The following is a 144,179-nucleotide window of genomic DNA, read 5'->3' as shown; positions in this document are numbered from 1 at the left end:
ATGGTTATAAACACCTTCACTTCAACAGGAACAACAGGGTTTGAATGATTAAGCTGTAGAAAACACTGATTATTGGGAAAAGTGCAGCACTCTCTTAGATAGGTTTGTAAGATGGGATGAGGCTAAGGATGGGTAACCTGTAGCTTGGATGTGAAATAGCAATACATTTATGGTTATGACACATTTGTATTTGCAATGTATCAGCTCCATCCCCATGTGCCCTGAGAACTGTTTCTTTCTGGTTCCATTCACTACATGTGTAACTCCTGGCTGGCAATGCTTGGTCCAATACATGGTCAGGCTTTAAAAATGGCATTGTGCCAGGAAGTGCAAGCTTTTATGAGTTCTTCTGCTTCTGGCAATTAAGAAGGATGAGCAGGGCATCATGGAGGTGTGTTGTCTAAATAATGAGGCGAGATTCAGAGAATAGCGTGAGAAGTCTGGCAAGGGCTCCTCCACGAAATTCACAGAGAGACCTCCTCCACGAAATTCACCAAATTAAAATTTTCATTAAAATTTAGCCCAATATATGTGTGTAGTGGGGCATTCTGGTAGGAAGAAAATGGAAGCCATAAACAGTTTAAATAATGATGGTTTAAATGGGATAGCGATGCAGAATGATTGAGGAGTACAAGGATATCAATCAGTTTAAATAAAGTAGTGACATTGGTTAACAGGCACTTGTTTTTAAAAGCAGGCCAAACAATGGGGTGGGAAGGATCGAGACCTTGTGGGGAGTGTGAGCCTTCATAGGAAAAGGCCAGCGTGGAGCATCTGCAGGCCCATGGCTAAATGAAGGACTGTAATGCTGAACTTTTAACTTTATTTCTTTGTACCTAAGATTTTGTACCTAGGTACCTTTCTATCTAAGATACCATGAATAGTGACGTTGTATACTTTTCACTTTATTCCTGTATCCCTGTACTTGACTAGTTGTGACAGTAAACCTAATTCTTAATTCAAAACATTTCCAGAGGGATAGGATTGGAAAACTGAGAAGCTATGCTAAATTTGAATCAAACCTTGGTTAAACCACACGGAGTACTGTGCACATTTTCCATCTCCATATTATAGTAAAGAGACAAAATGCACTGAAAAAGATGCAAAAACAATACCAGAACTGAGAACGGATACTTATCAGGAAAAACTGAACAGGCTGAGTCATTTTTCTCCAGAAAAGCGAAGTTTTAAAATGAATGAGATAGGAGCAGTTAAGATTATGCAATATGTAGACAAAATGTTTCCACTTATGTAGTAGTCCAAAACGATTGGTTATAAACATGAGACAGTCGTCAGTAAAACCATGAAGAATTCCAGGTGAAACATTGTAATGCAGGGAACAAGGAGTAGTTGAAACAAATAGGATCGAGAAAGGAATAGGAAACACTGGAGATTTTGGAGAAGTCAGTAAAACAATTAGTGGCAAGGAGGAAAATTCAAGCACTAGAGACATACTTTATTAAATGGGATCCACTTTTCTGGGTTAACATTTTCTTACTTAAATTTGCTAATGGAATTTACATTGTGTTGATGGAGGTAACTTCCTCAACAGCAATAGCCAGCTACTTCATAATGGTATATTCTCCAGTAGGATTTAATAGTTTGTGAGACCCAGAAAGAGTCCAAGAAAATGATGATGCAAAATAAAATGGAAATGTTTCTCATGGCAATTTCTTCTTCACTTTATATTATGTTGTTATGTAACATTTAGAAGATGTGTTATTCTAAATATGTATTAAGTGTTCAAAGGTTTACTACCTTGAAACTCACTCCAAACTATGTGCAATTTACTTATCTGCAGAGATTCCCTTATTTCTAGTGGTCAACACTGAAAACGAAATAATTATTAACACTGAGATGTGATATATAATTCCTTTTCAGCTGCTTGGGCTATAGTGACCAATATCATTCACCATCTCATCTCTTGTTCTTGTTTCATTTCCCATGGAATTAAATCTGAGGAAGAGATGCCAATATGTGAGAAAGGGAGTTAACTGGTTTAAAATACCTTTATTGTTACAGCAACCTTATGACAATATTAAAAGGCCTAAAAATAGCTATCTGACATTTTTTAATGATTATCAGAATTCCAAATTATATATAAGCTACAGCAATATCAATCTATTTTTGCAATTTATCAGCATAAAATACTCAGAGCATTGGGGTCACACTACAGGATCTCGAATGCTAACAGTTTACATTTTTGTATATTATAGCAAGATTAAGCACTTATTCAGCATATTGAACATAATAATGTTCTGTAGATTAAACAATGATAAATAGATTATGAGAATTAAAGTGAGGAGATGTTCGTGAAGTCCTCTTTTCATGATACACTATCACTCCTGCTGCAAACATCTTCAGCTCTACTTTATATCAGAATTCATAGCTGGATCTGTTGTTGGCATTTTACTTAGGCTTGTGCCACTTTGAATGATCCTTTGTAAAGCTTTTCCATTTTACCAACTCATCAAGTTTAGTGCCCCTCAGGAGGGTTGAAACTTGTGTAAATCCAGAGCAGTCGGTCAGCAGGTAGGAACAAGGAGGAGTAGGAATTAAGGCCAGTAAGACTAAGAGGAAGATCAGACAAGGGGAGGTTACAGAACATGGCAAGACTGGCAGTCTGAAGTGTATCTGTTTTAATGCAAGGAGAATGACAGATAAGGCAATTGAACTTTTAATACCTATAACTATGATGTTGCAGCTATTACAGAAACTTGGTTGAGAAAGGGACAAGACTGGCAGCTTGATGTTCTGGGATTTAAATGTTTCAGGTATGATAGAGAGGGATGTAAAAGAGGTGAGGCAGTTGAATTATTGATAAGGGATAATATCACAGTTGTATGGAGGGGGGACACCTTGAAGGGCTCATCCTTTGAGGCCATTTGGGGACAGCTCAGGAATAGGAAGGGTGCAATCACTTTGATCAGATTGTACTGCAGCTCCCCAACAGCCAGCGGGTGATAGAGGAACAGATATGTGGATAGATTATGGAACAATATGAAAACAATGGGGTTGTTGTGGTGAGCTATTTTAACTTTGCTAACGTTGACCAGGACTCCTTTAATGCCAGGGGCTTGGATGGGTTGGGAATTTGTTAGGTGTGTCTGGAATGGATGTTTGAAACAATGTGCATATGGTCCAACAGGGGAATGGGCTAAACTATATCTGGTATTGAGGAATAAGCCCAGCCAGGTGATCGATGTTTCAATTTCAGGAGGTGGATACAATGGCAATGTTGAAGAGGCACCTCGACAGATACATATCACAGAGAGGCAAAAGGGTTTTAGTTTAGAAAGGCATTGTGTCAGCACAGTCTTGGTGGGCAAAAGGGCCTGTTCCTGGGCTATACTGTTGTTTGTTAATTCATATAACTTTACTTCATTCTTATTTTGTAAAATGCCTTGAAGCAAGGATGAGTTCCAGAGGTTGCAATGAAGAGTTCATATTGACTTAGTGTCTGAACAATCATTTTATTCATTTTTATTTTAAAAAAATTCCATCAGACAGAGGCTAAGATTAGGACTCTAACAATGGTTTTGTTTTGCAGCTATATTTAGAGTAAATCACAGACTTTATGAAAGAGAACAACAGTGAGATGACACTAAGGAATCCAGGGACAGTAGCTGAAATAAATTTAAAAAACACATTACTGAGGATGTTAAGACCATGTCTTAAACTTGTGTTTTGTTCCTGTACCTGTCAATCAGTGTGCAGCTATCAGAAGGCTGAGAGTACACTTTTGGTTCTATTATAGTACCAGAACAAAACATAACAAGAACCAGAGAAGGCCATTCCATTCTCTAATTGAATGATCCATCATTCAATTAGATCACAACTGATCTACCTGCATGGCTCCATAATCCAAAATATCTTATTTTGTGGAATTAACCCTATGTCTAAGAAGAAACAAAACATCAATATGACCTGCAAGACTTGTGTAACGTGACAAAGGGTATATATAAAAAGGTTTATGTCTGATTTTATTAACTATTAATACTTTTCATTCCCAATTCCAACTTATTTTCGCTAAGCAGATTAAGTCAGAAATGGAAACAACATTTAACAGTACCTTTAATGGAATAAAACATCCCAAGCTGCTTCACCCATTAAAGCAATAGAGCGTTTTGGAGCTTTAATAAGATCATAGTAAGAAAAGTCCGTTTTAAAGCGTAAGATGATAGTATGGCTTTAAGAGATGTATTTTGTCCAATTTTTCTTTTGAGAGGTTTTAAGACAGAGGTATTGAGCTGTATATTTGATTCCAATAAACAGCTTGAGAGGACTTGGGTTTTTTTAAAAAAAAAAGCTGGAACAATAGAAGCAGCCTGAATGAGTGGGGTCAAGCTCCCAGAGAACCAGGATATTTAGTTTCACTCTTTCAGTAGCAGTTGATGCTGGGATCTTGAAACTGGATGTGGAAACTACAGTACATCTCTCCCTGCCACTCTCTCCGTCTCAAGTTTTTTCTTGATGTTTTTTTCTCCTGGACTGGAGAATTCCCTGCAAGACTATCTATTTTACTGAAGTTGCCTTTGCCAAGTGTGTTTTTGGAATGTCACTATATTGGAACAGTTATTGTTTAGTAATTAAATAATCTATCATTCTGTTAACTTTTCCAGTGGAGTTGTTATTCCAATTGTTTCTTTCTTTTGTTACAGTTTAACTACAGTGTATGACTAAAATGTGTTTTGCTTCAAATCTGGTAGTTTGAAGCATCCAGAGCACAAAACCTGGTACTTGCCTTTAAAATAAGAAAAAGTTAAGAGTCTACACTATCCTCTTAATATATTTTGATGACATTTAGTCTGGTCCATAACAAGTGATATTAAATGAACAGAGAAGGAAAGGGGAAGCTTTCCTGTTGTGGACTGGGTTTGTGTTTGTAGATGTAGGGAAGAGAATCAATAATACTTTTATCCAGTGAAGAGGCTTCAGATGTGACCTACATTGGCAATGACACCCCTAAGCAGCTTCATGGGAAAGTGCCAGTCAGTTGTCTCTTTCATTATCCAGTTGAGCTCAGAAGTTCCATGTTAAACTTTGCACCTAAACCTACAACTTAGCAATGTAAACTATGGCATGACCATTCAAGCTATGTCTGCACAACTGCAACAAAAACATGATTCAAAAATAAATGACACTTTATTCATTGCAAACTTAAAGGAAAAAAAATGCCCATACTTAAAGGAGTAACAGCCATCGACTTGATAACAAATATGACTTCATCAACTACCAGCATAGTGGGTGGTGAACTAGACAGTTTATCAATTGCAGTATTCCTCTAGCAAAGAGTTTCGAGTAGGTTTGTCCCCACCTGTGGGTATTTAACTTATAGGAACACCTTGGAACATAGAATGTAATTCTGACACACTGTGAAGCAGATCTAGTAGTAATGGGTTGATAGATACTGCTGTCTTTGTAAATGGCCCTGAACAGGAAACATTTGTTTTCAAGACAGAGCTGTTCTTGATTCAGGTAAACATTTAATCTGGGTGCATGTGTGTGCACTTCTAAATATGTAGCAGAATAAGATTAAACCATTTTAAAATACAAGTCATTAAAATACTGTCATTAATACTACTGTTGTTTCTGAGAGTGCTGAATAACAAAAATAGAATGCACTATCCAGGGGATGATAACGATGACTAGGATTGGAACAAGTGCATTCTTCAAGTAAAACAGAGCATAAAATAGAATGCTGGAGTGTTTTGATAGTGGTACATGATCCATTATCTCAATGATGAGCACAGACAGCACTATGCAGATCATTTTCAGCTTCCACGTCATCTTCCATGCCTGTAATCTGGAATACACAGGCGAGGAGAGCCCGAGACCAAGCCCTAGGAGTGCCCCAGTATCCCTGCTTAGTGAAGAAAATGGAGCAGTATCAAGTCGAATCCATTCAGGCTTGGCACACCACTTTGTAGCAAGGAGAATTGTCCTAGAACATACAAATATGAATTAGTTCTGAACATGTCTGTGATTTTAGTTACACTTCCACATCACCACTTCTAGAAGGTCTGATTCAGATTGGCATCAAATCATGAGAATGCTTTTTAATTTTTTTGCAAAAGTGTTTTTCAATAATTTCTTTGTGGAATTCCCCTGTACACTGCCAAACAGTACTGTAGGTTCTTAGTTCCTCAATTATCTTACTGTGCTAACTAGTCATTAGAAAACACCTCTTCACCATAGAAAATCTTGGTTTGCACCATCCAACAAAGTTAATAATAATCTGTTGACAGTAACTATAGAGGAACAGAGAAAACTAAATGATTCAGCACTGCACTCATGAGGTGTGAGAAACACAGTGAAAGATTATAAGAACTAGGAGCAGGAGTAGGCTGTACAGCCCTTCAAGCCAGCTCTGCCACTCAATAAGACCATGGCTAATTTTATCGTGGACTCAGATCCACTTACCCACACTCTCACTGTATCCCTTAATTTCTTTTTTGTTTAAAAAAAAATCTACCTCAGCTTTAAACACGTTTACTGAAGTAGCATCAACTACTTCTCTGGACAGAGAATTGCACAGATTCACAACCCTCTGGGTGAAGAAGTTCCCTCTCCATTCAGTCCTAAATCTGCTCCCTGTAATTGAGTCTATGTCCTCTTGTTCTAGTTTCACCTGCCAGTGGAAATATCCTCTCTACTTCTACCTTATCTATTCCCTTCATAATTTTGTATGTTTCTATAAGATTCCCCCCTCAATCTTTTGAATTCCAATAAATATAATCCTTATCTACTCAGTCTCTCCTCATAAGCCATCCCCCTAAACTTCAGAATCAACCTAGTGAACCTCCTCTGCACCCCCTCCAGTGCTAGTACACCCTCTCTCAAGTAAGGAGACCAAAACTGCGCACAGTACTCCAGGTGTGGCCTCACCAACACAGCTGTAAAATAACCTCTTTGCTTTTAAACTCAATCCCTTTAACAATGAAGGACAAAATTCCGCTTGCCTTCCTAATTACTTGTTGTACCGCCAGACCAATCCTCTGTGATGCACGCACAAGGACACCCAGGTCCCTCTGCATAGCAACATGCTGTAACTTTTTAACATTCAAGTAATAATCCTTTTTTACTGTTACTCCTAACAAATGTATGACTTCACATTTATTTTAATTGTATTCCATCTGCCAGACCTTTGCTCACTCACTCAATGTATATGTGTTCCTCTGCAAAGTTTCACAGTCCTCTGCACACTTTGCTCTGCCACTCATCTTAGTGTTATCTGCAAACTTTGACACCCTACACGTGATCCCCAACTCCAAATCATCCATATAAGTTGTAAATAATTGCGATCCCATCACCAATCCCGAAGGCACATCACTAGTCACTGATTGCCAGCCAGAATAGCACTCATTTATCCCCACTCTTTGCTTCCTGTTAGTCAACTAATATGGAAAATTAAGAGCATGAAAGCATGGGAAGGGTTAAAGCATGAAGACCACTGGCAATCTGTGGTCTGTGGAAGGTAGGATGGGATAAGAATAGTGGAATGCTCTTACACCAATTAGCAGAGTAAGGTTAAGGCTGAAAGGTCACAGTTAGTAAAGGTAGTCTCCTTGTTAAGTGTCATTATGACAAGATTGGGACCATAAATATTTGGGACATGACATTAAATATCTAATTAATAGTTAGTAGAGTAAGCTTGAGACAGACGATTGTAATAGATGGAATAGCTAAATATCTAATCCAGACAGGTTAGTCTGGAATAGAAGATCACTGTAGCAGAGGTGATAATAAATATCTAACCGTGACATTAGAATAACATTAAGTTGAATATACAATTAAAGAGATAATTGGAACTAACATCACTGGTTTATTGTGTAGCTAGAGTGAGGTACTTTGATTAATATAGTTGGACACGCTGATAAGCTAACAGAAACATGATTAAAAAAAAATATAAAAGGGTGATCCAAGATGGCGGCGACCCAGCAAGTCTGAGTCTATAATGCCCCTCCCAAGACTAGGGCAAAGTGGGCCACCTGCCTCCACCACACTCACCAAATCATTTAAAATAGTTTTTACTTAAATGTAATTAGTTGCTCAGTACTGAATTTCAACAATCTAATCTCCTGTAAAAATGACTAAAGGGAAGGGAGCCCGCAATTCTCAGCAGGCAGGAATCTCTCCCCACCCTCTCCAGCTGCAGCTGAGGCGTCCGCAGCCGCCCCGGGGGACTTACCTACGGTGGCGAGCCTCGTGGAAATAATCTCCAAACTTGACGCAAAGATCGACGCCTTCATCGAAGAGTCCGGAGCCGATGGGATTCACTCTCAGCCGCGCCACAAAAGCACGTCCAAGACATCAAGGAAATTGAGCGCCGAGTTGGAGGGGCGGAGCTAAAGGCCGCGACCTCTGAGACTACAGCACAATCGGCTGTGGATTGGGTCCAGACTCTTGAACAGCGAGTCCAGACCTTAGAGAATCACATCGATGACCTCGATTCTCGAGGTCGTCGAAAAAATATTTGTTTGCTGGGCCTTCCCGAACGGGAAGAGGAAGGCCAGCTTACAGCATTTCTCGAATAGTGGCTTCCACAGCTTTTAAATCTGGAGGCTGGATCAGGCCAGGTAAGGGTGGAATGGTCCTACCGGGTTGCAATACGCGGGCACGGCTCGAACCAGCGCCCCCGCCCCGTCCTGTTCCAGCTGCAGAGCTACAAGGTGAGACAGATGCTCTTGAAAGCTTCCAGAAATCTTGAGAAAGATGCCCAAGCCATGATTTATAAAGGATCCAAGATTATGTTATTCCAGGACTTTTCCCCAGCTCTGGTCTGAAAGAGGAAGGTGTTTGACGAAGCGAAGAAGTGTTTAAGGGACTTTAACGTTCAGTACTCCTTGCGTTACGCAGCAACGCTACGCTTTAACCATGAAGGGTCAGTGTATAACTTCGGATCGCCAGAAAAGGCCAAGGAATGTTTGGACTCTCTTAGATAAATTGTAAGAGTTAATTGATGTTGTTTTGCTCTCCCCCCACTCCGGTTTACACCCCCCTTTTTTTTTATGTGAATTCCTTTCTTTACCTTAATGTTTAATATTATCTTCGGGGGGTGGGGAGAGGAGTTTATTTATTTGTTCTCTACTTAGCGATTTTCTCCCCCCTTAGGCCGGAGGGGGGTCTAGTTAATGTAGGTGGGGGGAGGTAGTTACCTTATCCTATTTTATTTCTGTCTTTAGGAGCGGGGTTGTTTTCCCCTGTGATTTGTATTACTGTATTTAATTATTACTTGTTAGAACATAGAAGAATACAGCGCAGTACAGGCCCTTTGGCCCTCGATGTTGCGCCGATCCAAGCCCACCTAACCTATACTAACCCACTATCCTCCATATACCTATCCAATGCCCGCTTAAATGCCCATAAAGAGGGAGAGACCACCACTGCTACTGGCAGGGCATTCCATGAACTTACGACTCGCTGAGTGAAGAACCTACCCCTAACTTCAGTCCTATATCTACCCCCCCTTAATTTAAAGCTATGCCCCCTTGTAATACCCGACTCCATACGCGGGAAAAGGTTCACACTGTCAACCCTATCTAACCCCCTAATCATCTTGTACACCTCTATCAAGTCACCCCTAAACCTTCTTTTCTCTAATGAAAACAGCCCCAAGTGTCTCATACGATCTTCCTTCCATACCAGGCAACATCCTGGTAAACCTCCTCTGCACCCGTTTCAGTGCCTCCACATCCTTCCTATAGTATGGCGACCGAAACTGCACACAATATTCCAGATGCGGCCGCACCAGAGTCTTATACAACTGCATCATGACCTCAGGACTCCGGAACTCAATTCCTCTACCAATAAAAGCCAGTACGCCATATGCCTTCCTCACCGCACTATTTACCTGGGTGGCAACTTTCAGAGATCTGTGTACATGGACACCAAGATCCCTCTGCTCATCCACACTACCAAGTATCCGACCATTAGCCCAGTACCCCATCTTTTTGTTATTCTTCCCAAAGTGAATCACCTCACACTTAGCTACATTGAATTCCATTTGCCACCTTTCTGCCCAGCTCTGCAGCTTCTCTATATCCTGCTGTAACCTGCCACATCCTTCCTCACTGTCAACAACTCCTCCGACTTTCGTATCATCCGCAAACTTGCTCACCCAACCTTCTAACCCCTCTTCCAGGTCATTTATAAAAATGACAAACAGCAATGGTCCCAAAACAGATCCTTGCGGAACACCGCTAGTGACGGCACTCCATGAAGAAACTTTGCCATCAACTACTACCCTCTGTCTTCTTCCATCCAGCCAATTCCTAATCCAAACCTCCAACTCACCCTCAATGCCATATCTCCGTATTTTCTGCAGTAGCCTACCATGGGGAACCTTATCAAACGCCTTACTAAAATCCATATATACCACATCTACCGCTTTCCCCTCATCAACCTCCTTCGTCACCTTTTCAAAGAATTCAATAAAGGTTTGTGAGGCACGACCTGCCCTTCACAAAGCCATGCTGACTATCCTTGATCACATTATTCCTATCCAGATGTGCATAAATCCTATCCCTTACAATTCTCTCTAAGACTTTGCCCACAACAGAAGTGAGACTCACCAGCCTATAGTTACTAGGGTTATCCCTACTCCCCTTTTTGAACAAGGGAACCACATTTGCTATCCTCCAGTCTTCTGGCACTACTCCTGTAGACAAAGAGGACATAAAAATCAAGGCCAATGGCTCTGCAATCTCCTCCCTTGCTTCCCAGAGAATCCTAGGATAAATGCCATCAGGCCCAGGGGACTTATCTATTTTCACCTTTTCCAGGATTTCCAACACCTCTTCTCTACATACCTCAAAGCCATCCATTCTACTTATTTGTTACTCAGTATTCACATCGACGACAATGCCCTGTTCCTGAGTAAATATTGAAGAAAAGTATTCAGTGTCTCCCCAATCTCTTCCGCCTCCACACGCAACTTCCCACTACTATCCTTGACTGGACCTATTCCTACCCTAGTCATTCTTTTATTCCTAACATACCTATAGAAAGCCTTAGGGTTTTCCCTAATCCTACCGACTAAGGACCTTTCATGTCCCCTCCTTGCTGCTCTTAGCTCTCTCTTCAGGTCCTTCCTGGCTACCCTATAACTCTCAATCGCCCCAATTGAACCTTCACGTCTCATCTTGAGATAGGCCGCCCTCTTCCATTTAACAAGGGATTCCAATTCCTTATTAAACCACGGCTCCCTCGCACGACCCTTTCCTCCCTGCCTGACAGGTACATAATTATCAAGGACACTCAATAGTTGCTCCTTGAACAAGCTCCACATATCATTTACACTCTTGCCTTGGAGTCTACTTTTCCAAGCCACACATCCTAAGTCATGCTTCACCGCATCATAATTTCCCTGACCCCAGCTATAACTCTTGCCCTGTAGTACACACTTATCCCTCTCCATCACGAGAGTAAAAATCACCGAATTATGGTCACTATCCCCAAAGTGCTCACCTACCTCTAATTCTAACACCTGGCCTGGTTCGTTACCCAGAATCAAATCCAGTATGGCCTCACCTCTTGTTGGCCTGTCTACATATTGTGTCAGGAAACTCTCCTGCACACATTGAACAAACACTGACCCATCTAACGAACTTGAGCTATAGCTTTCCCAATCAATATCAGGAAAGTTAAAGTCCCCCATAACAACCACCCTATTACTGTCACTCATCTCCTGAATCACCTTCCCTATCCTTTCTTCAATGATTCTAGGACTATTAGGAGGCCTGTAAAAGACTCCTAACAGGGTGACCTCACCTTTCCTATTCCTAACCTCAGCCCAAACTACCTCAGATGGCAAGTCCTCATCCATCGTCCTTTCCACCACTGTAATACTATCTTTGACAAGCAATGCCACACCTCCCCCTCTTTTACCCCCACCTCTGACCCTACTAAAACATTTAAATCCTGGAACCTGCAACAGCCAATCCTGTCCCTGTTCTAGCCATGTCTCCGTAATAGCCACAACATCGAAGTCCCAGGTACCAACCCACGCTGCAAGTTCACCTACCTTATTTCGTATACTTCTTGCATTGAAGTATACACACTTCAAGCCACTTTCCTGTTTACAGGCACCCTCCTTTGAAATTGATGCCATGTTCCTAACCTCCCTACACTCCAGGCCCTGCACCCTGAAGTTACAATCTGGGTTCCCATGCCCCTGCAGAGTTAGTTTAAACCCCCCCCCAAGAGCACTAGCAAACCTCCCCCCAAGGATACTGGTGCCCCTCAGGTTCAGGTGTAGACCATCCTGTTTATAGAGGTCCCACCGTCCCCAGAAAGAACCCCAGTTATCCAAAAACCGGAATCCCTCCCTCCTGCACCATCCCTGTAGCCACGCATTTAAGTGTTCTCTTTCCCTATTCCTCGAATCTCTATCACGTGGCACGGGTAACAAACCAGAGACAACAACTCTGTTCGTTCTAACTCTGAGCTTCCAACCTAGCTCCCTGAAAGCCTGTCAACATCCTCGGCACTCCTCCTACCTATGTCGTTGGTGCCAATATGGACTACGACTTCGGGCTGCTCCCCCTCCCCCTCCAGGACCCGGAAAACACGATCAGAGACATCACGTACCCTTGCACCTGGGAGGCAACATACCAAACGTGAGTCTCTCTCGTTCCCACAAAACCGCCTATCTGTGCCCCGAACTATCGAGTCCCCAATTACTACTGCTCTGCTCTTCTTCACCCTTCCCTTCTGAGTAACGGGGACAGGCTCCGTGCCAGAGACCTGAGCCCCGTTACTTACCCCTGGTAAGTCATCCCCCCCACAAGTATCCAAAACGGTATACTTGTTCTTGAGGGGAACGGCCGCAGGGGGTCCCTGCACTGGCTGCTTCCTCCCAGTCCCCCTCACTGTCACCCATCTATCTGCCATCTTTGGAGTTACTACTTCCCTATAACTCTGATCTATGACCCCCTCTGCCTCCCGAATGATCCGAAGTTCATCCAACTCCAGCTCCAGTTCCCTAACACGGTCTTGGAGGAGCTGGAGATGGGCGCACTTCCTGCAAGTGTAATCGGCAGGGACGAGGCTGTAATTTTAGTTATGTATGTTTATACATGGTATTAACATTACCAAATATATCCAGGTGTTGGTGTGTGTGGGGGGGGGGGGGTGGTAGGGTGCTCACTGTTAACTCTAGCTCTGTAGTATATTTGAATTTTCTTCATCCTATTGTGGGGTGCCTGGGTCAAGGGTGGGGCACTGGTTGGGAGAGGATAAGAGGGACTTTTGGGAACAAGTGGGAAAATCTCCATTTAAATACATTTTTTTTATTTAGAAATAGTTTTTTTATTATATTGATGTGAGTGTATGAAAGAGCCTTTATTTTTGTGAATTTTATATGCTCTATGCTCGAGATGTTCTGGATAGGGTTTCCCTCCTGAGGGGTCTCGGACTTGCCCAGACGATTATGCTTAATCAGTCGGTTAAATGGTGCACCTGGAATGTCAAGGGGAGTAATTCATCAGTCGAAAGGAAGAAAATATTATCAAACCTCAAGAAAGAAAGGGTTGATATAGCTCTTCTACAGGAGACACACTTATTGGATAAAGAACACTTGAAATTACGACAGGGTGGATTTGATCAGGCCTTCTTTTCTTCCTTCAGCTCAAAAGGTCGGGGAGTTGTTATTCTTATTCGGAAAAATTTCTCTTTCAAAATCCTAAATCAGATAAAAGACAAATCTGGACGATATATTCTGATTAAAGCCCTTATAAATGGAGAGGAATATGGGATTTTAAATTTGTATTGCGCCCTCCCCCCCCCCCCCCCACATTCTTTTAAATTTATAACGGAAGTCTTCTCAAAATTGATGGCTCTCGGTGCTTGTCATACAATTATAGGGGGAGAATTTAATTGTATTATGGATCTGGAAATAGATAGGATTTCCAAGAGTACTGCAGGAATATCTCCCAGATCTAGACAATTAGTGGATTTGAACAAAGAATTAGGATTAGTAGATGTATGGAGATGCCTTCACCCACAGGGCAGAGATTTTTCTTTTTACTCCAATCCAGATAAATGTCATACCAGAATCGATATGTTTTTTGCCCCCTTGATTTTTTAAAATTCCATATCATCCTGTAAAATAGGCAGCATAGCAATTTCTGATCACGCTGCTGTATATATGGAAATCAAGGCGAGGAACAATGAGACATCCCCCCGGCACTGGCATATGGACCCCTTCCTGAAGATAGTAAATTTGTAAAGTACTTTTCTCAAGAATTTAAAACTATTTTAGAAATTAATTCAGGTATGGCTAGCAACCCATCAATGATGTGGGAGACCATCAAAGCTTACGCGCGAGGTTTAATCATTTCATACTCAGCGACCCAGAAAAAATTAAAGGGAGAACAACAGCGTCTGATCGAAGCTCGCTTAAAAGCGGCTGAAACAGCATACGCTGACATACCTTCTATTATCAAATTACAAAGGATTATGGCCCTTAGGACAGCTCTAAACACCAGGCTTACCCAAACGGCTAAGAGGGAAATATTATTTGCAAAACAAAGGTTATATGAATTTGGCGATAAACCTGGTAGATACTTAGCATTTCTCGCAAAGAAAAAAAAAGGCCCCTCAAACTATCACGTCTATCAAGGAAAGTACGGGTACTCTGACTCATGATCATAAAAGGATTAATGCAATCTTTAGAAAATTTTATTCTGAGTTATATAAATCGCAGGATTGCGAAGACAGAGCTAGGAGGATGCAGTCATTTTTTAAAAACCTGACCTTTCCGGACCTAACTCCGGAACAGGTATCGATCCTGAATGTTCCCCTAACAAGCCAAGAAATACTTGACGCAATCAGGCAGCTTCAGAGTGGTAAGGCACCTGGCCCAGATGGCTTTCAAGCTGAATTCTATAAAGAATTTACAGGAATATTGGCTGGTCCACTTATGGACATGTATAACTACTCATACAATCAGGGCTGTCTCCTGCCTTCGCTGAAAGAGGCAAATATCTCTCTTATCCTCAAAAAAGGAAAGGACCCAGAAGATTGCACGTCATACAAACCAATATCCTTGCTAAATGTAGATTTTAAAATCCTCTCTAAAACATTAGCATTGAAGCTAGAAAGGGTATTTCCACACATCTTAAAGGAGGATCAGACAGGGTTTATTAAGGGTCGTAGATCATCCAATAATGTTAGAAGGGTTTTGAATGCGATTCAAGCCTGCCAGAAGGGAAAGATACCAGGAGTAGTAATCTCATTAGACGGGGAAAAGGCATTCGACAGGGTTGAATAGTCATATTTGTTTTACACATTGGAAAGGTTTGGTGTTGGAAAGGTGTTTACCAAATGAGTCGCAACACTGTATAATGATCCCAAAGCAGTTGTGATTACTAATGGATTAGGCTCTGATAGCTTCAGTGTGGGTAGGGGCTGCCGTCAGGGATGTCCTCTTTCGTCATTGTTATTTACGCTAATAATTGAGCCACTAGCAGAAGCTATACGGGCTGACCCTAATATAACGGCCCCGAGGATTGGTACAGGTAAACATAAAATTACCCTTTCTGCAGATGATGTTCTTCTATTTCTCAGTAATTCCCTGATGTCCGTGTCTCACTTAATCCAATTTATTAATACATTTAGTGTATTTTCAGGCTATAAAATTAATTTTTCAAAATCGGAGGCTATGCCAATGGGCGGCCTTGCTAGTATATCCCACTTATTGGACAGATCCCACTTTCCCTTTCGGTGGTCCCTGGAGGGTTTCTTATATTTAGGCATTTTTATTACCCCAGTATTTGGTCAGTTATACAAAGCTAATTTTGTGCATTTACTGGAAAGGATAAGGCAGGATCTCCAGCAATGGGGGTTTCCTGGCAAGGTAGAATAGCACTAATTGAAATGAATGTCCTGCCCCGTCTCCTATACCCTATGAGAATGCTTCCGGTAATGCTGCGGAGGCTGGCACTATGTAAATTATATGGCTGGCTGGGTTCCTTTATCTGGAATCATAGATGGCCCCTCATTAAGCTGGCAAGGGGAGGGTTGGATTTCCCAGATTTTAGGAAATATCAGTTAAGTTCCCTATTAAGTTACATAGCTGATTGGGTCTTGTCTGACCCGCAATCAATCTGGCTGGACATCAAGGCTTCTCAAGTAAAATGTCCACTTATTAACCTCCTTTTCAGACAAGAGGAAAATCATCACGGATCACTGTAAAAACCCTATAATACTAAACACAATTAAAGCTTGGAATATAAGGCAGCAAAATGAGGGCAACTTCCCCCTATGCTCCAATAGTGGGAGAATGGGGATTTCAACCGGGGCTTACAGATACCAGTTTCAAACTCTGGAGATCCAGGGGTATCTCCTGTTTAGGGGATCTGTTTAAAGAAGGGCTGTTTAAAGAACAGCTGCATCAGAAATTTGGATTATCTAATGGAGACCTCTTTCGATACTTCCAAATTCGAGATTACATACAGAAGAAGACTACGCTATTAGATAGTCTTTATAAATCAGATAGAAAACGTAGAGTGTTATGGCCAATGAGGGTATCTTCCATCAGCACTATTTATCATTTATTACATGATGAAGTATTGTGAGATATGGACAATCTGTTTAAAACATGGGATCAGGATTTGGGACTGGAAATCTCTATAGAAATGTGGAATGACATTTGGGAAAATGCCAGAAGAATCTCCATCTGCAACAGAACTCAGGCCATTCAGTTGAAGATACTTCATAGGGCCCACATTTGTAATTTGTAAACTTGTAAAAATATGTTAAATTTTCAATAAAAATATCTATTAAAAAAATATTAAAAAACCATGGACCCTGAGGTTCGTGGGGAATTCAAGAATCTGCTTTCTCAGTGTCACGGTTTTTTGTTTACAAATAAAAGGCCTACTTCTTGAAGAACTCTGTGTCTCCTGAGGATTCTCTACATTTTCTCCACAACACTAATCCTCTATCCATGCTAATACTCTACCTCTAACGCCATGCATCCTTATTAGAAAAGACTCAGATGGCTTCACAGACTTCCTGGGATAAATTCTTTCACTTACCCTGGGTTGGAAATGTGCACTGTAAGATTTTTTTGATTTAATAATATATTATATATTTTTACCACAATGTTGCCTAGCCTCTGGTCCTTTCTGGAGCCTAAAATTGTGTCATGTTGCTCCTCATCATGGGCGTGTTCCTGGCATCTAACCCAAGAGAAGCAGTTGTAGGCATCAACCTCCAAAATAAATTTGACTGCATTTATTGTGAAGTGAAACATTTGAGCTTCCAGAGTGTGTGAACCTGTGGCTCAAGCTTTTTCAACAAGTGACTTAGAGGGCTACTATGCAGCATGCTAAAGGTGTGAACGTTGCTCGTGCGAGGCAATGTCCAACTGCACGAGGCCTTGACCAACCACACAAAGGCTTGTTGAACTGTGCAAGGGCTCATTTCATTGCAGAAATAAGTACACGGAATGATAAGTTGATTCTTAAAAAATGCTGTTGAGTTGTTTGCCAAAGCAGCAGTAAATGTGGAGGAGAAGCCTCTGACTAGATGAACAGCAAGCAGTGAAAAGGCACATACTATCAAGTGTTTTCAGTGCATAGAGCATTGGAATGTCACAGTGAGGAAATAGAATTGCAGGGTTGGGAAGGGGAATGGAGTGGAGAGGCCTCAGACCTCACTGTGGAGCTTTGAGAAGGTGGGGCAGGAACACTGCTGGCAGACAGTTGTTTGGTTGAGAGTGAAATGGTTTTAAGTTTACCCCCAAACCTGCATGCCTGCTCCGGTGAGTGAGGAGAAAAAATTATGTGATCCCTCATGTAAACAAAAAAGATTAAATTAGATGTATCCTGGGAAATGGACATCTGAGTAATACTGTATTATGAGAGTGGGCAGGCATTGGCTTCTTGTAGAAGCCAAGATAAGAGAAATAACTCACTGAACTAATGCACAATAAGGTACAGAAAGATTAGGGCAATAAATTAGTCATCTTGGTTTTCTTCCCTAAATTTTCCCAGTGGACCCCCACTCCCATCATGTGAAAGAAAAATTGAAATGAACTCCCTCACAACTCCAGATGAAAAGGTTGGACATTTGCTTCAATCTATTCCATTCATTTTATTTAGTTCTGAATGAATTACTGCTGGACAATTTATTCACAAACTGACTCTGCATCATTCGCATTTTTCTTCAACTCAGCACTAACCAATTTAGAAACTTTCTTTTCACTTGCTTCTACCAATGTTATCCCCCCCCCCCACCCCCAACTACCGCAACAGTAATTACTTATTTTTATTTGCCATAAATGGTAGCGGGCCACTGCAGTCTATGTGGCATGAATATACCATCAGAGTTGTTAGTGAGGGAGTTCCTGAACTTTGCCCCAGTGAGCTTAAAAGAGCGGTGACCTTTGACTAAGACAGGATGGTTTTTGACTTGTACAGGAATTTACAGAGGATGTGTTCTTCCAGGTGACAGAAGTCTCGAGTTTGTTTGGAAGGTGCTATCAAAGAAGCCTCGATGTGTTGCTGCTGTGCATCTTGCAAATGGTACGAAAAATACACAATAGTTTTGAAATAACAAATGTTTCTCTAAATTTGAAATTGTTTCCGACAGATTGTCTGATTACCTGATAAATGTGAAGCTTTTGGAGTAAATTAAACATTTAAATTCACGTGAAAGGCTATGTTTCTGCTCTTACTCCATTTCTCTCTCCTCTAGATCAAATGGACTTAATTAATTCAAAATTAAGGCAGAAAACATCTGGAAACAGAAGGGGTTGTGAGGGATCCAGACCTGCAGCTTGAAAATGTATTAGCTATGTTCTAGGCATAATTTAATCAATTAAATTGCCTCTATTTAATTAATCAATTTATTACACAAAGAATAAATTAATTCAGAGTGATTGCTTGATCTGCAGTCCAAAGATTAAATAAAGACGATCTGTTGGGTACGTACAGTAGTTCATCAGATCCTACAGGTTTTATTTGCTTGTTGGCTGAGTTCTTTTCATTCCAATCCATGTGTGAGAAATTGAAATAAATATTTAAATAGAACTTCTCAACCTCTAGTTGAAAATTAAATAAACAGTTATGTTTTATGTAAAAATCAATTCACTAAACCTTCCAGCTCAATTCATCTGTTCACTGTAAGATCTATTTCAGATTCTTCTTGAGATATATTATCTCGCTAATGAGCCAGTGGTCATAGAGGACCGACAGGAGACTGATTAATTAGCCCTGCCTGACTCTCCTGACTTTAATGGTCGATTGCTTAAGAAAGCAATAAGTTCATACACTTTAAATTATTATAATTGTCTTAATTTGTGCAATGCTATTTGCATGTACATCCTGACTATGAATCATCTCTTCCTGGTACTAGGTTTTAAGTTATGTTTTGTATCAATATTTTTCAATATTACATTCAATGTTCACACTTAAAGTGGAGATCTCCTAAGTCTACTGTATGCTGACATCCCGTAATTGCAGGTTATGGCCATCAGAAGGCACTTCTCTCCAATAAATACTCAAAATATTTTCCAGAAGATTTTTATTTGCTATTTAATTCTCAGAAACTGAAATGTCTCATGTCCAATGTAAAATAGAATGAGAAACATATTTCACGGTAACATGATTAAAGAGTTATCCACTGAATTTGTGTATTTTAATGTCTTCAATAAAGATTTGAAATTCTTAGTCTTTCTAAATGTTTGGCCTTTATTTGATATTTAGAGATATAATGATGTTCACTAAAGGACAGTCCTGTAGTTTGAGCATGCATGGTGTTTTATTCTTTTCAGGATACATCAGTATGGTTTAAACAAGCCAAACATTAGAATCGGATAAACTTTCAGAAAACATCTAAATGGCATTTGTTTAAACAGTTTCAAGAAAATAAAAGACGAGAGGATAAATTTTAGAAAACATGGGCTGAATTGGCACCAGAAATCCTGGAACATCCCAGCAAGTGTAGCATGTCTCGATAGCGTGACAGTGGTGCCATGGACGCATGGTGCGTACGTACTGAATTGAGCAGTATAAAATCACGTGAGAAAAAAAACTCACTAGGGCTCACTAAGGGAAATCCTTCAGACAACTCCGAGAAATGGACACTTAGTCACCTTTTGGTAAAATTGAGGGCCTTATTTTGGTAGTTCACATTCAGTGGTTTTTTTTCTCTTCAGCCAAAAGGTATGGCAGGAGCAAAGGGAAGATAGAAAATGACAGATTGCATAGATTTTGACTTTGTTTTCCATGACCTTCAGAGAGTGCATGAAGCCAAAACAGACAAGCAATGTTTCTCCCGGTAGTAAGTTTAATTAAAGTATGTAAAGTTATAGAGATGTACAGAACGGAAACAGACCCTTCGGTCCAAATCTTGCATGCCAAACAGATATCTGAAACTAATCTATAAATTTGCCAGCACTTGGCCCATATCCCTCTAAATCTTTCCTATTCATATACCCATCCAGAATTCTTTTAAATGTTGTAATTGTACCAGCCTCCACCACTTCCTCTGGCAGCTTATTCCATACACGTACCACTCTCCGCATGAAGATGTTGCCCCTTAGATCCCTTTTAAATTTTTCCCCTCACACCCCAACCTATGTCCTCTACTTCTGGACTCTCCAACCCCAGGGAAAAGACCCGATCCATGTCCTTCATGATTTTATAAACCTTTAAGGTCACCCCTCAGCCTCCAGGGAAAACAGCCCCAATCTATTCGGCCTCTCCCTATAGCTCAAATCATCCAACCTTGGAACATCCTTGTAAATCTTTTCTGAACCCTTTCAAGTTTCACAACATCCTTCCGATAGGAGGGAGACCAGAATTGCACACAAAATTCCAAAAGTGGCCGAGCCAATGTCTTGTACAACTGCAATATGACTTCCCAACTCCTATATTCAATGCTCTGACCAATAAAGGAAAGCATACCAAACACCTTCTTCACTATCCTATCTACCTGCGACTCCACTTTCAAGGAACAATGAGCCTGCGCTCCAAGGTCTCTTTGTTCAGCAACATGCCTCTGGCTGATTCTGCCCCTAAATATTACATTCTGGTGTCAAGGAGGAACCGCAGATACACAGCCCATGGCAGACTTAAAGACACAGGAGTTGATGAACAGACAAGTAATTATACATCAGCTGGAGAATTCAAGACATTGGAGAAGAATGTTAGAAACTGGAAGAAGCTCTCTCCACCACTTAGATAGGTACCCATACATAAATATGCAAATACAGGTAAATAAGCCACAGTGGGAAAATGAAATTGCAAAATACATCAATGAAAATCACTACAATATCCTCAGTTGGGTTTTTCCGAAACTTTGCCCCGAAATACGCAAAAATATTAGGCATCATGGATTTCAAAGCCAACCCTGGACTGTCTACCAGGGTTAGAAAAAGAAACAATTGTGTCCTGCAACAGAAGATTTCATGGCATTCTTAGCAAAGCCTGATGACAATCGTACACATTTAAGCTGTTTATATGATCCTGAAGATGTTATGTAAGAAACAGATTGAGTTCAAAAATTTGGTGCTAAAGACGAGGCAGTTAATTTTTCTGGATTTTAATACACATTCAGTGCATTATTACTAACTAGTTTTCTGTATTGTGAGAAAAACTGAATGAAATTGTATAAGTTTCGATATGGCTTTTGTTATTGATGAAATCAGGAATTTAATGCACATTAATTAATGTCTGCCTCCCCAAATGGCTTTCTAACCTTTATTTCACTTTCTTCAGTCATTATTAGAAAATACAATTTTTTTATTTTTCTGACATTTACACGTTTCTCAACAAATCCAGATGCTTTCCTCATTCTAATGCAATTTTTAGAATAACATGTCAGTTCAACTTTGAATGAAATCAAGACTATTTTGTGGATAGGAAAGGCAGAGATAAATAGAAGGACAAGATGGGCCAAATAAAGCCCTACTGTGCTGTATCATTTCTATGGTTCTAAAGGAACCTTGTGAAAACTATTATTAATAGGAAACAGAGGATTAACAAATTGTGTGAGACAAAAGAATGAGGCAGTGGATACGCTATAATATTTAAGCAGCTAGTTCAAATAGGTGTGAGTTAGCCACATAAGTGAATGGTTTTGCAGTGAGATCAAGTGGAATTAGTAAGCAGAATGAATATTTGGAAAACAAAGAACTAGAGATTGTAAGGGGTTGAGGAAGAGATTGTATAATGGGATAAGAGAATGCAAAAACACTTATTCAATGATTGTAAATGGAGAATCACCTTTAATGTCTTCTCTTCCCATATTTTCACAATCCTCCCATGAATCTATCCTTAGCCTCACCTATTACCTCCTCCAAATATTGCCTGCAGTCACCTCATTCAACACCACATCAGGTTTCACTGATACTCAGCTCTCCACCTCACATAACAACCTTTCTTAACCCCCTCCACCGTCTAAATTACCAGAAAACTGTTTGACATCCATTTACTGGAGTGATCAGAAATTTTCTTCAACAAAATGTGGGATGACTGAAGCAATTAGCATCATCACCAGCACAAACTCCATTTGCTAGCTACAAACTTCATCCCTCTTCCTTGCAATTGTCAGAGGTTGGGCAAACATATCTAATTCCAAAATGAGCTTCTAATCACAATTCCCTGCCATCAATAAGTGCACCCATTTCCACCTCTGTAATATTAGTCAACCCTGTCCTGTCTCAGCTAATTTGGTCTTGAAATCCTCATGCACTCTTTTGCTACTACTAGACTTGACTATTCAACATGTTCCTGGTGGTCCACCCATGCTCCATTCTCCGTAACCCAAAGGTGATCCAAAAATCTGTTGTCAAAGTCCTTATTTAGAATCAAGCCCCATTCACCTATCACCCAAGCTTGCTGATCTACATTAGTATCCTGTCAAGCAATGCCTTGGTTTCGAAATTTTCACAATTATTTTCAAGTCTCTCCCTTGCATCACCCCTCCCTATCTCTGCCATCTCCACAAGCTTCTGAAATATTTGTGCTCCTTGAAATCCAGCCAAAAAAGCACCCCTGAAAATATTCCTCTTCTTTCAAGCTTTTGGGCATCTTCCCCAATGCTGCATCTCTGTACGCAGCTGTGTCAAATTTGTTTAATTATGCTCCTGTGAAGTTCAAAAGATATTTTACAGCTTTAAACATGTGCTGTATCAACGCAAGTTGATATTATTATGTCCTAAAGAAAAACAGCAAAAGAAATGAAAGAGGAACAGGAAAGAGGGAGAATTAAATATTGACAAATATAATAGACTGTCAGTTATTGTTTTCTCTGTGCACAAATTAAGCCTAGTCTATGCCAGAGTTTTAAAATCTGCATCTCTGCAAAGTCACATCAGTACAGATACCAGGGACCTGCTCATTGTTTTCCTGTTTGAATGGCAGGAGGAAGTTTATTCTTAATTGCTTTTGTCTCATAAGTGACAAAACCCTTAATCAAAACACCAAGATTTGCTCGAGTCCACAACTTATATATAAATTCATGGGAACATGAATTAATTATCCCATTATATTTTGTATATGGTCCAATATTACACACAAGGCCTGTAAAATAAACACCCAACATCCATAGTGTAAAAACAAACTTCATAATCTTTGTTTTTCTTCACTTCCTTCTTTTGTTTCGCTCTTGACTGGTTAAGTTTTTTGTTTACAAGGAACAGGAGCCAGTCAGGTAACATTCTGGGAACCTGGGTTTGAATCCTGCCACAGCAGATGGTGGATTTTGAATTCAATAAAAATCTGGAATTAAAAGTTTACTGATGACCATGAAACAGTTGTTGATGTGACCTGGTTCACTAATGTCCTTACCCAGTTTGGCCAATATGTGACTCCAGGCCAAAAGCAAGGCACTGGACTCTTAAGTGCTTTGGAATGAACAATAAATCCAGGCCAAGCCAGCGACATCCTCATCCCCTGAATGAATTTTCTTTTACAAAAAACTTGGTTCTTCGAGCCTGTTCCACTATTTAACAAGCTCATGGCTGATCGGGTTTTAACTCTCAAATCTAAACATCCCAATAATATTTCATCCTCTTGGTAATCAAAATCATCTCTGCCTTATAAGTAGATTCACAACACTCAGAGATTTTTTTTTTCCCTTATCTCTGAATTAAAAGGTTGACTCATGTTTAAACTATGAACCTATTTTTAGATTCTCCCACAAGAGGAAATACCTTTTCCACATCTACCCAATCAAGTCCCCTCAGGACTAATGTTTTAATTAAGTCACCTCTAACTCTTCTAAACTCCTGAGGATACATGCCTAACCTGTCTATTCTTTCCGTATAAGGTAACCTGTTCATTCCAGCTATTGGTTTAGTAAACCTTCACTGAACTACTTCCAATGTATTACATCCTTTCATAAATACATTGTAAAGAACTGGATCTCTTGAAATACATGGGAAAGAAGAACAGAAACTGATATTATTTGGGTTTGCTGTTTCCCTGTGAGATGTTTATAGTAGGAATCAGAGCAGAACTGGAAAACCTGGTTGAAAAGTGGAAAAAATTAAAGCAAGATGTTTTGTAGATTGCAAGTAAATTCTGTCCACTGAAAATTTCTAAATGCACTTTACTCCAGAGGTTCCACTTTGTTACTGATGCAAGCCACTTTTAAAATATATTCCATAAGATCGTAAGAAATAGGAACAGAATTAGACCATTCAGCCCATCGAGTCTACTCCACGACTCAATCCTGGCTGGTATGTTTCTCAATCCCATTCTCCTGCCTCCTCCCCATAACATTCCATCCCCATACTAATCAAGAATCTATATATCTCGGTCTTAAACACATTGAATGACTTGGCCTCCACATCCTTACACAGCAATGAGTACAACAGATTCACCACCCTCTGGCTGACAGACTTGCTCACCTCATTTCTATAAAGTGTCTTCCCTTCACTCTGAGGCTGTGCCCTCAAGTTCTAGTCTCTCCTACGACTGGAAACATCTTCTCTATGTCTACTCTATCCAGGCCTCTCAGTATTCTGTAAGTTTTAAGAGATTTCCCTCATCCTTCTAAACTCCATAAAGTACAATCCAGAGTGGTCAATGCTCCTCATATGTCAAGCCCTTCATCCCCAGGTTCATTCTGTAACCTTCTGGACCCCCTCCAATGCTAGCACATCTGCTTTACATAAGGGGCCCAAAAACGGCTCACAGCATTCCAAATGTGGTCTGACCAGAGCCTTACAAACCTCAGCAGTACACCTCTGCTCTTGTATTCTAGCCCTCTTGAAATGAACGCTAATATTGCATTTGATTTTCTAACTGCAAATTGAACCTGCATGTTAACCTTAAGAAAATCCTGAACTAGGATTCCCAAGTCCCTTCATGCTTCAGACTTCTGAAGCCTTTCCCCATTTAGAAAAAAGCCTGTGATGCTATTCTTCCCACAAAAGTGCATAACCTCACACTTTCCTGTGTTTTATCCCATCTGCCTTGGCTGCCTACTCTCCTAGCCTGTCCATGTCCAACTGCAGTCTCCTGGTTTCTCAACACTTACCTGTCCCTCTATCTACTTTGTGTCATCTGCAAGCTTAGCAACAATGCCCTCAGTTATTTCATCCAGATAAGCACAGCAGGTCAGGCAGCATCTGAGGAGCAGGAAAATCAATGTTTCGGGCAAAAGCCCTTCACCAGCTCATTCCTGATGAAGGGCTTTTGCCCAAAACATTGATTTTCCTGCTCCTCAGATGCTGCCTGACCGGCTGTGCTTTTCCAGCACCACACTCTTGACTCTAATCTCCAGCACTCACTTTCGCCTCCTTCATGCAGATAGTTAATGTATAACTTGAATACTTGTGTTCCCAACAGTGACCTCGACTACTCAAAAGAAAATTGAAATATTTAATTTCTTTCCGGTATCAATCTACAAAACAAAAGTCATCTATTATTTCACAGCAGCATAAACACAGCAAATAGATCTGTGGCTAAGCTAACAAATCTGCATCTCAACAATGAAAAATACATGACACCCCCTCCCCGCAAATCTTTATAAGCGCCATATCCTTGAGTTTGTTCTGAACTACAACATGTGGTGGAGGTAGGAGGTGAAATAATATCGAGTGCTGAATTACCCCACTACCTAATCATTATCATCCAGTAACTTAGAAACGTATGAAACAAAATGAAGATCTTATGCATTTTACTTCCTCTATGTTCCGACAAATGTATAGATGTATATTCCAGCAGAAATCACAGGATAGGAGTTGAGCACATGAAGCCTAGTCTATCTATTCCTCACCCTAAGTGAATGCTTTCTATTTTTAAAAACCTGTGCTAATCCCTGTATATTTCTCTAGAACAATATTGTGATATTAAACACAGAAATCTTTCAGAACGAAGATAAACAGATCTCACACAACCAGTGATAGCTATCTGAAAATAGAAAGTTTGAAAATTGCAAGACTTACCAGGAGACATTGACACCAATATAATGCAAGCCCCAGTATAAGCCCAAGGCACTAAGCAGCAATCCAATTGAAGTACTAATACAATGGATGAGTTTGATATTCTCAGGTACACGTTTGCCCAGTAGAAAGCCAAGTACAGCACCTGAAATTCCAAAGAAAGTTATTAATAACAATTTATAAACTCCTCAAAGATTAGGAGTGTCACCAGTCTTAATAATTTGGAAGGCAATCTTTAGTAGTTGCGTCATGCAGTGAATGTGACATAACATATTAAAAAGACCACTGTTTTCCACTAAAGGGTGGGGTTTGGGTTCTCAGAGTTTTCCATCAACAACTTATTTACTTTGGAAACGTTACAACTCAAACTAAAATGTGTTTATGGAAAGAAGATGACAAAAGCCACTGGTATCCAGTTTTTGATAGGTACAGAACTTTTTTGCCCACTTCCACTCAGTTATAGATAATTGGTGCCTCAGGAAGGATTGCAAGAGAAATGGGAGTGCAATGTCTCATGTAAAAATGAATATAATTTTTACATTGTCTTACTCCAGCCTTCAGTGTAATTGATACATTTGCAATGAAAGGAAGCAATCAAATGGAGTTTATTAATACTTCTCTAACTTGAATTTGCCAAATGAAACAAAGCTTTCAAAAAGATGTATTTGAGTTCCTTGAATCAGGCATTAAACATTTTTAGAACATAGAACATAGAACAATACAGCACATAACAGGCCCTTCGGCCCACGATGTTGTGCCGAACATTTGTCCTAGCTTAAGCACCCATCCATGTACCTATCCAATTGCCGCTTAAAGGTCACCAAAGATTCTGACTCTACCGCTCCCACAGGCAGCGCATTCCATGCCCCCACCACTCTCTGGGTAAAGAACCCACCCCTGACATCTCCCCTATACCTTCCACCCTTCACCTTAACTTTATGTCCCCTTGTAACACTCTGTTGTACCCGGGGAAAAAGTTTCTGACTGTCTACTCTATCTATTCCTCTGATCATCTTATAAACCTCTATCAAGTCACCCCTCATCCTTCGTCATTCCAATGAGAAAAGGCCTAGCACTCTCAACCTATCCTCGTAGACCTGTTCTCCATTCCAGGCAACATCCTGGTAAATCTTCTCTGCACCCTCTCCAAAGCTTTCACATCTTTCCTAAAGTGAGGCGACCAGAACTGCACACAGTACTCCAAATGTGGCCTAACCAAAGTCCTGTACAGTTGCAATATCACTTCACGATGCTTGAATTCAATCCCTCTGCTAATGAACGCTAATACACCATAGGCCTTCTTACAAGCTCTATCCACCCGAGTGGCAACTTTCAAAGACCTATGAACATAGACCCCAAGATCCCTCTGTTCCTCCACCTCACTAAGAACCCTACCGTTAACCCTGTATTCCGCATTCTTATTTGTCTTTCCAAAATGGACAACCTCACACTTGGCAGGGTTGAACTCCATCTGCCACTCCTCAGCCCAGTTCTGCATCATATCCAAGTCCCTTTGCAGCCGACAAGAGCCCTCCTCACTATCCACAACTCCACCAATCTTCGTATCATCTGCAAATTTACTGACCCACCCTTCGACTTCCTCATCCAAGTCATTAATAAAAATTACGAACAGCAGAGGACCCAGAACTGATCCCTGCGGAACTTCACTTGTAACTGGGCTCCAGGCTGAATATTTACCATCTACCACCACTCTCTGACTTCGACCGGTTAGCCAGTTTTCTATCCAATTGGTCAAATTTCCCACTATCCCATGCCTCCTGACTTTCCGCATACCTACCATGGGGAACCTTATCAAATGCCTTACTAAAATCCATGTATACTACATCCACTGCTCTACCCTCATCCACATGCTTGGTCACCTCCTCAAAGAATTCAATCAGACTTGTAAGGCAAGACCTACCCTTCACAAATCCGTGCTCGCTGTCCCTAATCAAGCAGTGCCTTTCCAGATACTCATAAATCCTATCCCTCAGTACCCTTTCCATTACTTTACCTACCACCGAAGTAAGACTAACTGGCCTGTAATTCCCGGGGTTATCCCTATTCCCTTTTTTGAACAGGGGCACAACATTCGCCACTCTCCAGTCCCCTGGTACCACCCCCGTTGACAGTGAAAATGAAAAGATCATTGCCAACGGTACTGCAATTTCCTCTCTTGCTTCCCACATAATCCTCGGATATATCCCATCAGGCCCGGGGGACTTGTCTATCTTCAAGTTGTTCAAAATGTCCAACACATCTTCCTTCCTAACAGGTATCTCCTCTAGTTTACAAGTCCGTTTCACACTCTCCTCTTCAATAATACGGTTCCTCTCATTCGTAAATACTGAAGAAAAGTACTCATTCAAGACCTCTCCTATCTCTTCCAACTCAATACACAGTCTCCCACTACTGTCCTTGATCGGACCTACCCTCGTTCTCGTCATTCTCATGTTTCTCACATACGCATAAAATGCCTTTGGGTTATCCTTGATCCTATCCGCCAGAGATTTTTCATGCCCTCTCTTGGCTCTCCGAATCCCTTTCTTCAGGTCCCTTCTGGCTATCCTGTATCCCTCCACTGCTCTGTCTGAACCCTGTTTCCTCAACCTTATGTAAGCCTCCTTCTTCCTCTTTACAAGACATTCAACCTCCCTCGTCAACCAAGGTTCCCTCACACGACCATTTTTTTCCTGCCTGACCGGTACATACATATCAAGGACACGTCGTATCTGTTCCTTGAAAAAGTTCCACATTTCCACGACATCCTTCCCCGACAGCCTATGCTCCCAACTTATGCTCCTCAGATCCTGTCTTACAGCATCGTAATTCCCCCTCCCCCAATTGTAAAACCTACCCTGTTGCACGCACCTATCTCTCTCCATAACCAAGGTGAAAGTCACAGAATTGTGGTCACCATCACCAAAATGTTCACCCACTAACAAGCCCATCACTTGTCCCGGTTCATTACCGAGTACCAAATCCAAAATGGCCTCCCCTCTGGTTGGACAATCTACATACTGTGTTAGAAAAGCTTCCTGGACACACTGCACAAACACCGCCCCATCCAATCTACTTGATCTAAGGAGCTTCCAATCAATATTTGGTAAGTTGAAATCGTCCATGACTACTACCCTGTGGCTTCTAAACCTTTCCAAAATCTGTTTCCCAATCTGTTTCTCCACATCTCTGCTGCTATTGGGGGGCCTATAGTAAACACCCAACAAGGTGACTGCACCTTTCCTATTTCTGACTTCAGCCCATACTACCTCTAAAGGCAGATCCCCCTCGAACTGTCTTTCTGCAGCTGTTATACCATTTCTAATTAGCAACGCCACCCCCCTCCTTTTTTACCACCCTCCCTAATCCTACTGAAACATCTGTAACCAGGAACCTCCAACAACCATTCCTGTCCCTCTTCTATACACGTTTCCGTGATGGCCACAACATCGTAGTCCCAGGTACCTATCCATGCCTTAAGTTCACTGACCTTATTTCTGATACTCCTTGCGTAGAAGTATACACACTTGAACCCATTTCTGTGTCCACAAGTATTCCCTGTCTGTGCTACCTTCTTCACAGCCTCTCCACACACTTGGACATCCTGACAAACAGCTAGCCTACTTGCTGGACTACAAGTCCGGATCCCATCCCCCTGCCAAATTAGTTTAAACCCCCCCGAAGAGTGCTTGCAAACCTACCCCCCAGGATATTGGTGCCCTTCTGGTTCAGGTGCAACCCGTCCTGCTTGTACAGGTCCCACCTTCCCCAGAATGCAGTCCAATTGTCCAAATACCTGAAGCCCTCCCTCCTACACCATCCTTGCAGCCACATGTTCAACTGCACTCTCTCCCTATTCCTTGCCTCACTGTCACGTGGCACCGGCAACAACTCAGAGATGACGACTCTGTCTGTCCTAGCTTTCAGCTTCCAGCCTAACTCCCTGAGCTCTTGAATGACCTCCCCACCTCTCTTCCTACCTATGTCGTTGGTTCCAACGTGCACCACGACTTCTGGCTGCACACCCTCCCCCTTAAGGATTCTGAAGACACGGTCCGAGACGTCTCGGACCCTGGCACCCGGGAGGCAACAAACCATCCGAGAGTCTCGCCCATGCCCACAGAATCGCCTGTCCGTCCCTCTAACTAGAGAGTCTCCTATAACTAGCACTCTCCTCCTCTCCCCCTTTCCCTTCTGAATCTCAGAGCCAGACCTCACGTCACAGACCCGGTCACTGCAGCTTACCCCTGCTAGGCTGTCCCCCCCACCAGTATCCAAAGCGGTATACCTATTGTATAGGGGAATGACTACAGGGGATCCCTGCACTGCCTGCTTCCTCCCCTTCCCACCTCTAACTGTTACCCAGCTACCTCTGTTCTCTGGCGTAACTATGTCCCTGTAGCTTCTATCTATCACCTTCTCAGCCTCTCGAATAATCCTCAGTTCATCCAACTCCAGGATGCAGTGTATTGTGTATTTTTGTTTCACCACATTACATATCTATTGCAAGAGCTTGAGACGTTCACTACACTAAACATGCCCATCTGCAGACAATGCCTTCAAGAGAATACAAACTACAATATCTACCTGAATTTGTTTAAAATAAACATCATACAAATACTGCTGGCTTAGTTGAGCCGTTATAGAAGGATTTACAACCAATATCTTGGTCATGGCATGAGGTTATAAATACTTGCTTTCCTGGTGATGGCATTGCCAAAGGTGCTAACATTAACTGCTATGCAAATGGTTCCGGTAAACACTAGTAGCTGCTTGAGACAGATTGGTTTGCCACCATTCTGGTGGTATAGGTATATACTTCAAGCAGAAAAGGAAGAAATTACAAATTAAAACGTAATACAATTATCAGGACTATCAACACAACTATTTGAATTATAGAATCTCCCATCCACCCACAGATCACTGAACATTTTGCAATTAAAGCTCTAACCTGTAAATATTCCACCAAGTACTTGATGTGGAAAATGAGCCAGAATAAATATTCGAGAGACGCCAATTGCGAGCAACATCACAATGTACAATACGACGGGAGCGTTCTTTGCCACTGAGCTTAAAAGAGATTAAAAATCGATGTTAATTAGACAATAGGATAATTGTTAAAACTTTCAAAGTTTATTCTAAAGGATATTGCTGCTAGACGGAGTCATCCTCGCCAATCTGCCTGCCTTAGATGCATCTACAAGGCAGAAGTCAGGGCAGGGTTTTGGAATATCTCTCCGCTTCTCTGGATGATGCAGCTCCAACAACACTCAAGAAGCTTGACATCATCCAGGACAAAGCAGCCTGTTTGATTGGCGCAACACCCACAAATATTCACTTCCTCCACCGCTGACAGTCATGAGTGGTAGTGGGTATTATCTACAACATACCCTGCAGAAATTCACTCGGTTCATCAGACAGCACCTTCCAGACGACACGGTGGCTCAGTGGTTAGCACTGCTGCCTCACAGTGCCAGGGACCTAGGTTAAATTCCACCTTCGGGTGACCGTTTGTATGGAGTTTGCACCTTCTCCCCGTCTCTACGAGGGTTTCTGCTGGGTGCTCCAGTTTCCTCCCACATTCCAATGATGTGCAAGTTAGGTGGATTGACCATGTTAAATTACCAATAGTGTTCAGGGATGTATAGGCTGGGAGTGTCAGTCATGGGAAATGCAGGGTTACAGAGTTAGGGTGGAGAGATGGGTCTGGGTGGGATGGTCTTCAGAGGATTGGTGTGGACTTGTCGAGCCAAATGGCCCGTTTCCACACTATAGGGATTCTGTGGATTCAATGGAAAACCATTACCACTACTATGTTGAAGCACAAGGGCAGGAGATATAGGGAGCACCATCACATGTAAATTCTCCTCGAAGCCACTCAGCATCCTGACTTAGAAATGTATCGCTGTTCTTTCAGTGTCACCAAGTCAAAATCCTGGAACTGCCACCCTAACAGCACCTTGAGTGTGCTACACCAAATGGCCCACAATGGTTCCAGAAGGCAGCTCACCAAGGGCAACTGGGGTTGGGTAAAAAATGCTGGCCCAGGTAGTGAATCCCACATCCCCTGAAAGAATTTTTAAAAATTCTGTGTTGGGGAAATAGGGAACACTCACTTATCCAGCAGTAATCAAGATTAAATAGCTTTGGGAGATTAATAGTCAAACTCCAGCAACTGTTCCAAAAAATGTGGCTTAACCTAACAAGGCTGGGTTTAAGCAAATCGTTTGGTCGCGACAACTTACAACCACTAACAGATGATACTTGCCAATTGTATACAAGTTATAACTTCAGTTTAACTGGCAGATTATTTGAACACATTGGGCACAATAAGCTGACATATTAGGCCCAATGTGTTCAAATAATCTGCCAATGCTTTGGTTTACATGAGAATAATACACAATAAAGGGGGGACCAGCTAATGTGCACAAGAAGTGACTCCTTCAGAAAACGATAAGGAAATTGTTGGTGAGTGAAAGGAATGAAACTTAAATTTATGCACCCTGTGTTGTACAATACATTGATTTTTAACAGTTCAAGCCACACAAACCTTCTGGTGCGGTCATAAATGAATGTGGAAAATGTGGTCATCATAACCCACCAGGCTGCACCCGTGATCATAGCATGACCCGACGGACTACCTAAAGTAACACAAACACAGCAAGAGAGCCAGTATGTTATTCACCAAATCACAAAAAAAGTTTAATAATAAGACTGATTGAAGGTGTTAGCAAGTTTTTTTTAGAAGATTTGTAGCTCTGGTTGAGGTTCTAGATGTAAGTTTGCTCACTGAGCTGGAAGGTTTGTTTCCATGAAAAAGGAACCTTCCAACTCAGCGAGCAAACCTACATCTAGAACTGATTGAAGGTGTTGAATCTGAGCTATCCTCATTGTGCAGTGGGTTGGTGCACACCTGGGAAATTCATAGCATCTCAGTCTTAATTATTAAAATGTCTGTGTATGTAAGAGGTATAGTTTGCATCATTACAATAGTAGAGATCTAGCCATGTGTCCCTTTGACCAATGGCTTAACTCAGTCACTCCCATTTTTGACAAATGTTGAAAATCAAAAGTACATCTATTGAAAGAGCTAGAACAGTAGTCATTGTTAGTTTTGGGGTTACATGTACATCAACAATAGAGACCTGACTGAAAGATCAACATGTAGTGGAACCATTCCCATACGACTACTTGTCAATGGGTAATCTATATTATTTCAAAATAATTAAATGCAAATTAAATTCCACACATTTGCAATGATGGATAAAAATCCTTCAGTAAGGATTTCTTCATTAATTACTGGCCTGACCAAGGTCAGTATTGACAGATAGGACACACCAGTAATGCAACAACAGGTCAAATAACGTTTACTGAGGAATCACACCAGCTTGCACTTTTAATGCACTGGAACGTCATAAGGCATATCACAGGAGTGTCATGAAATAGATTGCTTGAACAATGGTTTTAGCAGCAGATGAGCTGAGTCAGGATGAGTTAGCAATGTTACAGGAGTGAAAACAAGCAGTTTGAGCAAAGCAAGCAGCAGAACAGGGTATATTTTAACACTCAGATTCTCATTAAGCTCATGGATGGCAAAGGCCTTATTCCCAAGTCATCAGAGATTCCAGAGGAAGAAACAGTGAGGGAGAGCGAAAGTCAATCTACTAACAGAGTTCACAGAATGGACTCACAGAGTACAAAATAAAACAGAAGTACAGAAAAACAGAAGAAATTCTGGTCTCCCTCCTATCGGACAGAAGTTGTGAAACTTGAAAGGGTTCAGAAAAGATTTATAAGGTTGCCAGGGTTGGAGGATTTTGACAACAGAGAGAGGCTGAATAGGCTAGGGCTGTTTTCCCTGGAGCGTCAGAAGCTGAAGGGTGACCTTATAGAGGTTTACAAAATTATGAAGGACATGGATAGGGTAAATAGACAGGGTCTTTTCTTTGGGTGGGAGTTTCCAGAACTAGAGGACGTATGTTTAGGGTAAGAGGGGAAAAATTTAAAAAGGACCCAAGGGGCAACATTTTCACACAGAGGGTGGTGCATGTATGGAATGAGCTGGCAGAGGAAGTGGTGGAGGCTGGTAAAATTATAACATTTAAAAGGCATCTGGATGGGTATATCAGTAGGAAGGGATATGGGCCAGGTGCTGGCAAATGGGACTGGATTGGGTTAGGATATCTGGTCAGCATGGACAAGTTGGACTAAAGGGTCTGTTTCCGTGCTGTACTATGACTCTAACTGCGGATGCTCGAGATCTGAAAAGAAAAACTGGAGTTGCTGACAAACCTCAGTAGGTCTAGCATCATCTGTCGGAAGAAAGCAGAGTTAACATTTCTAGTTCAGTGACTGTTCATCGGAGCTGTTAGCAACTAGGACTTAAGTCCTGGCAATTTCTGTATTTGTCCCAAAGTGGAGAGTTCACCAAGAAAGAATTAATACAGAAGGTGCTGGAAAAGCTCAGCAGGTCTGGCAGCATCGTGAAGAGAAATCAAAGTTAACATTTCAGGTCCAGTGACCCTTCCTTAGAACTGATCAGAGCAAGGAAAATGTCAATTTTTATGCAGAAGAGAGTGTGGGGAAGGGGATAAGTAGTAAACAATAGACAGGAGAGCCCAAGGAAAGAGAACAGTTGGACAGACAAAGGACTGGGTAACGATCTGGCTAGAAGGGTGAATCGCTGGTAAAGGGCACTGTTAGTGGCTGATAGTGGGTTCTGCATAGCTGCAGACTATGTGATCACAAGGCCTGGTGTTTGGAGTGGGGCTGGGACATAGGAGAATTCAGACTCTAAAGTTATGGAACTTGATATTGAATCTTGAAGGCTGTAGGGTCCTCAAATGGAAAATGAGATGTTGTTCTTCCAGCTTTCAATGGAGCACAGAATGTTGACAAGGGAACAGGGTGGTGTGTTGAAGTGACAGGCAACTGGAAGCTCGGGTTTTTTTTGTGGGCAGAATGTAAATGCTCTGCAAAGCCGTCACCAGTCTACGCTTCATTTCCCCAGAGTAGAGGAGACCACATTACGAGCAGCGAATGCAGTAGACTAGATTGTGAGAAGTGCAGGTAAAGTGCTGCTTCACTTGGAAGGTATGTTTGGGCACTTGGATATCAAGGACGGAGAAGATAAATGCGAAAGTGTTACACCTTTAGCAATTGCAGGGGAACGTGCCGTGGAGCTGTGGGGAGTGTGTTTGGAGTGAAGGAAGAGTGGACCATAGTGCCCCAGATGGAAGAGTCCCTGCAGAAGACAGATAAGGGAGGGGGGGGAATATGTGTCTGGTGGTGGCATCTCGCTGGAGGTGTCGGAATGACAGCTAATGATTTTCTGGATGCGAATGCTGGTGGGATGGTTTTTAAAGGACAAGGGGAACCCTATCACTGTTGCGGGAGTGAAGAGAAGAAGTCAGGACCGAAGTGCAGGAAGTGGGTCAAACCCAGTTGAAGGCCCTGTCTTGGGCAATGCTGGGGAATCCTCTGTTGAGGAAGGTGGTGGAGAATTTGGAGGCCTCCTTAACAAAGTTGGCATCATCAAAACATATGCAATGGAAACAGAAGAGCTGGGAAAATAGAATAAGGGCTTTATAGGAAGCAGGGGGCAAGGATGTACAGTCCAGGTTAACTGTGGGGGTCAGTGGATTTATACTGGATATTAGTGGCCAGTCTATCTCCAGAAATATAAACAGAGATGTCGAGGAACAGATGGAAGGAGTCAGAGATGAACCAGGTGAAAGCGAGGGCAGGGTGGAAATTAGAAATCAAATCGATAAACATTTCCAATTCTGTACGAGAGAGGGAATCAGCACCAATGCTATCATTGGTATATCGGAGAAAGGGTTGGGGTGGGGGCTGGAATCTTCCACATACTCCACAAAGAGATAGGCATTACTGGGGCCCATGCAGTGACCATTTTTGATACAATGGTCTGACGTTGCATGGTGGAGTCATGGTCCTGGGGAAGATAGGAGGAGGTATCGGAGAGTTGACACTCAGCACCTGCAACATAGATGTCAATGTGCTAATCAACAATAGCACACACCAAACAGTAAAGGACAATATGAAAGGGCCGTTCAAGTTATTGTTCACAAGGCCATAGCAGTGAGTGTCTTAAATGGGCCTTTTGGAGAAGAACAAGAGCAACACAGACCAAAGTTGAAAGTTAACCCAAATGGGCGGCAAGCCCAGGATGGCAGTGAGAGAGGACAACGGTCAGTGAATGCTGAAATATTGGGGTTGGGATTTGAGATGACAAAGTAGCCAAGCAGAGAAAAAAAACACAGGCAGGACAACTGGAGGGATGAGTCCAGGAGATTTAAGTAGAAACAAGAAAAAGTGATAAGGAGAATTGGCTCAGATCCAGAATGATAATCAATAACTACATGCGAACAGACATGAGAAACATGACAGGCAAGAATATATAGGCATGATAATCAGGATTGGTGATAAATAAGGCATTAGAATTCAAAGGTAAAGTGGGGGCAACTGAGTGTGATAGTTAAACAGCAGTGCAATAGAGGAAACAATGTTGGAGCTCTTTCCAAGAAAATTCCACAAGGTGTATAGAATTAATCACTGGGGCAGAAAACCATCAGTTTTGGCTATTGACCAGAGTAGATCCAAAAGCCTGAAGTATAGTACCAGTCGTGAACTCCAATAAGGTGGGTTTTAGGGGAGCCATGGTTCCAAAACACTCATTCAAAAAGGTGTTGATGATCCAGTCTGCCATAGTGATGGCTGTCCTTCAGCATTTTAACACTAATGGCAGGGTTAATTGCATTAAAAGGAGACTTCTACCCCTATTTCAGGAGTAAAGTCCTGCCTGAGGGAGTTGCCAATTGAACGGCCAGCAGCACTGTAGTCATAGCAGTATCAGGCAAAAGTGGTGGCCTCTCCTGGGATTATTGGCAGTACAAATGGAGACAAGCCTGGACTTGAAGTAGATTTAGGAAAGAATCACTGGGGCCATGCTGGCAGCTTCCACAGTGGTGTGGGGGGGTGCCCAGGACAGCAGAATGACTTGAGGTCAGGGGGGTGGGGGGGCGTTTGACCATAAAGAAGGCTTCCTTACACCTCAATTTGCATGATACTGGCTAAAACTTCCAGAAAGCATGGGCCTTCTATATCCACAAGTAAAATACCAGAAGGGGAGAGATGAGACCTTCAAATGCTGAATAATTGAGCACATAGCAACCTCCAAACACACAAGGCCAGGTGTCCTGCCTGATACCTTTATCATCCTCCGACTTCACTATGACATTTGAGGTTGGTGAGGAAGGCAACATGCTGGAATTTATGAGCCTTTCTCGCCTTCAAAACTGCCAGACTGGATACGTGAAATCCTGCCCTCTGTTTTATATTATGTTTAAATGGAATGAAGAGGTGGGGCAGGATACAGGGCCATTTACTCCATTAGAGATATAAATTCTTCATGTGCATCTTCGAATTAAAGGTTCAGTTTTGAAACCAAGAATTCATTTAAGTAAATTTCTGTTTGGAACATTCCAAAAATGCCACTTTGCAATGGAGATAAGTTGCAGGAAACATTTACAATATAATAGAGCTCATACCCCTACATACTTGATATTGAAAAAGTCATATTCATAATTCCCAGTTCAAGTCTTTAAAGCCCCTCAAATATTCAGTCTACTATAAAATAAACAAACTTCTACTGAGAAACCCCATTAAAGTCAATTAATTTTTTTTTGAACAATTAATATTTCATTTTGACCCCTGTTGGGGTGTAAATGATTTTGTAGTCTTTGAAACGAAATCAAGCACTTATAAAGACCTCAACTGTGATATCAGTTCTTAGGAAAGGTCAACAATAAAATTCCATTGAAATTGCCAGATGACCAGTCGCTCAAAGCATTTCAGCAAAGGGTGCTTTTTTTATAACTCTAACTGACATCTTCAATTTGGTTTATTTCCAATTTTAAAAGAGCAAAGGATTTGAATAATTTCAAATCATAATGCTTAAACAAGCCTACCTCTCCTTCAAGCCATTTACAACTACTCCATATACATGAGATTCCCACATTACTGACTAAGGTACATGGAACAGCCAAAATGTTTTTTTTTAAGTTAGCACTCCTTTTAAATGGCTATTCCGAGTTTAGGTTTCCCACTGATGAGAGTCATGCCGTGCTCCTTTTTTCCTGCTGGAAAAATAGGATCGGTCAAAAATGGGGTTGAGGTTTCCACATCCAAGTCCTACCCATCATTTTTGAAAGGTTTGTGAAGTTGGCTCAAATCCCCTGAAATCTGGCTCAGTGTTCAACTGAATAGTGATTCACTGAAATTGAATTCATCGATTCAAATCTCTTGTAAATAGCAAGAGGATAGTTAATTTTCAATTTTGAATAATTAATTATCAATAAAAATGTGATTTCAAGCTGTCTGATTCAATTTTGTTAAGATCTGTTCAACGTAATAATTTAAAATGGTTCTTTAACAGGAGAGAAAGTGTATCGAAAAATTGAAAGAGAACTCTATCTTAAAGAAACGTTGTCTCTTAGAAATAAGATGTAGAAATTTGGGTATCAATTTCAGTTATCACTTTAACTGAAAAAAAGATAAAAATGGCCAACCTGTTTGCAGGATTGGCACAGCACTTTATTTAGACAAACCTGGTCCAGTTTCACAGGAGGAGTAAAATTGTTTTAATTTGGGCATCTGCTGCTCACTGTAGACCCCGGATTCATGAATCCACCAAAACGGACGCTCGCCAAAGAACAACCTATTAGAAATGTACAAACCATTTAGAATTGATCTGAAAAAACATAGACTATGAATTAAAATGTTCTCTTTGATTATCAAGATTTTCTTGAAGGGCTTTTGAAGTAAATTACTTGAAGTAAATTACTTCAAAAGCAAATGTACAACTTCAGTCTCCCTTTTATTGGAAGGATATTGTGAAACTCAAAAGGGCTCAGAAAATATTTACAAGGATGTTGCCAGGGTTGGAGGGTTTGAGCTACACAGAGAGGTTGAATAGGCTGGGGCTGTTTTCCCTGGAGCTGAGGGGTGACCTTATAGAGGTTTAGAAAATCATGAGGGGCATGTTTAGGGTAAATAGACAAGGTATTTCCCTGAGGTGGGGGGATCCAGAACTAGAGGGCATAGGTTTAGAGAGTGAGGGGGGAAAAATTTAAAAGGGACCTAAGGGGCAACATTTTCATACAGAGTGATGCATGTATGGAATAAGCTGCTACAGAAAGTGGTGGTGGCTGGTACAACTACAATGTTTAAAAAAAATCTGGATGAATATATGAATAGGATGGGTTTAGAGGGTTATGGGACGTGCTGTCAAATAGGACTAGATTAGTTTAGGATATCTGGTCGGCATGGACGAGTTGGACCAAAGGGTCTGTTTCAGTGCTGTACATCTCTATGATTCTATGAGTTGCCTGACAAAGTTGGTGCTTTGAGTAAAATGAGTGATTCGAGTGCAATTTATAATCATTAAAGTGTTCTAGAACATCCATAGACATTCCCAACGTTTCTGGTCAAACTCACTTCATTTGTATATTGACAAATGCATATTCTACTATGTTGCAGCCCATTCAGGCAGTCCTTTTAAACCTTTTTTATAATTGTCTTTAAAAATATTTCTTGAAATAATTAAAAAGTAGTAACTTGGTAGTTTGATTAATTCATCTGAAAATGGATAACTGCAAGAAATTACCATTATTACAACATTAATCCATCACTCAGTAATCTGATATTAATGACTGAAATGTACTTATAAAAATATTTCAAATTTTGTTTTATGCTAGACTGTGGTATATGCATCAGCTCCTCAGTACACTCAAAAATTCAAAACCACATCAATTAATATCCAGCTTGACAAAACCTCCCTGATTTGTTGAAGGTCTAATGGCGATTAACTTACTCGGTTTGGCCTACTTATGACTCCAAACCCATAGTAATGTGGTTGGCTCTAAGCTACTCTCTTGGCCAATAAATGTTGGACCAGCCAGAGACACCCACTTTCTATGAACAAATAAAGTCAAAGCCACTTGGTCCCTTGAGCCTGCTCTACCATTTAACAATGCTGTGGTTGTAAAGTAGGAGGTAGAGAGTGTTAATAAAGGATATACACTCAGATGGGCATGATGTAACAATGTATGTTTCCCAGTATCAATTCTTTTCATCCAAATCATTAATAAATGTGAAGTACAAATTTGTACGTTCAAATCTGCAGATGACAATAATTTAGGTGGGACAGAAAGTGAATGTGTTAGCATCTGGCTGCAAATGAAATAGATTACAGGAGTGGGCAAAACTATGGCAAATGGGGTTTAATGTAGGCAAGTGTGATGTCATCAGTTTTGAATTGAAGGAAGATAAATTAGAGTACTTTCGAAATGGTGAGAAACTAGCAGCTGTAAAGGAGAAAACATTTGCAAGTCCAAGTATATAAATCATTGATAATTAATAGAAAGGTACAAAGATCTGGAAAATTAAAGTGTCTTCGGACCAGTTCCCATGGTACAACAACTCCCCATGTTGGTTAAGATCAATGACAAGATCCAGAAAAAAGTGCACCATTCCAACTTGAAACCTTCCTCTTGACACAGGCAAACATTGATAATAAAATTCATCATCACCTCCAATATGTCAGCTCAGCCTTCAGTCAACCAAGATCAAGAGTGTTTAAGCATTAGGGTCTTGAACCCAAAACTAAGGTCATTGTTTACCAGGCAGCAGGAATCTTATGTTCCTATATGCTTCATAGATTTGTACAACCTACCAGAAATACCGCAAAGAACTGGAGAACTTCACAAAATCCATCAAACTTGGTGATAATAAAGATGTTTTTTTTCAGACAGGCTAAACTGAAGTTCAGGATTGAGAGCCCAGAACAAAAGACTAACATATCAGGTGAACCATAAGTTCTTTGATTGGTGATTGCCACCAATTTGATTGTTATATATTAAATTCAGATTGAATGTAAGGAGGGAATATATTTACAGGCTACAAACTAAAAGATCTGTACAAAGAGCATCTCCCACCCGCCCTCCTCCTCTAACCAAGTTAACAAGGTACGGTTCATTTCTAAACTTCCTTTATTGAATATAAGTTTATTGCTTGATTTTATAGCAATTGAATTAAGCTTTCTTGTTTCGTATTGTGTGGGTGTTCAGATAAGTGGAGTATGGATGCTAGGGCAGTTGCTTGCTCCTCCTGCAGAATGTGACATGACACATGTCTCCGCTGGCTACATCGGCAGGAAGTGCACCCAACTCCAGCTCCTTAAAAACCGTGTTAGGGAATTGGAACTGGAGCTGGATGAACTGCAGATCATTCGGGAGGCTGAGGGGGTAATTGAGAGGAATTACTGGCAGTTGGTCACTCTTGAGGGTCAGGATAAGGATTGGGTTACAGTCAGGGGGAGGAAATAGGTCAGACAGACAGTGCAGGGATCCCCTGTGGATATTCCCCTCAGCAATAAGTATATCGTTTTGGATACCGCTAGGGGGGAATGACCTACCAGAGGAAAGCCATAGTGGTCAGTTCTCTGGCACTGAGCCTGACACTGTGGCCCAGAAGGGAGGGGGGCAGAATAGAAAGGCGCTAGTAGTAGGAGACTCAATTGTTAGGAGAATTGACAGGAGATTTTGTGGTCAGGATCGGGACTCCCGGAAGGTACGTTGCCTCCCTGGTGCCAGGGTCCGGGACGTCTCCGATCTGGTGTATAAGATTCTGAAAGGGGAGGGCGAACAGCCAGAAATCGTGTTACATATTGGCACCAATGATATAGCCAGGAAAAGTATTGAGGATATAAAAAGTGATTTCAGGGAGTTAGGGTGGAAGCTGCAGAGCAGGACGAACAGAGTAGTATTCTCGGGTTTACCACCGGTGCCACGAGATAGCGAGGCGAGGAACAGGGAGTGGACGCAGCTTAACACGTGGCTGCACAGCTGGTGTAGGAGAGAGGGCTTCGATATGTAGATAAATTGGGATGCCTTCTGGGGAAGGTGGGACCTGTACATGAAGGACGGGTTGCACCTGAACTGGAAGGGGACCAATGTCCTGGGTGGAAGGTTTGCTCAAGTGGTTCAGGAGGGTTTAAACTAGTATGGTAGGGGGGTGGGAACCTGAGCTATATACCGGTGGTGAGAGTTGATGGAGATGAGGCAATAGCAAGAGGTAGCGCAGCCAGTGGGAAGGAATTTCCTGGGAAAGGAACGAAGGGTTTCCAGTAGTCGGAGAGACTAGCAGCTCAGTACACAACCTCAGATTGAAGGGGCGACCCTTTAGAACTGAGGTGAGGAGCAATTCTTCAGCCAGAGGGTGGTTAATCTGTGGAACTCATTGCTGCAGAGGGTTGTGGAGGCCAAGTCATCGAGCATATTTAAGACAAAGATAGATCAGTTTGTGGGTGTGTGGGTGTGATCTAGAAACAGCGGGCACAGTTTTAGAAGTAGGGGCAAGTCATTTAGGAGTGATCACTCAAATGGTAGTAAATCTTTGGAATTCTCACCCCAGAGAGCTGTCATCGAGGATATTCAAGAGACAGATCAGTAGATTACTAGATACTAATTACAGCAACAGATATGAAGATAGTGCAGAAAAATTATGTTAAGGGAGATCATTAACAATGGCAGTGTCTGCTTCTTTCACAAATGGTAATTAATGTTAGATTAATTGTTCAATATAAATCTGAGATTAGTTAACAATATCTATCCAAGATATTCAGAGACATGTGGCAAGGGTGGGCATAAAGATTTAAATCACAGATCAGCAAGATGTCAGTCAATGACTGAACAGATATTTTCCAATCAACCTGGTCAGGGGTGTTAATACACAACTTCAGAACAGATGGGACTTGAATCTTGTGGTCTTCACTCAGATTTATGGACACTACCACTGCACCACAAGACAGCTTTAAGGACAGAATTGGTTGGGGTACTGAACAGCCTACACCTACTCTCATTTTTTTTCCAAAAACATGACAGCAGGATCTACTCAACAGTATTAATCAACAGGGAAATTTTAACCAATATATTGTTCTTGCATGGTCCAACATTGTTGAGACCAACCAATAGCTCTCACCCTGGTCAAACAAAACTGCACAACTCAACTTGAGAGCCTCCTGGCCCATCCTTTTTCATTCTCAGCTGTACTGCTATACACCTTACAAGAATATTTGGAACTCTAAATAAGACATAAAAAAGTATAAAATAATTGTTTAATGGGAAGTATTCATTAACTAAGGCAGCAGAATGGCACAGCAAGAGCATGCTAGGCCCATAACCCAGAAGTCATCCTCTGCCATTTGAGGGTGGGTTAACTTAGTTAGTTGGACAGCTGGTCTGCAGTACAAAGGGATGTCAACAGCATGGGTTAACCCTCCACACCAGCTGAGGTTACAATGAAGAATTCTCCTACTCAACCTCTCCCCTTACCTAAGACATAGTGACCCTCTGGTTAAACCATCATAAGACCATAAGACAGAGGAGCAGAAATTAGGCCATTCAGCCACTGAGTCTGCTCCGCCATTCAATCATGGCTGATAAGCTTCTCAACCTTATTCTCCTGCTTTCTCCCCGTAACCCTTGATACTCAAGAACCTATCTATCTCAGTCTGAAATACACTCAATGACTAGTCCTCAGAGTATTTGGTGGCAATGAATTCCATAGATTTACCACTCTGATTGAAGAAATAACTCTTTATCTCCATTCTAAAAGGTCTTCCCTTTAATCTAAGGCTGTGCCCTCAGGTCCTGGTCTCTCTTACCAATGGAAACATCTTCCAAACATCTACTCTGTCCAGGCCATTCAGTATTCTGAATGTTTCAATTAGATCTCCCCTCATCCTTCTAGACTTAATCGAGTGTAGATCCAGAGTTCTCAAACATTCCTTATATTTTAAGCTTTTCATTCCTGGGATCATTTTCATGAACCCCCTCTGAACACATTCCAGGGCCAGTGCATCCTTACTAGGATATGGGGCCCAAAACTGCACACAATATTCCATATGTGGTCTGACCAGTTTGGAGGGTTAACCCATGCAAGTTATTTATTTCTCTCTCTCTCTCACTCAGAGAACACCCCTATGAATTGGTAAAACTATGGCAACTTTACTTTCTTTTTTACATTCCATGAATTATCTGGATCAATGGTGAACTGTAACCACAGTGTGCAACCCTCCCTGCTACTCTGAAAGTTTATTTTCTAATGTAGCATCCCATAAGTAAGAACAGGAAAGCAATGATACTGTAGAGACCTGGAAATACCATTCCCGGGATAACCTGAGAAAATCCAGGAATTGGAGATTACACTTCAGGACTGTTAAACTGAGGAACATTATTAATAAATCTTTCACAATGCTTTTGTTTATTAGGTGTAAGATACTGATGAGTAAGAATGGACTCACTAACTGTTTAAAACCAACTGATCAGGAAACGAAAGGCCTATTCACTTTCCAGTTTTCATGGGAAAAACGGCATGGTGTGTGTGTGAAGGGGTTGGACAATCAGTGGAGGCTGAGTCAGGGCAAGGGCAGTTATGAAAGGAGAAGGAAATGATTAAACCTCTCGGAAGACAACCCACTAAAAATGGTCACCCTACAGTGGGTAAACAAGCAGAAAAATATGATCACAAACAAAATGTTACGTTTAGCTTTAAGTTTAACAGTCAGGAGATTACTGAAATCATTATTAGTTGGCCTACCCAACTTCTTCATTTCTTACTTATTGATGCAGCTGGACACCTACATCTTCCTTTAAGAAAAAGTGCATCCCACTTACAATTTCCTATTATACTTGCAGTTAGATATTTCTCAGCACGAAATGTGAAAGACTTTTCAATGAAGTGACTCCCATCGGCGATGATGTGGCAGCCATTTTACAATGTTCCTTAAACAGACATGAGAGGACGAGGGACTATCAATTGAGGATGGATCTCCTTAGACACTAGGACTGGTTTAGTGAGTTGAAACTCTGAAAGCGCCTTCAACATCCACTAAAGCAACGGAGCGAGAGGCCGGGGCAAAGAATGAACGTCTCGCCACTTCCAAAGTTGCAGCAAAACCCTGCCATTAATCATCACTAGTTCCGTCTTCAAATAAATGATGGGGCCATTAGGTTGCACCGGCAATTATCTGCCTTTTACCGACAAAATCACTTCTGATGGTGGTGGAATGGGGAGAAATGAGAGAGGGAGAGAGAGAGGGGGAAAGAGGTACTATTCTGAGCAGAGAGTGAAAGACGCCAATGAGAACAAGCCAGGTTAATATACAGGGAAGATCCTACCATTTGAAAGTTAGATTTAACCATTCGGTAATTACGGTAATCCACAAAACCGATATCCCGATCTTTTTGCTGAGGAAGTAGGTGACGGGGAAATAAATAAAGAAGGAAGCTTTGGGGTCTCCGATCCAACTCATCCACAACAAACTCTTCTCAAAGCTGCCGAGCGTTTGCTGCAAACTCTCAGCGACCCGGACGCCGTGCATGTGGAGAGGCTCCATCGTTTCAGTGAAATCCAGTACAACGCAGGCAGATACCCCTCGAGGTCTCTCTCACTTCCCCGACCTACACCTTCTCCCAGCTCAATGACTCAAAAACACTTTGGCTCACTGTTTTTTTAGTGTCCGACAGCAAACCAATGAGGACAAACTTCATTCTCCATACGGCGCTTTCCAGTCAAAGCAGAAACCCCGAACCATTTGAAATGTCAGTCCTCTGACGCTGAAGTCGCTGTTGTTACCGACAGATGCACTCCTGAGTGTACAGACTGTTGGCAACCAAATCATGTGCTGTTTGAGGGCAAGATCTTGTTAAGTTGCGATGATCTAGATTAATAACATATTCCCATCAATGTTCGCATAAATAATCGTCTCATAAAAGCCATGAGGTGGGGGTGCCGATGTTGGACAGGAGCGGGCGAAGTTAAAAATCACACAACACCAGGTTGTAGTCCAACAGGTTTACTGGGAAGCACCAGCTTTCGGAGCGCTGCTCCTCCATCAGGTAACTTCAGAAGACAGAATTTAGAACAAAAGATTACAATGTAGTGCAACTGAAATGATTTATTGAACAAACCTAGATTGATGTTAAGTCTTTCATCTTTTAGAATGGGTTGCAGGTTTTGGGTCATTAAAATGTAAATCCCAGAACTTTTTTAAAGTCACATTCTCGAGACAACAAGGTTTTGTTAAAAAAAAGTGACATCTCAGCTCAGCATTAAAGGTGTGAAGTTGGATACTGTCTGTATCCCAATCTTAAATCAGACTGGTTCTATTTTGAAAGCAGGAATTTACAAAATTTTGACTGCCTGCAGATTGTGTGCTTTTTGAGCAAAATAGAATGTATCTGCATATATAATTCTGCAAATGCAAATTCATCCCATAGACTTATATGTGTGTGGGCATCCATGTGAGAGAGAGAGAGAAAGAGAGAGTGTGTACATGAGAGTGTGCGCGCATGAGTGCGCATGAGAGAGTGTGTGCATATGCTTGGTAAAGTGTGTCTGAGTGTGATGGGGTATGAGCCTGTGAGAGGGTGTGTGTGTGGGTATGAGTGCATGGGGTGTATGTGTGTTTGTATGAGAGAGCGTCTGTATGAGAGAGGGTCATGTATGTAAGTGTGTGAGTATGTAAGGGTGTGTGTGTGTCAGAGAGAATGTATAGTGTAGTGGGGTTACCTATAGTTTGACATGAACCCAAGGTCCTGGTTGAGACCATCCTCTTGGGTTTCGAACTTGGCTATCAACGTCTGCTTGGCCACTCTGTGTGATTGCGTATCCCAAAGTCTGCCTTGGAAAATGGTTACCCAAAGATCTGAGGCTGAATGTCCCTGACCGCTGAAGTGTTTCCTGACTGGGAGGGAACATCTCTGTCTGGCGATTGTTGGTCTCACCAATATACCATGCCTTGGGGCATCCTTGCCTGCAGAGTATGAGACAGACAACATTGGCTGAGTCACATGAAACCTGCTGTGTACGCGGTGGTTGGTGTCTCCACATGTAATGGTGGTATCCATGTCGACACTCTGACACGTCTTGCAGTGGTTGCCATGACAGTGTTGTACGGTGTTGTGGTCAATCCTGTCCAGAAGGCTGGGCAGTTTGTTGCGAACATTGGTCTGTTTAAGGTTTGGTGGTTGATTAAAGATGAGAAGTGGAGCTGTAGTGAAGGTCTTGGCGAGGTGCTCATCCCCATCGATAATGTGTTGCAGGCTGCGAAGAACATGGTGTAGTTTCTCCATGCCCAGGAAGTACTGGACAACGAAGAGTGCCCTATCGGTTGCAAACCGTGTCTGCCTCCTGAGGAGGTCATTATGGTTTCTCGCCTTGGCATGTCGGAACAGGAGATTAATGAGTTGGGCATCATACCCTGTACTTATGAGGACATCCTTGAGCACCTTCAGGTGTCTGTTGTGTTCCTCCTCATCTGAACAGATCCTTTGTATGCGTAGGGCTTGTCCATTGGAGATGGCTGTTTTAATATGTTTAGGGTGGAAGCTAGAGAACTGCAGCATTATGAGGTTATCGATGGGTTTGTGGTAGAATTATATACTGAGATGCCCGTCCTTGATGGAGATGCATGTGTCCAAGAATGAGGCAAATACTAAAGAGTAGTCCATGGTAAGTCTGATGGTGGGATGAAACTTGTTGATATCCCTGTGTAGTTGTTTCAGTGACTCCTCACCACGTGTCCAGAGGAAGAAAATATCATCAATATATCTGGTGTATAGTGCTGGTTGGATGACTCGTGAAGCAAAGAAGTCTTGTTCGAACTTGTGCATGAGTATTTGGCATATTGGGGTGCAAATTTGGTCTGCATAGCAGTTCCATGTGTCTGGATGAAGAACTGGTTGACAAATGTGAAGACGCTGTGATCGAGGATGAAGCGGATGAGCTATAGGATTGTGCGTGGAGATTGGCAGTTGTTGGTATTAAGTACTGACGCTGTTGCAGCGATGCCATCATTGTGGGGGATGCTGGTGTAAAGTGCTGAAATGTCCAATGTGACAACGAATGTTCCTGGTTCAACTCGTCCATGAGTGCTCAGTTTCTGTAAGAAATTTGTAGTGTTGAGAAAGAAGATGGGAGTCCCCGTACAATAGGTTTCAAGATGCCCTTGACATAGCCAGAAAGGTTCTCATCTAGGATCCTATTGCTTGGTACAATGGGACATCCAGATTATGTATCTTTGGAAGACAGTAGAACTCCTTTATGCAAGAAGTATGTGGGATGGGAGTGCTTAGCGAACTCTGAAGAACTGGATCAAAAGTCTTGAGCAATGTGTTTAGGTCATGGGTCTGTTCTTTGGTTGGATCAGCCAGTAGTTGCCTGTAGTGTTCCTGGTTGTTCAATATATCATTTCAGTTGCATGACACTGTAATCTTTTGCTCTAAATTCAGTGTCTTATGATCCTTTTCCAAAGCTACCTGATGAAGGTTTTGGTTTCTTAAAGTGGGGTGATGTCATTTCTGATTCTTTTTTCAAACGGAGCTGCATCAAGACATTATTTCAACGAGCTACATCACACTACAGCACCCAAGAACTACAAAAAGCAGAAGAAAAATATCTATACAATGTTTTCAAGAAAAATGGGTACCCAGTAAGTAGAATCCCCCGATTCCTCAGAAACAAACCCAAACAAGCAGACACAACTCAAACAAAAATTATAGCCCCATATCTTACATCAAAGACATATCAGAAATGACTTTCAGACTACTCAGACCCTTTGGCATCATGGTAGCCCACAAACCTACCAACACACTTAAACAGCGATTAATGAATTGAAAGGAACCATTAGATACTACCAGCACCAGCAAAACTAATGTCATTTACAAGGTATCATGCAAGAACTGTAAAAAAACACTACATCAGACAAACTAGCAGGAAACTTGCCACCAGGATACATAAACACCAACTGCCCACCAAAAGACACGACCCACTATCACTATTTGCATACATTTAGACAAAGAAGGACACCACTTTGACTGGGACAACACACACATCCTAGGACAGGTGAAACAAAGACACGCACAAGAATTTTTAGAGACATGGCTTTCTAACCAGAACTCCATCAATAAACACATCGATTTAGATGCTATCTACCTTCCCTTGAAAAAAAGAACAGAAATGACATCACCCACCTTAAGAAACCAAAATCTATAAATAGAGAGGTAGGACATACCACCAGGGCTTCACCAGAGACTCTCACTGATGATGTTACTTAGTATGATGACGAAATGTCTAAAACCAAACCTTCAAGCTCAGCGAGCCAACTTACATACTCAATATCTCTTCTTACAAGGGTGCACTTCCATTTTCAAGAGCACTGGTCCAATGTTTTGGGCGAGTATTGTGAGACAATATCATAACGTTATAACTTTCTTTTCTCCTCCGATGCTGACTAAATTTTTATGCTTTTCTGATATATTTTGTTTTATTTCAATGATATGCATTTAGTTTGACTTCAATCTAGGAGCAGGTGCAAAAATGAAAAAATATTGCAAATTTAGGAAATCTGAAATAAAACAGATAACCACGTCATCCCAAGAGATGGTCCAGTGAACATTTTGTGAACTATTTTTAATTCTATATTATATCTTTTGTCAATTAAGGAGACCAAAACTGTACAGAATACTCCAGATCTGGTCTCAACAATGCCCTATGAAATTTGGAGAAAAACAGATTACTTTATATTCCATTTTCCTGACAATGAACCTGATGTTATTTGTCTTCCTGGCCACTTGTTGTACCTGCATGCTCACCTTTTGTTCCTGGCTCATGTACCCAGAACTCAGAAATTCCTGCACTTTTGAATTTAAAAATCTTTCTCCATTTAAATAATATATTCTTTCACTATTCTTCCCGCTAAAGTGGATGATTTCATATTTTATCATATTATACTCCATTTGTCAGTTTTTTGCCTACTCGCTTAACAATCCAAATCCTTTTTGTAAACTCCTGATGTTCTCACAATTTACTTTCCTTCCTATCTTTGAGTCATCACAAAATTTAAATCATAGATGTAATCTCTTCAACTAAGTCATGTGCATGGATTGCAAATAGTTGAGGCCCAAACATTGATCTTTGTGGCACACGTTGCAATGCTGAAAATTACCCATTTATTCCTATTCTCTGTTGACCAACCAACCATTTATCCATGATTATTTGTTGCCCTCTCGACTATAAGCTCTTATTTTGCATCATAACCTTTGATGAGGCACCTTATCAAATGCTTTTTGGAAATCCACGTACACCACATCTTCAAGTTCCCATTTATCCACGTAACTTACAGAATCAAAGAATCTCTACAATACTGAAAGAGACTGTGGCCCACCAACTCTGCACTAGCCCTCCAAAGAGCATTCCACTCAGAAGCAGCTCCTTACCTTATCCCCATAACCCTACATTTACCACAGCCAAACCACTTAGATTGCACATCCCTAGACACAATAGACAATTTAGTCTGGCCAATCCACCTAACCTGCATATTTTAGACTGTGGAAGAAACCGGAGCACCTGGCAGAATCCAATACAAGGGAGAATGTAGGAAGTCCACTGAGTCGCCAAAGGTTGGAATCGAACTTGGGTCGCTGATGTTGTGAAAGTGTGCAGCAGTACTAACCATTGAGCCACCATACCACCTCAAATTACTTGCTCAAAGTACATGCATGATATGTCTGTACTCTGTGTGGTATGTTATGAATTACCATGCAGGTTTCCATCCACACAACTTGCAGCAAATAGTGTCTGCATGTTTTCCTGGATGAGATAGAAATATGTGTGACTCCACAGCACCCCTCCTTTTGCACAGAGGCAGGTATTGACTGAGGTGGCTAAAGCATGAAACCCCATGCTCTGTGGAGCTGTGTTGTAAAAAAGATGAAAATCACCCAAGCAGAACAATGAAGGTAAGACACTAACGCCACTCTGCTTTCTTTCCTTCTGTGGTCGACATGCTGATATGATGCAAACAGTTATTCTGTGAACCTTCATTGAAAAACATAATGAAAATGTAGTTAAATTACTTCATAAATTGTTCTACATACACGAACAATTGTAAGCTCAATCTTTCTTTGTTTTTGCCTTTTATGTGTAGCTGTAAGGGCTCTTTGAGGATAAAACTGTGGAGATATTGGGTAACTACACAAATCAGAATGGTCCAAAATAGTTGCGTATGTGAGCATTCACTATTTTATAACCCTTCAAATTAGTATGGGGCTCACTCTTCCTTCCAAAACCTTTTCCTTGTTCCATCTCAACACTGATAAAGACAATCAATCAAAAGTAGATATTTATTCCTGCAACAAAGCCAAGACTTCAAATAGCAGACATAGTGGAGGAGTGGGAGAAGGTAAAGAGAAGTTGAGGGAGAGGAAGAAAGGAGTGGACATGACTTCTGGAGGAATTGGAGCCTGGCTTTCCTAGGACGCCTGACATGTCTAATGTGTCATTAAGCCATAAGATATAGGTGCAGAATTAGGCTGTTCAGCCCATTGAGCCTGCACCATTTGATTATGGCTGATATGATTCTCAACCCCATTGTATTGCCTTCCCCTTGTAACCCTTGGTCCCCTTACAACTCAAGTTCTTATCTACCTCTGTCTGAAAGACTTGGGCTCCACAGCCTTCTATGGCAATAAGTTCCATAGATTCACTACCCTGTGGCTGAAGGAATACCTCCTCATCTCAGTTCTAAAGGGTCATCGTCTCACTCTGAGGCTGTGCCGTCAGGTTCTAGTCTCATCTACTAGTGGAAACATCTTCTCCACATCAAATCTATCCAGGTCTCTCAGTATTCTATAGTTTTAATGAGAACCATCTCTCATCTTTCTAAAGTCCATCAAGTACAGACCCAGAGACCTTAACTCCTCCTCAAATGACAAGTCCTTCATCCCCGGGATCATTCTTTTGAATGTCCCCGAACCCCCTCTAAGACTAGTATATCCTTCTTTGGATATGGAACCCAAAACTGTTCACAATATTCCAAGTGCAGTCTGAGCAGCGCTTTATACAGCATCAGCTGTACATCTCGGATGTTGTATTGTAGTATTCTCAAAATGAATGCTGATATTTCCATGCGGAATTCTGCTTCACAGTGATAGGAAGAGCCAACATCAAAAGTTCAAAAAGTGACATCACTTTGAATGCTGGGTGTAACAAGCCAATTACCCCTGTGGTAACATTTCTGACACCTCCTGCTTAAAACCCAAATGGTCAGAAGGATCACGAGGCCCATTTTCACTGTCTATAGATTACCGCATGGTAGCCTGATTAGCAAGGTCAGATCTTATGGAGTCCAGGGAGGACTAGCCATTTGGACACAAAATTGATTATGATAGGAGACAGAACTGGTGGAGGGTTGTTTTTCAGACTGGAGCTCTGTGACCATTGGTGTGACACAAGGATCGGTACTGGGTCCACTGTCATTTTTATAAATAATTTTAATGTGAATATAGGAGGAATGGTTAGTAAGTTTGCAGATGATGTCAAACTTGGTATGTGATGGACAGTGGAGAAATTTATCTCAGAGTATAATGTACCTTGATCAGGTGGGCTGATGGACTGAGGAGTGGCTGATGAAGTTTAATTTAGATAAATGTGAGGTGTTGCATTTTGAGAGAGCAAATCAGAGATGAACCTATACGCTTAATGGTAGGGTCCAGAGGAGTGTTTCTAAACAAAGAGAGCTTTGGGTGCAGGTTCCTTGAAAGTGGAGTCACAGATAGAACAGGATAGTGAAGAAGGCAATTGGGGTCACTTAATTTTTATTCATTCACAGGATTTGGACATTGCTGGCTAGGTCAGCATTTATTGTCCATCCCTAATTGCCCAAAGGGCAGTTACAGGTCAACCTCATTGCTGCACGTAGGCCAGACCAGGTAAGAATGGCAGTTTCGTTCCCTAAATGACATTTGGTTTTTACCAACAACTGTGGTCATTGTTAGATTCCTAATTCCAGTTGTTGCTGATTTTCTTCTTGAAAATAGCTGTTCAAATTTCCAAATGGGAATTTAAGGACTTACAGGTTATTTATCCAGCAAAATTAGAGGAACAGATTGAGAACTGTAGTCTGAATGACAAGTTCATAAAGTTCTTTTGGGAAGTTTGTTGAGAGCAACATGTTCAAGAATAAACCAGAAAGTAGTCAATACTTGATCTGATAATGCATAATGAGTTGGGATAGGGATAGAGATAGGGTTAGGGAGATAGTAAAGATGCTCTTAGTAGCAGTGATCATAAAAGACTGAATTTTACAGTTACTTTATGGGGAAATAAAACTACTATTTTAAAAATAAATAACAGCAATGATGAGAATTTGATAAAACTGACTGAAGTGATTTGGGAAACTAGGTTAAAGGATAGTTTATTAGGGATACTGTGGCAGTCATTCAGAAGATATTTCTTAATACTCAAAAGATACATTCCACTGAGAAAGAAAGAGGATAGATGCATCATCTGTGGCTAATGAAGGAAGTTCAAAATAGTATCAAACAAAAAGACAAAGCATATAATGTTGTAGAGTGGCAGATTAGAAGATACATCGTAAAAGCAAAGAGTGATGAAAAGCGTAATAAGGAAAGGAAAAAAAGAGTATGAGAGAAAATAGCTAGAAATATAAAAACAGACACTAAGAGTGTCCACAGGCATTTGGAAAGAGCAGAAATAAGTAAAAGTAAGTGTTGGTCCTCTAAGAGTGTGAATCTGGGAAATCAGTAATGGAAATTATAGAAATGGCAATGAATTAAAGAGATATATTGAGTCATTTAAATAACATCACAGAAATAATTCTAAATCAGAATGTGAGATGGAGTGAGGAACTTAAAATAAATGACCAATGGATGGGCAAAAGAATATTATTAAAATTACAATCTGACAAATGCTCTGGTCCCAATGGACTTTATCCTAGCATGTTAAAAGAAGCAGATGCTGAGACAGTAGAGCCTTGATTTTAATTTTCCAAACTTCCCTAGATTCTGGAAAGTTCAAGGAAGATTCTATAAAATAATAGCTGTGACTCCTCTATTCAAGAAAAATGGGAGACAGAAAGCAAGACACTACTGAATAGTTAGCCTGACATCTGTCATAGGGAAGCTGGAGTCTATAATTTAGGAGACTATAGCAGGAGATTTGATGGCTAACACAATCAGGCTGAGTCAGTGTGATTTTCTGATGATTAAACCATGTTTGACTAATTTTTAGAGTTCTTTGAGGAAATCACAAGCAATATGGTTAAAGGGGAATTGATGGTTATAGAATAGTCAGATTTCTTTAAGGCATTTGTCAAAATGCGACATCAAAGGATACTCTACTATACAAAATAAAAGTTCATGGTGTAGGAGATAACGTATTTGCTTGGATAGAGGATTGATTTGCTTATAGGAAGCAAGGGGTAGGCACAAGTGAATCATTTTCAGGTTGGTACAATGGGAAGATTGAAGTGCCACTGGACTCAATGTTGGGTTCTCAGTTATTTACTATTTATATCAGTTTCTTCGATGATGGGACAAATTGTATGATTGCTAAATTTGCTGATAATACATGTAATCGGTTCAACACATTCATCATAGGACAAGCCAAACAGAGACACACACGAGAATTCCTAGAAGCAAGGCATTCCAACTGGAACTCTATCAACAAACACTTCGATTTGGACCCCATCTACCATCCTCTGAGAAAAAGAACTGGAGATGACATCACCAACCCAAAGAAACCTAAACACATAAATAGAAAGTGGGACATAACACCAGCGCTTCACTGGAGGCTCGCTGATTGTGTTTTCAAGTGTGGTGATGAAACTGAACTTTCCAGCTCAGCAAGCAAATGCACATCCAGAACCTCAACCTGAGCTACAAATCTTTTCAAAGCTTATTAATACGTGTATTATTGATAATACAGTAATACGTATGTTGGAAATTAAGTTACAAGGACATAGTTTTCAAGTGTACACAGATAGGTTAAATGAGTGAGCAAACATTTGGCAGGTGGACTATTAATGTGGGATAATTTGACCACGTCCACTTTGGCAGGAAAAATAGAAAAGCAGCATATTATTTAAAATGGAGAGAGATTGCAAAACTCTGATGTAAACAGGTTCTATGTGTCCTGGTTAGCTAGCGTGGGAAAGTGATACTAAGGCACATTATCAGCCATTTAAATTAGCTAACTGAAATGGCAGAGCAGGCTTGACAGGCTGAATGGCCTACTCCTGTTCCTGTGTTCCTAATCACAGAAAGTTACCGTTCAGATACAGCAAGTGATTAGGAAGCAAAGTGGAATATTGTTGTTTATTCTGAGGGAAATAGCATATAAAAATAAGGATTTCTTACAGTTCTTTAGAGCATTAGTGAGGTCACATTTGGAATACTGGGACACGGTGTTCATAGAAAACAGTCTTTCACTTTTCATTCGATTCTATCCTTGATGCTGTGGATGATGATAGAGTTGTGCAATAAATGTGCCATTCGTATGATGTTCATCCAAGATGTGCACTGAAGAGTCAACTTGATCTGAACATCAAGAGTGTAGTCACCAGTTCTGTTCTTATGGTTTCACAGGTTTGAAGGAAAGGCCTTCCCACTTACATAAATGCATTTTGTCAATTACAATAAGCACTCTACGGATTCCAGTCATTGTGGAAAAACCTTGTGCCCTCTGCCTTTGTTCAACTGCAGACAGCCCTCTCCCAGGCAGAGGATATCAATTACCTTCAAATGTAAACCCTTATTGGCCCAGGACTAACCTTATAAGGGTATTTCAGAGATTCCTGGAAAGACTCTGATCCTCATAACCTTTGATCCTCCTAACAGTTAGGACACCGCTTAATATGTAGACTAGGACTCTGGGACATCTTTGAGTAAGTCACACAATAAATCACTTGACTCCTTAAGCACAGTAATTTCAGTTAGTTTCTTATACATCATCTGGAATGTCAGTCAAAACCGATTCACACTCGAGTCTGCATAATTTTAGGATGCAGTCGTTGCTTGTGTTGCTTCAATTGTCAGGCCACTTGCCTCTGGTTCTTTTCCAACTCTTCCTTCTCCTGCTCCACTACAGCATGGTGGAACCAGGCTCATATGGAGAATAAGCATAGGCATCAACCAGCTGAGCCAAATTTAAGTCCTTTGCTATAATATAAACTGAGGTGGTGCCAGCAAATACCCATTTTAATTTCTAAATTAACATGTAGAATATCTGTCTATATTTAGTTAAAAATCACACAACACCAGGTTATAGTCCAACAGGTTTAATTGGAAGCACACTAGCTTTCGGAGCGACGCTCCTTCATCAGTAGTAGTGGAGGGCTCAATCCTAACACACAGAATTTATAGCAAAAATTTACAGTGTGATGTAACTGAAATTATACATTGAAAAATTGATTGTCTGTTAAGCCTTTCATCTGTTGGAATACAGTGATAGTTTCACTTCTTTCATGTGTAAATCACAAAACCTTTTCTTAAAAAAGTTTCATTCTCGGGTTAGCTGTTAACAACGGTGATAGCTAGACAATATGTTGAAGGTGTTGGCCCCCTGTGTTCTCTGTCTATGCCACGATGTTTAGATTGATTCTAATCTAAAAAATGAGATAATGGAGTTTTACATAAATTCATGCAGGTTTTGAGCTAAGAGTTCTACATGAATGCATGCAGTTTTTGAGCAAAGTACAATGTAATCCTGCAAGTACAAATTCACCCCCCAAAACATATTAAAACAGCCATCCCCTATGGACAAGCCCTACGCATACACCGGATCTGCTCAGATGAGGAGGAACATGACAGACACTTGGAAGTACTCAGGGATGCCCTTACAAGAACGGGGTACGATGCCCAACTCATTGACCGCCAGTTCCGACGTGCCACAGCAAGGAACCGTAATGACCTCCTCAGGAGACAGACACGTGCTGCAACCGACATGGTACCCTTCGTTGTTCAGTATTTTCCAGGAGCTAAAAAATTACGCCATGTTCTTCCTGACTTGCAGCACATTATCAATGAGGATGAGCACCTCACCAAGACCTTCCCCACACCTCCACTACTTGCCTTTAAACAACCACCAAACCTCAAACAGATCGTTATTCGTAGCAAGCTGCCCAGCTCTCAGGACAACTCCATACAACCCTGTCATGGTAGGCACTGCAAGACGTGTCAGAGTGTGGACATAGATACCACCATTACGCGTGGGGACACCTCCCACCTTGTACATGGCAGGTACTCATGTGACTCAGCCAACGTTGTCTATCTTATACGTTGCAGGCATTGGAGAAACTGAGCAAAGGCTACGACAACGGATGAATGGGCACTGCACAACAATCAACGGACAGGAGGGTTCCTTTCCAGTTGGGGAACACTTCAGTGGTCCAGGACATTCAGCCTCGGACCTTCGGGTGACCATCCTCCAAGGTGGACTTCGGGACAGGCAGCAAAGAAAAGTGGACGAGCAGAGGCTGATGGCTAAGTTCGGTACCCATAGGGAGGGCCTCAACCGGGACCTTAGGTTCATGTCATATTACAGGTGACCACCATTGCACTATACACACACACAGATACTCCTACACACACACACACTCTCACACACACACAGGCACTCCTATACACACATACACACGGACACACATACACACAGATGCGCACACAGACACCCACACACACCCTCAGACACACACACTCCCACACTCACACATGCACCCCCTCACAGACGTAAGACACTCTGTACTCACTACTCACTTTCTCACACTCACAACCCCCAACCCAGACAGATAGACACACACAGACATCAAAGACCCACATGCACACATATATTTTGTGGGGTGAATTTGTACTTGCAGGGTTACATTGTACTTTGCTTAAAAACTGCATGCATTCATGTAGAACTCTTGGCTCAAAAACTGCATGAATTTATGTAAAACTCCATTATCTCACTTTTTAAATTAGAATCAATCTAAACATCATGGCATAGACAGAGAACACAGGGGGCTAACACCTTCAACATATTGTCTAGCTATCACCATTGTTAACAGCTAACCCGAGAATGAAACTTTTTAAAAAAAAGGTTTTGTGATTTACAAATGAAAGAAGTGAAAGTATCACTGTATTCTAACAGATGAAAGGCTTAACAGACAATCAATTTTTCAATGTATAATTTCAGTTACATCACACTGTAAATTTTTGCTATAAATTCTGTGTGTTAGGATTGAGCCCTCCACTATCACCTGATGAAGGGGCATCGCTCCGAAAGCTAGTGTGCTTCCAATTAAACCTGTTGGACTATAACCTGGTGTTGTGTGATTTTTAACTTTGTTCAGCCCAGGCCAACACCGGCATCTCCAAATCATGTCTATATTTAATTTAGGTAAATGTGAGGTGCTGCATTTTTGAAAGGCACATTAGGGCAAGGTTTGATGATAAGGTCCTGGGGAGTGTTGCTTAACAAAGAGACCTTGCAGTGCAGATTCATAGTTCCTTGAACGTGGAGCTGCAGGTAGACACAATAGTGAAGAAGGCATTTAGTACGCTTGCCTTTATTGGTCAGTGCAGTGAGTATAGGAAATGGGAGGTCATGTTGCGGCTGTACAGGACCTGGGTTAGGCCACTTTTGGAATACTGCATGTAGTTCTGGTTTCTCTGCTATAGGAAGGATGTTGTGAAAGTTGAAAGGGTTCAAAAAAGATTTACAAAGATGTTGCCAGGATTGGAGAGTTTGAGCTATAGGGAGAGGCTGAATAGCTCTGGAGCCATACAGCCTGAAGGGTGACCTTATAGAGGTTTATAAGTTCAGGAGAGGCATGAATAGGGTGAATAGACAAGGACTTTTCCCCACGTTGGGGGACTCCATAACTAGAGGGCATAGGTCTAAGGTGAGACAGGAAAGATTTGAAAGGGACCTAAGGGGCAACATTTTTACATAGAGGGTGGTGGGTGGAATGAGCTGCCAGAGGAAGTGGTGGAGGCTGGTACAATTATAACATTTAAAAGGCATCTGAATGGGTATATGAATAGGAAGGGTTTAAAGGGATATGTGTCAGGTGCTGACAAATGGAACTAGATTGGTTTTGGATGTTTGGTCGGCATGGGCAAGTTGGATTGTAGGGTCTGTTTCTGTGCTGTACATCTCTGTGACTCTATTTAAGAAAAGACTACCTTCTCTGTTTCTTGGATCAGCTGGGAGAACCTATCTTAGGTAACTACATGTGCCTTCCAACCAGAAAGTTTGTTGTAAATTGAGCAGACCATCCAAACTAATTCTTTTTGCATTTGACATCTGGAGAAATTGAAAATTTATGGGGTAGTGATGTGTTTGAGCAGAGGAGTCAATAAATGATTGTAGGAGGTGGAAGATCTAAAATATTGTCCTAGCCTACGTACCTGAGTTAAAGCGAAAGTTCTACACTGTTTTAGCCCACATATTTAAATTGCACCCTGATTGTGCATATGTTCATGCATATGCTTGAAGAAATACAACATAAATTCTTTATTATATTCTTTATAAATACTTTTACAATTGTCATATGTACTGGAGCAGACCTTTTTCATTTTAATTCTTAACTGTGCATTTTAATCAAACCTATGAAATTTGGTTTCTTAGAAACAGAACACGTTTTGTGTTTGATGCTGAATGAAAATGTATAATGATGAATACATTCTCCAAAGTAACTGTTATTGTACTGAATGCAAAGGTAACTGAGTAGCTTCATTCACAAGTCATCATGTCTGTTGCTTAATTAATGTGTTGACACTGAGGAAAATGCTTTAAATCTTGCATATTTCTCTCCCCTCAACATCCATTCTATTCACACTTAATCCAAACACTTGTTTATCTTACCTAAAATGAACATTTTATCAGCTATGTTTATATTTTTTCATTGCCTGGATATCCTGTTCACAAAATCCATTCATCTAGAGCTGTAAAGAATGCACAAAAGGGATATGATAAAGAAATTCCTCTGTTTAAATTGCATAATCTATGGATTAGGAAACATGAATAATCACTTGAATTAAATGCCAGCACAATGAAAATTGGAGGGAAGGAAAATGATTACCTGTGATTCACTTGGTAACACTCTCACCTCTGAGTCGGAAGGTTGTTCAAATTTCAAACAAGATTTGAGCACATAACATAGACTGCTATCAAGAGCAGTACTTGAATACTGCTTTGTCAGGTTGCTATCTTTAGAACAAGATGTTAAAATAAGGCTCCATCAGCTGGCAGTTAAAGATACCATGGTAGTATATTGAAGCAAAACAAGGGAATTCTCTCGAGTGGTCTGGCGAACATTTGTCTCTCAATGAATACTACTAAAAATAGATTACCTTGTGCTCTGTACAGTGTTATTTATGGAAGCTTCCTGTGCAAATAGAAACATGCAGAATCAAGGCAGCCAATTCTTAAAATTCATTCACAAGATGAAGGTGTCGCTGGCTAGGTCAGCATTTATTGCTCATCCCTAATTGCCAAGAGGTCAGTTAAGAGTCAACCATATTGCTGTGGGTCTAGCATCAATTCAGAGTGATTTATCCTCACAGCCTGTTGTGTTAACAACATCACAACAATGGCTACATTTAAGAAGAACTTTTCTCAATAACTGTGAAAAACCTTTGGGAGATTTATCTGCACTGTAAATGCTGTAAAAAGCAGGGCTATGGCCGTGTGGAGGAAGATGTAATTACAAAGGGCACCTGTGTATGTTTGGGTTGGCATGGACAAGATGGGCTGAATGGCCCACTTCTGTGCTGTATCATTTCTATCAGTCAGAGGTTGTGAATAGTGCTATATAGATGCAGTTTTGTTTTCTTAAGCAATGCAGTTGGCATTTCCATCAGTAATTTGCTATTTCAGCTTTATACAGGGTTGAATACAATTCAGTGTTATATGTTACTGTGTTTGTGGAACTATCTCCAGTGTCTGTGTGTGACAAAGCTAAGTTATTTCCTTTTTGATCAGAGAGTGCTCTTTTGATTGTGCAGTGTGTCTGCCTGGAATCACACACACCTCCACATCCCTGCTCATCACCACCTTGGCCCTTGATTGACAGCAGAGCGCTGCGCAGGCGCAGCTCCGCACAAAGCCTGCTGGGTAAAGCGCTGCTGGCCCGGCAGTAACAAGATGGCTGCTCCGGGAGAATACTTCACTGTCGGCAGCCAGGTTTCCTGCCTGACGTGCCTGGGCCAGCAGCTGCACGGGGAGGTGGTCGCCTTTGATTACCAATCCAAGATGTTAACTTTAAGTATCCTTTGTTGAGAGGGTGCGGCGTCGGCGGCGAAGCGTGCTGGCGGCTGTGTAGAGAAGTCAGTCAAGGCCTAGCTTGGGTCGCAGCCTTTCACCGGTGTCCTGCCAGATAGTGGATTCGCGCATGCGTACATCTCGCTGGTGTCCTTTTTGTCAAAAAGTGGTTAACTGTAGAAACTGGAAATAATTGCTCGGAAACGTATCCTCGCGATTTAGCCGATCAGAATAATCTTGAAGTTACGTGTTGCGGTCGCTAAGCAATCGAATCTGCCTGTAGTCTTTCATTTTCCATTCGTTAGTATATCATTTGGCACAAGGTGAGGCTGAATGAACACTATTTGGCAGTTCGCTGGTTGCATCATGGCCTTGCTGAATGCTCATTGTATGGGGGAAAGAACCCTTTATGTGGCACTGAATTCTAACAACCGATTCGTAATGACCGGACTACATCAGTAGTAATCCTCAAGTTATAACTTTTCTGTGAATCGAAGTGTCTTTACGTCATGGGGCTGTATGTGAGCAAGTATGGCTCGTTGCTTATGCAGTTACCATGGGTAGAGCAAAGTTTGAAGCCTCCGTTTTGGTTTCTGTTTGCTGTGAAGTGCTGCTAGCAATCGCTTTAATGTTGGAGATGCTACAGAATAAATGAATGGTGTTTCTACTCCTGAAGGCAGGCGAAACTAGTCGAAGATAGACAGATCTACAATTTATTTATTATGTAGGTTGGTATGGATGCTTTTTCAGCGTTTTCTTTTAAATTGGTGGAAGTTTACCTTATGACTTAGGCTTGTGGTTACAAGTTAGCAAAAAAATGTTTGTGTGCTTCAGTATAGTGTTTCAATTCTGCTTTTTAAAAGTTTTATGTTAAATTTGATCTTCGGTGCTGTATTAGTCTATGCACTAGAAGTATTAACATTTTGTGACTGGCTTTAAAGTATAGGGGTTTTAAATCTGCAACTTCAAAATTTTCAGGTTTTAATTAGTTACACTTAAAAAGCACATGATGCATTTGACACAGTAAGATGTCCTTTTTGCAGATTAGAAGTGATATTGAACTGGAAGATGAAATATTAAGAATTACTAAATGTTAAAAAGGTGGATTTTAAGGAACATTTTACAAGTGGAGACAGAGCAAAGGAGCTCAGGTGAAAATTCCAGAGCTTTGATTTTAGGTGGTAGATGACATGGGTTCTTAGGAAGAAAGAAGTTAGAGGTGCACGGAAGGCCAGAGTTGAAGGTAAGCAGAGCTTTCTGAGGGTTGTAGGCTAGAAGGATTTAGAGGTTGCAAGGGTGAGACCATAGAGGGATTTGAGAATAGGAATTAGAATTTTCAAACCAAGGTATTGACAGACCTATAGCTGTTGTAGATTGTAAAATACCGGGGTGATGGGTGATTAAAAGTTAGTTTGACTTATCTAAGGAATAGTGCTTTTGGCTAAGTTTATGGAAATGTGAGGCAGGCAAGAGGGTGGTTGAATATCAGGTATATGTTTGGGATTTATTCAGCAAATAAGCTAAAATGTGTTTGAACATGTTTTGTAGGTGGATGTAGGTGGTCTTTTGATAGAGAATAAAGGAGTGTGCAGTGCAGCTTGAGCTCACGGAATGCTGAGGCTGCAAGTGGTCTGTTTAGCTTGAGACAGTGGCTCTGCAGGGTTGGCATCAATGACAAGTGTTGGAGTTTTTGGTGAACTTTATGCCATATTGGAGGAGGTGATAGTGTTCACTTAACTATCAGTTAAGTTTTTGATATTTTAAACTTTACTTCCTTCAGTTGTTATCAGCTAACCTAAGAATTGTACATGGGCTAGTGGCTTGAGTTTTTAACTGCGTTTTTGATCTCTACTCTTCCTAAAGTGAATGAAGCTACCACGTCTGACCCCCAACTTGACTCTTACATTTCAAGAAGGATATTGGCTATTAAGATGAGTGCATTATGGATTTCTTAGAATGATGCCAGTATTTAAAACCACCTCATTGACTATGCAGTGGTTTGAGACTCTAAAAGATTCCATACACATGCAAGCCTTTGTTTCTTCATGAAGTTTGCTCATATTCCCTAGAGTTTGAGCTTGAAGGATTCTGATTTGAGGTGTTTAAAGTGAAAATAGATTCAATATGTTCAGAAACCTAATTGCTGTGTTGTGGATCTAGGAGGCACAATCTTTAAAATTAGTGCTAGGTATTTCAGCTGTAAAATCATGAAGCTAATTCATATAAATGAGTAGAAATCTCAAATTCTCTCCTTCAACGACTGGATGCTAGGTCAATTGAAATTTTCAAGATATAGACACACTTTATTGTGGGTCTCAAGGGCAAGCTGGAAGATAGAGTTGGGATACAGAGCCATCATAGACTCTCAAAATAAGGACTGAATGTCCGCCTGTTCCTAGGGCTTGTTTAGCATTTATAGACTCTATTCCTTTGAATGTGGAAGAGTGAGTTTGATTCCTGAGTACATACAGTACTCAGTTCTGTTAATTGGGATAATTGTCAGAATTTCTTTTATTCATGGATTGTGGGTGTCTCTGGCTAGGCCAGCATTTATTGCACAGAGGGCAGTTAAGAGTGAAGCACATTGCTGTAGGGCTGGAGTCACATGTAGGCCAGACCAGGTAAAGAAAGTAGTTTTCTTCCCTAAAGGGCACTAGTCAACCAGATGGGTTTTCTCCCCCAACAAATGGCAATGGATTCATGGATATCATTAGGCTGTTAATTCCAGCTTTTTATTGGATTCAAATTCTGCCATCTGCTGTGATGGGATTTGAGCTTTAATCCCCAGAACATTTCCTGGGTTTCTGGTATTATCGCGGGACTGTTAATCCACTAGACCATCACCTCCCTCAGATTGTTATAGTATCTTAAATGATGGTGTATTAGCATTAATGTTTCATCAAAAAGATGAATGCATATGTTGGAGTAATTGTTCTAAAGCTGCATACAACATGTAAGTGAAATGGGTATCTTGTGTATTCTGCCTAAAATAATTGCATATTAAATTTTGAAATCATATATAATTGCCTATTGTACATAGAGTATCCGAGTCATAGAGCTGTACCACATGGAAACAGACCTTTTGGTCCAACTTATTGATGCTGACCAGGTATCGTAAAATTACTCTAATCCCATTTGCCAGCAGTTTACCCATAATCCCTCTAAATCCTTCCTATTCATGTACCCGACCAGATGTCTTTTAAATGTTGTAATTGTACCAGCCGCCTCCACTTCCTCAAGCAGCTTGTTGCATACATGCACCACCCTCTGTGTGAGAAAGTTGCCCCTTGGGTCCCTTTTAAATACCCTCCCCACCTTAAACCTGTGCTGTCTAGTCTTGGGCTCCCCTAACCTGGAGGAAGAAAAAAAACCTTGGCTATTCACCTTTCTATGCCCCTCAATTTATAAACCACTATAAGGTTGCCTCTCAGCCTCCGATGCTCCAGGGAAAATAGCCCCAGCCTCTCCATATAGCTCCAACCCTGGCAAAATCCTTGTAAATCTTTTCTGCATCCTTTCAAGTTTAACAACATCTTTCCTATAGGAGGGAGACCAGAATTGCACACAATATTCCAAAAGTGGCCTAACCAATGTCCTGTACAGCTGTAGCATGACCTCCCAACTCCTATACTGAATGCACTGACCAGTAAACGTAAGTGTACCAAATGCAGCGTTCGCTATGCTGTCTACTTGTGACTCCACTTTCAAGGAAGAATGAACCTGCACTCCAAGGTCTCTTTGTTTGGCAGCACTCCCTAGGACCCTACAATTTAGTGTATAAATCCTAACCTGATTTGTCTTACCAAATTTGTCTTGCAAAACCTCATTTATCTGAATTTATCCATCAGCCACTCATTAGCGCTTTGGCCCAACTGATCAAGGCTCTGAGGTGACGTTCTTCACTGTCCTCTGCGCCACCAATTTTGGTGTCATCTGCAAACTTACTAACTATGCCTCCTATATTCACGTCCAAATCATTGATATAAAAATGACAAAAAGCAGTGGACCCGGCACGGGTCATTGTGGCACACTGGTCACAGTCCAACAGTCTGGAAAAACAACCCTCCACCACCATCCCCTCTCTCGTACCTTCTGGCAAAGTTTGTACCCGAATGGTGAGCTCATCCTTTATTCTATGTGATCTAACCTTGATAACCAGTCTACCATGCGGAACCTTATCGAATGCCTTACTGAAGTCGGTATAGACAACATCCACCGCTTTGCCTTCATAATTTTTTTTGCCACTTCAAAAAACTCAATCAAGTTAGTGAGACGTGATTTCCCATGCACAAAGCCGTGTTGACTATTCCTAATCAGTCCTTGCCTTTCCAAATGCATGTAAATGCTGCCTCTCAGAATACTTTCCAACAATTTATCCACCACATGTCAGTGCTTATATTTTCTGCAATAATAGTCTTTAATATCAACTCAATTGTGTCTGCAGTAATTAAACATAATTGAAGATATGTTCATGCTGCTATATGTTTTTAGTTGCTAATTGGATCAAATATTGGGATTACTGGGTTAGGCAATGTCTATAGATTAACATTTGGCTCTTACTTTCCTGTGACTGACTGGAGGAATTATGACATCGCAAAGTTGTCTTTAAATTTAAAGACAGTTAACTTTTTAGTTTTTAACCTGAAAATTAGTTTTATACTCGTCAGTTATAAAGGAAATGAGTTGAGGCCTAATTATATTACTAGAGACCTGTACACTTGAGCACAGAATTGTTTGAATGTCTCTTTTATTTTACTGAACCTTTGGTAAAGATGGGTTCTAGCTGCCCTTGAAAGATTCTGTGCTGAGAATGTTATCTCCATCTGCTTCACAAGTACTTGATGTAAGGTATATTCAGCTCGAGTAGGTGAACTATGTAAAGGATACTGAATGAGCTTTTAAAGGTTTGCATGGAGCCTTTTTTATTCACTCAGGACCTGAGTGTTACTGTACCCCTAGTTGCCCTTGAGAAGGTGGTGGTAAGTTGCTTACTTGAACTGCTGCAGTTCGTGTTTTGAATAAATATAATTGAATATGCAGTCTCACGTTCTTGGGTAAATTTCTAATGGCCAACTAAAAATGAGAGCACAGTGATTGTTTTTATCTGTTTAGTGTTTTTTTTTAATGTAATGTCCCAAGGCAAAGGAACATTATAAGACAAAATTTGACACCAAACTGCTTAAGGAGCTGTTTGGGTAGATTACCAGAAGTATGGTGGGGTGAAAAGTACATTTAGAGGAGCTCAATATATGAGGAAAGCGACAGTTAGGAATGGAATTCCATATTCTGGGAAGGGTGGGTTGGGGAGGTGGTGCTGATGGGGCTGAATCACTGTGCATAAAAGTTTGTACAATGCTTTCAGCCTTTTTGGAATTGCAATTACTACTGGCGGACAAAACAGTAGCATCAAAGATAGAGGTCGTTCAGCTCATCAAGTTTGCACTGCCTCTCTGAAGAGCATCCAACTTAGATACCCGCGGGTGCTGTGAGGAAGCAGTGCTAACCACTGCACCAGCATCCATCTTGCTCATAGAAATCCCAATTTGATTCAAATGTAGTTATGAAATAGGACAAAGGTCAAATTGAAATTCCACCTTTATTGAGCTGAAATGTAATTTGGTCAAATTGCACTTGAAACAGTTGCAGAAAGGTAAATTGGCATTAGAGCAGTGAGGAAGTGGTAAGAGTTCAGATGTTCATTACCACAAAAAAGTGCTGAACTTCCAAATCTGGACTGTGACCTTCCTGGGGTATTATAGAGGATAAGGGATAGCTTAATGTAAATAATGGTCTCCGTTCTTTTTAGATCTCAATAGTGCAGAGGTATAGAGAAATATAGAAAATGCAGGGGATGAGGATTAAAAGAAAATTAGAAAGCCAACAGTGGGTAAAAGATATTGACAAGCAAAATCAAAAAATGTCAAATAGCTTGTGAAGAGCAAGGCAATAACTAAGCAAAGTATTGGGTCATTTAGAGTGTGACTTTAGACGACAGGGTTTTTTTTGTGAATATCTTATCTAACTTCATAAGGATAGCAAGCAAGGAAATATTTTAAATGGCTTAGTGCCTTTTGAAGTTAGGTAAATCAACATGTAGACGTGGTGGCAGCATGGTGCTGGAGGCACAAAGTAGTTAATATGGAATGAACTTCCAGAGGAAGTGGTGGATGCAGATACAGTTATGGTACTGAAAAGGCATTTGGATAAAAAATATATAAGAAATATTTGGAGGGATATGGGCCAAGTGCAAGCGCACAGGACTTGTTTAATTTGGGATTATGGTCAGCTTGGACTGAAGGATCTGTTACTATGACTGTATGATTGGAGCACTGCTGATGGGTCACCTCTCCCCCCCTTTTTAAACAATGACAGAAATTACACAGGTGGACATTTTTTTTGAAAAGATTGAGGCGCTATATTAAATTTCATTCAGAAAAGACAGATTGCTGAAAGACTTTAATTAAAGGGAAGGTTGTGGCTGATATATTTGACTAAATTTATTGATTTAACAACAAGAAGGTTGCTGAGGTTAGGGCGCTTGATTTAGGAGTCTACATGAGTTTTAATAAGGTTTTGATAAGGTATGAAATGGAAGAAAGCTCAGTAAATTAAGAACCTATGGAATCCAAGAGAAAGTGGCAAGTTGGATCCAATAAAAGATCAATGGCAAAAAATAAAGTATAATCAGATTTTCTTTCCTAGTGCAAGGCGACTTTTAAGTGGTTTCCATGAACATAACAATAATTTAGTCTTAAATGTGGGGTGAATTATTAAGTAGTTGCATATTAAACTCTTGGTTAATGATTTTGGGATGCATGGTAAAAATACAACTCTGTTAATCCCAGCAGCATTGCAATACATCAAAAAGTTTAGATTAGGTACCTCTACAGTGTGGAAGCAAGCCCTTCGGCCCAACAAGTCCACACTGACACTCTGAAGAGTAACCCATCCAGACACCTTTCCCTCTGACTAATGCACCTAAGACTATGGGCAATTTAGCATGGCCAATTCACCTGACCTACACATCTTTGGGAGGAAACCGGAGCACTTGGAAGAAACCCTCACAGACGCAGGGAGAATATACAAACCACACACAGTTGCCTGAAGTTGGAATAGAACCGGAGTCCCTGGTGCTGTGAGGCAGCATTGCTAACCACTGATCCACCGTGCTGCCCCTTTTCTCTTTCTACTCCACACCGGTTTAAAATCTCACAACAGCAGGTTAAAGTCCAACAGGGTTTGACTTGGCTGTGGTTTCAGTTCCTAGTGATGAGAATCTGGCCTTTTCCTTGATTTGTCATATAACTTACCTTTGACTCATCCAGTTTTGCATAACCCTTCAGTGTTTTAACCAAACGCTTATCTGAAACATTAGCCCTAAATTCTTTATACTGAATTACCTCTTAACAGTCTTAAACTATCAGGACTGACTGTTTTCACCTCCACTTTCAGCCAACAATTCTACAAAAATATCCAAAGCTGAAACTAAAAATTCAAGCCATGGTGTTCTCCCAAGGGCCCGCCCCCCCTAAAAATCTTCTACCTGAAAGCTTAATGCACTACAGAGTTTACTTTGTTCATTAATAACTCTCCCAATGTAAGCAAACTTCCATTATTCTCCAGGAAGTCTCTCCCTGAAATTCTTTTTTTTTTAAATCACCATGGCTACAAAAATGCTTGCAAGTTGATCTTTAAATCCCTTCACAATCTCAAAATTTTGAATTTTGAAAAGAAATTTTAAAATTTATAAATTTCTCACTATCAGAGTTGACTGTGGGAGACTTGTGTTAAATTTGAAAGATCCAGAGTGAACAGGAGGGTCTTATTTTCCTACAGATGAGAGGTGATTGATAGATATAAAGTAAATTGCAGAGTGATTAGAGGGGAGTGGAGAGATTTTTCCACTCTGGTGAAGTTTTGAAACTTACTGAAGAGATGTTAGAGGCAGAGACTACCATTGCATTATGATGTTCAAAGTTACCAAAACGTTTCAAAACATTTGACCTTTTTAAAAAGAGAGTGCAATGTTTTATATAATACTTACTGTAACAAATGACTGAAAATTTTCTTTTTATAGGCAACTCTGCAAGTCATGAAGTGACATTTTCCCCTTTATGCTTAGCACCTGTTACATTCCCGATGGAATTGTAGTGCTCTCAGCAAACTGTCCACAGTTCCAGTTTTCAATGGGTTCCTGTATCCCTGTTCAGAGTAGTATTTGTCAACATTGGATCCTTTCTTTTGTTTCCAGCATTCCTTAAATTCCCTATTAGCAACAAAGCTTGTTCCTTTAATGTGTCTCCCCATGCCAACGCCAGGACAAATCTTCCAGAATACTTAAATGGCTGCAGGTTGCATCTCTTTAATGAGACACTATCTCCCTCTTGCATTCTTAAATGGTAACTTGCAAAGCCAAATAGTCTTTCAGCTGATTGCAAAGAATTTGTGATACTCATTGATTTGTAGGGAAGCCTGTAATTTGATCTCAAATAGCTTCCTTTGCCTTTTCTCTTCTACGTGAAATTCATTAACCTTATTCTGTCCAGGTAGATGTGCAGTTTGGCTATTCATGATTCCAACTTCCTTTCATTCTAGAAGTAAATGGGCAGTTTATACAATGGGTAATTTTTTAAGGATTTTGGGAGGCCTTAGTCTACATCATAAATTTGGAGACTGCTGTCATTGTCTCCAAATGTAAGTAACTTGTTCACCCTCTCTCAAAGGCAAAATTAGCCCGCATTTGCTAATAATCACCCACCCAGGTTTACTGTCAGGCAATCTGCAGAACAGGTCACATAACTCATTACATTTACTCTGAACTTGAGCCTTGAATACAAAATGCACTCTTGTAAGTATCAGTAGTAACCATATTTAAGTATACTGGGATATGCACACCAAGTGCCGTAACTTGGAGCAAGAACCTGAAAATGGGATAAGGGGATTGCGCTCTATTTCCAGTACAGCTACAATGAGTCACATAACTTCTTGTAAGAAAATCTCTGCGGGAAAGTTTTTGAATCCTGACCTTTCATTTTGGCTAAAGCAGCATTTTTTGTTCCAATTTACTTTTAAAAAATTAAATATTAAAGAAATGATGCAAACTATTTTAAAATAGGATTGCATAATTCAATATTTATTATTTGATGATATAACAGTTGTATATGCATTATCTATACAGCATAGGTTGTACATTTCTTACCATAAGATCAGTGACTAACACTTGAGTTATGCTACCAAAGAAACTCATTTGTGTTTTGAATGCAATGTTGATCTCGAGTGTTTGCAATATGAAATTAACTTGTCTAAGTGACAAGCCATAAGTGTTATGTATTGACTTTTGTACAGCAACCAAGCTTTAAGTAGTAGCTAAGGCAAGAGTGTGAATTTTACTTGAAAGTTTAATGAATGGGTTTGAAGAATATATTTCTTGGAATAATATTATTGTTGCTTCGTGGAATTTTATATTTCAATTAGTTTGTCTTCGTAGGCTTGTCAATATTTATATTTGACAAGGGAAGTAGTGCATGTAATTGGAGAACTTGTATATCCATTCCATTTCCTTAACAATTTTCTTTTCTTAAGAATGTCCCTCATCTAGTGGGAAGCCCAACCACAACGATGTTCTACTGATTAATTTAGCATATGTTTCGGATGTTAAAACAATTAATGATCGGACAGAAACTCCTCCACCCTTAGCTTCACTGAATGTTAACAAGGTAAGAATTTTAATCTGGGAGAAAATAGTGCATTGAGAATGAAAGCTTAATGTCACTTTTTATAAGATTGATTACCAGAGGAGGGGTTGCTGATTGAAAGAATATTGACTTTATTCTTGCTATGCATTTTAAAAATATTAAACTCTTGATCATATTCTATTGCTGCTGTAATAAAATTCTCTACAATGGGTTTCACATTCAACTTCAGTGATTCTTTCTGAATACTTAGTGAGTTTGCGTGTTCATTTTGACCTGTGGTTACAGACATAGTAGGTCCATCATTATATTTTTGATTGCTTCTGTTAATTTGTCTGCTGTTCTTGGTGTATTGTAAGATGTCTTTTTAACCTGGTTTAAAACTTTGTCAATTAATGGTGAATTTCTTTAGAACCTGGTGTACACGTGGCAGCTAAATTTTCATCCTGATTCCCTCCTGTCATGAAAGTACTTAATATTTTACATTGCTTGGAGGACTTCAGATTTGAAGGATTGTGGAAAATATATTTATTTTGTGTTTTTAAGAATTTTTAAAATTCACTTTTGGGACGTGGATGTCACTTGCAGTCTGAGTGTTTTTCCTAAAGAGGTCTTTGACAGTTCACTGGAAGCATCAGATTTTAAAAAAAATAAGGGTTCCTGTAGCACTCATTGTTAAAGTTGCTTTGCAGACCCCTGCTGGGGTTATTTTGAACAATGACTGGTGTGGAGAGGTGCTTATTTTACCTGGTTCAGTTGGAGCTAGCAAAGCTAAAAACAGATTACCCAGCTGATCTCTTTCATCCCTCAAAAGAGAATCATGTTGAGTTCAGGGTGAAGTGTATTTGCTCTTTTGCAAGATTGCAGTCTTGAGATGCTACTTAATTTCTTGAGCAGGCTGTCTGCAAGACTTCAATGACAAATATGTATGATTAGGGACTTAACCACACCAGCCAGAACATCAAAGCAACAGACTTTGGAACATTTTATACTTTTAACCTTTGCTTTCAAGAATAGCCATTTGGCTAAAGTGTTTTCTTTCAGAAAGCTAGTTTCTGAAGTTATTTCTTTTATTTTCCTGAGGAGTGGCTGTGTTTGCATCTGTTTTGGGATATTTCGAGGAATAATTATTTGCACCTTTGTTAATCATTGCACCTTTTAATTGAATAGTTTTGCTTTGATAAGCCAAAAATCGTTTTCTAAGAATTGCGGTTGACAGGTATTGTTGCTTGAAATGCCTGATATCGAGAAGGTGTATAGTAGGTCATCTTGGTAACGGGAAAAATGTATTTTTATTTAAAGCTGTGACCAGTGCAGTTGAGGCACTTCTCCAGCTTGGCTTTTAACAATCTACAAATATAATGGAAATATTTGCAGTGCATTTTCAGAAAGGCTTTTTTTCTTGCTGTGCTGATATATTTTATAAAGTCATAGAGATATACAGCACTGAAACAGACCCTTTGGTCCAACTCGTCCATGCTGATTAGATATCCAAAATTAATCTTGTCCCATTTGCCAGCACTTGGTCCATATCCCTCTGAACCCTTCCTATTCATATACCCATCCAGATGCTTTTTAAATGTTGTAATTGTACCAGCCTCCACCACTTCCTCTGGCAGCTTATTCTGTATGTGCACCACCAGCTGTGTGAAAAAGTTGCCCCTCTGATGCTGTTTAAATATTTCCCCTCTCACCTTAAACTTATGCCCTCTAGTTCTGGACTCCCCCAACCCAGAAAAAAAGACTGTCCACTTCGTCTACCCGTGCCCCTTTTATTATAAACCCTCTGTAAGGTCACTCCTCAGCTTCTGACAGGGAAAACATCCCCAGCCTATTCAGGCCCTCCCTATAGATCCTCTAATCTGGCAACATCCTTGTAAATCTAAACCCTTTCACATTTCACAACATCCAATAGGAGAGAGACCTGAATTGCTCATAATATTCCAAAAGTGGCCTAACCAATGTCCTGTCAGTCTTGGAAACCCACAGAGCCTGGCTTCAACATGCATCTAAAGACAGCTGGAGAAACCTAAAATGGCTAACACTTCAGTTGAAATGAAACAATGGGAACAGGTTAAAACAATCAGTTTGGGTACCTCGGGGATGGTGTCCTTGCAAGTAAGCCAGCTACATTCAGGAGACGTATTTTGCATGGTGGTAATGTTGCTGGACTAGTGATCCAGAAATTGCTGGAGAAACTCAGCAGGTCTGACAGCACCTATGGAGAGAAAACCATCTAGGATTCTTAAACTTTTTTTTCATGCTTTTTTTTTCCCTTGTTTTGGAACCCCAACTGGCATTTTAGTGACAAAGTAGTTTTCTATCATACACCTGGCTTGAACTAGGATTATCCTGATTTAGCTACTCATGGGATAAATCTATTTGGGGAGCCAAGGTAATATTTAAAAATAAACCTATTGTTTGCGGGTGATATTGTAAATTTAAATTATGATTTTGTATTTCAAAATATTTTGCAACACAATTTTGGATGATTGAAAGCTGTCATAGAATGTTCACTTTGGGGTTTAAAAAAAATTGGCTGTTAAATAGTTAGTAGAAATAGCCCATGAAATGACATGACATACGTGGGTAATAGTGTTAAAGTTGACATTCACCTATGATGTTCATAATTCCCTCTTGAGGAAGGAAGGAGGAAGCTTTGGATACTATCATAGCAAATAAAATTTAGTATACACCTGTAATTTCTATTATCATTGATTACAAAAATATTACGCATTTTTAAAATTCTACTAATGCAGCCCTGTTTCCTGTACAGAACCAATTAATTCTATTTACCGATATCCAACAGCGAGGAGAATTTGGTGATTCTCAACTTTTTACAGATGGCTATCAATTATTTTATACTGTGACCTTGGGTTGTGCAAAGCAGGATGATATTGCTGGACTTTTGGCACAGAAGTTAATTTGCCAGTTCCATCTCTGGCTATCAACTGAAATTCCATTTTCCCCTTTTTCACTTTTTTCTAGCACATTTCATTAATGTCAATTAAAAACTGAAAGGACTGCGAATGCTAAAAATCAGAAACAAAAAGAGGTTGCTGGAAAAGCTCAGGTCTGGCAGCATCTGTGAAGAGAAATAAATCGAAATATTGATTTTTCTAAGCCTTTGCTTGACTAAGATTCCATATTTGAACTAACCTTTGCATAAACATTTTTAATTATAGAAACAAATCATCATGTTTATCCTCATTTGAATAAATTGAAAAACTGGAGTAGAATTTGTACCTGTGACCCAGAGCATAAGATATAGAAATGGAAAAGGCCGCAAGGCTTTTTAGGTCTAATCCACCATTCGCTACAATTGTGGCTGATCAATTTTCACCTTCCCACACTCATATCCTTTTATTATCCATATTCAACAATCTATCAATGTATACTTTGAGTATATTCATGAACATATACTCTCTCGGGCAGAGAATTTCAAAGCTTCATGTGAAACATTTTCTCATTATGCCATCATATGTAGCAGATCTCAGATTACAGACTCCTTGGCAATAGGAAACAGCATGACTATTAATTCCCTCAAGAATTTTATGTATGAAAAATGGTTTACAGTTTTTTTTTCCCCCATGCACATTCCTCATTGATAGACATGTGGTATTCTTCAGTGCTATTAGCAATGCTGTGCAGACAAATTTCTCAATCTACGTGTTTCAGTGAGATCACCTCCATTCTAATACATTGTAGGGAATACAAGTGCTCTTTATTCAATCTCTTCTGGAAGGGTAATTCCCTCATTGCAGATACTTGTATTTAGCCTTTGTTGACTTTGTTAGCCTTGGAGATAAAGCTGAACACCAAACACTGAACTTTAGGGTGACCTTGCCCAAGTGGGAAAAATAATTTACTTTTCTACAATTCACTTGTACAATTTGCTTTCTTAATTGCTTGCTTTCTTGAATGCTAACTGTGATGTATGTGCAGTGACATCCAGGCATCTCTGAATATCAATAATTTCCAAGTTTCCGCTTTTTAAAAATTCTGTTTTTTCTTTTCAATTTGGAAACTTGACAACATTTCTTTAATCCATCTGCCATGTTATTGTCCCCCACTTAACCAGTCTGTATTCCTTTTCAGCCTCCCTCTGTATTTCTCACAGCCTACTTTCCACGTAATCAACAATTTGAATGCATTTGACTTGGTCCCTGCCTCTAAGTCAATGTTATATAGATCAATATTTACTGAGACCCAACTTATTCTTGTACATTGCATGTTTTTACCTATACAATGTACAAAGTAGATCATTTTAGTCTGTTCTGTTTTAGTAAGGTCATGGTTGATCTGTTTGTTTTAAATTTCACTCCCCTTAATAGATTCTTCTTCTTAACAGATTCTCCCATGAATCTATTCACCTCTATCTTTAAAAAGTATTTAAAAAACACACTTCCGCTGCCTCCTAAGGCAGAGTTCCAAAGTCTTTCAACCTGTGAACTAAAGAAAATTCTCCTCATCTCTGTCCTGAAAGGGTGACTCCTAAACTTGAAACAGTGCCTGTCATTCTGGATTATCTACAAGAGGAAGCATCCTTTTCACATCCACCTTGTCAAGATGTTTCTGGAATTTACGCACATCAATCAAATCCCCCTTCAATCTTTGAAACTCCACAAACTCATTCAACATGTCCAACCTATCCTAATATGACAACACACTAATTTCAGTTATCAGTCTCTCAAACTTCCTTTGCTTCCATTACATTCACATCCTTAAAAAGGGATACCAAGACTGTAAACTGTATTTGGATGGGATCTCACGAAAGCATAACTTCAACACTTCTGTGGTTAATTCCTCCAGTCATAAGGGACAACATTCCTCTGGCTTCCTTGATTATGTGCTGTACCTGCATCAGAATATCTAGATCCCTGTGTACCTTCTGAATTCTGCATTTAAGTAATTCTGTGCTTTTTGAAAAAAAAACATTTTTATCAAAGTGAGAACTTCACATTTTGCCATATTATACTGCCCAATTTTGGAAAGACAGTGATTCACACTGCTGCCTCTCAAAGCCAGGGACTCTGGTTCACCCTCTGGCGACTGTATGAAGTTTGCACATTCTGTGTCTGCATGGGTTTCCTCCGGGTGCTCCAGTTTCCTCCCATAGTCCAGAGATGTGCTGGTTTGGCAGATTGGCCATGCTAAAATGCCCATAGCATCCAGAGGTATGTAGGTGGATTAGCCATGGAAAGTGCAGGGTTGCAGGGATAGGGTGAGAGTTGGTCGGGGTAGTGTGCTGTTTTGAGGGTCTACTTATGTTGGTGTTATCTGCAAGCTTGACTACCATGTCTTCAACCTTTTCATCTAACTTATTGATTAGTGTAAACTGTAAAATGTTGAGGCTAGAGCACCGGCCCTTGCAGTAGTCCACTCATATTAAATCATGTAAATCAGGCACTCGTTTATGCATACTGCTCGCTACCAGCCAGCTTTCTGCCATATATCCATGCTAATATATTGCTCCCAACACACACGCTTTTATTTTGCACAGAAACATCTGATGTGACAGCTTATCAGATGCCTTCTGGAAATCCAACTATTGGCTCCTCTTTTATCTACAGTGCATGTTGCCTCCTCAAAGAACTCCAATAAATTAGTTTACGCATAATTGCCTTTTGAATATATGCTGACTCTTTTTAGTTTGTTTTTTTTTGAAGTGCAGAACTAAGATTTCTATCATCGATTCTAACTCCTTCCCGACAACTGACTAGCCCATTGTTTCCTGTTTTCTTCCTCCTTTCTTGAACGGAGGAGTTATAAATGCGAATTTCAAATCTGATTGAACCTTTCATGATTTTAGGGAAGTTTGGAAAATTAACACCAACACATCCTAATGATTGACCTATTTTTAAGCCCTTGGGATGAAGTCCACCTGGGTCTGGAGACTATCAGCTTGCAGTTCCATCAGTTCTTTTGTAACACTTCCTGTGTGATTGTAATTTCATTAAGAATCTCTCACCCTTCCACTTCCTGGTTTGCAGCTATTGCTGGATTAATTTTGTATTCTTGATACTGAAGACCAAAACAAAATTGATAAGGATTTGATAGATGAAATTATCTACTATTAACTCCCCATTCCCATTAGTAAGTCATTCTCCAATTTATTTGTTCTAATGGCAAATATACCCTTTCCTTCCCTAATTGCTTGCTTTACCTGCATATTAACTGTGTGATTTTGTTCCTTTATTCATTGACAGGATGAGTGCTTTGCTGGCCAAGCCATCATATATTGCCCATCCCTAATCGTCCAGTGGGCAGTTAAGAATTAAACACACTGTTGTGGGTCTGGAATCACATGTAGGCCATACCATTTAAGGATAGCAGATTCCTTCCCTGAAGGACATTAATGAACAAGATGGGTTTTTCCAACAATCAACAATGGATTCATGGTCATCATTAGACTCTTAATTCCAGATTTTACTGTGTTCAGATTCCACCATCTGACATGGCTGGATTCGAAACCGGGTCTCTAGATTAACAGTCTAGCGACTAATGGGCCATTGTTCCCCTGTACGGTGACACCCTGGCTCTCGCTGAATACCAATAATTTCCCAATCTCCCCTTTTTTCAAAAATTCTATTTTCCCTTCCAAAAGATCTAACACTCACTCACTCCCTTTCTTTACTCTTCTCCTTTTTGAATACTGGTAGAAGTTCTTGCTATCTGGTTTTTAACATTCCTAAACAGCGTCCTTTCATGTCCTTGATTTTTTTGCTTTCACTAAGCTTTTAATAACATTTTGTCACAATCATTTGACTTGCTACTCATATTTGCACAGTTATGTGCTTTGCTGTCAAGTTTGATGCCTTACCCAAAACACATTCTCAAGGGATGAGCAGGTAGGGAAAGAGTTAAGTTTTGAGTTTTGTGAAACCAGAGCTTCAGCTGAGCATGACTCTGATCAGATAAGAACTTGCAGTTAACAGTGGGTGCTGGAGGCAAGGGTAATAGGTTAATAAGGCGGAAAATCATTCATTATGTCGAGCCATTAACCATATTAGAAGCATCCAGTATGTAAAGTCAGTTAACAAGGTGAAAAGTCTTCATTATGAGAAGTCAGTTATTCATTGTGTAACAGCAGATAGCTTAATCTTTGTTTTTGTCACTTGCTGATTGTAATGGTCACCCAGTCAATATATATGTTGCCTTATCTGGTTGCTCTTCCCTGTAAAATGATGATATAATTAATTATGGAATTGCTGTTCAAGAGAGAAGACTGAGAACTCCTGTCTCTGTGCACATGGGCAATTGTTTTCTCTCCCTCCTGGGTCCAGAATAAAGATGAAGGAGGTAAACTATACTGTGTCTCTGAGCGTTTTGCTCCATCTGAGGTGGGGGGATACGGGTGACACCCTAACTACTTTAATTAACCGTGGATGTGGCGGATCCTCTATTCGCAAATCTATTTATAGTAGGAATGTTCTGAAATATCCACTTAAATGTTTTCCTTTGTGTCTCTATATTGACCTATCCCCTAGCTTCAAATGCCAATTCATTTCCGTTAGATCAGGTTTTGTGCCCACATTGTCCTTATTTGGGTGTAAAATTCAAGTCTTAGTCCTAGTCTTTTCTCTTTTGAACTACATGTAATATGGAACCACCACAATTTAGGAAAATGTCACCTCTGAAGCCATGAATTAATCCAGTACCAAGTATTATGTCAGCTGCTGTCTGGTCAGTTTCAAATATTTTGCTTTTAGAATACCTTTGTTTCTATGAACTCTTCTTTGAGACTACTACTGCCAATCGGATTTTACCAATTTTTTTTGTAGATTAAAGTCACCCATGAATATTGCCATCCCTTTACCACAAATTGCCCAATATTTCTCCTTGTATAAAAAACCCCAGAAGAACTGCAGATGCTGGAAAGTCATTCTGAAGAAAGGTCACTGAACCCAAAAAAGTTAATTCTGATTTCTCTGCACAGATGCTGCCATACCTGCTGAGTTTTTTTCAGCAACTTCTGCCTCCTGTTCTCCTTTGTATACTTTGTTCCATGTTATGGGGGAAGGGTGGTTTGTTGACAACACTCACCAATAACTTTGTTTCCCTCTACTATTCCTTTATCTTCATTCAAGCAGATTCTTCTATGCTGTGATCTCCTGAACTGAGGAAACTTTTAACTATTACATAATTACTGTCCGTGATTAACAGCACTACTCCACGTTTACTGAGCTGCCTACTTTTTTTTTCGTGGATGTCACAGACCCACAAATACTGAAGACCCTATACTTGTCATACTGAAGCTGTCTCTCTAGTTGCCATCAGAGCTGCTTATTTACTTCAGTGCTTATGATCAATACATTTACTTGATCAATGCTATATGCATGAAGAATTTTGAGTCTTAACTGTACCTTTTCTGTTGTTTTTTGCAACAGTCAGGATTGTCGGTGAATGTTTCGGCTTTTTTCTCCCCTCTCCCTTTCTAACATTCTCTGATCCTCGTTTCCTTTATTATTTCCCCTCTAGCCTTATCCCTGCTTTTTGATATGCCATATCTTTCCAACATTTGATCCCCTATCGTTTAATTTCAAAACCCTCTACTGAGATGGCCTTTTTATTCATCCTTTCTTTTTGGTATGCTAACTAATCCTTAAACTGTGCTAATTTCTGAAGAGATTCAGTAGAAGAGCTATACCTTCCTCCAATTTAAGCTTCAACTTTGAGATCCAGTCTATCTTTTTCCATCACTATATTTTAAAGCTAATAGAATTATGGTAGCTGGTCCCAAAGTGCTCCCCCACTGACATCCCAGTTACCTGCCCTGCCTTATTTCCCAAGAGTAGGTCAAGTTTTGCATTTTTCCTAGTAGGTACATCCACATACTGACTCAAAACTTTCTTGTGCACACTTAACAAATTCCTCCCCATCTAAACTCTTAACACTACATCAGTCCCAATCTATATTTAGAAAGTTAAAATCCTCTACCATAACCACCCTATTATTCTTACAGATAACTGAGATCTCCTTACAAATTTGTTTCTCAGTCTCCCACTGACTATTAGGGCCTCTATAATACAATCCCACTGAGTTTGTGAGAAGATTTTTAGCTTGGGTGCTTGTTGTTGTGGTTCTGTTCGCCGAGCTGGGAATTTGTGTTGCGTCCCTTGTCGAGGTAACATCCTCAGTGCTTGGGAGCCTCCTGTGAAGCGCTTCTGTGATGTTTCCTCCGGCATTTATAGTGGTTTGTCTCTGTTGCTTCCGGTTGTCAGTTCCAGCTGTCCGCTGCAGTGGCCGATATATTGGGTCCAGGTCGATGTGTTTGTTGACAGAATCTGTGGATGAGTGCCATGCCTCAAGAAATTCCCTGGCTGTTCTCTGTTTGGCTTGTCCTATAATAGTCGTGTTGTCCCAGTCAAACTCATGTTGCTTGTCACCTGCTTGTGTGGCTACTAAGGATAGCTGGTTGTGTCGTTTCGTGGCTAGTTGGTGTTCGTGGATACGAATCGTTAGCTGTCTTCCTGTTTGTCCTATGTAGTGTTTTGTGCAGTCCTTGCATGGGACTTTGTACACTACGTTGGTTTTGTTCATGCTGAGTATCGGGTCCTTCGTCCTGGTGAGTTGTTGTCTGAGAGTGGCTGTTGATTTGAGTCCTAGTGGTCGTAATAGTCTGGCTGTCAGTTCAGAAATGTTCTTGATGCATGGTAACATGTCTAGTCCTTTGGGTTGTGGCATGTCCTCGTTCCGTTGTCTTTCACTTAGGCATCTGTTGATGAAATTGCGGGGGTATCCATTTTTGCCGAATATGTTGTAGAGGTGTTCTTCCTCTTTTTGCAGTTCTGGTGTGCTGCAGTGTGTTGTGGCCCTTTTGAACACTGTCTTGATGCAACTTCTTTTCTGTGTGTTGGGGTGGTTGCTTTCGTAGTTCAGGACTTGGTCTGTCTGTGTGGCTTTCCTGTATTCCTTTGTACAATCCCACTAAGGTGATCATCCCTTTCTTATTTCTCAGTTCCACCCAAATAACTTCCCTGGATGTATTCCCAGAACTATCCTCTCTAAGGACAGCAGTAATGTTATCCCTTATCAAAAATGCCACTCTCCCTCCTCTCTTGCCTCCCTTTCTGTCTTTCCTATAGCATTTGTATTCTGGAGCATTAAGCTGCCAGTCCTGTCCATCCCTGAACCACGTTTCTGTAATCGCTGTGATATCCCTGTCTCATGTTCCTAACCATGCCCTGAGTTCATCTGCCTTCCCTATTAGGCCTCTTGCATCGAAATAAATGTAGTTTAATTTTAGTCCTACCTTGTTCCCTGCTTTGTCCCTGCGTATCCTGACTGTTTGGCTCACTACTTTTCTCAACTGTACCAGTCTCCGATTGATTTCTTTCCTCACTATCTCACTATCTCTGATTTTTCGCTGTTGGCCACCGGAATGTCTCTGTGCCTTGGACTACAGAGTCCCCTAACACAGTAGATCTCTTGGAACTTGACGTACCCCTCATTGCGTTAGAGCCAGTCTCGATACCAGAAACTGTAATGTGCCTGCCATTTTCTTACTTTATTATTTCTTTCTCTTTTGGACTCCCCTTACTGAAAATTCTTTTTTATACACCTGTAAAAACTTCTGCATTTTTCTGTTGTTAATTTACATTCATTCTGATGTTTAATCTCTCCGCCTCTATTCTCTACTCAATTGGAAATTTTATGAAATTGGCTTTTGGCTCCCATTTTGGTTTATTTCTAATGTATATCATAAGATATTTGCTGTATAATCTTGCATCTCCCCATCTTTGTTTCATATGTTTTCCCACACTCTTGTCCTTTCTGACTCTCGCCTATATTTCGCCATGCATTCTTCAGATTACTAGAGCAATAGCAAAAGCTTTGCTTGGCCTCTTTTCTATCCAGTGAACATTGTCTGATGTGTTGTATAGCTTCTAGAACCAAGATCAGCTTTGCAAAATGATTTTCAAATACTGTTTAAAATGCAGATGCTAGAAATATTCATAAATTTTCTGATAGTTGTATGGAATTATGAAGCCTAAAGTTAATGTTCTATATTAATATTTTGTGCAAATGATTATGTAAATTTAACTTTGATTTTATAAACTAAACTAAAATTTTGTGGATGGCTCAAGTGAAGGAGTGTTGAGAGGGAGGGAAAAACAACCTTGTCTGAATCAGTTCTCTTGGTTACCTTCTTGTTGATGTTTATACATTACTGTAAAGAGTCTTTCTGAACAAGAAGTAAGTTTGTGTGTAGTTCAGTTTTAGAGTCTGTGAATTTGCCATCTAAGCTTCCTGTGCATTTCAAGTTTTTGCCAATGTTGTTAGCCAAGATGACAATAAATTGGAGTACACGGTAATTTATGTGGGGGTACAGGGATGCTACAATAAGCCTCAGCAGGGCCAATGCAATTGTTCTAGAGATTCCTGATGAAGAAAGCAAGGTTGTTGTATGTGTGAGAGATGCTTCCTCAAACCAGAACACTGATTGCATATAAAGACTATCAAAAAAAAGTGCTACTCGTGTCTCAGGATGTTTTTTTTAAGACAAAGTGGGTCCTATTAGAGATTAGTACTTGTTGTTAATCAAAGGAAAAGATAAATTGCTTCTGAAATCTTACCTACCACTGATCAGCCTGCAGTGATTAGGAATGTTGTTGCACAATTCCTTGAATACGTACGCTATATGCACCTCTTGCTCCCACTTCACAAGATTGGAAGATTGTGACAATTCTTTTCTGTCTCCACCATCAAAGCTAGGTATCTCATCTGTTCTAAACATAACCTGCTATATCAGTGCATCCATCAATTTCCACCCCATTTGTTACCTCTACCACTTCTGCTACTAATATTTTGTCAGCATTTTCTTTGTGATTACTGATGCAAAGTATTCATTGAACATTCTCACCGTGTACTGCATCTTCAAGCGTATATTGCCTGTTCTTTTGGGAGTCTTGTGGCACAGTGATAATGTCCCATCCTCTGAGCCTGGAGGCCTGGGACAATTCGCATCTGTTTCTGCGGTTTGTAAGAATAACAACCGATTGATTCGAAGATATGTATATTGAATGGTTTGTTTGGCTGTGCTTTTCCAGCACCACGCTTATTGACTGATCTCCAGCATCTGCAGTCCTCACTTTCTCCTAATAGGATGCACCTTGTCTCTTTTAAAAAAAATTTCTTGAGGTGTGAGCATTTCTAGCAAGTTCAACATTTCTCCTCCATAATTGTCCTTGAGTCAAGTGGCCTATTAGGTCATTCCAAAGGTCAGTTAAGTCATCCTTGTTGTGGACCTGGAGTCTCTCCGGTCAAACTGAGGTAAGGATGTCTGCCTCCCCTTAGCAGGATTAGTGAACTAAATGGATTTTTATAACCATCTGGCTTTTTTACGATCATTATTAGTGACTAGCATTTAAAAAAAAATTAATTTGGTTTTCCCCCAGCTATGATAAGCTGATTATAATTGAAGAAAGCCAGTAAGAAGTGTAAAATGCAGATTGTTTTTGATTTAATCTATTTGAATTTTTTGAAAAAAAAGTATTTAATGTTAGTTGCGTGAAGCACCATGAAAAAAGCTGGTTTTCTGATTTGAGACTCCTAGAATATGAGCATCATCATCACTTAGGCTAAAAATAAATTGGCTTAAGAATAGAAAAGAGCAAGTTGTGGTAAACGAAATATGCAAGCACTACTGGAGAAACTCAGTACCTCTGACAATATCTTTGGAGAGAAAACACAGTTGAAGTTTCAAGAAGGGCTACAAAGAAGGGTCACTGGACTCAAAACATTAACTCTGTTTTCTCTCCAAAAATGCTGCCAGACCTGCTGAGTTCCTCCAGCGATTTGTTTTTGTGTTTCAGATTTCCAGCATCTGCATTTCTTTGTTATATTTACTTTATGGTAAATGGTTACTTTTTCACAGTAAACAACGAAAGACAATGGTGTTTCTCTGAGGATCAGTGCTGGGATCATTTTATTTTTTGTGTATGTATTCCAGTACATTTTAATTTATTAGGCTAAATTTCAAAATTTGCTGATCATGTCAAACGTGGAGCTGTGGTTTTAAAAGTGAGGATGATACCAATCAACTGCCACAGGACATAAGCTAACAGATTGGCAATTGGCAGCTGGAATTTATACAGAAAAGTGAGGTGATAAATTTTGGCAGAAGGAGAGGTGGTGTGAACTTGATTGCACAGTTCAAAACAGTGTTCAGAGACAGGGGATCTGGGAGCTCATGTGCAAGGAGCCTTGAAATCTCAGGACATACCAAGAGTGGATAAGAACATATTGTGTTGGGCTTCATAATTTGAGGCATTTTATACAAAAGCTGGGAGGTATGCTGACTGTTTTTATTAACCTCTGTTTAGGTGATAACTAAGTTATTGCATCGTGCCTGGTTAACATATTATAGGAAGGATGTGAAGGTTCTTTAGAGGGTGAAACAGAGGTTTGTTAATGGTTTCAGCCAGTGGTGAGGAACTAAGTTACAATAGAGAATGATTGTTCTGCTTAGAACTGAGGATGTGGAGGTAATATTTGACAGGTATGCAAGGTTATGATGGGTTTAGTTTTAAGTGTTTAATGCAGTTCTATTTGCATCATCTGCTTGGGGGCTAGAGGGACACAGGCTTAACATTTTAGGTAAGAGTTGTATGAGGAATGTGTGGAAAAACTCTCTTTTTTGTGACACTTCATTATAACCTGTAGCTTGTCCTACAGGATGGTAAAAGCAGAGATTATCAATATTCAAAGAGGAAGTAAGACGAGCAGGAGAGGAAAATAAACTTACAGGAATGAACAGGGTAATTGTACTGAATGAATTGTTGCATAGCGAACTAGCATTGACTTGATGGGTTGATCAGCCTCTTTCAATGAGACTCAGTGGTAAATACCAAGACTGGCAGTCCTTTTTAAGATAATTCTTATGGGAAACATTTTGTATCATTTGATGCTTTTATACTTGGGTTTTGTGTTTACTTTGAACTTTTTAAAAATTCTTATGATTGAAATTTTCTTTCCCTTCCTTCCAGAAATAACTAAATTCTTATCATAAAGTACAAAATGCTGGAATCACTTAGACAGCACCAATGGAAATCTGACATTGTTTTTGGCATTTTCTATTGTTGTTTTGGATTTTGAGTATTCCTAGTATTTAGAAAAGCAAATTTAACTACTACCATGTTGATTCTGAACAATCAATATTAAGTGCATTTAATGGAATAGCAATTAACGGTTATACTTAGAAAACAATCTCTCATTAGCAATATTGATATGTGATAGAATCTTATGAACGTGTCATGGAATCAGAAATAGAAAAGAAACATTTGGTAAGCTAGAGGGACATCTGGGAAGTTTCAGCGGATTCCACTGCAGCATACAAATTACATTTTGAAAGTGTTCTCTCTGTTTTCGGTTAAATACTGTTGCCAATTTGTGGATAGCAAGGAGTCTCAATCTCAATGAGAATGTATTGGGTGTTGGTTGAGAGAAAGTATTGACGAGGACAGGAGAAGAATTCTCCTGCTTTTAACTTTGGAATCTTTCATCTCTATTTGAGTCTCTGAATGGGCTGGCAGAGCCTCATTTTAATGTTGTGTGAAAAACAGCGCATTTGACGATGCAGCACTGTCACCGTGAGGTGTCAGCCTAGATCATGTGTTCACACTTAAGTGAACCCCCTAGACCAATAACATTCTGACTTGTGCTCCCACTGAAGTCAATGCTGACATTAAAATAAAATGTGGCTTCTTTCTAAAACTTTTTTGTTAAGTTCCCATTTTCTTGCTGAAAGACATGGAATCTGTTCCTGGCCTCTTAATTATAGCAATATCCTGTGCCAAGCAACAAAAAAGTTCATTTTTGGTTTTTTGTTTTGGAAGCATCGTTTGGCAGTTCTGAGCCTGACAAACTCCACAAGTAACCAAATGAGGGACAATGAGTGTGACTTGCACCTGATGTTTGTAGTGTGACTATGAAATTTTAAGTTTAAAATGTCAGTACTTTGGTGTCCAAATAGAGATCTTCACGCACAGTTGTCTGCAACAAAAAATGTTAATTCACTCTTGCACGAAATCCAAGACATTGTGTGTAATGCACATATTCCAGGTGTAGCTCTTTGGTGTGTCACCTTACCGACTGCTGTTAATGTCTGGCCTTAGACTGTGTTAACAAGTTATGAAACATAAGAAATAGGAACAGGAATCTACCACTTGGGTTGATGGCTGATCATCTACCTCTTAGTTAAGTGTGGTAGGTAATACATTAAGCCTTAACTTGATGTCCGCATTTAACTCCATTCCTCGTATGAATCGAGTGATATTTATTAGAACCTTTATCAAGCTTTTTGTTCGTATTAGTAATGTTGAGCTACTTGTCATGCATTATTGCTTTCCCAGCTTAAAATCAGCTCATACAGCACTTATTTGAAATTGAATCTGTAATCATGCTGTTCTCTATTGTGTATATTCTTCCCCTTGCTAAAGAAAAAGGATTCAGTGAGTTTTGAGAAGATTTGTAGCTCAGGTTAATGTTTTGGATGTAGGCTTGTTTGCTGAGCTATAAGGTTCATTTCCAGATGTTTCAATACCCTACGAGGGTAATGGAGCATCTGGAAATGAACCTTGCAGCTAAGCAAGCAAACCTACATTCAAAAAATAAGATTCTGAATTTCGGATCTTGTTCCCTAGTTGTAGAGTCTCTGTCTGAGCCAGGAGATCTGGGTTCAAGTCACCCCTGCTGTAGAGATGTATTTCTCAGGGGAATTGGTTGTGGGGAGGTGGGGGATGGTGGGGAGGAATCTCAATTTCATCATGGTAACTAGGCTTGCCATAACCTTGATCAGGCCATTGTATCATACTTCCTACCTATTCTGGAACTATTAAGAGTAACCGGGTCCTGAAGTGTTGGCCTTGTACTCGGTCTAAAATTCCAGCACCTGTTCCACCACCTGGTGTGACTTGATCATCTTCTGCGTGGTTATTCACAAACCCTTAATTAATATGAACAAAAGGTTAACTAGGATTCTGGTAAACATCCCTAGACTTAACTCCTGATAGGAACTGAATTCAATGCTGACATCAAGACAAAGTTTAAACATATTTACCTACTACACTTAACTAAGAGATAGATGATCAGCCACAATCTTAAGGAGTGGAGCAAGATCTTTAATAGCCGTCTATCTCCTAAATTATGTATCTTCTGTTTCTTGTCCCTGTAGAAATATTGATTTGGCACTTACTTGTTTTTCAAATTCCTTGCTACATTACTTATTATCCTCAAACCTATTTCCACATGCATCTTTAAAAAACTCTCAGCTAGATCAATTTGTTCCTTGTTAATCTTTCCTTTTATTGAACATAGAACTTGCTTGTTGCAGTAACTCACTTTGCCTACGAGTGGGAAAGAAAGTAATTTAGTGAACCTTTATGACACGTCAAACCTGATTCACTTTTTGTTTTGCAGAGACATTAATTGTCAAAGCAAAGATCCAAGTCAAAAGGTGTCCAAGTTTATTTTTAGTGAGCTGCTCACTTGTTTAGCAATTAGAGGAATGGTTAAATGTTCAGGATAACCAACCTACTTAAGATTTATTCTGCTCGCTGCTTTAAATTTGGTGGTAACATTTTAGGTGAGCATTGTAACATTTAGACTGTTCCAATCAATTATATAAGCAGAGTTTTAATTGTAATACAGAAGCATCTGATATTTAATCTGTTACTTTATTACCAGCTTGCCAACCGAGCACGGACAGAGAAGGAAGAGAAATTAAGCCAAGCATATGCAATTAGTGCTGGAGTTTCTCCAGAAGGACAGCAGCTTTTTCAGACTATCCATAAGACGTAAGTGTTTTTTTTTTGTTTTCCATTTCCATCCACCCCCCCCCCCCCCAAACTTCCTGTGATTACTGTGGTTACCAATGATTCCTTAGATCAGTTAATGTGAAAGTGTAGCTTGTTCGATTGCTCTAACTGCCATGATATAAAAGTGAGGGTAATTTTATTAAATCATTTGCGATTCTGAGGTCTCAATTGCAATTATAATTGTGATCAATGGGGTCTTAAGTGTTAACTGCAATTCTAAGATTTGTATGAATTAATTCCACATTTTAAAAGGAATATCTAGCCATCTTGCTGGGTTGATCACTTCTTTTCCTGTCCTGGCACTTGGGCCCAACCTAACCCCATCTCCCTTCTGAAGGTGTTCCATCTTTATGGATGCACACTTTCACAATTTCCCTTTCAGCATCTTACCCAAGTGACTTCCATGTGAGAGACTTGACACTTAGCTTCAAGCTCAGCTTGATAGAGATAATTCTGATGCCACCCTAGGGACCTGTGTGTGTGTCAGGCAAGACTTGCTGGACAGCAACTGTGACTGATATTACACCCTTTACTGTACCCTCCATCTTGTGACACTAATGCCTGTTGCTCCTGTGAAGTGGAATTTATTCCTTGTGTACGCAGCTGAGTTACTTGCTGGATAAGCTATTATTTGGAGTGCAAAGCTTTCTAATTGTGACAAACCTTCTGAGAAGTTTGTGGTGATTGGTGTAATTAGAATTGTCATCGATTTTCTGTTTTTCAAACACAATGTTAAAGTACGTCATTCCACTATACACTCAGTTGTTTCCACCTGGTCACAGTTAATGAAGAAGCAGGGTTAATCCTGCTTCTTAATTGTTATAAAATTGACCACTATTGCAACAAAACATCTTTTTACCCTCAAGATAATTAAGAGATTCCTCTTTGGTTACTGGATTTTAAAAAAAAGCCTTGAACTATTTAACCTATTTACCAGATTTTTAAAAAAGTAGTCTTCACATACTCATCACTTCAGTTCAAAGATTAAAGTGGAGAAATGTCTTATTGATTGACATTTAACTAATTTTCTCTCCTTCAACATTAAACCAGTGTAAATATTTTAGATCTATCACTGACAAAATAGTTTGAAGTGATTTTTTGCATTGATTTTCTTTGTGTTGCTACCCCAGAATATTGACCAGTCAACTGATCAGCATTTGTTGAGAGAGTAGTACTTTTGTCCTGACTCTTGCAACAATATGCATGTTATTTCAAACATGCAACTACACTTCCTGCTGGAAATAAAGATCATATGGCACTGAACATTGATCTGGAAATTCATTGAGCCCGTCTGTTAAGTTAGCTAGTGCAGTAGGGAGTACTACAGTAGCTACGTTTTAACTATTTCTATTTAAAAACTGGGTAGTCCTCCAACTTTCCTACATTGACTATTATGTTTTCTTTGATATTGCATAATGCTCTATGAAACCAACACACATGGTTTCTCTATGATAAATGAAAGTTTCATTTATAATTTTGAAATTATTTAAAGAATTGGGAATCTGTAATTGATGTCTCTTCATCCACCAAACTTGTAACTTTTCTTTTAAGCATCAAGGACTGTAAATGGCAAGAGAAGAGCATAATCGTCATGGAAGATGTTGTAATTGTACCACCTTACCAGGTTGAGAATTGTAGAGGCAAAGAGGGAAGCGCATTAAGTCACGTACGCAAAATAGTAAGTATAACATGTACTTTTGTTAAGTCCATTTCGAGAGTTTACAGTCTTGCTCTCAGGATTTCTCCACTAAATTACACACTTTAATAGACAAGAGAGATTACTTATTTTCAAGGCAAGTGTCCCATTTTTGTGGTGTCTCTAAAGCTGTCTTCCCATGAGCTGTTTAAGCTCAGACCCTGCAGTATGGGTTTTGAACCCATGTTGTTGGTATCATGCTATCACAAACCAGGCATCCAGCCAACTGAGCTTACTGATTTTTCTCATTATTGCTTTGTCACTAGAGTAGCTGAACTGTGTGGGAATGCCTTTTAACTTTACAGTTCTGTCTCTTTCAAAAAGATGGTTGACGAAACCTTCTAATTGGTTGAGATATTTTGTGTATTTCACTTTTCCACTAATTGCTTTTGCACAATTATGTAGATTTTCAGTTCTTTTTATGGTTTTCAAGTTGATTTTTATTATGTGGTTTCCATGCCCCAGCAACCTATGAATCAATTTTCAAGATACTGATTATAAGTTGCTGACTCCTGAGAGTTATATCAATCCAGGAATAGTTTGCACTTGCTGATTGCTATTTAATTTTTTTGATTTTTAAAAAATATATAAAAATGGTATTTCTGTACTTTACCTCAGGACAGTACATTTAAATTGTCTTTGACCCTCGATATCATAATCTGCTCTATGCATGACTGACATTAGGGGCCAATTGGACAAAACAAATGGACACATTTCAAAAAAAAACAAAAGCTGGTGGAGGAATAGATAGACACCTTTTAAGAGTTATTTCTTCAAATTGTGTACCCGGTATGTGTTAAATTTTTGGGAAGGCTGATAATTTAGAATATAAACTTAATTTACTTGTCTGAAAATATTTGATTGTGGAGATGCCATTTCATTTTTGTAGGTGTTTTTTGTAGTGTCCTCGCTCGATGCCATGACACTCAGCTGTTGGTGATGCATTTTACATCTAACCTGAGGAGGCTTTAGGCTGAAATGACCATACCACTGACACAAATGTGGATTTCTCATAACTGTTAGAGTCATAGAGATGTACAGCACGGAAACAGACCCTTCGGTCCAACTTGTCCATGCCGACCAGATATCTTAGTCTTCCTGTTTTCCAAAATATACCAAGCCCTTAATTGTTCAGTACTTCACCTTTATAGTAGATCTTTGTTTGTGTATCATGAGGGCATTCACTGAGCCCCTGCTATGTCTTCAATCAGCATACATGCATGGTTCAGTTTACTTGGAGAAAATGCTGTAATCTCAAAAGATCCTACAGAATTTATTTTCCCCTCAGTCTCGTTCTTTGTATGTATGAATGCTTAATTATGGATTTGAATTTCATTAGTTTGTTTAAAAAAAATGCAATTTGAAGATATGTTAAACATTTTAAACTTGAATTCATCTTGTGCAAATTCTGTGGTTTTTTTTCACATTTATTCTATACTTGAGTATTGTTGAGAGATGCTGTCAAAGCATTCTGTTTTGCGCTTGTCGGTCTTTCAGCAGTACTCCAGTTCTGTACTACCATGTGACTATTGTACACTTGTAAATATTTGAAGTATATTGCATGTGGTGAACGCCTATTAGAATGGTTAAATGATTGCAGAAGAGGATGTTTGACCCTTTTAAATTTGGCCACTTCTAAGAGTACCTCCACTAGTCCACACCACTGTCCTTTCCCTTTGGCCATGTAATTTTTTTCCCCTTCAAACAATTATCCAGTTTCATTTAAAAGTCATGGTTGAATCTGACTGCACCATATTCTGAGACCGCATGTTCCAAATCCGAAGCAGAAGCTGTGATTTTTTTTTTTTCCCAAACCATTTCTCTTAAACGCTTATCTTCTGCTGTCGACCATTGTGCCAATAGGATTACTTTTTCCTTATACCACAGGAAAATTTTGAAAACCCCTCAAGTCTCACCTGAAATTTCTCTTTTCCAAGAACCATCATTCCAGCTTATGTGATCTCTCCATGTAACTGAGGTCCCTCATCCTTGGAGCCATTCTTGTAACAATTTTTTTTTGCATCTCCTTCACTTGCTTCCTTTTGTTTATTGCACAGAATTGGATGAAACACTGCAATGGAGACTGAACCAGTCTTTTCTAAAGTTTCATCATAACTTCATTGCTTTTGCATGTTCTGCCCCTGTTTATAAAGCCCAGACTTCAATGTTTTATTTATCATTTTAACTTGCTTCGCCATCTTCAATAACTTATGTACACTGGTCTGTCTGCATCTTTTAGAATTGTATTTCTTGCATGTGGCTTTTCTTCATTTGTCATTCCAAAATGTAACACTTCACACTTCCATGCATTCACTCTTAATGCAATATAGCATCCATTCTATAGCATAGCTAGTCCTGGGATAACGCATGTTCTGGCAGCACAATTTGGCTAAAACATCACTGAAGAATTAGGGAACGATATTTTCGAGAGCGCTTACCTATGTAATAGTGCGATTCCAGCGTGGATCTATTCACGTGCTTCATTGTGTGCATGCGCCAGTAACCGTGCCGTTCTGTGCATTCGTTGTCTTGGTGCCAGCCGCCTTGTCGTTCTGCACATGCACTGATGTCTGTCTGTCCCAAAGTCTTCACGCTGTTCTGCACATGCGATGTGTCATCACCAGTCTTCTGCTGTGCTGAGTGTGTGCCAATGTCAGTTGCCGACAGAGCAGCTTTCTGTGAGAAACTATACAGAGAACAGCTTTGCACTTTAAACGTACTGTATTAAATTTACTTTTGTCATTAATATAGTTTCAACATTCATTCAGGTGCTCTACTTTGTGTTAGGCTTTTGGGTGACTTTTGAGTGATACTTTTTGCGGGTCTGCCCCAACCCCACTTTTCCCTTAGCTCCTATTATTTCTATTAAGTGATTTTCTAAATTAAGCGGTGTTTCGCTGCAATGCAACTATGACGTAATTGGCATTTTATGTAGTCTCCACAAATGTTTCTTTATTTTTGATGTTAAATGTTTTACTTGAATTTATTTAGTTTAAAAGTTTATCTTTGCATTAATATGTTTTAGTTTTTTTTATTCATTCACAGGGTGAGGGTGTCTCTGGTTAGGCCACCACAATTGCCCATCCCTGATTGCCCAGAAGGCAGTTAAGAATCAAGCACACATTGCTGTCATATGTAGGCTGGACCAGGATAGCAGTTTCCTTCCCTAAAGGACATTAAAGAACCAGATGGGTTTTTCCAACAATTGAGTCTGTTTCCATGCTGTACATCTCCATGACTCTATGACAGCGGTTTCATCATTGTTAGACTGTTAATTCCAGATTTTATTTTACTAATGAGATAAAATGTCACCATCTGTTGTGGTGACATTCAAACTCAGGTCCACAGAACATTACCTGAGTCTCTGGATTAAAAGTCTAGCTATATCACCACCAGACCATCCAACTTCAAGATGTAAATTTTAATTTTTATGCAATATGTACATGCCTACCAATAGATACGTTATAGTATTTTGGATATTAATTAACAAGTAGGTACTGTTCGTTTGGACAGAAGGAGCTTGGGGTACCTTAGTTTTTGACTCTTAAACTGTCTTCTACAAGTAAATTGTGATCTCCATAGTTTTACAACTATCGGCAAACAAAATATTTAAAGGTCAAAAACTTAATAAATAAGGACAGGAGTGATCAATTTGGCAGTTTGAGCCTGCTCCATAAATTGTAGTCAAATTTTAACACTTAAGGTTGCCATGACTAAAAGCATTGTGAATTATGGGTAATACATTCCAAACTTTGCATATTTTGTCTGGTGATTTAATCACTAATTACGTATGCATATTTAATTTGTTCTAATTGGTTCACATCTCCTGTTTTATGTAGAAATGTAATCTTATAAACTTCCTAACTGTACTGATCATTAAAATCTTAATATTCTATGTCCACCCTCCTCTTGATTTGTTTGGCCGTGTGCTCCCTTCTGTGCTCAGGAGGTTATCAGAATTATTTTTCTGACACAAGTGACTCTTAAGACATTGTATTCCGTGTTTGGAATTATCTCACTAAATGTTTTTTATAAACCTTTCTCTTTTATGCATTTCTGTTGATTTGGTGCTGTCCGTTCAGCACCCTGTCCGTTAAATAATACGTTTGCTGTGTAACAGTTGAACACTGATTAAGAGCATATTACTTGGAAAATACTCAATTGTTTCATTAATCCATACCCCTCAAGTTCTAACCAGTTTCACTTTTTTTTGCAACCAGAAGTTGGTAAAATTATTTTAATCAGTGATAGGTCTAAATTGAAGTGAACATAACATTCCTATCCACAAGGCATTCAGTTCCTGACTTTTAAAAAATCGCATTTTAACAATTAATAGCACACATTACTAGTTATTTTCTATCATTTCAATTATATCGAAAGAAGAAACAAATTTCATATTGAAATTCCTGTTTGCCTGATAAAAGCCATTAACTGCTTAGGAGAAGCCATTAAAAGCTTTATCAGGCAATGTCAGGTGGCTTCTTGAGTAAGATCAATGTACGTTGAAATGAAATCAGAGTTTGAAGTTTTTGGTGAAGTGAACACTTTTTTTAAAAAAAAAAAAATTAACAATTAAAAATAGAAGTAGCAAGTGACTAGTTTTGTATTTGTCTTGTGACATTTATTGATAAGGTTGCTTGTCTCTGTACAAATGGTGGCCACTATCAAAGAACTACGTGCTTAGTTTTCCACTAGACATCAGTACTAATTGTTAGCCTGAAAACTACAATTAATATTTTGCATAATAGAGTTGACAGTTAGAATAAATCAGCACCTATATCAACAGAAATAATCATGTAACTATTACTGAAGCAAAGAACTGACGCACAATGAGTGTAGGGCTAAATAAGCCGACAGTTCCTATTTGGAATGCTAAAAATCTATAGGTTTTTAAGCTGTGTAGTTCTGATTTTCATTTCCTAAACTTTAATTGAAGCTGATTATTATTTTGTAGATTACCTTATCAATGAAATAACTTCAGCTTCAATTTGAACTCAAACCAGAACTACTCATCACTGTTAATAACCAACCAAACATTGTTAGTATTCCAAGTATGAACTATTATAAGGTGATCGTCTCTCTGTCTCTTCTATATGGCTCAAACTTCAGAAACTGCATAGATGCCATCGCAAAGCCCTGGAAGAGTGCCATAAATTCTGATTTTGAGATGAATTCCTGACGACAGCTGGCAGGGTAGGCATATTAAAACATAGAAAAGTACAGCACAGAACAGCCCCTTTGGCCCACGATGTTGTGCCAAGATTTAATCCTAATGTAAACTATAATAACTTAACCTACGCACCCCTCAACTCGCTGCTATCCATGTGCATGTCCAGCAGTCGTTTAAATGTCCCCAATGACTTTGCTTCCACCACCACAGCTGGCAATGCATTCCATGCATTCACAACTCTCTGCATAAAGAACCTACCTCTGACGTTTCCTTTATACCTTCTTCCTAATATCTTTAAACTATGACTTCTCTTACCAGTCAATCCTGCCCTGGGGAAAAAGTCTCTGTGTATTGACTCTATTTATTCCTCTCTTTATTTTGTACACCTCGATCAGGTCTCCTCTCTTCCTCCTTCTCTCCCGAGTGAAAAGTCCGAGCTTATTCAACCTTCCTTCATAAGGCAAGCTCTCCAGTCCAGGCAGCATCTTGGTAAACCTTCTTTGCACCCTCTCCAAAGCCTCTGTGTATCTTTCCTATAGTAGGGCAACCAGAACTGGACACGATATTAATGCTAGTATTCCTGAAGGAGCCATTTGCACCGCCGTTGAGGCCATTGTCATTTAAGATAAACTCTGTTGAGCTGGCCACATGATTAGGAGTTGTGTTCTGACTGCCAAAAGAAATCAGCTTCATTCAGTTGAAGGAAAGCACTCAAGTGAGAGTCAAAGGAAGGACATCAAAGACTCCCTGTAGGCTTACCTCAAGAAATGCAACATAAATATCAATGTCTGGGCGACTACCCTCTGAAAAAACCAACTTGGAGGAAGAGACACCGACACAATTCTTTGAGAACACTTGTCAACAAGAGAAGGTATGGAAAAGGAGCTTGAGAAAGAAATGCTAGCAATCTTTAATCCAAGGACCAATTCCACCACCTGGAAATACCTGCCAAGTATATGGTTGGGATTGGCAATGTAAGGACCCAGTTTCCTAGCTGGGCACGTATACTCGTTAACAAGGGTTCAGTGATGAGTTTTTAGATGTCTTCCAAACCTGGGATTGTTGTCTTAATTCAGATATTCACGTTGTTTAACACTTGGTATATGTAGAAGAGACCTCAGCTGAATTCAAACAGTGCACGATTATGTGCATAATATACTGCCCAAACAAATTGGTAACCTGAGAACTCTGACCAAAGTGGCGATAATATCTGATTACCAAGCTGAAAACTATTGTCTTCCTTTGTTTTACTAATAAATCTTTCAGTACTTTTGTACTTTGATTTCAGTTGTGCCAGATAAATCAAATATATAGTTTGTGTGAAGGTAATTTGCAAATCATAGCTATTGTCTGGTGGTTTGATTATATTCCTAGCATCGAAAAGCTAACTTGCAGTTCCTAAACAGTCCATTATTTCATCCACACCAGAAATAATAGATTTTTAAGTAAATGTTTTCCACTTTTTTCCAACTGGAAAAATGGATGTTGGTAAGGGTGATGAGGCAATGGAAACACCAGTTAAAATTAAGGAATAACAATAGAAGCAAGATGTTGGACCTGCCCACAAGCTTCGAGTGTGATGGTGTGGGAGAATGAATAAATATGGAGATTAGAGAAACAGGCAGGAATGATGTGTTTATAGTGGGGTTTTTTTTAAGTTAAGAGAAGCAGAGCAGTTCAAGTAGTAAAGGCAATTTGCTGGTATAGATTTGTAACTGTTTCTGAGCAATATGTCTTGGAACTGAAGCCTTCGTACTAAATTTATGGTGACTAGTTAATTAGTTCACCATCTAACAATAGGGAACCATTTTACAAATAGAGATCACCAAATAATTGGATTTGAACAGGAGAAAGAAGAGTGAAAAACCAAGGCTTTAAGTTGAGACCAAAACAACTTCAAAGGGACAAGAAATTGATTACAGCAAATATGGCTTAATTTTCAAGTAGACTTCGAATTAAATAGTTCTTCGTACAATACAAAACCAACGTGAAAAAAGATAAAACATCTGCTTAAGTCAAGAACTATCAGTCTAAAAAGAAAACTTGATAAATGCAGGGAAAATTAAACATCCAAAGCATGAAGAACTATATTTTAAAAAAAAAAGGATATAGAGAGAACATGGAGAAAAATAATTGAAAAGAATATCAAAGCTGACAAGGCAAGTTCTTAAAATATCTTAAAAAATTAATCCGGATACGGCACCCTTGTGACGGATGTGGATGAATTTGGCAGATGAAAATGACATCAAATATCAAGATTACAAAATGTCAGAAATATAAAGAAATCTAAAAGTCAAAACTTGAAACTTGATGGATTTAATGTAAGCTTTTGAAAGATATTATAGAGGTACAATTTGACTTGAGACAAACCTTACGAAGTAATCTTTCTGCCCCCTTTTTAGTGTTATCAGAGAGGGATATGTTGTGTAAAAAAGGAAATGGGTGAGAAAATGTTCAAGGCTTCCCCAATTTGATAATTGTGCCTTTTTAAATTTGATAATTGAAAATTTATGTTATGATCCCAGCTGATCGTAATACTGGACTAGTCAAATCCAAGAGTGAAATGTGACATGATTGATCATAAGTCTTATTTTACAAAGTTAATGCAGTTGTTAGTAACTCTATATATTCATAATAGAAACACCTGGATAGGAGGAGGCTATTCAACTGAGTGTTCTCCTCTTGACATATTGTGACCCCTGGTTCTAGGTTTCCCAACCAGGAGAAACATCCTGTTGTCTAGTCATACAGCTGTATTGCATGGAAACAGACCCCTCAATCCAACTCCTCCATGCCAATCGGATATCCTAAGTAAATTTAGTCCCTTTTCTGTCAGCATTTTGACCTACATTCCTCTTAAACCCTTCCTATTCATGTATCTATCCAGTCACCTTTTAACTGTTGTAACTATGTTCGCCTCCACCACTTCGTCTGGCAGTTCATACATGCACAATTCTGTGTGTGGAAAATGTTGTCCCTTGGGTCTCTTTTTTAAAATCTTTCCCCTCTTCCCCCAAAACACACACCCTCTAGTTCTGGACTCCCCCACCCTGGGGTAAAAGACCTTGTCTATTCACCCTATCTATGCCTCTCATGACTTTATAACCCTCTAAGGTCGTCCTTCAGCCTCCAATATTCCAGAGAAAATACTCCTAGCCTATTCAGCCTCTCCCTATACCTCAAACCCTCCTCTCTCTTTGTAGGTTTCAGTTAAATTATTTTCCATCTCATTCTTTGAATGTCTAGAGAATACAAGCCATGCCATTCCTGGGAGAGAGTCTGGTGAACTCTCATTACACTCCCTCTTTGACAGCAATGACTTTGCTGAGATACGGAGACTCAAACTGCACGTAATATTTCAAGTGCAGTCTAACCAAGTTCCTGTAGAATTGAAACAAAATTTCCTACTCCCATGCTCCCATCCTGTTGTGATTTTAAAAGTTGACACTGTTAGCCTTAAATGCTTAACTGCACCAATCTTAATCTTCACCGATTTATTAACTAGCATCCAAGTACTTTTGCAAATCTGTACTTTCCAATCTCTCGCCATTTGAGAACTTCTCTGCACATTTGTTCTTAAGCCACAGTTGATGACCCCTCATATTCCATCTGTTATGTTCTTCCCCCAATCACGAAATGTTCTGAAGCAGGGTGACTGGACCTGAAATGTTAATGCTGTGTTCTGTCCACAGGTGCTGCAAAACTACTGAGTTTTTCCAGCAATTTTTGTTTTTGTTACTAAGAATGTCTAAGTTCTCCTGAATTTTTTGCATCTTCCTCACAACAATGTTCTTCGTTAATTTTCATATGATCTGCCACTTTGGAAACATTATTTTTGGTCCCCCACATTCATAGTGTTGTATATTGTGAACTGTTGGTGCCTCAAATATTGGTCTTTGCAGTACTTCACTAATTACAATCTGACAGTATGGTTGACTCATTTATTCATTCATGGATCTGTACTGGGACTTCAGATTTTCACCACGTACACCTCTATATTCTGAAGGATTTAAGTAATATTAGTTGACCCTAATTTAGAGGGCATAGTCATTGTGTGGAGAGGTACAGGACATTGCAAAGACAGCATAGATAAATGAAGTGGACAAAACTGCCAGAGTGTTCTCTGGAGACGTCTGTGATCCACCTGATTCCACAATTTAAATTTAGAATTTTTTCTATGATGCAAAATTTGAAACAGTGAAGGAACTAAATGATCGCCTGCACTGATCTGTCTTTATGGTCATACCGAAAACTAAAATGAAATCTTGTTTGTGTTTTTTTTATATATAAAAATATATTTTGAGTATTTGTAGTTAATTTGGGGGTTAGTCTCTCATATATTTGCATGAGGCTGTAGATATTTGTGAACAGTATGACAAGTTTAAATACGCAAAAAGACTGTTAGGTTTTAATCATCAAAACAAAGTTTAAATCTGTTTTCCAATACCATAAGAGATTCAAAGCCAGGGGAAAAAAAATCGCTCTGCTTGTCTTTTTAAAATGCTTATTTAAGTGACTTTACCAAGTATCTTTTTCTTGAATTCTGGAGATAATTTTACGATTCCTTTCCAAATTTTCTGGCATGAAGCTTTCACAGTTCTGATGGTATAAAGTCTCTCCATTCCAACTTCAAGACTTTGTTATAAACTCCGCAGACTAAAATCTTTTGCTCAGCCAACTGCCTTCCCTGAACTGACTTGATTCCCCTGCTAGGTGAGACTGAGCTTCAGGTTTTTCTGAGCTAAAATGTTGACTCTTAGGTTTTGAATTCAAAATTAAACTATTTGCCTTAATGTGTTCAGTCTACTTGTTCAAAAACACAACAATATAAATGCTTTGTCCATTAACAAAGGGTTCTCCCAAGTACTCAGTTGCTGTCATGTATGTTTTTAGAACTTGTACCCTTGGATCACTATCCAAATGGCTTTGGCCTGTTTATAAGAGAAGCCTTCACAGACCTGACACCCAAATTCACATCTCCATTTTGAAATTCACGTCCTTATTTATATGTTGCCTTTTATCACAGTCCAAGTTCACAAATTATTAAAAGCTCATGAATGGGTACAGGATGTTGTTTCACACTTTAATGGAATATGGCCTTTATGTCAAGACACTTTGATTCAAAGGGGAGGGACGTTATTCAGTTTTGCGTTTCCTTGGTTAAGCCCCATCTAAAGCACTGCAATTTTGAGCACTACACTTCAGCAAGGGTTCATTGTGCATTGAGGATGTGAAGTGTAAATTAATCAGAATGATGCTAAGGTTTCAAGTGCTAAAATGAGAGTTGGTTGCCTAAACTGAGTTTATATTTGCTTGAGTTTATGTAGTTGAGAATAATCTTTGAGGTGTTTCAAATGAAAAGCTAAATTAATAGATCAAATACAGAAATTCATTTCCTCAGAATCCAGAAAGGGATGATCACAAAATTAAAAGAAAATCCGGAGTATTTAGGAATGAAATTAAGATTTTTTTCTTTGCACATTATAATGTGAAAGATGTTGTAGAACAAACCATTTGTTTTGAACTAAGCATTTTTTTAAGAGTAGAAGCTGGATGCTCATTTTGGCTGAAATGCACCATCAAAATTTCAGAGAGAAACTCCAAACTCATGGTTTATTTCAAATCAGGTTGTTTTGTCCAAAACTGACTCCAAGCTTCAAAAGTAAATAGTTGCCTGAAACTCATTTGTTGGTTTTTTTGGAGTTTCCTTTCCGGAGAGTATTAAGAGAGTTTAATATCCTTTTGCAGTTGGATAAGTTGAGGGTGTTGGGGCTGGGAAAGAGGGAGCGGGAAAGGAAACTTGTCATTATCTGATTTCAGAAGCATGATTTTGTGCCATAATTCTTCAGTATTTCAGAAATAATGCATTGAGCAATTATTCAATGTTTAAAATATTTCAAGTGTATTCAAGGCACTCCCTGGCTCAGTGTCGTTAATGTTGATTTGAAAGTATGCAAGTTCATTTTCTATGGGTCCCTTCCCTCTGGGATTTCCTATCGTTCTTGTACAAGTGTAATCTGTTACAAACTTGAACATGGCTTTGTGAACTGAAAGTTATTCATGTGATATTTTACTCTTGTTTGCTTTGCTTTATCTTAATTGTTTCAAGCACCAATTGAGGTGGCATAGTAGTTAGCACTGCTGCCTCAGTGCCAGAGACCCGGGTTCAATTCCCGCCACAGACAACTGTCTGCGTGGGTTTCCTCCCACAGTCCAAAAATGTGCATGTTAGTTGAATTGGCTATGCTAAGTTGCCCATAGTGTTGGGTGAAGGGGTAAATGTAGGAGAATGGGTCTGGGTGGTTTGCTCTTTGAAGGGTCGGTGTGGACTTGTTGGGCCGAAGGGCCTGTTTCCACACTAAGTAATCTAATCTAATCTTAATTGAGCAGATTTCCATGGTTCTACTGTGGTAAATATGCAAAACAAAACCCTATGACATTGACAGTATTTTAAGCTGGATAATTGTTAATGCTCATTATGCTTGTGCAGAAAAACGCCATAAAATTAATTATCTCATGACAACTGCAGATTAATTAAAGAAATCCAGCATAGATTTAAAGGCAAGTGTTGCTTGAGTTTTTTGAGGTAAGCAGTTTGATGAAGGTAATGCTGTTGATATGTACGTGGGCTTCCAGATACATTTGCTATGGTGCAACAGAATAGATTTGAACGTAGTTAAGAGTTCATGGAATAATAGGAACATTAGCAGCATGGATGCACAAATGGCTGAATGTCCGGTAACTGACAATGGTGAACAGTTGCTCTTTTGATTAGCATGATTTGGAGATGCCAGTGTTGAACTGGGGTTTGCAAAGTTAAAAATCACAACACCAGGTTGTAGTCCAACAGGTTTAATTGGAAGCACTATCTTTCGGAGCACTGCTCCTTCAAGTGGTTGTGATTCTGATTAGAACTATCCAGGGTTAGGTGTGAGGACTCTTGCTCTTCCTGTTGCACTTTAAGGTATACTTTAGTATTATCTGCAGATTTTGAAATTACGTACCAAACTTGAAAGTCTTGTGAACAATGAGGAAAGTAGTATAAACTTTAAAAAGGCATAGGCAAGTTGGTGAAATGGGCAGACATATGGGAACTGAAATGTAAAGTGATTCATTTTGATCAGAGGAGAGATTGTAAAAAAACGTAATTTGTAAAGGGGGAGCTGGTACTGAGGGGTCTGGATGTTTATGCACATAAATGTTTGCAGTTGCCCTGATATGTTGGGAGAGCAGTTAGTAAAAAGCATACAAAATTTGGGCTTTATCAATAGGGCTATGGATACAAAAGCAAGGAAGTTATGTCAAAACTGTCAAATACTGATTGTTTGAACTGAAGTATTGCATCCAGCTAGAGGTACCATGTTTTTAGGAAAGTTGTAAACTTATTGAAATGGGTGCAGCAGAAGAACTCCAATAATGGGGAACTTTAGCCCACAGGTTGGATAAGGTGGGAATGTTCCACTTGGAGAAAAGAAGGTTCTGTGTACAGAGTGGGGAAAACTGTTCCCTTTGGTTGAAGGATCAAGGTCCAGACTGTATAGGTTTAATGTAATTCATAAAAGAAGCAATGGCAACATGTAGAAAAACGTTTGTCACAAAACATGTAGCTAAAATTTGGAATGCATTGCCTGAGTGTGGTGGAGACAATCAATTGAGGCTTTCAAAAAGCAATTAGTTCATTACCTGACAAGGATAGAAAGAAATGTTGATCTGTGGGCACAAGGCAGAAGAGTAGTACTAGGTTAATTGCTCCTTCATAGCCACAGTTGATCAAATGGTCACCTTCTCTGCTGTTACTATGTAATATTGAAAGTCTCATGTAGACCATTCTATATTTCTAAATTCAAGGAATATAATGCTATGCAATCTGACCCAATGATTTTAATTTTTTTTCATCCCTGGTATAATTCTGGTGAATCTGTTTTATATCCACGTCAAGGTTAGTTGTGTCCTTTTCTGAAGTGTTGTGCTTGAAGCTAAACATTGATTTTTGAATGAGGGCTTTGTGAAAGTGAAATGTGACTTTAAGTTTACGTTCCCATCCCTTAAGCTTCTGTAAACCTTTTGATTTCTTTTTCTACCAGTTTGAAAGCTATTAGGTTACTTAGCTGGATGCCAATCCCCTTTCTCCTCCATAATACATTGAATCCAAGAAATTTAAATTGAGGGACAAAGTTGCCTTCAAACTTCTCCATAATCCACTCTACTGGCACAGTTTTGTATTACTCCGCTGTCTGTTTTGTACCTTGGTACTCCCATCTACCAATGTCACTGAAATGGTAACCTAGAACCCCAGAACCCTATCATGGCAGATGGTAAAATTTGAATTCAAATTTTTTAGAAATCTGAAAATGCTAGCCTAATGGCAACCACTTAACCACTGTCAATTCTCATTTAAAAAACAAATATTTGGCTCACTGTCCTTTTTAGGGAAGAAAATCTGCCATCCTTACCATGTCTGGTCTAAATGTAGCTCCAAACTCACAGCAATAATTGACTCTTAATTGTCTTCTGGGAAATTAGGCTGTTAAGTGCTGGCCTAGACAGCGATGTCCACATCATGTAAACAATGTTTTAAAAAGCATGAGGTGACCAAAAGATCTCCATCTCAGCAGTGAAAGTTGCAAATTTAATTCAAGTGAAAGTGTTGAATAACCAAATGATGACAAATATGTTGAAAAGCTGAGAGTCCTCAGTAAAGCTTGCTGGTGAATCCTCCTGTCACATACAGTCTGTTCTGATTATAACATGATCGTTCTGATTCTGTGCGATGCCGTGGTGTAAGTAAATCCCGTAATAGCACCATTTAACTCAAAGGGACCAGAATCGTATTATAGCCAACACAGGTAAGGAAAGTTTGCATTCTACAAGTAATGATCTAAATTCTTCAATCATGTTATAGCCAATTTGCGTTGAAGAAACGTGCAGTATAGCAGAACCCACTGTACTACAATTAGTGTATGCTTGCCATATTTTACTGTCTAATTTCCCATCTTTCAGTTGCCAACTTGTGACATTGCCTGGATTTCGGGTGTTTTTAAAGTTTTATTCAGTAATCTCTTGTGCAGAGTTTATTAAATGCTTTCGTAAATCTAGATAACCTCTGCAGATACTCTGGTACAACATCTTAATTATCTATTTAAAAAATAAAAGCACTGGATTTATCAAAATAGATTTGCCCTTCACAAATCATTTAATTCTTGGTTATCTCATGGGTTTTAAACATTGTTTATGTGATGTGGGCGTTGCTGACTAGGCCAGCTCTTATTGCCCTAACTTTTCCGAGGACAGTTAAGAGTCAATCGTTATTGTTGTGGGTCTGGAGTCAGATTTAGTCCAGACATAGTAAGAATGGCAGGTTTCCTTCCCTAGAGAATAATGAGCCAAATGTTTATTTGTGGGTTTTTTTATGACAATTGACAGTTGCCATTGGACTAGCATTTTATTCCAGGTTTTTTTTTATTGAATTCAAATTTCACCATCTGCCATGATGGGATTCTAGATTACTATTTCAGTGACATTGCCATTGTTTCCCCTACATATTTGTTCAAATGATCTTACTGAAACTTCTCAATCCTCTGACTATTGGTAGATTATTTGATTATAGGACTCATTCTTCTCGATGCACTTGTAAAGGCCTTTAAGTGAAAATAAATATACAATACTCTGAACTCCTACTGCCTTCCCTGGTTGGATAGGATGTCGTAAGTCTATTAAAATTGAACCAAGGACGACTTGCTCTGATAAGTTCAGCACAGTACAACAAGATATGTTTATTGACTTGCTCATTAGAACGTGTACAGTTTTATTGTTTTAGAATTCATTTTACTGGAGGATTTGTTTGAAATGTGGGGTGTTAATTATTGCTGAAAAAAAGTTTGACTCGAGCACAATTTTTTCACTTTCTGTCAAGTGACCTTAAGTCATTTGAAACAGGTGGATTTACTTTTTTTGACCGTCAATAACTGTGTTTTTAATCAATTTTATTTCTCTCTCTTGTAGGTCGAGAAACATTTTAGAGATTTGGAAAATCAGAAGTTAATGCAACAACGTTCACAAGCACAGCAAACACAGAAGGAAACTGCCTTGTCGTCCTGAGTGGCTTGGATAGGTCCTTTGCAGAGCTTGATTGGGGGAGGGGGGGATTTTTTTTTCCTGGGAAGGGGGTAGTCCACATGTTTTCCAGGGAGAATCTACAGTGAGCTGACATTTCCACTTCCAGAAGAGAATAGACTTTACAAAAGAAAAGGCAACACTTATTGTAACTTGACTAACTATAAATTACCTTTTTCCTTTGTTTGCTTTTTAAACAATTTAAAGAAAAGTCAGATATTTTGTTAATTTTATTTTTTACATGTTCAGTTGCTTTTTCATTTCGTCCATCACACTTTTTAGGTAGATCCTAAACTGCTGTTTGTGACCTGCACAACATACAACTTTCCAAACATTTGTTCAGAGTAATAACATTCAAAGGCGGAGGAGAAAAGCAAAGCAAGAAGGTAATTTAATGTGTTTAAGTGGTTGTCCCGTTTAGGAGAGAATAGCTTTTTTTTGAGTCCTTTTTTTCCAGAAACTTATTCCCAGAGGAATAAGTCCAGTCTTTTTTTTTAAAAAAAACGTCACAGAAAAGTCTTCCAGTGAAGAATTGAGTATCTGATGATGGAAGATTTGGCTCATTAGCTTATATCCTCTGACTGTGTACAGAATCGGTTTGTCTTGCTAAGACAGTGCTTACGGAGAGTGTGGCCGTTTTAAAGGATATAACTGTTCATGCAGTTTTGCATGTGTCATGTACTGTACACTTCATTAAATTGGAAGAAAAAGATGGTTGCCTGGTCTTGCATAATAAAATTAGACAGTAACAGTCATTTAAAAGTCCTTTTTATAGGCTGGTGAAGAATCTATGATAATGTATATTTTTATTCGCAGTCCCTGTCAGCACAACACTATAATATAAATTGGAGGCATTTAAAAAAAAATTTAAAGCTGAATCTGTTATTGACTTATTTTGATTGAGAAAATGAAATTAAAGAAAGTAAGAAGAAATTTGTAACCAGTGTTCTTTATTCTCTACTTTTGATTTTCCCATTGTGAGGAGTCTTGAGAAGGAATGATAACCACCAATCATTGTGCCAAGGAATATAATTCTTAATGTTCAAAACTCTGAGATCAGCAAATATCATTGTGTGGTATTGAAATTTATCACGAAAGTTTATAAAATCAGCATCCTCCCCCAAGTTAAGTTTTTCAGGATTGTTTAAAAGGCATAATATTTATGTCCTTTTTATGTATGCCTTCTAAGCAAGGCTGTACAGTAATCCAAAAGTTATGGTGCACATATGGCTGCATAACAAATTTAGATGACCTGTACAGTTGAAAATAAAAATTGTGCAGCATTCCAAAAAACTGAAGAGTATGTTCATCAATTATGTCTGAAAAGTATAGTTGATTCAAATCAAAGATTTCTATTTAAAATCCATTCACGATGAGATGAACTTGATATCAAACCAACGAATGAACTTTCAGAATGGGTTTTTATTTTACTATACTTAAGTAGCAGACATTTCTTACAATGTCTGTACCCATCTACGCACAAGTGTCATTTGGTCAGCAAAATTTGCTAAAAACACAATTAGGGGCGTTTTAATGCAATGTGGTTAAACGGCCTCATTCCTTTATAGTTTGGGAGGGTTCTCTGCAGGGGAAAAGGAATTTCAACAAAACTTTAAATTGTGAGTGTTGTTCTTCTGCTTCCTAATTTAGTAAGTTTTTGTTTTCCCAGTATACGCTATGTTTGATATGTTTGTTTTCTCATTGCTAATATTTTCATTGCGTGCACAAAAATTATGTTTTTAATTGAAGGTATTAATTTTCCAGTAGTGCTCATAATCTGGAAACCACCTTCAGTGGAGTGGGGGGGTTGATGAATATTTTAATCAGTGAGTAAATGCAAAAATCTTTCTTTCTTCCTTCCCTTTAAAATGCCTTAAGTCTAAATTGTGAAGTATTCACCTTTTATGGATGGCTTGTTTAGTGTGAAGGAGTGGTGCAAGTTGTCTCTTGTTGGTTTGATTTCATTCTATCACTGGAGGCAGCACTTTGAATGCTGACCGTAGATGTATCCTTCTGTTTCGTGGAGGGACAAAATGATACATGGAATAAGAAGGCTGTCTTTGGCTAATCTTGTGCATCTAGATGCCAAGCATGAGCAAATGTAATTGGCTAAATAAGAAACTCTTTGGTAAGAAGATGAGGGATGTTTACTTCCTCACCTAAATTATGCTACACGGGATTTCTGCAACCAAGAGGATAATTTCTGCCATTGAAAGTTTTTGGTGAACAACACAGATTGTGACAGGAAATACTATGTTGCACTGAAACAATAACCTGGAACTTGTATCAAATAAGAGTTAGTACATGTGGTATTGTGGAGTACAGTTTTGCATGAAATGCCAATCTTGTGCCTCAACGAATTATCCTTCCTTCATAGAAATTGCTGGAAAAGCTCAGCAGGTCTGGCAAATCTGTGGAGAGAAATCAGAGCTAACGTTACAGCTGAGTGACCCTTCCTCCGAGTTGTTCTTGCCAACTTTGGCATTCAGTAGCAGATTTTAAGTTTCTCCAGTAAAGAAAATGCAAAATAAAGCTTCAGGTACATAACAATGACAAATGGGTGATTCATCCATCTTTAAGTTACTAATTGCAGTGAGTTTCTAGACTAATCAAATTATTGAACTGCTTACAGTAGTGGCTTTAAATTATTAGTTCATTCTATCTTTACCAAGAAGAGATTTATAAGGTATACATATTGGAATGGGTAGGAAGGGAGAAAATCTTTGGCTGGGATGGAGTGACAAAGCAAAAGAATGCATATGGAGAGCCTGACATTTCTGATAATGAGGAAGTTGTCTACTTTTCAAATTAAAACTTCATGCACATTTTAAATAATTACAGTGAATTAGATCTATATTGTAAGCTTGTTATCTGTTTTTTCAATCTACTTAATATTGCTGGAAAGTCTAGATAAACTACTTGGCAAAGACTGTTCAATTTAACTTTCTAATATATTTAACAAATGTAACCATGCTTGTCTTTTGTAGTCTTAGTTTTGGTAAACCTTTGTGTTTCACCTACAAACTATTACATGTTTCATTTGCTGCAATTTCAGGATGATGGTGAAATAGTGGGGGTGATGGGGTAGCCTTTTCAAAGAACTGACACAATGTGAGTATGCTGAAATAGAGTTCAATTTTACCAGGTTTTGTTGTGGTAAAGATTTGTGCAGTACTTATGGATGCCCACTAGATGGCAAAATAGATTAGTTCTCTGTGATAAAAGTGCAATCAACATGAGGATGTGCGTTTATCTTTCAACAGCTGGTTGTGTATTTTCTTAGGCTGGCAAACCAATTCTTTAAATTAACTGAAGGACCTCATTTTATGAACATGTTCAAAATTGGTAATGAGAAAACAGATGAGTTAATTCTCTCATTGGAGCAAAATTATTTCATATGACTTATGAATTGTCTTTAAAAACTTATTCTGCTAGTCATCTTGCACTTGTTTCAAGTGCAATTCAGTCACATGTAACCTACATGGCTGGTATTGTAACAGTATTAGAAATGCAGATACAAACCAGATGTTTTATAGATTAAATTCAATACCTTTATTTTGTACTTTTCTTTCAGAAGTGGACTGAAATCTGAAATCAAAAATCTTTAAACAGCTGTGTAATTTATCTTCTAGGTTCTGAAGAAAGGTCTCTGGACTCAAAATGTTAACTGTTTTCTCTCCACAGATGCTGCCAGACCTGCTGAGTTTCTCCAGCAATTTTGGCTTGTGTTTCAGATCTCCAGTTCTTTATTGTTTAGGTTTGGGTCAGGATTACACTATTCCAAAGCCAACCTTGCCATTCCATTATCTGTTTCTCCTTTACTTCAAATTCCTTGATGTGTTTTTGAGAGGTGATAAGAGCCTGAGTTTCTACTATTCTTTGAAAAGATGCTTCCTAATAGTTGATCCAGATTGAAGATAGCCCTCCTATTGCTCCCAATCATAAATAATTTCTGTGTGCTATCAAATCCTTTCAACATTTTAAACATCTGGATCAGATCATCCTTCAATCAATCATACCATTTTTTATATAATCTTGACATTTTAAATTACAATGTTTGAGATGTGAGTCTGCACTGAATCTCCAAGCTTTAGTACCCTTTGTGAAGGCAGGGTTTAAACTGAATGTACTCCACTAATAGTCTGGCCGAAGGCTTTAGTAACTGAACCATTACTGACCTTTTGAGATCCAGCTCCTTGAGATAAAGGCAAGTATTCCATTAGCCATTTCGATTAATCATAACTATGCAAGTATTTGGACTTACAAATGTTTTTGCCCTTCTACAGTTCCTCACCATTTTTGGATGACTTGGCATTGAACTTAATTTGTTGTGCATTTTTCCAAGCACTTAAAACTACCAATTTCTGCAATTACAATTCAACACCATCCTTCCATCAGATGGTCAGACGTAGGGAATTTTGCCAATTGCACAATAGTCACCATTTGTGACAGTTCAGCTATGGAAGCTATCATAATCAGCAGCAAGATCAAGACAACATTCCGGTTAGGGCTGACACGTGACCAGTAACTTCCATGTCATACAAGGTGCTAGGCAAAAACTATCATCCACAATTGACATCTGGGTCCAGAAATTGAACTGGACTAGCCATATAAATACTGTGATCTTTCTGCCCAGTGCTTATCTGCCATCTACAAGGCACAAGTAAGGAACGTGGTGGAGTACACTCAATGTGCATAGATGGGTGCAGTTCCAATAACACTCCAGCTCTTCACCATCCAAAGCAAAGCAACCTGCTTGATTGAAGATGATAAATGGTGTGCCAACATTCATTTCCTTCAAGTGCAGCGGGCTGTGTCATCCACAATGCAATATAGTTACTCACTAGGGCTCCTCCAACAACATCCAAACTTGTGACATTACCACATAGCAGCAGGTAGATGGGAAACAGCGCCACCTGAAGATTTCCCATCCAAGTCACACATCAAGACTTGGAGTTGTATTCCTTTTATTGTCACTGAGTCAAAATCCTGAAATTCCCTGAAAGTACTGTTGGCCATTATCCTGGAGGTGACTAAAATAAAAGCAAAAAACCATGAATGCTGGAAACCTAAAACAAGAACAAAGTTGTGGAAAATACTTGGATCTGACAGCATTCTGTGGAGAGAGATATTAAATTTTAAATAGAGTTTGATTTCCGAACTGCAGGCCTGAAGAAGTCCTCTTCTCTGCTCGTTTGTCTCTGCCTAGGTACTGTCTGACCTGTAGAGCATTCCAAGCACTCTTTGTTTTTATCTCTGTTACAGTACTCCAAAAAACAGGCAGAACTCTGAGGAAGAAACAACTGCTAGAAAATGGATAGGCTGGAGTGGGAGTTCATTATCTGCAATCTGCTACTGAACCCAATTCACAGTACTGAAGGAAATAAGTCCTAAATTAACACCCTGATTGGGCTGCTCTAATGCTGGGATAAGGAACTAGCTAGATTCTCACTGGTACCAGCAGGCAGACACAAAAGATGTATCTTATTTAATGTAACAGATTAAATGTCTACCCACTAACCCTATAAATGGTCTCAATTCAGTGCTGCTCTCGAAACTCGTGCAAAATGAAGGCGTTGATGTCCATGGAATTCTTTGAACAGGCTTGGATAGGATGCTGTGCAGTATTCCTTTTTGCAATGAATCATCAACCATTGGAATAAATTATCAAAATGTCGCAAGTTTAATAGAGTCATACAACATGGAGACAGATCCTTGAAACCAACTTGTCCATACCAAACTAAACTATTCCTGCTTGTCTGTGCTTGGCCCATATTCCCCTAAACTTTTCTTATTCATGTACCTGTACAGATATCTTTCAGATGTTGTAACTGCATCTGCCACTTCCTCTTACAGTTCATTCTAGATGCAAACCATCCTCTGGTGTGAGAAAGTTTCCCCCACGTTCCTTCTTATTTGAACTCCTGCCCATCCTGGGGAAAAATTCTTTGCTGTGCATCTTATCTATACCCCTCATGCTTTTTAAACCTCTATAAGGTCACCCCTCAACCTCCGCTTCAGTAAGAAAAAACTCCCAGTCTATGCAGACTCTCCTTTATAACACAAACCTCCCAGCCATGCTGCTGCTCTGCTCTGGTTATGGAATGTTGCGACATGCAAGTTGCCTGCCACATCTCCAAGTATTCCAATAGTGACAGCTAAGTCTCCTCCACATTTGGGGGCTGAGAGTTATATGAAAGGGGGTGGTGCTGGGGAAGATACCTTGGAATGCAATAGGTAGATGAAGGTGGGTGTAATGGTGATAGGTCGGAGGAGATGGTCGATCAGATAGTTGGGAAAGAAGATGGACAGGTAGGACAGATAAAGAGGACAGTGCTGAGTTGGAGGCTTGGATCTGGGTTAAGGTATGGGGAGGGGAGATGAGGAAACCGGTGAAATCAACATTGCCGTGTAGTTGGAGGGTCCCAAGGCAGAAGATGATGCACCCTTACTCCTGGAAGGGGTAGCTTGGATTTGGCAGTGGAGGAGGCCCAGAACTTGCATGTCCTTGGTGGAGAGGGAGGGGGAGTTAGTGGTTGGCTACAGGGTGGTGAGTTGTTGGGTGCATGTGTCCCAGAGATGTTCTCTGAACTGTCCTGTAAACTGGCATCCTGTCTCCCCAATGCCTAGGTAATATTTGAAAATACTGTGATTTGAATGTCTACAATAGTATGACGATTTATTTGCTGTAGAAGCTGGTTTATTCTATTAAATATCCATTTAAAAAATTGTTTGCAGAGCTTGTTTATCAAGGTTCTGAGGAAAGATAACAGGACCCAAAAGGTTTAATTCTGATTTATCTCCACAAACGCTGTCAGATCTGAGTTTTTCCAGCAATTTGTTTTGTTTATCAAGGCTGTTGAGAAATGGATAGTGAAATGTGGCACTGTTTTTCAGCATTCAGTACAAATCTGGCCATAGAATTTATGAAGATGTCAGGAAATGCAGGAGAAAAGTCACTTACCGTGTAAACATTACAGCATTTTGCTAATTGATTCTTTTCAAATACATTTGATCTAAGATTAGTCCAATCACAACCACCACCACAACCCCACTCCCTCTCCTTTTTTTTAATATGGAAAGGATTTGGCTTGTGCTTCTTTTATTAAGTTTTTCTAACATTAAAAAAGTTACTTTTGAGGGGAATGGAGGTTAGTAGGGTTTAATGCTGTCAAAGGATGACAATTTCTGTCAAAAGTAACTTCTCTGAGACATTTTCCATTTCATTGTTTCCCTTTCGTGGCTGTAATGAGCATGTGCAAAACATAATTTTTTAATCCTTTAAAAAAAACCCTCCCCCATCCTTTTGTTTTCTGTTTCCAAGATTCAGTTGGTAAGAAAAATGTCACCATGTCAGGACAGCAGAAATGTAGAGCTTGAGACATGCTTAACCTGTGTTTTCATGGTTGTGGAGATAGTTAGGTCTGCAGATACTGGAAAATCAGATTCAATGAAGTGTGGAGTTGGAAAAATCAGCCGGTCATGTAGCATCAGAGGAGCAGGGGAGTCAACATTTCAAGTTGGAACCTTTCATCAGGATGTACTTTTTCTTAGTTGTAACCAATGAAAATATCTGTATGTGGATTAGGTGTAACATTGATGGAATATGTTGAAATCTGTCATCTTCACTGCTAACATGATTCTTACCTAAATTTAGGATACACTCTCTCCCTTCAGTGAGAGAGGACATTGCAGGTACACAAGCCACTAGATGCTCTTGCTTTTGTTTTTGTTGCTTTCCATTTCAGCATTAGTGCTCATCACAGAGTTGACCATCTGTTCAATTGCTAAGCTTTTATACATAATGTCTTGAGTTTTATCCTCTGCACATCCTGCTTTTCTGTGGCTTAACATCAGCTGCAGCTTTTGACATTGTGTCTTCAACTTTATATGCAAATAATTCTGGAAAAATACTTCCACTGCTTCCCACCTCCCTAACATTCTTAAATATTCTATTTCATTATTAGTTCAGCTTATGCTTCTCTGAAGCATGTTGTGTTGAAAATGCTATTATAAATGTCTGTCTCATTTTTGTCATCCAAAAATATGAAATTGAGGTTGCTCCCCATAAGATGTGTGCCAAATGGCCTAATTCTGCTCCTCTTGAGTCAGCTCTGCCATTCAGTCATGGCTGATATGTTCTCAATCCCATTTCCTGTCTTCTCCCTGTAACCCTCGACCCAATCAAACACGTTTATCTCTAACTTAAATACAATCAATGTCTTGACTCGACCCCCTCTGCGGTAACACGTTCCACAGATTCATCACCTTCTGAAGAAATTCTTCCTCATTTCTGTTCTAAAGGGTCATCCCTTTACTCTGAGGCTGTGCCCTTGGGTCTTACTCTCTCCTACTAGTAGAAACATCTCCACAACCACTCTATCCAAGCCTCTTCGTATTCTGTAAGTTTGCAATCAGATACCATCTCATCCTTCAACACAGAGTACAGACCCAGAGTCCTTAGCTGCTACTCATATGACAAGCCCTTCAGCCCCTTATAACCCTCCTGGACACTCTCCTCCGCCCTAAACACCAGTGCATCTTTCCTGAGATATGAGGCCCAAAATTACACTCAATATTCCAAATGCAGTCAGACAAGAGCTTCATACTGCCTTAGCAGAACATTTCTGCTCTTGTATTCTAGCTTTACTTGAAATGAATGCTAACATTGCATTTTGCTTTTCTAACTGCTAATTGAATCTACATGTTAACCTAACGAGAATCCTAAGCTAGGACACAAGACCCTATGTGTTTTCGAAAAAAATCCACTGCATTTTTTTTCTAGAGCTGCTTTAGCATAGACACCTCCCAGAAGGTGAACAATGGTATCTTCCCCATTGCTGCTGCTTTGAGAGTATACAAGAAGGACTTGGAGAACTTTCCTCACAATCAGCTGAGCCATGTCTTGGTGCTCTGGTTTCTTTTTTGCTCAGTGAATTTCTGTGTTAAGTGTCTCTAACCATGCAGCCTTGCTGTTTTGGTGAGTTCCTGTTCTACACTTTATCTGTAATTGAATTGATTAATTTTATCATGAAGATCACTTGAAGTACTTCAGAGCTAATAAATTGTTTTGAGATGTTTTCAGCGGCTGCAATAGTTGCAAAAAGAGTTATGCCAAATCTATTATCTTTTGGGGATAGGGGCATAAGCTCCCTGTGGAAAATAAAAGAAAGGAGATCTTCGTCCTCTGTGCGGATGCTGTGATCAGACCAGATGAGTCAATAAGAAAAATAAAGATAGGGTCTGGGGATGACCTTGAGTACCTGGATCTGCTGGTCGTGAGTCAGCAGATCAAGAAGAGGAAGTGTATCTGCCTTTGCTAAGACTGTAAATGCATCCACTGAGAGAATGGCAGGGTCGTCTATTTAAGTCCGTTAATTGTGCCATGAATGTTGGCCAGAAGAACTTGTTATCTCCAAGCAGTCCCCAGATTATTCATATTACACATATAGGCAGGTTGTCATCTTGGTTTAAGGTTGCATTGTCAGAAGTATTATTTTTCAATGCAATGTTTCCTCAGTACTGCACTGACAAGCTGGCGTAGAGTTTGTGGACGCTTCTTTGATTTCCATCTAAAATTAGTCAAACGCCAGAGAGGCAGTGCTTCAACCTATTTGTACTAGGTGTTGAGTGGCCTAACTATTGATCTTTTGAGTGGTTTCTATTAATATCTTTAAGGATGAAGCAGAATTATTTTTCTGGAGTGAAGTAAGGCAGCAATACTGTTCCTCGATGTGGGGGAGGGGCAGGGGTAGTTCTGGCATTACTTCTCTCAACATGTCTTCTACCTTCAGATAATAGCTGCATGGTTCCCTATCATTCTGAAATTGAGGTGTCAGTAGCTCACCATTAGCGTTAAAATAATGGCAAACTAAGATGTCCCTTCAATTTTTTTTTTTCAAGTTCTGCAGTGTTTGAACAATTATGATGGTTAAGTCTTGTAAAGAAGAAATGGCGCTGGCAAAGTTTAAGGATTATAACATTTTTGACAGACTTTTTTTGGATCATGTTTCAAAATCACAAGGAAATGAATAACGCCATGCAAGATCCATAGATAAAAGAACCACTCTTTTTAATTCCATTTTATCCTCCTTTTTAGATGTATTGCAGAGAAACCGAATCCTTGAGACCTAGTTTGGTTTACCTTTTAGACAGCAGGGCTATCAGCATCTTGCATTCAGCTCCACATTTGTAAATCTTTGATCTTATAGATTAAAGTAAGACAGTTATCTTAATGATATCCACAAAACTGAATTGTCACGCAACCCCTAGCCTTGCCCCTCAAACTCTTTTACTACTACTTTTTAACTTGCAGAAATTTTTTTTTAAAACTTTCTCTCAATTCGTTGACTGAAAACTAACACCTTCCCACTAGCTTTTTGCTCGAACTCTGACTAACATTAGCGGTTACGTGTTCCTGAACAATATTTGCAATACTTTCCTTAATCACTGTGCATATTGGAGTGCTGATCAAATGTTTGGGGTGAGGGTAGAAATGTAACTTGTGCTGTAAAAACATTGACAATGTAAGCCATTTCTGTATCCCTCTGTATGTTCACTCAAAATCTGTGGCACTTGGCGACTGGTGATCAATGACAATGCCATCCTTCATGGACACAATATTTATGAACTGTTTCAAAAGGCCTTTATAGACTGTTGCAATTAGTACAGGAAACATTACTTACAAAAACATGAGCCTGAACTAAATTCTTAATGGCTAGTTACCAAATATATTCTTTGTAAGCTATCAGTTTTGTTCTCACCAGTTATCGTATACATTTTGCTATTTTTGATATGCATTAGAAATAAATTTTCAAAGCTTAAGCAAATTAATAGTTTCAAATGTGATCTCATCAGCAATGTGATAGTTGGTATCACAGTGAAAAATATTTTATGAACATTACCAATGTAACATGCATATACTGAAATTATTGAATTGTTATAATGGAATATTATAAGTAAATGGATGTCCCAAAGCAATGCACGTGGGGAGGAGGAACTGAAACATTCAGGTCCAATCTGGGATCAGTTATTATTGCAAGATTAGACCATTGCATACAACAATATTCAATCCATTTTAATTTGAATATTCCATTTTATTTTAATACTTTTATAAACGTCAGCATTGACATTTATATTTGAAATTTCTTATGCAAATTTGTTCTTTCCTGCCAGCAATACCGCTACAAACCCCACAGCAAGGACAATGCAGTTACAATGTGCTATGTTTTGGCCTTCAGTGTGAATATTCACATTTTGTGGAACACACTGACAAGTGCACCAGATGTGCATTTTTAATACTTTCTTTGCCAGATTAACTTTAATGATCCAGTTTGTTAAGGAATATATTAGTGTTAGTATCAGAGAAATTGGGACTAGAATCCAATTTAGCCAAATGCTTAAAGTAATAAGGTTTAGCTCCAAATTCTAACTGCTAATTTGAATTCTGCGGCTCTGGTTTTGAGGACCTTTTGTCAATATGGTGTGGTCAGTCGGTGTGATAGGCCCCTCTTGATTAACCACCATTGAACACCATTTGATATTGAGTTTCTGGTTTCAAGTACCTTCAGTCTGTTTCTTTCCAACTTCTTAGGTTACAGTTTCCACAGTACCATTTGACCTTATCACTTTCAAAGTCTTGGCTTGAAATCAACCACTTTTTAGTATATTTGCTGAGTGATTTAAACAGCATAGAGATCCTAGCTGTAAAACAGCTCTTTCATAAGACTGGATGGAAGTATCTCTTACTTTATTAACATTTATGTACTGCTTTTTGCATGTTATCTTGGTGAGTCAAGTTCTCTAAGCTGCACATGCACATTTAAATCATTAAAGGTAAGTTACTTATATTAAAATGGATTGGAATGACAATATCATTGTGCAGAAATGTATATCTCTGTAAATGTGCTATCTATTCCTTCAGAATCCTTTACTCCTGCATTCACTCACCTTCTATGTTAGTAACTGATCTGGGCTAACTGCCTTAAATCTCACCTTAGACGTCATGGAACCTTGTATTTCTAAGTAATGCACTTTTAGATCTCATGGGTATAATCATACAATCTTGTAGTTTTTCTGTTGGATGTAGACTTCAAATTCACAGTCACCCTTTTAATTATGCAAAATAATGATCTCGTATAAGAAGCTTTCTACTAGAAAGTAGAAGAACAACAACTAAACAAGACTCTATTAAACTAGGAGTTGTCAAAATGCCATCTTACAGATCTGTAATTTACAAAGTTCAATTCTATTTACCAAAGTGAGAGCTCAAACTCATTACTGTGGAAGGACTTCACCTTGAACAGGCGTATTGGTATATCTAATAACCTCCTTTGTTCAACCTAATGTGTCTCAGGTCTCCGCAAAGGAAAGGGATGCAGACAGATCAGGGAGAATGCATTTATGTAGTTGTTAACAAGCCATCAGTGGGCCCATGGTCATTTTTGGGTTGTCGTCTTTAAAAAGGAATATTTAGCTTCTGTCTTCATGGTTAATTAACATATTTCCTAATGTTGATTCTAACTCTACCTTAGGTGGTTTACAGGACATTACCCTGACAACCTACTCCAAAGATGTCCGCAGAGGCTCTGAACATTAGTTTGATTGTGGTAGGGTCTGAACTCCAAATCCCTACTTTACTTTACCATCAACTCCTTTGCACTTTAAGTGACCATTCTTCTTCCATGTATCTGTTCAGCAAATATTGGATAGATTATTCTGTGGTAAGAACATCACCACGGAACCTTTTCTGGCAGTGGATCTTTGGCTGTAAACCTGAAAGCAACTCCCCAACTCTCCACCTTTTGATACCATTGAGTTACTGAAGCCAGTTACCAATTCCTCATCAACATTCTGCTGTAATAACCAGTTCATGTTAGAATATGATTCAAATTTGGTATTTCTGTATTGATCATTGCATTTGCTAACAGTCATTGGAAGAGTACATACTGAAAATTCAAATCCTGAACAAAATAGCTAGTTATTATGCCAATTATTAAGCCAAACTTTTGGAACAGAAGTAGCAGTTCCCCATTAGCTTATTATAAGCAATGATATATATTTTCCCTTAACAACAAAGTAAGAAAGAACTGGCAACTTATACATGATGATGCTGGTGGTTGTCGTGGCCATTATCCATGCCTCCAAGTAGAAGGATCAATATCGTGGACCTAAACCAATTTGTGATTTGCCCACAGGAAAAAATATAATGCAAAACAAAAGACTGTTAATAAAGCAGCAAATGATGTCCTTTAACAGGCTTTTATTTATTGTCGTCAGAAGGTAAATAGACTAATGAAACTTGGAAACTATTTTTGAGTATTCTAGCTACTTCAAACCCTGTTTAAAGTAGAAATTCTGATATGATAATGAATAGTTTATCACCCCTCCCACCCCCACCCCAAAAAACCCACTGGAATGTAACTTCAGTAGCACTATAGCAGTCGCACAATGCTTTTTTATTGAAAATTTTTTTTAAAGTTTTTTACAAAATCACTACAAAATAGTATAACAACTTTATATTATAATGACAATGATAACAGTAGACAAACTCTACTACTCTACTCCACAAACCACTGAGGAGAGAGAAAAAAAACCTACAATTCAATAAATAACTAAGAAGAAGAAAATTAACCAAGTTAAATCAAGGTAAGTTAAGTTCTTCTATTCAGTTAAGTTACTGCAAACAGTGCAATCCCAACTGAGCTCCCGACCACCAGGAGCATTAGTAAGTAAACCCGTATTTGTTCAGGATTTCGTGTTCTCTTTCCCCGCCCCACCCCCCCCCCCCCCAAAAAAAAGAGCCCATGGACTGCCAGACATAGCCTTCATGACTACACAAAGGCCATGACCAATATAGCCGACAAGTCTGCACCTATATAATTCAGAAAGGGCCATCATGTTCCATAAAACAGTTCAGTTTTCTGATGCATCATACTCGTAAGGACGGCGAGAGGGATGTGCGCCATAACTAATCTACACCACCCTGAGAGTCCTGGCAGATTCTCCAACACCAGCTCATTAGAATGTTGTTCTTTGCACAGAATGAAAGAATATTAAATTGTTTCTTCCCATGCATGTCCAAAGAGGGAAGATTTGGCAAACCCAAGAGGAGGGACACTGGATCCAAATTAAACACAATGCTCTTGAGTAACTATTATTCATTTACTAATGTCAATTGATCTCTACCATGTAACTGAGCTCTATGTACACATTGGCCCTCAGTAAATCATTCCATGTATTACACAGGAAACAAATAGCTGGCAGTGTACTTAGGGTGGTAGCCCAGTCTCGTGCCCCTCCAATACAAAAAGATGTGTAAACTTCTTCAGAAGCTTTTCCTCTAAAATTCGGAAACTGTGATTAAATTCATACCGTGTGTGTTGGCTATTTATTTTCCTGTAATGGATGTTTCTTTGATCCTTTGCAGATACTGCATTTCTTTTGAAACAGTTTGTGCAGATTGCGTATCCTTCCTACTTGCTGAGAAGCATCAAGTTTACTGTGGCATGTCAACTTGAATTGAATTTTCCCTGTTGATTTTCAAAAATTGAACATTCACCATCTATGTTGGTGGTGGTACAGTGCAACGTTACTATGAATCTTGAGTTGTAGATCTAAGTTGGTCATTCATGGATGGGTAAATATAAGCACTGGCTTTCTGGCATTCTCACTTGACTCTTAGGGCCCTGACACTTCTCTCTTTGAATGTTGAGATTGCTAGATGGAAATATCTCCATTTGGATATTTCCAGAACTGGTTTTCTCTGTGTAGTAAAGCCTAACTTACAGGTTCTGAGATTAGCTTTCAGCTGTGTTTGTATCTATGTTTCGGGATGTCCATTGCTGGTGATTTGTGTGTTTGGTGGAATAGGGAACACTGTCTTTCCTATGTGGGATCCTTCCTATGAAGTACATGGATGACCCTGTGATGCTGAACTCCTGCATGCATGTCTGCTGGATAGCATTTGACACATGAGTTTTCTGATGGAACTAAGAGTCTCGGGTAATTTTAGAATGAACTATAATAGTAATTGATAAAATAGATGACCATTGTTTAGTCTGTCGTTTGTCATTTTTTACTAATTGTGTGTCAACAATCATGTTCCACCAACAAAGTTTTTGAGCAGCAGTCATCATTACACTTCCCTGTTTGACAAGTTTGTTACCTTAAATTTCCACCAGGCCTATTGATAGCTGTAGTCTAGATTATATTCCCTGAAACACACAGGCTCAGCAATTCTCAACTGAGGGGGAGCAGAGCTGTGTTGTTCAAAGCAACATGCCTATAAATTACTGCTGAGAACCATAGCAGGTATTTGTTCATTATCTCAAACCTGCAGTTTCTTAGAAATTGGTGCTCTCATGAACAGCATCCACTTAACTCATTTTTGGTGGTGTTTTAAAACTAGCATGGATGTGTAATAAAGAAACAGCAAGGTTGCTGTTGTAGTGGAATCTCCATGGGGAGCAACTTTGAAAATTTACTTGTCATTCGCAAAACTTTGTTTGTAATTAAGATATGGACAATTGCTTTGAAAATTGCAATTGCAGTTTGCAAATAATTGTGGAACTCGATATAGGATGTTTTGAGAAGCAGGAGAAGACATAAAATTATTAACTGATTAATTCTGCTAATTTCACTTCTTGAAATGTTTGTTAGGGCATAAGCACTGTCTGTTTTACACATGGTATGTAAGAATGCATTTCGTATTTGCAACAAGCTCAGTATAAAGCAAGTTGTGACCGAGTTGCAGATTTTTATTTTTGAAAATGCAATCAAAACTCTTCCATATAGCATAATTGACACAACGTTACAAATCAGCCCACAGCTTGAAGTCAGTTCTAAAGTTAATTGCAATAATTTTCATAATTAACATTGGAAAGCTTTGAGATTTACCCATCACTCCTTTGGATACAATACTTGTCCTTTGACGAATTGGATATTAAATGCTCATACCATTCATTTAACTCATTTTATTATCTGGCTGTGGAGACCAATAAAATGTCTGGTGTGGATTTGAAATTTTGAGTTTTATTAAGAATCTCTTTTGCTGTCAGAATGTTTGTGTGCTGCTAGCTCAGTGATACACTTAGAATATTTAGTCCAGATGTATTTAAGTTCAAATAAAACTCCTATTGGACCAAATAGTTTCTTACCTTTCTAACAAATATTCACCTTTGTTTGGGATAACCAAAAGTGTCATTACGAAGTTGTATGTCAAGGCTATGAATAATTAATTGTTTAAATTAATGTTGCATTGTTCTTGATGGATCATGTAAGCTGAATGAATGTAATGGATACTGGTAGATACTTATTCAACACAGTGACATAAATAATGGATAATTCTCTCTTGTTCAAGTTTCTTCATGATAGAAAATCTTCCAATTTATTCTGGGCCTCAAGACCATTGAACGTCCTTTTTTATTTTTATTTGCAGATGTGTGTAGTGATATATCAGGATTTCCTGTGGGCTTCATGACTTGATGTCAGGACTAAATTGGGGTTCTGTGCCCTCCATTGTTTGGAGCTAGAACAAGGAGGCCAATTTTCTGGCATTGATCTATAAATTGGCCACCTTCAATCTTACTGTTTGATTTGGGCATGTTCCTATTGCAGCCATGCCAAATGTGGGGACAGGTGGGAGCTACTTAGGTTGAGAATGAGAAGAAATTACTTTTCAGAGCAGCCAAGAATGCATGCTCCTCAATTTGGAGCGGAAAGCCCTCTGATGGCTTCCTGCTTGGGAGAACAATATGTCACTGCAGTCAGTCAAATGCCAGCAAGTGTTCTAAATAGCCTTTAATTAGGGCTGCATCTACACAGGTTGACTGCATGGACAATCAACTCTCATTCTGCCCACGTCACAGAAACATTGAAGGGGCAAACCCAGAACAGGTGGTCCCTGCTATTTTCCTAGTAATCCAGCAGTCTCATTCAATACCTCCAATCCTGCTGTATGCAGAGCTGGGAAGACAGACTTCAAAAATGTAAAGACAATGTTCACGTTTACTGAAACTAGGCTAAGAAATTTGGAATATTCTTATCTGAAGTGTTGCAATATCTCAATCATGTCTTCAATATAGTGTTTATTTACTTCAAAATCTCAAACTCAACTGTTTCAACCCATTTACTACTTAACTAAGGGCTGCAGTTATGATGTCGCTAAGAATTTAATTTTGGAGTATAAATATTTTCAAATAAATGGAACAGGTGGGACTTGAGCTTGGACCACCAGGTGGTGAGGTAGGAAAGTTGCTCAGAATTATGTGGATAATTTACTGGATGGAGTGTAATCTGGGTCTAGGGAGACAGCTTTGGATATTTCCCAACAGTTAATTATAGTTGCTGGGGACTTTATAAATTTCAGTGTAGTATTCATAAGTCATGCTCAGAATGGAATTAAAACAACAAACCTTTGTATTAACTTCTTGGAATTATGTGATAAGTAAATTAGTTGATGAGCACTTAAATATTTTTATGCCCTTCTTGCCATCTAGACTGCTCTTGCATGTCAGGCAGCCATGTTTGCTAGATGTGAAACTTTTCAACAAAGCTGTCGACTGATTTCAGACATCGTTTTGAATATGGTGTACAGGTAACAATGTTTGAACATCTGTTTGTGTATAATCTACCCCTCATAATGTACTTCTCAAGGCAAAACAATTCCCAAACACTACAAGATTACAATGTTTACTACTTGTTTCCTATTTTTTACACCTTTGCTCTTGCTCTCTTCTCCTTAACCCCCGGCCCCAATCCATTCTGTTCCTTTCTCTTTTATTCTCTAGGTCTAATCTGATTTCAATTTGCAGTGTATCCTTCTTGATCTTTCACTCTATTTTTCTTTACCATTAAATTTATTAAACTGGCTCGCCAGTCTCTATGCTGCAATTGGTCAGTGCGTTCAACTATTAATCAAAAGGTTTGTGTTCGAAACTGCCCAGGGGCAGAGTAATCTCTGTTCTCACTGCATTTGTGTTCTTTAAAGTGGCACAGTGACTCAGTGGTTAGCACTACTGCCTCAGAACACTAGGGACCCAGGTTCAATTCCCACCTTGGGCTACGGCCTGTGTGGAGTTTACACATTCTTCCATGTCTATGTGGGTTTCCTTTGGGTGCTCTGGTTTCCTCTCACAGTCCAAAGATGTGCAAGTTAAGTGGATTAGCCATGTTAAATTTCCCTTAATGTTAGATGCAGTAGTCAGGGGTAAAAATATAGGGTAGGGGAAAGTCCACCCATTGGAACGCCCGTGTGGACTTGTTGGGCCAAAGGGCCTGTTTCCAGACTGTAGGGAATTGAATTTTTAAAAAAACTGAGATGGATGAAGGTAAAGATGCCATAAGACTATGGCAACTCTCCCATTGACATGAATGGTGGTAGTTTAACCTGAGGGGAGATATTGAGAAGGAGAGTCCTTCATGGTAGCCTCAGCCAGTGTGATAATTGAACCCACACTAATGGTGTCATTCTCCATCACAAACCAGCCAACTGACCCCTGACAGATGGACTATTGAGCATAATGTTCAAGAGATCCCTGATGAAATACCGTCATGGTGTGCCATTGTGATTTTTCTATTTACTGGAGAAGTGTAGTTTGAAAACTGGGAAACGTAGTCCAGCCATGTTTCCAGTTTGCATAGCCACATTCCAGCATTTCCAGAATGTGCAAACAATAGAGCCATTTAGATAACTGGATGACCATTGTAACATGACAGAAAATGGATGCTAAAATTTGGAGCAATTGAAATATTAGCCATTTAATCAATGAGAATGACATGATAAACAAGAAATACCAACTCTATTCATTCATGAGTTGTGGACACCACTGGCTGGGCTGGCATTTATTGCCCAGCAGTAATTATCCTTGTGCAGGTGCCGTCTTGAAAACTACACAATCAACAGTAAAGTAGAATTTAGTTCTGAAGCGGTCATATCAGACTCAAGATGTTAACTCAACATCTCTCTCCATAAATACTGCCTGACTGTTGAGTTTCTCCAGTACTTTGATTTAATTGAATTTAATTTTGAATTTAAATTAAATTAGCTTTTATTTAAGTGAAACCTACATTGATTTAGATGGCAACTTAATGACCTACATATGATGGAAATTACTTATCTTAAAACACATTTGAACAATTTTTGTTATTTTGAAAAGTGTTAATTGTTTATATCTTAAATGAGTTAACACCTTTGTTAAAACTAGAAATGATAAAATGTAGCACATTCTTATGACATTGCCAACCATTCTGACTTTTGTTTTAAGATAGGCTGGTTCCTGGAATACGTATTACTTTACTGATGCTTTTTAAAATTGATACATTTTGAATTTAGAAAAAATGTGTCGATGGGTGATTAGGCTCAACACTAACTGCATTATGCAACTTTTAGAAATAATTCAATATTGAGATTTGGAGGATGAACGCATTAGGTTGGTATTAGCAGGGATATATACAGATTATGTTTCAATTTGATGGAAGTGGGAAAACAATCTGTTTATAGCTATCTTGGGAAACCTTGTGATTGTGCATAAGAGTAAATGGACTCATTCCCTGCTGTGCTGAGATTCAATTGATATTCAGTGTCTTGCTCTGCTGAATATAAAAACAGATCAGTATGAAAGAAATTTTGCAATTATTTGTGTCATTGACTAAGAGCCAAGGTTAAGAATTTTGCTGAACTGTAAGCAGAAATGTAAATTATTCATACTGGATCTCATGTATGGCACTCTTGCAAATTTGTCACTTCTTAATCCAAATTCTTCTCTCTGGGTTTCAACTTGATTACATAACTTCCTTATTTGACATTTGGTGCATGCTGCCTTTTTGTTTCACAGATATTCTATTTGCTGTCAATGTTGTGAAGTTGACATTGAGTGTTTTGCCCGGATCATAGCCAGTGTAATCATAATCTCTCCAAATGTAAAGTGGTTGCAATGAGCAGAGGAGTTTGCTTTCTAATTGATTTGCAATTAAACCTATTTCTCTGAAGATACTGACACAATATTTATCAAAGATATCTTGTGTAAATTTTGACTCCATATTATTGCTGCAAATGGGTCAAGTTAGCTCATAATTTTCATCCTTTTATCCCACTTAAAATGCTCTGTATGACTTGAATTTTTAGATTAGCAGATGACACATGGGTTACCTGTCCTCCGGTCCATTGCAATGTTGATATTCTTCTCCCTCCTTGTATGTCCAAAGATAATTGGTATTTCCTCTTTCCCTTAATGGCACAAAAATGATTCCGATGCACCCTCTAGGAATTCACGCACTTCACACTATACTTTATGTATTGGGTATCAGCCTTTCATTGGCCATAGATATGTTTCAATCTGATGGGGTAAGTTTTTTTTTTACGTTTCCCAGAACAATCGTTATACAGACAAGCCCATTCTCATCTGGCCTCAAATCTTTACTTGCTTTCTCATATTTTAATTGACTATCGTTTCAGACAGGAGACCTGTACCCAGATTTGCACTTGAGATACAAGTGTACAGAATGTGTGCCTCACTATCTCTGCTTGTATGTATCTGTAGTTTTTAGAGGAAACTGAAGGCCATTCAAAGAATACACAAGCTGCTTTATGTATCTTCACATTACATTTTGAGAACATTCCATTATTTAAATAAACTCCTGGTTCTAGCACTGCTTCAGTGATGGTATTATCTAAGCTGACTGCAGTGTATTCAATCCCCATTCAGAGACCTAAAATAATCTAGACTGACTCTTCAGTGTAGCACTTGGGTACCATATTGTTGGTGGTACTATGTTTTGGATTAGGCGTTAAACTGAGGCCTCACCTGCTAACTAAAATGGATGTAAATGGTTCCATTAAATTCTAGGAGCAGCAGTGGAATTCCTTTTGCTCCCTGGCCAACTTTCTGTCCCTAGAGTGAATTATCTGGTCATTAATTTCACTGTGTGCAATTTGGCTGCAGTATTTTCCGTATTAGTGACTACATTCCAAAAATATTTATTAGCTGTGAATTGGTTTGAGAAGATCAGTTGCAATACAATGCAAGATATTTCTGTGCTGAAAACTTTGCAATTACTTTACTCAAAAATCCTATTCGGTGTCACAATATCAAAAGCCTATTCAAACCTGAAACTGGATTAAATCAACTACAGCAGATTAAATGTAATTCTCATTGTCACTTTCAAAGATAAGGTGGAAATAATCTGGCATGGACTTGGTGCCATTGATAGAAAATTCTAATTCCACTTTTGGGCACTGTAAAAGTGAGAATGGGGAGAAAACTGAAATTTTGGAGATTATGGAACACTCTCACCCTACACCTCATCAATATGTACCTCACTTCTTAATAGGTGAGAGATTTCAAGCTTAAAACCATCTTCTCTCATTTTTATTAGCAAAGAGATGCAAGTTGAATGTGAATTAATTTTAACAAAATTTTCTTATACATTTTTAATAAAACTAGAAAAGTATGAAAAGCCCTGCTCCCTTTATTGTAATTGGTATTAACAAAACTGGCATCTGAAAACAAATGCATTGATCTTTATAAGAACAAACTTAAATAAACTTTCTACTCAACTATATATTAAACTCCAAATGGGGAGAGAGCATAACATTTACAGTACCAACCACAGAAGAAAGTCGTGGGAGAAAATTAACATTTAGCTGAGGTCAGTTTTATTTGTGAATGTTTGCATGCACCAGTTCATTGTTGATTCCTGTGACCACTGGTTTGTATGCCAAAACAACTGGACGGGAATTTCTTGTTGATTTTCAAATCTTTCCTACACCTGTGCATTGGTAAATGAGGTCTTACAGATTAGTATATTTGATATGACTAGAACAAATGTTGCATAATAATAGCTGTAATGTACCTGACTTTTAAATAATTAATCTCAATTGAAAGTAATCTTAATATAAAACTAAATGTCAATGTGAGGATAGTCTCCAAGTATAGCATCTTATGTGATCACTTCAGAAAGGTATGTTAGGTGAAAATAGAAGTTCATTGGAAGGAATTTCACATGTGACAGCCTTTAGCAGTATAAAGCGATCAGCAGTAAAACAGAACCATCAGATTGGAAGCAGCTTTCGTCATGCAGAGTTGGGTAAGTGATTAACTCAACTGATTGTGTAGCATCTAAATTAAGATAGGCAGCTCTAATTAATTGTTACCAATCTAACCTTGTAGTATTACGAAGTAAAAAGTACTAAAGATGCTGTAAATCTGAAATAACTGGAGAAACGGACACTCCAGGTCAGTGGAGAGAACTGAAGATTTTCATTTGAGACACAGAAAATAAGAAACAGATGATTGGTATATTCATTTAATCTCCCCTTTGAGATTATATAATTAATCTGCTATATGTCTCTGGAATTATTTTGGTTGGATCAGCTGCTTATATTTCAATACTTTTCTCAGCAATCATTTCTTGATCATTTTAATATGCTGTTCTAGACCAATTCTGAAGGATGCTGCCAACAACTTGGACATCTCACTGAGGATGAAAGAAAAATGTCAATACAGATCAAAATGCCCATTAGATTTTACAATTCAGCGTTTGTCTGTTTAACAGTCACAGGCACTACCAAACAAAAACAATTGTATTAATGCCTTCAGCTTTTACAAAAATATGTAAGTGCAAAATATAACTAACTTGCAGAGTACATATTGAGATAGATTAAGCTTTTAAAAAGCATAATAAATGATCAATATTTTAAACTGCCCTTTCTTTGATATTAATGTTGGTTGCAGAAAATGGCATGCAAGCAAGTCAAAAGTGCATGTTACTGAGATTTGCCATATCAGTATCATTTTATTTCCGGAAACCATCTTGTTATATTTGGAAGCTTATTCACAAACTGTAACACTATACTTGTGTACAACTGTACAAATCAATTTTCTTGTTCTTTAGTTCAAAACACTTAAGTCACAAAAACAAATTTTGATTTGTACATTTCAATCACATCTTATTGATTTAAAGATACATACGAAAGAGCATCCATACTAGAATTACATAATTGTATAGCACAAAGCTTTTGGATTTGTTGCACCCGCGAGTTGCTCTGAGGGTTACCTATCTATCCATTCATGTATCCTTTCATCAAATACTACATTTTTTTTTCCAAATACTTATCAAATTCTCTTAGAATATGCTTCCACCACTCTTTCTATTGGAGTATTTAATGTCCAATAGCGCTCTGCATCAAAAATCTCTCCTTTGTTTTTTTTCATGATTTTAAATGTCTTGGTTCATGAATACATTACCTGGAACAAACGAAAACTTGTTTTTCCCTCTTTGGTTTATCAAACTAATGCTCGATTTTGAACATTTAAACTGAATCTCAAAGGATTTTTGTTCTATTTGAAGAGAATATCAGTTTCTTTAGTTCTTTCCCATCGCTACTATCATCTTGTGAATGACTTCCTGGTCTTTACAATGTGGCCAATTCCCAAAGTTACAGTGACCCAAAATAGACACCATACCAGTGTAGCCTAATGATTCCTGTACTATTGATATTACCTCTTGCTGCCTATTGAACTTTTTGTTTTGTCATGTTTAGGGGAAGTGAAGGCAGAGTAGTATTATAGTTAGACTATTAAACCAAAGACCCAGGTGATGTTCTGGAGACAAGCTTTCGAATGCCGTCTTGGGTGATGATGAGTTCAATTGACTTAGACTCTTAATTCCAGATTTTTATAATTAAATTCAGACGATGACCACAAAATCATTGTCAATTGTCAGAAAAGCCCATCTGGTTCACTGATGCCTTTTAGGGAGGGAAACGGCCATCCTTATCTGGTTCAGCCTACATCTGACTCCAGACCCACACCAATCTGACTTTCAGTTGGACAATAAATGCTGGTCTACCCAGTGACAATCAAATCCTGTGAATTAATTTTGAAAAAAATGAAAATTGCCTTCATGGATTTGATGAACAATGAGAGGTGGTGGGAAATGATCAGATATGGACTGTTTATTTGGCAGCTTTCTGTGCGTTCAAGGAATGGACGAAGTTTGCCCCTTTTTGGCCAACACTTGTTGCCCTTGGCCTGAGTTGAGGGCAAAATTTCAGAGGGAATTTAAGAGTCCACCACATTGTTGCGGGTTTGGAGTCCCGTATTGATTAGTTGAATTTTAAACTCAACCAGCAGCCTCTGTCCCTTGATCGTTAGACAAGCATCCAGATTTAGGAGTCCGATAATAACGTTTCGGGGTCCAGTGACCACCTTCAGAACCCCAAACGTCAACTCTGCTTTCTCTTCACAGATGCTGCCAGGCCTGAGTTTTTCCAGCAATTTCTTCAGTTTTTGTTTGATTTCCAGCATCCGCAGTTCTTTGTGCTTGTTTTTGTAATTTGTTATTGTTAACCGCCTAAGAAGTATATTTTATCTCCTGATACAGGGAGCGGGGACACACTGGGAGCCGATATCTTTTGCAGATGAAACGATCAAAATCCGGAAACGGCAAGGCTGAAGTGATACATTGACTCCCTGTCTCCATCATAAGTTTAAAAGGTGGGCGATTGGAAAAAGTTGATGTTCTTACCGGATGAGTTAGATAACAACCAGCACTAAGATGGAGATGGCACATGCAATTGAATGGGATCATACATTTATATCTGAGGGAGACTTCCTAAACCGTTAGCTCCCCACGCTTTGGAACTTGTTTCTCATTCTCCGCCCCCCCCCCCCCCCCAAACCTCATTGTCACAAAGCGACTGAACCGCCGAAAGTTGGAGACAGGATGCATCCAGTGGTTATCAGTTGCCTCGGGATATTGGTGAGCTTCCTGCAAATCGATGGGTTCAAAGCGTGTCCCCGCCGCTGCTCCTGTTACGATTCCTCGCATTTGGCGGACTGCAAAGGGCGTTCTCTGAGCCACATTCCCGGAGACATCCCGCACAGCACCTGGATGTTGGATTTCGGGACCAACAGCTTGCGGGAGGTCCCCAGCAGTGCTTTCAGCGGCCACTGGGGACTCAGGATCCTCCTGCTGCCTCACAACCGAATCGAGAGCATCCACCAGGGAGCTTTTGAATCTCTGTCCTTTCTGGAAATGTTGGATCTGAACGCGAACCACATACAGCACTTGCCTGGGGACTTCTCGGACAGCTTACAGCGTCTGCTGGAATTGCGGCTGTCCAATAACTGGCTTGAGTACATCCACTACAACAGCATGAGGTCTTTCGAGAATTTGGAGAAATTAGACTTGAGCGGGAACAGAATCCATTCCATGGCAACAGGGGTTTTCAGAGGTTTATATAAACTCAGCCACCTGTTGTTGAAAAACAACAGGCTGCATGTCATTGAGGATGGATTCTTCTTCATGCTTCAGAGCCTGGAAGCTCTGCACTTGGAAAACAACAACATTACAAGCATCGAGGGGGAGGCCTTCGCTTCTCTGCGCAGCCTGAGCCTCCTGTGTCTAAATGGAAACCATCTAAAGCACATCGAGTTCAAAACCTTCCTGAACATCCAGACCCAAGGCACTCACCTGCAGCTTGCGGATAACCGCTGGGTTTGTGACTGCGACCTTCAGAGGGAGTTTGGGAAGATCTCCAGCATCCGACACCTGCGCGTGGATGATTATGGCAACATCAGTTGTTCAGAGCCCGGGCAGCTCCGGGGTGACCTGCTGGTGGATGTAGACTCGCAGCTCTGTATCGCCGAGACTGCCACTGTGCTGGTGATAACCGGGACGGTGCTGGTGACGGTCATAGCTGCCATTGTCATGGCCGAGAGAAACCGCAAGAAAAACAGCAACAAGACCTGGAATGACAGTGAGGGGCCCTTGGATTCCCAGGACAAATGATGAAACAAAAAAAAAGCACAAATCGTCTAATTTAGAAGGCAGTTTCTACTGCCTGCCAGACACTAATAGCTTAATGTGGAGTAACGCAAAACCTTTCACTAATATGCTTATGACTTGCTGAAATCATCACTTTCTGAGCAAACTTCCCCAACTTTGCACAGCAATTGCTCACGTGGTTGTTTTTATCTGTTGACACGAGGGCATATAATAATGGGTTGAAAAGTGTAGCGCTGGGGTAAGCACAGCGTCCAAGGTAGCATCCGAGGAGCAAAAAAGTCGACGATCCGGGAGTAAGCCCTTCACCTTATGCCCGAAACGTCGATTCTTCTGCTCCTCAGATGCTGCCTGACCTGCTGTGCTTTTCCAGCACCACACTCCCGACTCTGATCTCTAGCATCTGCAGTCCTCAGTTTCTTCAAATCATATTGGGCCTTTTGGAAATGAGGAGAACGTGAGGACTTCAGATGCTGGAGATCAGAGTCGGGAGTGTGGTGCTGAAAAAGCACAGCAGGTCAGGCAGCATCCGAGGTGCAGGAGAATCGACGTTTGGGGCATAAGCTCTTCATCAGGAATGAGATCTCATTCAAGGGGATAGACTTGGAGTGAAGGGGCTATTTTGTTCAATCGTAGAGAGAGTACAGAAGAAGGCCATTTTGCCTGTGAGGCTCGTAAGTGCAGGCCTTTCAGCCCCTCTACCTGAGCCACCTTCAAAGCTGATCTCATCGCGGCCTCAACTCCAACTTCGTGCCCACGCTCCCTAACCCCCCAACCTGTTACTAATGAAAAATCTGTCTTTGCTCTCCTTTAAATGTACTCCGTATTCTGACATCTACTGCACTCTGCCTACTGAATTCCACTGATTCCCTATAGAACAATCCAGCCACTCCCAACCCATTACTCTATCATCAGAATTCATTTCCGTCAAGTGCCCTTCCGCATTGCATATGGAGTCCTTGTTCTAGGTCTAAGCACATGCAGAGTTTTGTTATACAACTTTCAACATCCTTATTAATTCTAATTTTAGCAAAGAATTAGCTCTCTGCTAATGCAAAATGATTGCAAATGAAGTTTAGCAAGTTTCCATTAATTTTATTTTATAAAGTTTCAGATTTACTTTTTACTCTTGGTGTGAAGTTCAAGCAATGAGTGCTGTCTTGGTTTATGCATACCCATTATTAACATTGGAAGCATTACCAATTCACCTGAAATTGTGTTTTTCTTGAATTCAAAATTGAAACTGCTTTGCATATCTGTTGTACTCAGTGGCCACCTGAAAATATACCAATTTTAAAAATCGGACATGTTTTAGTGTATTTTTACTTGTTCACAAACTTTTACCATCAATACTACTAAAATCATAAAACTAATCTTTGTACATTATTTGGAAGTGAGTGTTTTCTTTATATTAAAATGATGAAAATCAACACTATTAAATTGCAGTATGCAAATAATTTTTATAATACTACATGGCTTCTTGGTCCATTGGACCAAAATGGTCGTTTTGATTTTAAATTAAATGAGAGATATTAGCATTGTTGATCGAATGGGTGTTAGGGATTGCTGAGTGGGATCAATTATTTACTGGGATCAATATCCAGTGATGCTGCTTTTCTCTCATGATGGCTACAGCAAAGTAGAGTTCCATTTTAAAAATGCCAAATGATCAGACCTGTTCCAGCAGAAGCAGCAAGAGTGCTGCACAGTCCCAGGTTGTTGTCACAGATATCCCTCCATGTTCTTCTTCTTTCTCCATGGCCATCTCAAAGAAGACTTCAAGTGTGCTCCACTTTCTTCAAATGTTAACCGAAAAGAGCCCTCGTTTGGGAGAAGCAAATGATGCACTCTTTCCCAGCTTTCTGCATTTCAATAACTTCAAAATTGTTCAATTATCTTTTTGTTCCCCTAAACTATTCCTGCACCTGGCACTGTTCCAAGTGCAGTTCAGTAATAGCTAAGGCAGTGCTAAGAAATTGATGCAAATATAATTCTCTATAATTGGGCAAATATGGTAGCTAAATTTTCATTTGTTTAATCAATATGGTGCATCCCCTTCGAAAAGCCCTGTACCAAAATGTTTTTGCTGCCGCTTCACTTGGATTATGATTGTTGAATTCTAATTAGCCTAATCAACTCAGGAGGTCATGATGACCATAAGACATAGGAGTGGAAGTAAGGCCATTCGGCCCATCGAGTCCACTCCGCCATTCAATCATGGCTGATGACCACGTTGGTATATCACACTCCACATCAGAGAGCTCCAGCAAGGCTCCACAAATAAACATGCCTCATATACCCACACACAATTTATTCATTTATTGTAGATTCAATTATTATTTTCTATGATAAAACACTTATTTTGTAACTTTATCCAGTTCCTTTGACCTAATCAACAGGATTAATTTCAGTATTTTCTTTTAAAGTAATCACTAATACCTTCATATTATTTAATCTTTTTCTTCATTATTTTGTTGTCAATTAACATTTCAATTTTGTATTTCTGATTTTGTACTTAGTGAGCAAATTATCTTAACGTTCTATGGGAAAAAAAAGTAATCACTGCAGGTCCCATCTCGAACACGAATAGTCCATTCATCTCAATAGACTAACCAAGCTGCTAGTGTACCCGCAAAAGAATGTATCCAAAATGTAGAATGTGTGTACAAAATCTTACTGCAACTTACTATTTGATTTATTGCAAAATACAAGAATATACTTAAACATAATACAGGAACATTACTATCCAATTGGAAATAGCACTATCACCAATATTAAACACCCTCTCCTGCCACCACCCTATGATGATAACTAATCCCTGTATCGTTCCCTTGACCTAATTTGCTCCTGGTGTGGCAGCTTGATTGATGCATTTAAGATGCATGGGAAATGATACATTCATGAAATGTCTGCGAATGAGCACCTGAGTATACAATGACCTAATTAAATATTCATAAGTTTTTCTTTAATCATGCAATGTATTCATTAAATGTGTGAATGTATGCATGTTATATACCTAACTGCTTCACAAAACACATGCATGAATTTATACTTGTATTGTTTTTTATGAAAAATCTTTGAATGTACATTTATACCCAAATTAGTTTTATAAAATGTCTGTGAATGTGTAGCTAGATTAGATAATATAATTGATACTGTAAATGAGATGTATATAAACAACAAACAGTAGATGGATAGTACTTGGAGGAAATATTCCTACAGCTTCTCTACTGGTTATTTACAAATGCATAATTTTACTGTTATCTGTCTCCTCTGTTACAGGTCATATTTAGTTAATTCATGACTTGCAATAGTCACTAAGTGAAGTTTAGATGTCACAAACTATAACATCAAATTTACTCTGCACAGATTTAAAAACAGGCTGTCTTTTTACTTAAAAGAATAACATCAATTTACTCAGGATACTGATTGACCAAGATCTGTATTGAACCATTCCTGTCAAGTGATTTGATTCTACTTTAGAAAATCATGTTTGTTGAATTGATGGTGTTTGGTATAATTTAATTTCAGAGAACAGTCAAAACTAATAAAACAAAGATAAATTGATTTTTAAAAACTGGGATTATGTATTATACAATGTCAGTTGGACTATTGGAATAGAACATAGAACAATACAGCGTACAACAGGCCCTTTGCCCCTCTATGTTGCACTGACCTATGAACTAATCTAATCCCATCCCCCTACATAATGCCATCGTCATCCATATGCTAATCAAAGGCCTGTTTAAATACCCCGAATGTGGCTGGGTTAACTACATTGGCAGGCAGGGAATTTCACGCCCTTACCACTCTCTGCGTAAAAAAACCTGCCTCTAATATCTGTTTTAAATCTATCACCCCTCAATTTGTAGCTATGCCCCCTCGTACAAGCCGATGTAATCATCCTAGGAAAAAGACTTTCACTGTCCACCCTCTCTCATCCTCTGATCATCTTGTGTCTCTCTATTAAATCCCATTAGCTGCCTTCTCACCAATGAGAACAGACCCAAGTCCTCAGCCTTTCCTCATAAGAACTTCACTGCAGACCTGGCAACATCCTCGTAAATCTCCTCTGCACCTTTTCCAATGCTTCCACATCCTTCCTGTAATGGGGCAACCGGAACTGTATACAATATTCCAAGTGTGGCTGCACTAGTGTTTTGTACAGTTGCAGCATGACATCATGGCTCCGGAACTCGATCCCTCTACCAATAAAACCTAACACACCATATGCTGCCTTAACAGCACTATCAAACTGGGTTGCAACTTTCACAGATCTATGTACATGGATACCAAGGTAACACTACCAAGAATCTTTCCATTGACCCAGTTAATGTCTTCCTAAAGTGAATCACCTCACATTTAGCTGCATTGAACTCCATTTGCCACCTCTCGGCCCAATTCTGCAGTTTATCCAAGTCCCCCTGCAACCTGCAACATTCTTCCACACTGTTCACCACTCCACTGACTATAGTGTCATCTGCAAACTTACTAACCCATCCATCTATGCCTGCCTCCAAGTTATTTATAAAACAGCAGTGGTCCCAAAATAGATCCTTGTGGCACACCACTAGTAACTGGATTCCAGGCTGAATATTTTCTATCAACCACCACTTGCCTTCTTGCAGAAAGCCAGTTTCTAATCCAAACTGCTAAATCACTCTCAATCCCATGCCTCTGCATTTTCTCCAACAGCCTACCATGTGGAACCTTATCAAAGGCTTTACTGAAGTCCATGTATACACCATGCCAACTGCCCTACCCTCATCTACATGCTTGGTCACCTTCTCAAAAAACTGAGGTTTGTGAGACACTAACTGCTCTTGACAAAACCATGTTGACTACCTCCAATCAAACTGTTGCTTGCTAGATAATTATAAAACTGCACAAAACACTATATAGGACAAACAGGAAGACAGCTAACGATCCGCATCCACTAACATCAACTAGCCACGAAACGACATGACCAGCTATCCCTAGTAGCCACACACTCAGACGACAAGCAACATGAATTTGACTGGGACAACACTACCATTATAGGGCAAGCCAAACAAAGAACAGCCAGGGAATTCCGAGAAGCTTGGCACTCATCCACAAACTCCATCAACAAACACATAGACCTGGACCCAATATACCGGCCACTACAGCGGACAGCTGAAACCGACAACCGGAAGCGGCAAGGACAGGCCACTATAAATGCCGGAGGAAACACCACAGAAGCGCTTCACAGGAGGCTCCCAAGCATTGAGGATGTCACCTAGACAGGGGACGAAATGTTTGCAACAAAAACTTCCAGCTCGGCGAACAGAACCACAGCAACGAGCACCCGAGCTACAAATCTTCTCACAAACTTTGAAGATAATTATAAATCCTATCTTTTATAATCCTTTCCAAATCATCTCTGCTGCCCTGCTTGAACAAGGGCACAACATTTGCAATCCTCTGGTACTAAACCTGTAGACAATGATGCCTCAAAGATCAAGGCTAAAGGCTCCACCATCTCCTCTGTCATTTCCCAGAGAATCCTTGGATAAATTCTATCTGAACGTTGGCTGAAAATGAAACCTACCTTGGGGAACAAGGGTAAATAATATTCATTAGAAGTTTCCATTTTCAGTTGAACATCACTTTCCAGCCAGTTCAGAGCAATGTTGATGAATGTTTAAAATACTTTTAGATGAGTTCTCTCTGCTATAAATTACACAGGGTAGCAAAAGAAAAGGGAAATTGTTATTTTCTGGAAAAACTGCTTTTTAAAATCTCAATTGATGATATACAGCTTTGGGTACCAGTGAACAGGTGAGTAAGAACAGTTTTTATTTTTCTCATGGCTCATGAGAAGAAGTAATATTAAAATAGAATTTTGCAAAGTCCACCATGGCAGATTGGTCAAGGAGTTAGCAACTCGTGGGATCCAATGCAAAATGGCATGTCAGAATTGGCTGAGAGGCAGGAAGCAGAGGGTGATAGTAAGAGTAGGGGGATGTTTCTATGACTAGATGTCTCATTCCAGTGGTGTTCTACAGGGCTCCGAGCTGGTGCCCTTGCTAATTGTGGTGCACATTGATGATTTGGAGTTAAAGGTAGAGACTATGATCAAGAAGTTTGCAGATGATCCATAATTTGGAAAGGTGGTAAATAGTGAGGAAGATGGCCATAAATTGCAGGAGAATAACAGCAGATTGCTCAGAGCAATGGAAATGGGATTTAACCTGGAATGGAGAGAGAAGCATTTTGGGAATGCTAGCAGGGAAAGAAATGACACTATGAACGGGTGGTTGCTAGAAAGTTTTGAAGATCAAAGGGATCTTGGTATGCATATCCACAAATCTCTGACGGTAGCAGGGTAGGTAGATAAGATTGTTCAGAAAGCAGTAGGGATGCTTGCCTCTATTAGCCGAGGCATAGAATACAACAGTAAAGAGAGGGGTCTTATTGAACACTAGAATGAACCAGAATGCCTGGGTTCAAATCCCATCTGCTCCAGAGGTTTAAGAAAAACATCAGAATGTTTGGATTTATCCTTGCAGCATTAAAATTCTTTTTAAATTGTTGATGACTCCAGAAGTTATTAATAACATCTCTGAACTGATTTTAAAAAAATCCACAACAGCAGTGAGGTAATACTGTAACCATATGAAATATGTCAGGTCACCACCAGAGTACTATGTACAGTTTTGACCACCACATTATAGGATAGATGTGATTGCAATAGAGAGTGTACATTATATTTTGAGGGATATAGACAGAATGGAAGGCACTTTTTCCATTAGTTGTGTGTTGAATAACTAAGCGGCATAGATTTAAGGTAAGAAATGGAAGGCTACCAGGAGAGTTGAGAAGATTCTTTTTCATCCAGAGGATGATGGGAATCTGGAATCCAATGCCTGAAAGGGTGGATGAGTCAGAAACTCTGAACATTTTAGCAGTGCAGTATTTAGATATTCATTGTTGATTGTGTCTCCAGAGCTATTAGCAAGAGCTGGAAGATTGAGTTATTGTTACACCTTTAACAGATGTGGACACAATGAGCTGAATGTCTCCTTCTGTGCTGTAAAAGTCACTATAATTAGCATATTTTATAATCAACATTGTTCAGAGTATTCTTTTTCTGCACTGATTTTCTTTTTGCTTTATATTTCTAATATTTGTCAAAAGGACGATCGTAAGCCAAAAGGAAAAGCAGATAAAATGGCATAAAAATAGCACGGTCCTGGAGCATGGGAAAGATAACAACAGCAAAGAATGGCAAGGAGTACCACAGGAAACTTGGTGGTAATTTCAAAATCAACATGATGCTGATCAGGAGCACTGTGGACACGTTGACAATATCACCATGATGAGCTTTCAATAAAAATTAGAAAATGAATGTAATGCTAATAATTTTGTATCAGTATTTATAACCGAGCAAGTCAATTATCATATATTTCAAGGAAATTAACATTGACTTAAGAACACGGATCCACAAAATTAACAAAAATAACCATAATGAAGAAAAAGGCAATTAAAACAGGACAAATCCTTAGGACTAGATTTGTGTCCCAATGTTTAAAGAACATTGTTATGCAAGAAGATCACAGATGCACTCTTGCAAAGTTCGCTCAATTTGGAAACTTCCTTTTAGAATGGAAAATTGGGCACATCATTCCACTAGTTAAGGAATGTAACAGAGAGAACCATCATGTTATAGACCAGTTACCCTAACATGTATAGTCAGTAAATTGATGGAACTGATAATGTAAGGATAGTGTAACTAAACAAGTTGATTTTTGTCAGCTGATCAGAGATTTAGCTTGGTTTTCAAAAGGGTAAGACAAGGCTGACAGATCAGATTTAACTTTTTCCAGGAATGACCAAACAAGTGGGCAATGGAGTTTTATCAGCAAATTTGGATAATGCGGCTTTCTATCCCATCAGTTAAACTGTTAATAACCGTGGTGACTAGCTGATGCCTCAAAACAAATCCTGTTGGTCACTACTTAGTCACGTGCTATGAATTAGAATACCAATTTATTTTTCCTATTCTGTCTCCTGTCATTCAGTCAATTTCTTAATCAGATCAATAGTTTGCCCTCAATTCCACGAGTTTCAAATTTAACTGTTGATATTTAAAAGGCATCACTATTTCTCTAAAGTATTATGGTGAAGAAAGGAATCTGATGTAAACATCTTGGCCCATAATAGAGTCATAGAGATGTACAGCATGGAAACCGACCTTTCGGTCGAACTAAATAATGGTAACAATAAAATATACCTTGCGCTATTATGTGCAAATATCACAACAATTTCACAGTAGTGGGTAGTCATAACTTTTAGATTTTTGCATTTAAACTCATCAAAATATAATTTTTCATTAGCATTATGAAAATGGTATCTTGCTATTTAGCCTACAATGGAATCAGATGAAATGGTGTGAATTTGCACAGTTCATATAAAATAAGCTTACCACATAAAAGTTAAGTCTTGCACATTTTGGACTAAGTGCACATTTTGGACTAAGTGCCCTTTGAGGGATATCATAAGTTTTAATTACTGTAGGTTAAGCCTCTTGTGCAGTGAATATTAATTATTACAAATATGGACTCTCAGCCTTTCAGAATTTAAACATTAATGGACAGTTTTTTAAAAAACATTTTTCCCCCACTGTCTTAATTTTTTTCTCTCTCTCTCCTTATGCCATCTTTCTTGCCTTCTGTTTTTTAAAATATATTTATTTGCATATTTTACAATGAAATGAACATTCTCATAAATACTTCTAGATTTACACACTTGGGTCACAGTGAAGATTCTTCAATCTGATTGGTTAAAGAGACACTGTTGTTTGCCCTGACTACCCATGATTTCTAGGCACTAAGTTGCTGCTTAGAAGTTTGTGATTTATCTCTGACAGTTATCTGTATGATGAATGGCTATTCCTTCACAACTGACTGCAAAATCTAGCCTAATTCACCATTATAATTTTTTTTTGTCAGTTCCCATTAGTTTGAACTTCAATCTGACAGAAGTGGAAGTCAGTTGCTTACCCTAATCGCTCATTTCACACATGGCTCATTTTTGTCACTGCAACAGAAGGCAAGTTCCTGAAAGCAGGAGCTGATTATGAAGGTTTTAAAACATTGTGTGTAAGGGCAGGTGAATAAATATCAGACACCATAATAGCAAATTTGTATTCTTTATTTGTTAACATTTGCAATGTAATTTCAAAATCTAGCACATGATATTTTCCTTGAAAATGATATCATTTCAAACCCCATCAAGTCTGATGAATAAAATCTGGTGTTCCTAAATCCCTGCTGTCTTCCTTCTCTCATTTTAGATTCCTTACAAATTTTGAAGTTTAATTGAACCCCAAGATGTTACTCACTGGTAAACTGACGTTTGATGCAAAGTTCTGATGATTAAATACTTAGCAGCCTGCTTTCTTTTACGTAAGGTATTCCTTGTCAATCATTGCAGACCTCCTTAAACAGCACGATCTAAAACCACAACTAAATGATAAGATCAGCAGATGCACTGAATTGCCAGTACCCACAAGTTCCTCTCTAGGCCACACATGTTTCTGGATTAGTGGTGCTGGAAGAGCACAGCAGTTCAGGCAGCATCGAAGGAGCAGCAAAATCGACGTTTCGGGCAAAAGTCCTTCAGGAATACAGGCAGAGAGCCTGAAGGGTGGAGAGATAAGTGAGAGGAAGGTGGGGGTGGGGAGAAAGTAGCATAGAGTACAATAAGTGAGTGGGGGAGGGGGGAGTGGATAGGTGGAAAAGAAGATAGGCAGGGAGGACAGGTCATGGGGACACTGCTGAGCTGGAAGGTTGGAACTGGGGTGAGGTGGGGGAAGGGGAAATGAGAGAACTGGTGAAGTCCACATTGATGCCCTGGGGTTGAAGTGTTCCGAGGCGGAAGATGAGGCGTTCTTCCTCCAGGCGTCTGGTGAGGGTGCGGTGGTGAAGGAGGCCCAGGACCTCCATGTCCTCGGCAGAGTGGGAGGGAGAGTTGAAATGTTGGGCCACAGGGCAGTGTGGATGATTGGTGCGGGTGTCCCGGGGATGTTCCCTAAAGCGCTCTGCTAGGAGGCGTCCAGTCTCCCCAATGTAGAGGAGACCGCATCAGGAGCAACGGATACAATAAATGATATTGGTGGATGTGCAGGTAAAAGTTTGGATGTGGAAGGCTCCTTTAGGGCCTTGGATGGAGGTGAGGGAGGAGATGTGGGCGCAGGTTTTGCAATCCCTGCGGTGGCAGGGGAAGGTGCCAGGATGGTAGGGTGGGTTGAAGGGGGGCGTGGACCTGACCAGGTAGCCACGGAGGGAACGGTCTTTGCGGAAGGACGAAAGGGATGGGGAGGGAATATAGCCCTGGTGGTGGGTCTGTTTGGAGGTGGTGGAAATGTCGGCGGATGATTTGGTTTATGCGGAGGTTGGTAGGGTGGAAGGTGAGCATCAGGGGCGTTCTGTCCTTGTTACGGTTGGAGGGGTGGGATCTGAGGGCGGAGGTGCGGGATGTGGACAAGATGCGTTGGAGGGCATCTTTAACCATGTGGGAAGGGAAATTGTGGTCTCTAAAGAAGGAGGCCATCTGGTGTGTTCTGTGGTGGAATTGGTCCTCCTGGGAGCAGATACGGTGGCAGCAGAGGAATTGGGAATATGGGATAGCATTTTTGCAGGAGGTAGGTTGGGAAGAGGTGTAATTCAGGTAGCTGTGGGAGTCGGTGGGTTTTTAAAAAAACATCAGTATCAAGTCGGTCGTCATTAATGGAGATGGAGAGGTCCAGGAAGGGGAGGGAGGTGTCAGAGATGGTCCAGGTAAATTTAAGGTCAGGGTGGAATGTGTTGGTGAAGTTGATGAATTGCTCAACCTCCTCGCGAGAGCATGAGGTGGCACCAATGCAGTCAACAATGTAGCGGAGGAAGAGGTGGGGAGTGGTGCCAGTGTAATTATGGAAGACTGACTGTTCTATGTAGCCAACAAAGAGACAGGCATAGCTGGGGCCCATACGGATGACTGCATTGGCGCCACCTCGTGCTCTCGCAAGGAGACTGGACGCCTCCTAGCAGAGCGCTTTAGGGAACATCTCCGGGACACCTGCACCAATCAACCACACCGCCCTGTGGCCCAACATTTCAACTCTCCCTCCCACTCTGCCGGGGACATGGAGGTCCTGGGCCTCTTTCACCGCCGCTCCCTCGCCAGACGCCTGGAGGAAGAATGCCTCATCTTCCGCATCGGAACACTTCAACCCCAGGGCATCAATGTGGACTTCAACAGTTTCCTCATTTCCCCTTCCCCCACCTCACCCCAGTTCCAAACTTCCAGCTCAGCACTGTCCCCATGACTTGTCCTACCTGCCTATCTTCCACCTATCCACTCCATCCTCCCCCCCGACCTATCATCTTCATCCCCTCCCCCACTCACTTCTTGTACTCTATGCTACTTTCTCTCCCCCCCCCCCCTCCTCTCACTTATCTCTCCACCCTTCATGCTCTCTGCCTGTATTCCTGATGAAGGGCTTTTGCCTGAAACGTTGATTTTACTGCTCCTCGGATGCTGCCTGAACTGCTGTGTTCTTCCAGCACCACTAATCCAGAATCTGGTTTCCAGCATCTGCAGTCATTGTTTTTACCACACATGTTTCTGACTTGGAACAATAATGCTATATCATTCCTTCAATGTTGCTGGGTCAAAAATTTGGAATTCTCTTTCTAACAATACTGTGGGTGTAACTACAACCGGTGGACTGCAGAAATTCAAGAAGGCAGCTCACCATCTTCTCAAAGATAGCACATGCTGGCCTTGCTTTGTGACCCTAATATTCCATGAAAAGAAGGAATTGCGCTAAATTGGACCTGAGGTTAATTTAAGTCTGATTCGGCAAATCAGGGCAGGACTTATACACTTAATGGCAAGGTCCGAGGGAGTGTTGCTGACCAAAGAGACCTTGGAGTGCAGGTTCATAGTTCCTTGAAGGTGGAGTCACAGGTAGATAGGATAGTGTAGAAGGTGTTTGGTACACCTTCCTTTATTGGTCCGAGCATTGTATAGGAATTGGGAGGTCATGTTGCGGCTGTACAGGACATTGGTTCGACCACTTTTAGAATAATATGTGCAATTCTGGTCTCCCTGCTACAGGAAGGATGTTGTGAAACCTGAAAGGGATTAGAAAAGATTTACAAGGATGTTGCCAGGGTTGGAATTATTGGGAGAGGCTGAATAGTCTGAGGCTGTTTTCACTGAAGCATTGGAGGCTGACCTTATAGAGGTTTATAAAATCATGTGGGGCATGGATAGACTAAATAGACAAGGTCTTTTTCCTGGGGTGTGGGAGTCCAGAACTAGAGGGCATAGGTTTAGGCTGAGAGGGGAAAGATATAGAAGGGACCTAAGGGGCAACTTTTTCACTGAGGGTGGTGCGTGTATGGAATGTGTTGCCAGTGGAAATGGTGGAGGCTGGTATAATTACAACATTTAAAAGTCATGATTTGGAGATGCCGGTATTGGACGGGGTGTATAAAGTTAAAAATCACAACACCAGGTTACAGTCCGACAGGTTTATTTGGAAGCACTTGCTTTTGGTTCATTAGGACAACCACCTGATGAAGGAGCAGCACTTCGAAAGCTAATGCTTCCAAATAAACATGTTGGACTATAACCTGGTGTTGTGTGATTTTTAACATTTAAAAGACATCTGAATGAATATATGAATAGGAAGGGTTTAGATGGATATGGGCTAAGTGCTGGCAAATGGGACTAGATTAGTTTAGGACATCTGGTCAACATAGACGAGTTGGACTGAAGGGCTGAAAATGTTTTGCTGGAAAAGTGCAGCAGGTCAAGCAGCATCCAAGGAACAGGAGAATCGATTCTCCTGTTCCTTGGTGCTGCCTGACCTGCTGCGCTTTTCCAGCAACACATTTTCAGCTCTGATCTCCAGCATCTGCAGTCCTCACTTTCTCCCCGAGTTGGACTGAAGGGTCTGTTTCCGTGCTATACATTTCTATGATTCTACTATTGTATTTGCATGATCTCTCTATTATTTCAACCATCTCTTCAAATTATCTCATCAAATAAAGGAAATAAATAGGCTTTGTATGTCCTTAAGGTGAGTTCAGACATGGTTTGTTTTGAAGGTAAGCCTGGAAAAAGGGAGATTTTGTTTTGTAGAAAATACAGGATTGAATTTGACCAAAAATTAGCTAAGTGACTATTTGAGGGAATTCCATGGAGGGTTTCACTCCATGATCTCCATTGATTTTGTGATTTTGTGCTACACATTTGCTTTCTTCTTCTAAGTCTTTAACATATT

At 39.6% G+C, this 144,179-nt stretch overlaps 3 protein-coding genes across 5 annotated transcripts; 2 read left to right on the top strand and 1 right to left on the bottom strand.

Annotated features, from left to right (window-relative positions):
- Window positions 1–3,453: 3,453 nt before the first annotated feature.
- On the bottom strand, window positions 3,454–46,048 carry g6pc3 (glucose-6-phosphatase catalytic subunit 3). The gene is made up of 6 exons (XM_043675099.2): window positions 45,670–46,048; window positions 39,037–39,146; window positions 32,958–33,048; window positions 31,359–31,477; window positions 26,411–26,552; window positions 3,454–5,944 (listed from the first exon to the last, which is right to left on the bottom strand). The coding sequence occupies exons 1-6, from the start codon at window positions 45,885–45,887 to the stop codon at window positions 5,581–5,583; spliced, it is 1,044 nt and encodes a 347-aa protein (XP_043531034.1). The 5' UTR covers window positions 45,888–46,048; the 3' UTR covers window positions 3,454–5,580.
- A 15,415-nt stretch (window positions 46,049–61,463) lies between these two features.
- Window positions 61,464–105,801, top strand: lsm12b (LSM12 homolog b). 2 transcript variants are annotated; one of them, XM_043675098.2, is made up of 5 exons: window positions 61,464–61,604; window positions 71,183–71,316; window positions 87,982–88,091; window positions 89,664–89,790; window positions 104,981–105,801. In XM_043675098.2, exons 1-5 carry the CDS (start codon window positions 61,484–61,486, stop codon window positions 105,074–105,076), a joined length of 588 nt encoding a protein of 195 aa, XP_043531033.1. In that variant the 5' UTR covers window positions 61,464–61,483; the 3' UTR covers window positions 105,077–105,801. The 2 variants fall into 2 exon arrangements, with proteins under 2 accessions (XP_043531033.1, XP_087833991.1); XM_087977865.1 differs by lacking the exon at window positions 104,981–105,801 and adding an exon at window positions 90,698–94,129.
- Window positions 105,802–105,952: 151 nt separating this feature from the next.
- On the top strand, window positions 105,953–134,446 carry LOC148141782 (uncharacterized). Of its 2 annotated transcripts, XM_087977863.1 has the most exons (4): window positions 105,953–107,630; window positions 108,147–108,202; window positions 129,476–131,138; window positions 131,402–134,446. In XM_087977863.1, exon 3 carries the CDS (start codon window positions 129,818–129,820, stop codon window positions 130,883–130,885), a length of 1,068 nt encoding a protein of 355 aa, XP_087833989.1. In that variant the 5' UTR covers window positions 105,953–107,630; window positions 108,147–108,202; window positions 129,476–129,817; the 3' UTR covers window positions 130,886–131,138; window positions 131,402–134,446. The 2 variants fall into 2 exon arrangements, with proteins under 2 accessions (XP_087833989.1, XP_087833990.1); XM_087977864.1 differs by lacking the exons at window positions 105,953–107,630; window positions 108,147–108,202 and adding an exon at window positions 123,985–127,704.
- The last annotated feature ends 9,733 nt before the right edge of the window (window positions 134,447–144,179 follow it).

Source organism: Chiloscyllium plagiosum, unplaced genomic scaffold (genome assembly GCF_037043375.1).
Source record: "Chiloscyllium plagiosum isolate Xiang-an unplaced genomic scaffold, Cpla_swu_hap1 HiC_scaffold_32, whole genome shotgun sequence".
Taxonomy (NCBI): Eukaryota; Metazoa; Chordata; class Chondrichthyes; order Orectolobiformes; family Hemiscylliidae; genus Chiloscyllium; species Chiloscyllium plagiosum.
The sequence above is the reverse complement of the archived record's forward strand: the minus strand, read 5'-3'. Positions and strand labels throughout refer to the sequence as shown.

Coding starts and splice junctions, on each gene's coding strand:
- LOC148141782 (XM_087977863.1), top strand. CDS start 129,818: ATGCATCCAGTGGTTATCAGTTGCCTCGGGATATTGGTGAGCTTCCTG.
- g6pc3 (XM_043675099.2), bottom strand. CDS start 45,887: ATGGAGCCTCTCCACATGCACGGCGTCCGGGTCGCTGAGAGTTTGCAG. Junction 31,478..32,957: donor ATTTATGACCGCACCAGAAG/GTTTGTGTGGCT, acceptor ATCTCTTTTAAG/CTCAGTGGCAAAGAACGCTC. Junction 5,945..26,410: donor ATTGGTGTCAATGTCTCCTG/GTAAGTCTTGCA, acceptor TGTATGTTCTAG/GACAATTCTCCTTGCTACAA.
- lsm12b (XM_043675098.2), top strand. CDS start 61,484: ATGGCTGCTCCGGGAGAATACTTCACTGTCGGCAGCCAGGTTTCCTGC. Junction 61,605..71,182: donor ATCCAAGATGTTAACTTTAA/GTATCCTTTGTT, acceptor TCTTTTCTTAAG/AATGTCCCTCATCTAGTGGG. Junction 89,791..104,980: donor TAAGTCACGTACGCAAAATA/GTAAGTATAACA, acceptor TCTCTCTTGTAG/GTCGAGAAACATTTTAGAGA.